Genomic DNA, 108,667 nt, shown 5'->3' with positions numbered 1-108,667 from the left:
GAATGTGCCCCGGTCAGGGAAGGAACCCGCAACCTGCTGATGTGTAGGATGGCGTTCCAACCAAATGAGCTACCCGGCCAGGGCTCCTCGCAGGTATTTAAATTTATTGGTGGCGAGGTCCTTTACGTAATATGATGTACGTCACCATATTAAGAAAATCAACATCAAATCTTAAAAAAGGAAGAGAAGGAGAAAAGAAAAAAGAGAGAAGAGAAGAGAAGAGAAGAGAAGAGAAGAGAAGAGAAAAGAAGAGAAGAGAAGAGAAGAGAAGAGAAAGCCAAAGGCTTCATAGGAGGCGGGATTCCCGTTTGGAGTTACACTGGGGAGGCAAGAACAAGACCAACGCAGAGCTTCCGCTTTCATTTCTATGGTTATTAAGTCAACCACTCTCTTTAAAGGAGAACCATGGAAGGATGATTTTCTGTCGGCAAACACTTCCTTTCCGATGAGTCCACCTCTGACACAGGGATGCTATCGTGTCTTATCACAATGGATATTCTATGAGAGCTCAAAGGTCAGACCAGATGACCTACATTCTGGTAAAATATTAAATTCAAATTCATCTGACTTGTCAATTTCATTATTTTCTCTCTGTCTCCGAAACGTTGAACTTCCGGAATAGAGTCCTCCCCCTGTGCTCTTGGCCAGTGGTTTGGTCCGACCCTCACAATGACAGAAGAACCCGCTGCGTCTGCGCAGAAAACTGTCGGGGGGTGGTGGGGGGGGAGGAACATGGCGCAAGCTCTGTCTCCGGAGGAGTTTCAGCGGATGCAGGTGCAGCTCGTCGGGGAAAAGACCACCGGGATGGACTACTAGGGGCGGGATACAGAGATCATACCACCGGCACTGAGACGGGGTTGGTTGGGATGGACCTTTAGTCTAGGGGGTTGATCCGGAGAAGGGAAACTGAGGTTCTGAGTGGTGACTGAATTGCGAGATACTATTGGGTTCTAAGGGGCTAAGTTTTTTGAGTCTTGTGGGCAGAAGAGAGACTCCTAGAGTGAGGGCTAACTTATTCAGACCTGAAGGGGATGAGACTTCAGCTTGTGCCGGGAACACCATGGGTGAATGATGGTAACATTAGGCTGTGAGGGAAAGAGATCCAGTGAGGGAGAAACCATTTTGTTTGCAGAGGAAGGAAGTGGGCGTTGCGTCATTTACGTCATGGTGGGGGGGGGGCTTGAGAGGGTAATACCATAACCTGTTGGGAGGTGGAAATTTTTGTAGGAGATACCATTGCGCCAGGGAATGGGGCAAGCCCCCACCTGTTGTCATTGTTCCTGGGAGTGGGAGATCCTGTGGGAGTGGTGGCAGTGGATCCCAAGAGGGGACAGTGCCATTGGATGGTTAGGGGTGATTAGGCCTGGGGAAAGGAGTCCCTGAATAAGAGAGGACTAGAGGAGTGATACCTTGGACTTCCTGGAGTGGAAACCACTGGGCTTTGGGAAGTACCCTAACTGGGTACTCTGACCATTTTATTTTCTTTTTGAGGGGGACTCTGAGGTGGGATGAAAGGCCAGAAGTGGGCCCTTGTTGGGAGAATTCCTTACTGGGAAAGACCATTGGATTTTGTGTATGGGGAGACTCTGAAAAGGGAAAACCCTGAGTAGGGCCCTGTGGGAAGAGAGAAGGAACTCTGAATGAGGACAGGTAGTACATTGGTCTTTGAGTGAGGGAAACCAGTTGTCTGTATGTGAGGGACCGTGAGGGTGGTGAGATCATTGTATCATGAAAGGGGAAGACTCCTGTAACTTGTGCAGGGCGTTATGAGTGAGTAAGAGTAATCCAACTGGCCCACCCAAAGCCTTGTGGAAGAAAGACTCTTCCGCAAGGAAGAAAGACAAGGAAGAAGGATGTAGGGTCATCCCATTGGATCATGACTGGGGAGATCTTGAAGAGGGTAGGGACCTCTGAGTGAGGCAGATTGATTTCATTGGGCCATGAGTGTGGGAAAACATTAGACTTTGATGGATAGGAACTCTAGGTGGGTGCCAAGGGTGTACAATTGAATTAGGACTGTGGGAGACAGACAAATGGGTCCAGGAGAGGAAAGATTCTGTAGAGACCAAGCCCTCTGACCTTTATAGCACAGCACCAGTGGGATGGTGGCTGGTGCCATGGGAGGCAAAGGTCCTGGTGGTGTAAGGGACAGTGGTTCTGGGAAGAACTGGAATCAGTGCTCTATAGGGCTGGTAGGTAGGTGTATGCTGTTTGACAAGGTCCATACTTCACCTTCCCTCAATTTGTGAAAGGGAACTGGACATATTTTGAAGCCTTGGGGGTGGGGACCCTAGGCAGCCCCCTCTTACTCAGTGAAATCAGTCAGGAGACTACCAGGCCCTCTTCCATTGGGAAAGAAGGAAGGCAAGCCCCTACACCCTTCTGTGGCCAAGAGGATAGATAACACTCACCCCTGACAGAAAGATAGAACAGTGTTTAATGTGTGACAAGGTCAGCCAGGATGAGGAGGAGGAAGGGAGAGAGAAGGGGGAGAGAAACATCAACGTGATAGAGAAACATTGATCCGTTACCTCTCATACATACCCTCACTGGGAACCAAACCCACAACCTAGGCATATGCCCTAAGGGGGAATTGAACCAGTGACCTTTCACTTTGCTGGACAATGCCCAACCAACTGAGCCACACCAGTCAGAGAAAGAGGAGGAACTTTATCCTATGAGCATGGAGAGCCATAGAACACATAAAGCAAGAGCCCAACTAGGTCAGTGCATTGTGGATTGGAAGAGGAGCAATGGGGGCAGCAGGGAGATGGAGAGGTTTGGCTGGCTGTGATTATAAGTGGCACTGCAGAAGGTGGGATTGGGGCTGAGAGTCTGGAAGCTCAGGATGCACTATGGTCTTAAGGAGTGACTAAAGAGGCACATGGAAGGCAGCAGGGTCTGTGGGGCTCAGAGGATTGGTAACTTCATGGTAAGGATAAGGGCACATTCCTGACCAAATTATTTTCTTTTTCTGTTTCTCCCAAAGGCTCAGCTTCTGGAACTACGGACAAACAACTACCAGCTTTCAGATGAATTACGAAAGAATGGTGTTGGTGAGCCAAGGGGTCTCATTAGATGGAGGTGGCTTTGGGGGGCAGGGGCCTGGTGGGAAGACCATTCACCTCCTAAGCCACCCACTGAGGCTGAGACTGTGTGTTTTCCCCACACCAGAACTCACCAGTCTTCGACAGAAGGTCGCTTACCTGGATAAAGAGTTCAGCAAAGCTCAGAAGGTAGTTCCCTCCGCTACTCACTCACCCATGCTTCCCTGTAGTCATTTGAGTTGTTCATTGGTCCAATGAGTACCTACTGTGAACCAGACCTAATGTTACATTCTGTCATTCAAGAAATTCTCATGGAAGTCTCTTTAGTTTCCTAATTTTATTTAATTCTGCTTAATTTATCAATTAATTTTAATTTACTCAATTCATTTTTAGTTTCAATAACTTATTCTCACTCATTAACATATAACTAAAGAATCAGATCTAGTGGTAAATCTGCCTTGAATCTGTCTCCTCTTCACTCTCCTGCCTTGTGCTCCTATTTCCCATCCCTGTTCTGGTCCTGTTGGTAAAGTGAGACTGAACCTGCCTCTCCAGTCCTCTGAAGATGAGATACAAGTTCTTGTGGCCCCTCAAGACATTCAAGGCCTTCCTTTGTCTCTTTTTTTACTCCTCTGTTCCCATGCATAGCACAATTTTGTATATAATGTATGCTCCGTAAATATTTGTTAGATGAAGGAATACAGAATGCAGAAAGTCTGGCGGTCGGGAAACAGGACTTCTCTTTGGTAAGGTGATGATTTTCCCACCTGACAATGCCCTCAGCTGCTCAGCAGAGGAACGGTAGTTTCCGTGACATATGGCAGAGATTCACATAGATGTGTTTGGACAGATACAGCAATACAACCAAGTGCCTGAGCCTGGGTTAAATACTAAGACCCATGGATAGCCTCAAGAGCTTACAGGGAAGGATGTAAGCGAGATGCCACACCACTCACTCATGACATCATTCCTGTGGGCTACAAATTGTAATGCAAGTTTTGTGGTTAAAGATGCTCCCATCCCCAATTTCCTGTTATCATTGTCCCTCTTGACACTTGTTCCTCTCTGTTCACCTTCTCTCTCTCTCTCTCCCCCCTCACCTTTAGGCACTGAGCAAGAGCAAGAAAGCTCAGGTAAGGGGACCCGTGGTGGGCGAATGTGTCTGGGAGTTTGTCTTAGTGGGGATATTTCTGTATGCTGGGATCTCCTAGCACTGGCCTTTCCCTGTGTATGCCCTTGCAACTGTGACTCTCTACTCACTGCCATGTTTCTGTGTGTCTTTGTTTTCCCGTGTTCACTTTTCTCTCACTCTGCGCCTCTGTTTGTGTCTTTCCTTCTCCCTTTCTCTTTATCTTTCTGACTCCGTCTTCCTGTGCTCTCTGACTCTTGTTTCTCTCCCCAACCTTCTCTTTGTCTCTCCCCAACCTGTATTTATCTCTGCCATTGTTTCATTTTTTATCTCTTTCTGACTCCATGTTTCTCTCTCCCTTGTTCCTCTATCTCTTCCTCACTCATTTCTTTCCCTGACCCCCTCTCTCCTATCTCTGTTCTTTCTCCATCTGTGTGTCTCTCTGTTCCAATCTCTCTGTCTTCCTGCCTTTCCCTTTTCCCTCTCTTCCTCTTCATCCTTTTCTTCTTCCCTATCTATCCCTTTTCCCCATTTCTCTCTGCCTCCCATATTCTCTATTTCTATCTACCCTTCTCTTTGCACTCACTCTTTCCCCCTCATGTCCCTCTCTCCCTCCGCATCTTACCTTCTCTGTACCCCCTCATGTCTGTCTCTCCCCCTCCCTGTCATCTCTTTTATCCCTCCTGGTATCTCTCTCCTTGTATCTCCTGATGTTACTTGTTTCATTCTCTGCACTCTGTTTTCCCCCCTACCCATGTAATTTTCTCCCTCTCTCTGTTCCTTTGCCCTATCTCACATCCTTTCTGCCCCTGTTGGAGACCTGGCCCATGTCTTCCACTGCAGGAAGTCGAGGGGCTGCTGAGTGAAAATGAGATGCTGCAGGCAAAGCTTCACAGCCAGGAGGAGGACTTCCGCTTGCAGAACAGCACTCTTATGGCTGAGTTCAGCAAGGTGCTGGTGCCTGGGATAGCCAAGGGGCATTTTAGGGGTAGAGGGTCACCAGGGCTGAAGCTGGAGGGCAGCTGAGGGTGGTTGAACAGAGGCTGGCCCTGGATCACTGTCCATGGTGCTGAAAAGGGTCCTGGATGTCTGCTGGGGGGGCAGTGGTTTGACAGATGGGGCTACCCTACTGTGCTGGGATTAGAAGGTTCCAAGCCCTGAGGTCCCTCTGGTTCCTGACCAAGTCATTCCTTTTCTCTGAGCTTTAATTTCCTTGTGTATATTTTGGGGCTGATGTTACGGAGCCCCAGGATATCGGTGGGTTTTAGGTAAAGTTCTTATGTTTAACATGGGATGGACAAATGTGCAAGCTGATTCCCTTTTCTTTCTTCCTGACATGAGCTTGGGGTTCTAGTTCTACATAATTTAGCCTGGGTTGGATGATTCTATCTCCTCACTGCTTTTGGTGTCCTGGTTATATCTGAATCTACTGGGAAGTTGAAGACATTGTCTTTTGTTCCCAGCCTCTATTCTGTATTCATGCTCAATGATTTTCTAAGTTTTTAGTATGTCTTAAGGAAGAAAGTCTGTGACAATAAAATGGCGTTTCCAAGTCTCTGCATGGAAATGTAGTGCTTAAGACTTTAAAAACAAACAAGCCCTGGCTGCTGTAGCTCAGTGACTTAAGCATGAGCTGTGAACCGGAGGGTCACAGTTCGATTCCCGGTCAGGGCACATGCCTGGGTTGCGGGTCTGGTCCCCAGTGGGGGCCATGTGGGAGGCAGCCACGCGTTGGTGTTTCTCTCCCTCTCTTTCTCCTTCCCTTCCCCTCTCTCTAAAAAGAAAAGAAAAGAAAATTAAAACAAAAAACAAAACAACCTTTAAGCAGGTACAATACCAGGAGAGATTAATTTAGCAAGTAGTAGTTAAGAGTCAGGAGAACTAGATTAAACTCTTGGCTCTTTTACTAACTGCAACCTTGAGCATGTCACTTGACCTGCCTATTTCTTGGTTCCCAAGATGTTTAAAATTGAAATGATGATAATGACAATACCTACCTTGCAGGGCTTTTGTGAAGATTGAATGGGTAAATGTCTGTAAGCTACTAAGAACACAGTCTTGCACATAGTATCAGCTATGTAGATGTTAGCTTCTACTAGTATCCTTTTATTATTTTCCCTCCAAAGTATTTATTGACTATTTAAAAGTTTTGTATCCTGTGGTCCTGCCCTGCCTCAGCCTTTTCCACCTCTCACCTGCTCTATTCCTACAGCTTCCTCACTGGTCTCCTCACTTTTAGCTGCTTCTACTAGACCAAGCCCTAAAGGGTGTCCTGACCAGCAGCTCTTACCACATCACCCCTTTAAACCTGCTTTAAACAACACCTCCCAGTGGGTCCTTGCCCTCTACAGTTCAGAGTCCCTGATGCCCACATGCAGCCAACATCATCACCTCACTTCTCACTGCTTCCTGTCTTTAGTCTCAGTGGTATCATGGTTCTTACAGGGTGAGGCAGGGGCAGGTGTTCTCCCATAAATCTAGTTCGTGTTCCCTCGCACCTGCCCTGGGCTAGGCCCTGGTCCAGGTACAGAACCTCCTTTACACTTTCCTCCTCCTCCCTCTGGGGACTGGAAGTGCTCACAGAGAGACCTAAGTTCAAGACTTGCCTCCCTTCACCACTTATTTGCTAAGATATTTCAGCTCACTTTTTCCTTCAACAAGTAGTTATTGAGCACCTGCTTTGTGCTTTGTGTTACGGAAATAGTTGGGAGAGGTACCAAATAGTCTGTACTGTTGGAAAGCTTACATTCTGGGGATAGGATGGCGAGAAAGATGGTAATGTAGTAAACAAATAATAGTGGTACTGATAGGTGACAGTTATATAGTATTAACTGTGTGCCAGGTCCTGTGATGCACTTTACATTGTACAATTATTTAATTCTTAGAGCAAGCTGATGAAATATTATTTTTCCTATTTGAATGGGTAAATGTCTGTAAGCTACTAAGAACACAGTCTTGCACATAGTATCAGCGATGTAGATGAACCCCCAAGAGATGAAGCAGTCTGTCCCAAGGTCACACAGCTAATAAATGGCAGAGTAGAAATTCACATCCAGGCAGTCTGATTTCAGATTCTGTGCTTAAGACCCCTATGTTACAAAATAAAATGTAATTGGCCATCAGAACTTATGATCCAGAATTTTTTAGAGCTTTAAGAAGTCAAAATACACATTAGTTCAATTTAATTGCGATTAGTGCTGGGTAAGAAATAAATGAACAGGGGGGTGGGCTGGGATGGGAGTAAAACACAGAAAACTGTACTTGAACAATAATTAAATTTAAAAGAACTGAAAACAAATAAATGAACAGAGTACTATGCTAGAGAGTATTGGAATTTCTGTGTTGGGGAATACTACTTGAAAGGTGACATTTGGCCCTGGCTGGTGTAACTCAGTGGATTGAGCTCGGGCCTGCGAACCACACGATCGCGGTTCGATTCCCAGTCAGGGCACATGCCTGGGTTGCAGGCCAGTTCCCAGCAGGGGACACACCAGAGGCAACCATACATTGATACTTCTCTCCTTCTCTCCTTCCCTTCCCCTCTATTAAAAGATAAATAAATAAAATCTTTAAAAAACAAACCAAAAAAAACCCTATTTCTTAAAAAAAAAAAAAAGGAAAGGTGACATTTGAGCAGAGTGCTGAAGGATGCAGCCAGTCATGTGAAGAACTGGATTAAAGCAATACTGTTCTGGGTAGATCATATCCCAGGCAATAAAATAAAAATTCTCTGTGGGTCTTAGTAGTCTCATCTGAATGGAACACAGGATCTTGTCAGGTCTGCTGTGAGAACTGTATTTTAGTCAGGAGTTGGTAACAGGGCGGGCTTAGTTTTACTTGCATTGTATACCTCTCCACAGCCAAGGGCTGATGATATGGGCCTGTGGGCAGTACTGGCCCCGGAAATGCCCTGAAAGCTGTCTGTGGTGCCTAGGCTCCCAGACACAAACCCCTCCACAGAAGAGGGATGGAGGTGGGGCTCTCCGTGATGCTGACATCTTGGACCCACAACTTTCAGTGGAGCCTGAGGTCTTGGACTGCAACTGTGAGGTTGGAGTGGGCAAGCAGAACATTGTTCTCAGTATGCTCAAAGTTCTGTGATTGCCACTTCATGGATGTGTGAATTGGAAGTCATTTTAACATCTGTGCCTCAGCGTTCTTATCTGTGAAGTGGGGATATAATGAGTATGAGGGCATCTACGCATTACAGGAGTGTTAACGGGAATTAAATGAATTGTAAAGTGCATGGGCCAAGTGCTTTATACATTTCAGCAAGTATTGCTGTGATTCTCTGCCATTCTGCTACCTTGCTCTTCCCCTGCTCAGCTCTGCAGCCAGATGGAACAGCTGGAACTAGAGAACCAGCAATTGAAGGACGGGGTTTCCAGAGCAGGGGCTGCCCAAGCCGGGAGCGTTGTGGATGGAGAGCTGCTGAGACTACAGGCGGAAAACACAGCCTTACAGAAGAATGTGGCAGGTATGTGGAGGCCCTCCTGGGAGTGTGTAGGGCTTTGGGGCTTGAGTAGGGTGTTTTCCTTCTGGGGAAAGGTGGAAGGGCTTCAGAATCTTGGTCCTGCCATGAACCCTAGTGTATGACTTTGGACAAGCCATTTCTCCTCTTTGGGACTAAGCTTACTCAGTTACAAAGTGCATATAGTGATGCCCACCACCTGGAAGATTAGTAGAGATAAGTATCTTTGTGAGTTTGTAAGTACTTTGTAAGTACCAAAGAGGTGGTATCTTTGTGAGTTTAGTTCATTGCTTGGTACCCAGCAGATTACAGATTAGCAGATTGAACATCAGAAAGGTATTTCCTAAATAGAGAAGGGGAATGAAGGAGTGTTGGAAAGTTTCTAAGCCTAGATTGTCAGTGGGGTCTGAAATGAAAGCTGAGAGGAAATTTGATAAAACATGGGAAGATCTTGATGTGTGGACTTCGGAGAACAGCTGGAGCTTGTGAGGTAGTGGGTAGTAGTTCGGTGATAAGGAGGGAGGCCATAGAATGTGGCTGGGGAACAGGAGGTTATAGGAAGAATTCAACTGTAAATGGGCAGTGGGGAATGGTGGGCATGACCTTGGAGGGCTGGGCTGTTGGCAGAGCTTGGGAAACCAGTTTGGTCTAATTTGATGGTAAATAGGATTTCAGTGGTTGGTGGAGCTCAAAAGATTTGTGATTTGTGTGGATGGGGCTAAACCTTTGCTTTGTAAGCTTGTGGTCATTTGTGGTGGGGTCTCTGCTGAGGAGTTGAAGATCAATTCTCTATTTTACACATAGCAAGGGTCTTCAGAGATCACCTTATCCATCACGTATCTCTGTTTTACCCGCTAGCACTACAGGAACGCTATGAAAAAGAAGCCAGGAAGTCTCCAACTGCCAGTGAAGGCCATGGGGACCACCTGGAGGACCAAGCCCTCACCACCTTATCCCCCATGCCATTGGCAGAGGTGGAGCTGAAGTGGGAAATGGAGAAGGAGGAAAAGAAATTGCTCTGGGAGCAACTACAAGGCTTGGAGGTGAATCTGGGTTTCTTGGCTCTGGGGTGCTAGGTAGCAGGCAGATGCCCTACCTCTGCCCTTGATCCCATGGAGATGTTTGTGACATCACTATTTTGTGAGCTGGTAGATTAGGGAAGCAGGAGAGTAGACCAAGGCACAGGCCTTACCTCTCTCCTTGCTGATAATAACCCCTTCCCTTTTCCTTCCCTGCAGAGCTTGAAGCAAGCTGAAACGTCCAGGCTACAGGAAGAACTTGCTAAGGTGAGACTGCCAAGCTTTTACTGGCCTTTGCCTTACCCATCTGCTATACTTGCCCTAGCAAGGCCAAAGCTGGCTGAGCACCCTCTCATAGCCTCAGTTTGGGCATCTGTGAAGTGGAGATACTGACACTTGTGTGTCAGAGTTGCTTTCCTTTAAAAATTTTTTTTTAATTTATTGATTTTAGAAAGAGGAGGGGAGAGAGAGAGGGAGGCATTGATTCGTTGTTCCAATTAATTATGCATTCATTGATTGATTCTTGTGTGCATCATGATTGGGGATCAAACGTGCAACCTTGGTGTATGGCGAAAATACTCTAACCAACTGAGCTACCCTGTCAGGGCTCAGAGTTGCTTTCATTATGGAATCGACTAATGTGCTTTCACTATGTCTTGTACCTGGTAGGCCCCATTCCTTTCTTCTTTGTCCTCCAAGCTCTACTTGTTATCTGTTCATCTATCCATCCATCCATCCAAGAATTGATAGACCGAAGGCTCATATCTTAGGAACTGGAGACCCAGTGTCGTGGATGGCAGTTGTGAGCCTGTTTTCCAGGCCTCCCAGCCTTGCCATTCTATTACGTAGCCATTGGTTGATACGATGGGGACATGAGTGGTGGGCTTTGCAGTCTGAGGGAGCTGAGTGGAGATCATATTGTTGCTGCTGATCAGCTGGGCAGACAAAGGCCCTTTTGAAACTCAGTTTCCCCATTCGTAACACCAGCAATACTCCTCAGGACTATTTTGAGGATTCCACAAAATCACATAAGTAAATTCAGGTTCCAAAAAAGACTTAGTGAGAGTGTCTATAAATATTAAGTTTATTTTTGTCTGTACTAATACTATGATCACTATCATTTGTTTGTACCCCCCAGCTCTCTGAGAAACTGAAAAAGAAACAAGAAAGGTAAATTTCTTTTTTCCAGAAGTGGGGGAAGGGGTCTGGTGGGACTAGGGAGAGGATTTACTTATGGAATGGACTCATCTATGTCTGTCTTTCTATGGCCAGTTTTTGCCGTCTGCAGACAGAAAAGGAGACACTATTCAATGACAGCCGGTAACTACCAGGGTTGGGAGTATTGGTGGACTCCAGTGACAGTGCCCAACAGAATTAACTGAAAGCCTCGAGAGCAGAGCTGGGAGATTGGGCCTTAGGCCATGGTCATTGTACCCCCGCTGTCCCACATCACCCTTAGGAACAAGATTGAGGAGTTACAACAGCGGAAGGAAGCTGATCTCAAAGCCCAGTTGGCTAGAACTCAGAAGCTGCAGCAGGAACTCGAGGCTGCCAATCAGGTGAGAGGCTGAATTCTGAGATCATTGGGATGGGGACCCGGGCTGGGAGTCCAAATCACTCTGAGGACTAAGGACCAGTCTTAGATTTCTCCCTCACAGTGACTGGATGGGTCTTAGGGCACCAAAGAGCTAGGAAAATGGGAACTGCGGAGCCCCAAGAGCCCTTGGAGTTGGGCTAGGAATCTCCATGAATCAGAGATCCCAAGGGACTGAGGACTTGGGGGGCTGTATGCCACAAGTTTGGATGATTCTGCAGCTCTGGGGGAGGTAGTCAGGAGTCTGGAAAAATCTGTGATCACTAGAGGCTGAGACCAGGAATGGGAGTGAGTCTAAAATTCCCTGGAGGTTGGGTGACTTTTGAAAATTTTTATGTATTTTTTAGAGAGAGGGGAAGGGAGGGAGAAAGAAAGGGAGAGAAACATCTGTGTGCAAGAGGAACATTGATTGTTTGCCTCTCGAATGCCCCCAACCAGGGTGCTCAACCCACTGAGCCACACCAGCCAGGGTGGTTGGGTGACATTGAGACATATGGGGTCTGGGTAGATGCAAGACTTCCACGGATGAGACAGTTGGGCCTGGAGCCTGAGTGCACTTGAGACCCTCAGGGTATTGGTCTGAGATACCTAGAAAGCTGGATCACATGTGATGGATGGTCATGAGACCCCTGGGGCCTATGAATACAAAACTGGTGGGTGCGAGATGTCCCGAGACTGGAGCAAAAGTCTAATTGGGTCTGAGACTCCTGAGGGTTGGGGATTGGGTGACTTTAGAGCCTCCAGGCTTCCCCCTAAAGTAGGTGAGTCTGAAGTCCTATGGATTGGGGAATATGGTGGCTTGCAGATCTAAGGATCCTAGGAGCTACAGAAAGAAGTTTGGGTAAAGCTGGATCTTCATTTAGCTAGGTGTGAAGATCTCCAGAGACTGGGGACAGGAATGGAAGATGGTGGAGGGGTTGTTAATCTTGAGACCTCATCTTAAGCTCGAAATTAGGAGAATGTATGGGCTGGAGACCTCTAGAGTCTGGGCAATAAGTTTGGATGGGTCTGAGACTCTTGGCAGCTAGGAATATGGGGGCTGAGTTTGTCTGAAACCCCTTGAGGTTGGGGTCTGGAGTCTGGGCGAAGCTAGAGTACCTGGGAACTAACTGTGCCTGAGAATCCTAGGGCTTCTAAACTGGAGTCTGAGTGAATGTGAGGTCTACTGTGGATGGGGGCTGAGTCTGAAATCACCAGGAACATGGGTGTTTTCTGAGATGCTTGGGACTGGGATATAGGGGTGCTTCAGGCCCCTGGGGGTATGACTAGAGTCTGGGTAAACCCGAGATCTCTGCTAGCTGGGTATCTCAAGACCCCCAAGTGCTAGGCTCATGCTGTCAGGTAGTCAAAGAGGGAGTCTGTGTAGTTCTATGTACCCTAGGGGAAGCTGAGATCTCAAATGACTTGCCCTGACCTGGTCCCCACAGAGCTTGGCAGAGCTGAGAGATCAACGACAGGGGGAGCGCCTGGAGCACGCAGCAGCTATGCGAGCCCTCCAAGATCAGGTACATCATACTGGTGGGCTCAGGAATATGGGGGTCAAGGGTGGGGGCAGTTCCAGTGGGTATCGTACAGGCAGACCAGGCCCCAGGGATCCTGCTTTCCCTTGTAGTTTCTGTGTATGTGTGTCCTCTCCTGGCTGTCCCCCTGTTCTGGACCCACTCTCACCTAATTGTGGGGGTGGGGCCAGGTGTCCATCCAGAGTGCGGATGCTCAGGAACAAGTAGAAGGACTTTTGGCTGAGAACAATGCCTTGAGGACTAGCCTGGCTGCCCTGGAGCAGGTACAGGACACTTTGGGAACCCTCTGTTATCCCTCCCCAGTTCCCCTTCTCCCTCTGCTTCTGATCCATGTTGAGACAGTGTATTCCTGACCTCATGCTGTTCTCCCACCTCTGTTTCTGTTTTATTCTCAGCTGCTTTCTATTGGCTTCCACTCTGCTTCTCTTATGTCTCTACTTCTCTTGCATCTATCCCTGCTTCTCCTATAAAGTGCAAGAAGTAGACTAGTCTTTTTTTTTAGAAGTAGACTAGTCTTAAGTGTACACTCAGTGAAGCATGTCTGTCTATCTTATCAATTTGTCTCTCTCTCTCTCTCTCTCTCTCCCCGTGTAGCCACCACCAGCTCAAAACAGCATTTTTTGCACCCCAGAGGTCCCTTCTACCCCTTCTTAATTCATAGTTCCCCCCAAATAACCACTCTTCTGACCTCTAGCAACATAGATTAGTTTTATTTGTCCTTTACCTTCATGCAAATGGAATCTGGCTTCCTTTTTGTGTCTGGCTTCCTTCCTATAGCACTATATCTGTGATGTTTATATGTAGCACTGGTTTGTTCTTTTATCTCTGTGTAGTATCCCCTTAGGTGAATATATCACGCTTATCCATTGCCTTGTCGATCTTTCTCTCACTCTTCTTCTCTTTGAAATTCTTCTTCTATCTTCCTGACTCTTTCTACCTGTCTCCCTGGAACTGGGAGGCTCACACCTTGCGACTGGCCCCCAGCGGCCTCTTTCACTCCACTTCCCATCACCACTACTTTCTCTAGATCCAAACAGCCAAGACCCAAGAGCTAAATATGCTCCGGGAACAGACTGCTGAGCTCACAGCTGAATTGCAGCAGCGGCAGACTGAGTATGAAGACCTCATGGGACAGAAGGATGACCTCAACTCCCAGCTTCAGGTGACACTTATGGTTGTGACCTGTCTTCTAGTTCCTAGTGCTGGCACAATGGACTTTGTGATGAGGTGCAGTGGGAAGACTGTGCAGTCAGGAAGACCTGATGTTCAGTGTGGCTCCCTAATGTATTAGCATGTGTGTGTCCTAGATCAAGTTATTTCATTTCTAAGACTAAAAATCTTCAATTAGATAGGAGAGCCATTCTGAATCCATAATAGACAGTAGAATAATAGTGGTTTCTACTGAATAAAAGCTTAGTTCTGTCTCATGTAAGAGTCGAGCTAGGTTGCCCAGATATGGGATGCTGGCTTCTGATCCATTGACAGGGACCCAGGTTCTTTTTACATTGCTGTTTTGTCACCTTTGACGTAAGGCTATCTTGGCATCCAAGATGCTTGCTCAAGCTCCCCTACCGTCATTTTTTTATTTCATCTGAAAGGAAGTAGAAAAGGCCCAGCATGCCCTTTTACTTTACAGTGTACACAATACTCACCACTTTTCATTCCATGGCTGTACTTAATTGTGAGGGAGGCAGGGAAACATCAGCTGGACCGCTGTGTGCCTAACCACAAAGTCCAGAGAATGAAGGGAGAATGAATACTGAAGAGCAGCTAGCAGTCTCTGCCTTGGTTCTCACGTTGAAATAGAGAGGGCAATACCCACTTTACGGGGTTTAGGGAGATGGTTCTACCAGAAGTGTCATGGGTGACCAGCATCTCTTGGGTGCTCTTTATCTAACTCACCCTCTTTGTCCCCGCATTAGGAGTCATTACGAGCCAATAGTCGGCTGCTGGAACAACTTCAAGAAATCGGGCAGGAGAGGGAACAATTGACCCAGGAACTACAGGAGGCTCGGAAGGTGGGCAGCTCTGGGAAGGTTGCAAGGCCTGGTTCACACAGATGGGGCATGTGATGTGGCCCAACCCACAGGAAAGGGAAGGGACACAAAGTGGCCAGTTCCATGAGGATGGGTGACTAACAGCCAGTTCTGTGGGGATGTAGATTAGGTGGAGTTTGGCTCATTCCTCCGACCTGAGGAGAGGGCTGTAGGCCTTCTTTGGTGTTCAGGGAGGACATTGACGGACATCCTCCTGTTCCACCTTCCTGGCCCCCAGAGTGCTGAGAAGAGGAAGGCCATGCTGGATGAGCTGGCAATGGAGACGTTGCAGGAGAAGTCCCAGCACAAGGAGGAGCTGGGAGCTATCCGACTTCGGCATGAAAAGGAGGTGCTGGGGGTGCGTGCCCGCTATGAGCGGGAACTCCGTGAGCTGCACGAAGACAAGAAGCGACAGGAGGAGGAGCTCCGTGCTCAGATTCGTGAGGAGAAGGTGAGTGGGTAGATGATGATGCACTTCGGCCTCTAAAACAGGAGCACAGCACTGCTGATGGGCTAGGGCATGGCGTGGGTGAGGTGCCTGCTCCTCCCCCTGTCTGGCCCATGACAGTCTGTCCTCTCCCAGGCTCGAACACGGGAACTGGAGAATCTCCAGCACACAGTGGAAGAACTTCAAGCTCAGGTACACTCTATGGACGGAGCCAAGGGCTGGTTTGAACGGCGCTTGAAGGAGGCTGAGGTGAGTTGGTGCCTGGTGAGTCTCAGAGGCTGATTGGGGGGCGGGGGGGGGCATGCCAAACCAGGAAACAAGGAGTAGTTAGGCTGTCAAAGTTTCTGAGATGCCCTGGACTCTGGACTTTCCCATCCCCACAGCCTCCCTGGCTAAATAGCAGCCCTGTGGAGGGGACTAGGGGATGGCCATCGATAAGGCAGGATGTCACATCTGAAAATTTGAAAAGGTACCTCTTCTTTCTGAAATTATACTTCTGTCAGGAAATTACTGTAATATCCTACTTTCGTTTCAACAAAAACTTTTATTGCCACTTTCTGGAAAACTCATGATAATCCCGTATGTGGGAGGTGGTGTGACAAAGCTCTGAGGAGCATAGATGTTGGATCCAATCATGTTCCTGGGTTTGAGTCCTGGCTGGGCCACTTTCTAGCTGTGTGACCATAGCCAAGTTTCCTGACCTCTACGCAGCCTGTTTCATCATCGGTAAAAAAGGAATAACAGTAATACCTATTGTCTAGGTATTGTGGAGGGGTATATAAAATGAGTTAATATATGTGAAAGCCTTACAACATTCCTCACCTGCAGTAAATGCTGTATTATGTTTTATTAAATAAAATGTAAATGCAAATGTTGGTCTTGGATGTGACAGCACAGCCCCAGATGTGACACTTGTGTGTACTGCCGAAAGACATTCGATGTTCCCTGCAGGAGTGTCTTTTCTGCACACCTGGGGACCCCGTGCTGCAGTCCCTCACACATCTCACTGGGTGTGATGTCCTCTGGGAGGCTGTGGTGAGACCTGGGACTTGTCTTGTAGGAATCTTTGCAGCAACAGCAGCAGGAACAAGAGGAAGCCCTGAAGCAGTGTCGGGAGCAGCACACTAATGAGCTGAAGGTGCCTATTGATTGCATGGTGTCATCCGTCTCCGGGGAGGGAGAGGCTCTGGTAGAAGGACTGTTTCTGGAGTTGAGGCCTGAGCTGCCTTCTGCTTTGCAGAGCAAGGAGGAGGAGCTACAGTGTGTTTTGGATCAGCTCCAGCAGGCCCGGGAGGAGCGTGACTGCCACCTGAAGGCCATCAGCAGCCTGAAGCAGGTTACTGCTTGCCCCATGGTCCTCAGACACACCCTAGGCCTTGGCTTGCAGTAATGGGGCAGGGAGCGAGCACAGTGCGTGCAGCCGTTCTAGCACCCACCAGCCATGATTTCTCTATCACACAGGAAGTGAAGGACACAGTGGATGGGCAGCGCATCCTGGAGAAAAAAGGCAGTGCCGCGGTACGAGGGGGAAGTGGTGTCCCAGCACAGCCCTGTCCCGCCCTGCGTTCCCTGACCTGTGGCTCCACTGGGCCTCAGCCCCTACCTTTCCCTCTGTGCCCCCACAGCTCAAGGATCTCAAGCGGCAGCTGCACCTTGAGAGGAAACGAGCGGATAAGCTGCAGGAGCGGCTGCAGGACATCCTAACCAACAGCAAGAGCCGCTCCGGTGAGGGACCCAGACCTCAAGGGAGGCTGAGACCCAGGGAGGCAGGGCTTGGGCCTGAAGGCCAGAGCTGCTTCCTGTACCTCACTCCACCAGCTCTCCTGTGTTTTCTGTCCCTCTTGAACTTGATCTGTCTTTTCCTTTTTCCCTGCCTCTGTCTCTTTCCTCTGTTTTTATCTTTCTCTGCATTATCTCTTTCTATGTCTCTCTTTGCTGTGTCTCTCCTGTTTCTGTCTCCCTCTCTGCCTCCTCATATCCTCTCTCTGTATCTGCCTTTCCCTCCCTGCTTATTTTCCTAGTTCTCTCCTTTTCTCCTCCCGCCTTTCTTTTTCTTTTCTCTCTCTCCCTTTATCTTTCTCTATCTCTGTTTCTCTTCTGTCTTTTTCTGTGTCTGCCTCTGTCCATTACCCCATGACCACCATGTGCACACTCCTGCACCTTGCCCAGTGTCTCTAAATGTCTTCTATCCATTCTTTCATCTATAAATATGGACTGAGTCCCCACGCTCCAGGGTCCCTGATGGGAAAGCCTCCATGTCTTGGTCCTCTAAGAAGTCCAAGATGAGCTAGGGAGACTGGCTTACAATCAGGCAGCAACACTGTGGTATGATCATTATGCAGCTAAAATCCATCTTATTTCTGCCACTTATGCCAAGCAATGCAACAACAACAACAATGAAAGTTGGGTGCTTCGGACTTTTTTTTTCCCAAGAAAGAAATGGCCTATCAATATGTTTAAATAAATAAAGATGATGCAGTAATGACTCTGGTGCATCTCCCATATCACAGGCTCAGAGAAAACTTGTTCCCTGTCTCTCTGCAGCTAATCTGCTCTTGCAGGAGATCCTGAGGATGTGGCATCAGCCCCCCAATCCCGATACCCTAAAGCAGCTTCAGGAGCAGAGGCCTCAGCACAGTGGCCATGTTTTAAGCAACGTGGCAAAAGCGAACGTATCTCACTAAATCAATGTCTCTCTGAGGCACTCTATCTCTGAAGTAACCCATATTTATAAAAGAAGAGTTTGATTTCTCTTTTGTTACAGATTAATGTATGAATCAACAAACATATTCAAAATTGTATGCTATACATTCTCTTTGTTAGATGAAATTAGATTTAGGTGCCTGACTACGAGACTTAGCGCCATCTTTCCCTCTGTCTCTGCTCTGACTCGTGTGCTTATCCAGGGTCTCTTCCTCTCTCATCTGTTCCAGCTTGTTGTCTCTCTGCGGTCTTACCTCTGCATGTGGGCATTCTCCTGTGCTCTCTCCAGCTCTTTGTGCCCCGATGAGTGTGTGTGCCACTTTCTATGTTCGTGTGTGTCTACTTCATGAAATTTCCCCCATTTCATCACCTTTGTTTCTTTTCTGATGTGTGTGGGTTTGCTTAGAGAGGCAGCTCCTTTTTCTGATTCTGCCTCTCCCTATCCTCCTGTGGGCCCAAGTGTCTTTTTGCCTCTTTCCATCTCTGTCAAATCTATTTCTGCCCCTTCCTGCCAGTTACTCCTCTTGGGCCCTGGGGAATTGGAGCTCCGGTTTCTCTTCCCTCTCTGCCCAGGCCTTGAGGAGCTGGTTCTCTCAGAGATGAACTCACCAAGCCGGACCCAGACTGGGGACAGCAGTAGCGTCTCCTCCTTCAGCTATCGGGAAATCTTGCGGGAGAAGGAGAGCTCAAGCATTCCAGCCAGGGTAAGAGGCAAGGAAGAGCCGACAGCTCCAGTCTCTCCTACCCAGATTCTGGGGCCCTCGTTCTTCCTTCTGGACCCAGCACACACATTTCCTTGTCAACTTTTCCCTAAGCTCACCAGCTTAGTTTCAGAGCGCTGAATAGGGGATGGACAAATTATTCCCTCTAACCCTCTTTTTCATCATCTGTGGGTTAATTCTGCCTTTCCTGGTGCCATAAAACTAAGTGGTTTTAGGAGGTGGCGCCTCATCCCCATAGGAAGTCCTTTTTTCCAACTCACGATTATCGCCTGTTATTGCTGACTGTCATACCAGCTTCCTTGGCAGCCACTTCTGTTTGGAATTTTTTTAATTCCGTGTGTGTGCATCATAGGAAAAATTTTAAAACACACAATTAAAAAAAAATCCAAAGCATTCACATTTTCACCTGGAGATTACCACTATATATCCTTAGTTCATGCCCTTCCAGGCCTGTTTCTCTTTTTGTGATCCTAAATGAACTTATAAGCAACCTGTTTTTGTTCAGCTGGTCACTACCCTCCCAATTTGTTAATTTTTTTTTTAAGATTTTATTTATTTATCTTTAGAGGGGAAGGGAAGGAGAGAGGGAGAGAAATATCAGTGTATGGTTGCCTTTCGGGCGTCCCCTGCTGGGAGTTGGCCTGCAGGGAACTGGCCTGCAACCCAGGCATGTGCCCTGACTGGGAATCGAACCGCGATCGTGTGAGTCGCAGGCCCCCGCTCAATCCACTGAGCTACACCAGCCAGGGCTCCAATTTGTTAATTTTTATCTCATCTAATACTTTGACCTTAATCAGATTTCTCCAGTTGGCCCCAAAATGTCATTTGTTGCTGGTTTTCTATGAATCAGCATTCAGTTTCAGAGCACATGTTGAATCTGGTTGCTTTAGGTCCCTTAAGTCTTTTGAATCTAGTGTGGTCTCTCTCTCTCTCTCTCTCTCTCTTTTTTTTTCCACAACACCAACCTGTAGAAGAGACCAGCCCAGTTGACCTACAAAAATTATTCTGCCTTTTGAATGTTCCTGCTAGCTTTCTAGTGGTATCATTTAGCTGGTTCCTCTCTCCCCTAATTTTCCTGTCAACTGGAATTGAGGTCACAGGTGCTATGGGTTCTCCATTCTCTCCATAAGGCTATGATGTGGTCATTCCTGTCTCTCCTTTAGGCAAAGGGGGATCAAGCCTGACTACAGGCTTGACTACAGCTTGACTACAGCCCTAGGTGCAGAGCTCACCCTCCCCCCAACACCCCGAAAGAGAAATTCATTCTCTTTCTTAACCCCAACCATGTCTGGGGCGGAGGCACTGAGTTGGGGGTGGCTTCTCCCCTCCTCTTCCCTGCAGTCCCTGTCTAGCAGCCCTCAGGCACAGCCCCCGAGGCCGGCAGAGCTGTCAGACGAAGAAGTGGCTGAGCTCTTTCAGCGCCTGGCAGAGACGCAGCAGGAGAAATGGATGCTGGAGGAGAAGGTGCTGTCTGCCTGCTTGTCCCTACATGGCCAGGAGGCCAAGGAGGGGTGGTTGGTATTTGGCTGGCCCCTCCTTGTGTAAACATACGCAGTCAAGGGGTCTGAGGTGGGCTGGGCCACCCCACAGGTGAAGCACCTGGAAGTGAGCAGCGCCTCCATGGCAGAGGATCTCTGCCGGAAGAGTGCCATCATTGAGACCTACGTCATGGACAGCCGGATCGGTCAGTGCCCCGTCCCCAGCCCTCGTCCAACATCTCCCCTGCTCCCTCCTTCCCCACTGTCCAATGTCAAGGCTTTTCTCCTCTTCCCTTGGAACTCAGCAAAGCTACTGACAAGACCACAGCTGACGGAAGGGATACCAGGGCGGGCCCGTACTTGCGTCTTTCTGTTCTGTCTCTTATCTTGGCTCTTCCCTCTTCTCTGGGTCTCTGTCATCTTTCCACTCTGCTTTCTCTAGTGTGTCTCTCTGCCTTCTTTCTCCTTTCTTCTCCCTTTGTCACTTCCTCATCTTTCTCCCCCTTATCCCTTCTCTTTGTCTCTTTTTTGTGCCCCATTTTCCCCTTCATGTTGTCACAGTGTTCCTGTCTATATTGTTCCATCTCAAGAAATTTTCTTTTTTAAAATGTTTTTCAGAAATTTTCTTTCTCTCTGTGTGTATACCTTTGGGGTCCTTATCTTTTCCTCACTTTTCTCCCTCCTCTCTCCTCTTCCTCTCCTCTCTCCTCTTTCTTCCCCCCTTCCCATCTTTGTTTCTTTTGCCCCATTCTTTCAAACCTTCTTCTCTTTCTTTTTCCTCCTATGAATCAGAGTAATACCAACTGACATGTGCTGAGACCTGACTGTGCTCTGTTCTTTACATGCAGTCATATACATTTTTCCAGCTCCATGAGTTAGTTATTATCCCCATTTTTCAGGGCTGCACAGCTAGCAAGTAACAACCAGGATGGCTAAGCCTCTGCCCTTCAAATGAAATGGCCCGCCCCCCACTTTTCTCCTCCACTCTCTGTTTCCTTCTTCTCTGCTCTGTCTCTGGCTATTTCTCCACTGGTTCTGCTGGGTGGGTAGCTCTCAGCCTGGGCCCTTGCAGATGTGTCCGTGGCAGCAGGCCACACAGACCGCAGTGGGCTGGGCAGTGTCCTGAGAGACCTGGTGAAGCCAGGAGATGAGAACCTTCGGGAGATGAACAAGAAGCTACAAAACATGCTGGAGGAGCAGCTCACCAAGAATATGCACCTGCATAAGGCGAGTAGCCTACCAGTGTGCCTGTCTGTCCATGCAGCCACCTGACTGCCCAGTCGCCACACAGGCCCTCGGTCATCTGCCAGTCTCCCCCACCAACCCACCCCATTCACCAACCATTCCTTCATCCTCATCTTCCCATCCTCCAGTCAAGTTGCCATGGTTAGTTTGGTTCACTTTTCCCTCTGTCCTTGCATCCATCCACTTACCTGTTCATACACACAGTCACCCAACTCTTCCATTGACCCACCGTACTGTTTGTCCATCTGCCCCTTACTCATTCAATCATCTGCCCCACGTCTTTCCACCCATTTCCTGACCTACTGCTCTCTTTCTTAAAACCTATTCATCAATCACACTCCTTGCCCTAGCTTTCACCCACCCACCCAGCAACCTGCCTGCCTACCTGTTGCCCTTCATCTGTCCTCTGAACAGTTCATTTGTCCACCTGTTTGCCTACCATGGATCCCCCATGTGTCCACCCACATGTCCACTTGGCCATCCTGGCACTCAAATATTTCCCCCATTTCTGAAGGATTTAGAATGAATGCAGACCGGGCACCTGCTTCTGAGAAGCAAACTCACTATTTACTAAAAAGAAGGTGGCCAGGGTGGTAGGGGGTCATATCCTCCAGTGCGCCATGCATTACAGGCAGTCCACTCCCATATCCATATCCCTAGCTCCAGAAGCTCCCATACCCTCATACATACACCTTTCCTGAGCCCAGCTCACTGCTAGGGCCTTTGGGAACTTCTCCAAACACCTTCCTGTCCCAGGCTAGACTTGGGTATTGATGAACGAAGTAAGAAGGACACCCCAGGCTTGGTGAGGGAGCTTCCCCTGCTACTTCTCTGGCCCCTGATGGTTTATTTGTTTCTTAGGACATGGAAGTTCTGTCCCAGGAAATTGTGCGGCTCAGCAAGGAATGTGTGGGGTCCTCTGACCCAGATCCACAACCAGGAGAAGCCAGCTAAAGACCTGCAGGCTGCCCCCACTTCCTCCTCAACCCACCCCTACAACACCATTCCCTTGGGCTAAAGTGGGGAAATGGAGGCCGGCACCAAAATCAAATAAGTTAGGAGACTGGACATTAAAGGGGTTGGAAGCCTATGGCTGGTTGTTAGTGACCCTATCTTAGGGCAGTGGTCCCTGGGGAATGAGGACCCCGAGGGGAAGGGCAGGGATTTCTGGTCCTCCTTGGCCCTGATTCCCAGGGGCAGTTGCCTTCATCTCTGCATGAGCTCTCCTTCCCAGAGACCAACTCTTTTTTATTTTATTTTATTTTATTTTTAATTTATGTCTGGAAGCCTGGCTACTCTGCATTTGGGGTTGGGGATATTGGGTGGGGCGCAGTCCGTGTTCAGCATTCTAGCAATGTGTGTGTGTGTAAAGGCTGTGCAGCCAAAATATCATCTGGCCAGGTGGGCCCACCCACTGACTGTCTGCCCTCCTTCTTTCCAGCCAGTAGGGATGTACTGTACTGGTGGTAAGGTCACACCATTGGAATGGGAAGGGAGGTCTCTGGCCTCAGCTTTACTCTCCTTTACCCAGCCTCAGCCAGACTGTCTTCAGTGGCTGTTGACTAGCCCCTAAAACTGAGTGAAGCAGAAATATCTGCAGATATATGTGTGGGTAGATGTGTATGGGGTGTGGGTATGGATGAGTGGACAGATGGAAGAATGGGTGTTTGGATGGACTAACAGATAAATAGAAGGTTGCATGGATAATGATTGATAGATTAGGAAATAAATGGACAGATGGATAAACAGGCAGTGGGATGAATAAATGGATAGATGGATTGGTAGGTGGATAGGTAGAGAGGATTGACAGGTGCAAATGTAAGTGGACAGATGGACAGCTAGGGGAATGTGGACGGATGAGTGGGCAGATGGATGAGCTAATGAATGAGAAGAAAAGGTGAATAAATGATGGGCAAGGGCTATGGATGGATGGACAGAGGGAGTTACATATGAATAGGCTGGTGAATAGTTTGGTAGATGGGGTGAATATACAAATGGATGAGCGAGCGGGTGGGTGAAGGGATGGAGAAATAAGAAGTGTGATGAGACTGCAAATGGAGGGTTACGTGGAGATAAATTGAAAAGCTATAATTACATTACTGCTCTCCAGTGCCACACAGCTTTAATTACTAAAAAGGAGTCCTCTGCGCCACACCCTGTGCATCCCCTTTCACATCAGTCCATGTAATGCTTCCAGTGACACCATCAGGTTGGGGTAACTCCATCTGACAAGTGAGGAAACAATGCAAGTCACTTGCTCAAGGACACAGCAAGTCAGCAAAGCTGGGGTTTGAACCCATCCACGCCAGAGTCACTTGGTACCTAGTGCTCTTGCCACAGGAGCAGAGCTCTCTAGGGGAGGACATGATGTGAGGTTCCAGGATGTGAGCAGATGAAGGAGACTACCCCTCAGAGTGGGGCCTGCCTGGGAAAGAACCTGGTATGGGGGTAGGATCTCACTTGTCCCCAGCTGCACTCACACCCCATTTCACATTCGAAAACAGGAAGACTGTACTTCAGTCCCAGCAGTCTTGGCTAGAGCTGGGCTTTAATCTGTGCCCCCCAGCAGCTTTGGGGGCCTGGGCATCTATAGAAATGCTCCCCACCAGTACCCCTTCATCCACCCCTTCTCCAGCCTTGGGAGGGCCGGGAGGGGACACAGCGCTGCATCATTCCCTGTGGCACTCTGCTCTAAGGGCCATTAAATAGACACCTCCCCATCGATCGCATCTGCTAAGTGCTGCTGATTCAGACGGTGGGGGTGGGGGACCCAAGGGGCAGGGGGGGTAGGAGCTGGGCAGGAAGAGGGGTGAGTCCAGGAAGGAGGTGGGAAGAACTGGCAAAGCTCCCCACCACCCCCATTTTCCAGATGACGCGACTGAGGCCCAACCAGCTTTGTAGGAGGCGGAGTCTCCCCAGGGTCCCTCTCAGGCAGTCCTAGGGGAAGGGGCTCTGGGAGCCAAGAGGCCCCTCCCTGCCTCTCCATCTTCCGGCAAAGCTCAGAGGGGCGGGGAGAGAGCCAGAGGAGGAGGAGAGATTGGGCCGCTCTGCAGAGGGGGGCAGGAGCTCCGGTGTTTGGTACCCCCAGCCCCTCCGCTGTTGCCGCTGCTGCAGTGGGGACACAGGTGAGGTTGGCCTTGTGGGGAGTGGGAGGGGGCCACCAACAGCGTTGCCCTTGCCCTTCCCTGGTCCAGTCCCCATGCCCTCGCCTATCCTGGGACAGTCTCCCCGGGGTCCTGGACCTTGTCCTTCCAGACCCTCCATCCAGGGATCCAGCCCCTTCCCCTGTCTGTGCTGCCTTCACTCCCAGGCCTGGCTGTGGCTGCTTCTCTTCTTCCTCCAATTGCTGCTACTGCTGCTGCCCAGCGAACACCATCAGCCCCTCGGGGTTTGGTTTCCCAGACCAGCCCCCTAGAGTGGGACGCAGTCTTATCTTGGCCTCTCTCCTCAGCCTCCTGCAAGGCCCAGCAGCCCCGCTTCCTGGAGACACACCCAACTCCCTCTCAGCATCCCACTCCGATCTCCGACTCATTTTGGGGAGCACCCCCTCTTCCTCTTAGTCTTTTTTGATCCTCTGGGTGCTCTGGGTCTGTGTCTAACTTCCTTCCAATTGAGCTCCGGTCCCACGGGATTCTCCAAGCCCCTTTCTGTCCCTGGAACTCTTACGAGGATAGACCAGGCTTTCTCAACCCCCTAGGTACCCCGCTCCTCCTGACACTTCTTAGCCTCTGAAAAAATAACCTAGCCCCTTATCTGTCCTATCAGATACCCCACTCCTTTCTCCAGACCCACTAGGGACCCCACCTCTCCTTCATTCCCCAGAACTACTTTAAAATGTAGACACCTGCCAGGCTATTCTTGGCAGCTCTAGGCACTCCCAAGACACCTCTCAGCCTCTTTACAACCTCTTGGCTCTGTGGGCATTCGTTAGATACATCAACCCTTTTCCTAGTCCAGGAAGGGACTCCAACCTCCTTTCCTCAGAGGTCTTCAGTGTGGACCACCTTCCTCACCTTTCTCATCCCCCCTAAAATCCCTATACAGACACTTTCAGTCTCTTTCAAATACCTCTACCCTTCTGGTCCTATTTCTACCCTTCTGGATTCCCCAATCCTCTCTCCAACTCCACTAAGTAGTTCTAGTCCCGTCTTCCTTTCCTCAGAACTCCTGAAAATGTGGACAGCTCCCTAGTGTTTCTTGCCCCCACTAGATACCCACAGACATCTGTTAGGCACGTGTGGATCCATATCAGTTTCTCTAAATGCTCCCTCAGATCCTTCTCTGTCCCCTCTAGACACCCCTTCTCTGCTCCTTTCCATGTCCCCCACCCCCTTCTCAGCCCCTGAAGACATCCCCCAGGTCCCTCCCAAACCCTCTAAATGCCCCCCAAGCTCCTGCCCCTGTCTCTAGTTCCTCCTCCAGGTTCCTCTTGGCATCTCTAGACATCCCCAGTTTCCTTGTGCGAGTGCCCCACGTCCCCTCCAAGCCCCCACCATCCTGGAGTCAGCCACATTCTCCTAAAGGCCACCGCCCCAAGTCTCCGAGGGCCTGGGGGTGAGCGGCAGGATGGCAGCAGGTGTGGCCACGTGGCTGCCTTTTGCGCGGGCTGCTGCAGTGGGCTGGCTGCCTCTGGCTCAGCAGCCGCTGCCCCCAGCACCAGGGGTGAAGGCGTCTCGAGGAGATGAGGTTCTGGTGGTGAACGTGAGTGGAAGGCGCTTTGAGACCTGGAAGAACACACTGGACCGCTACCCCGACACCCTGCTGGGCAGTTCAGAGAAGGAATTCTTCTACGATGCTGATTCGGGCGAGTACTTCTTCGATCGCGACCCAGATATGTTCCGACATGTGCTGAACTTCTACCGCACTGGCCGTCTGCACTGCCCGCGGCAGGAGTGCATCCAGGCCTTCGATGAAGAACTGGCCTTTTATGGCCTGGTACCTGAGCTTGTTGGCGACTGCTGCCTGGAAGAGTACCGGGACCGCAAGAAGGAGAATGCAGAGCGCCTGGCGGAGGATGAGGAAGCCGAGCAGGCTGCGGACGGGCCAGCATTGCGGGCCGGCAGCTCCCTTCGCCAGAGGCTTTGGCGGGCCTTCGAGAACCCACATACGAGCACTGCAGCCCTCGTCTTCTACTACGTGACCGGCTTTTTCATTGCTGTGTCAGTCATCGCCAACGTGGTCGAGACCATCCCGTGCCGCAGCCCCGCGCGTCGGCCTTCGAGGGAACAGCCCTGTGGTGAACGCTTCCCACTGGCCTTTTTCTGCATGGACACGGCCTGTGTGCTCATATTCACGGGTGAATATCTCCTGCGGCTTTTTGCTGCCCCCAGCCGCTGCCGCTTCCTGCGGAGTGTAATGAGCCTCATCGATGTGGTGGCCATCCTGCCCTACTACATCGGGCTCTTTGTGCCCAAGAACGAGGATGTCTCTGGCGCGTTTGTCACCCTTCGTGTGTTCCGGGTGTTCCGCATCTTCAAGTTCTCCCGGCACTCACAGGGCTTGCGAATTCTGGGCTACACACTCAAGAGCTGTGCCTCTGAGCTGGGCTTTCTCCTCTTTTCCCTTACCATGGCCATCATCATCTTTGCCACTGTCATGTTTTATGCTGAGAAGGGCACAAACAAGACCAACTTTACTAGCATCCCCGCGGCCTTCTGGTATACCATTGTCACCATGACCACACTTGGGTGAGTGCAGACCCTGTGTTAGGAACTGCCCTATCAGGCAATTACACTCACCGTTTTTGTAAAAGAAGGCTAGGTAAATGATCTCTCTATTTCAGCTTCAGTTGGCTCATCTGTAAAAACCGAAGAACTTGGGCTAGTCTTCAAATTCCATCCAGCTTTGATAATGCCTTGATTTTCCACATCGAGAAACTTGGGTTCAAGCATTGTCTTAGCTGTACTCTTCCTGTTGGCCTTGTGTTCTCTGGGCCTGTTTTCTCCTCTGTAAAAGGAGGACTGATGATCCCTTTTTAGGAGCTTCAGTGACAGTTCTGACAGTTGTGAAAGTTCTCTGGAAATTTCTCACGCAAGATAAATAGGTATTGCTTTTCTATCACCCCCTTTTCCATCTTGAGCACTCACAAGCTCTCACCCACTAGAATCATCTGCTCTGTGGGGCACTACCTCTGTGGCTCCCCAGAGAAAGATAGTTTCAGCATGATTTTTTTGATTGCTAGTCCTGGAGATGAAATGGTTGGAATAAAAACATCAAATGGAACCACCAAGCTCATGTTGCTCTTAAAAACACTATCTAGGGCAGAGACTGAGCCTTTTCTAATTTCCATCACTGAGATGAGGTATACAGTTGCTGCTCAGTATCTGTTGAGTGAATGAATTGGGCTTACTCAGTGCTTTAATAGAGCTACAGGAACATTGATATGAGGTTTCTAAGGAGTAGAAATTAATTCTGGTTGGAAGTTCAGGATTAAATTGACAAATGAACACTGAGCCTTGAGAATGGATTGGGATGGGATCACTTGATGCCTTTTACCTATTCAGTCTTCACAATAACCTTTGGAGGCTGGGCGGCTGCTTGTGTCTTCTGGCTGAGAACACAGTCTGAAAGGACACATTACAGAGCCGGAAATGACCAAGTTGGAGAAACTTTTAACTAAGTCTAAAAAAATAAAGACATGAACAAAATAAATACGAAAGTGCCATGGGGCTGAGTGGGCACAGTTTGAATGAAGGCCTAGAGGTGTAAGGCGGCAGAGGCTGTACTTTTGTGGAGGGGATCTGATTGGTCTTGCAGTTAGGATAAAAGTACACTGTGTGATCTTGAGCAAGTCATTACGGAACCTCCCTGATTTTAGTCTTTACCCCCTCTGTGAAAGAAGGTGGCAAGATTGATTCTGCTCCATCTCCATGGGAGGAGGGGTGGCATGGAGAAAGGGAGGGGGGGCAATTTTAAGGCTCCCCCTTATTTTTTCATATGAGGACAGTTTCAAGGTTTCTTCTGGGGAAATAGGAAGGGGTCCTACCTAGAGAAGGTAAAACAGGTGCAAACGAAACCAACAGAGCACTGCTGCCAGGACTCAGAGCCCCTCAGCTGGTTTGCGGTGGTGGAACTCACTCCTCAGAAGGCTATGTTCACTGCCTGGGATTTCTTCCTTCTCCCCTATGCTAGGTATTAATAGATTTCCAGCTGGGTCAGAGGCCCAGTACACAGCTCGGATGGGGATAGCAGATAGTAGGGGCTGAGGGCCCATTTCTCATTTGACCCCCACTGGTGGCCCAAAAGATCATCCCTCCCATTTTGTAGAGCAAGAAACTGAGGCTCAGAGAATTCAAGTGCCTGGCCATGGTCTTGGAGTGAGTTGGGTTGGGTGGGATGAAGTGGGGGACTGAGGAGTGGGTAGACACTTTTCTTGACCTTGGCTCACCTCCTCTGGCCCCAGATATGGAGACATGGTGCCCAGCACCATTGCTGGCAAGATTTTTGGATCCATCTGCTCACTCAGTGGTGTCTTGGTCATTGCCCTGCCTGTGCCAGTCATTGTTTCCAACTTCAGCCGCATCTACCACCAGAACCAGCGTGCTGACAAGCGCCGAGCACAGCAGGTAGCTGTGCCTTCCATCTGAGTATCTCCTATTCCCCCTGACCCCAAGCCAGTCAGTCACTTGCTGTGTTTACCCACCTGACTCTTTCTCTCCTCTCTGTAGAAAGTGCGTTCAGCAAGGATCCGGTTGGCAAAGAGTGGTACCACCAACGCCTTCCTGCAGTACAAGCAGAACGGGGGCCTTGAGGTGGGTAGGTCCCAGACTGGGGTTGGGTGTGAGCAGTGATTGGAGGAGGAAGGCGCTGACCTCATTTCTCTGCTCCATCCCCTCCAGGACAGTGGCAGTGGGGAAGAACAGGCAGTGTGTGTCAGGAACCGTTCTGCTTTTGAACAACAACATCACCACTTGCTGCACTGTCTAGAGAAGACAACGGTAAGGCCCAAAGAGAAGTGGCATAGCAGAATAAAGGGGATCTCTCTGCCACCATGCCAGCTCTCCCCCTGGGATTGGAGGCTCACTACTAATTGTAGAAATCATGCAGGGCTTCCTGGAAGAGGCCTGATAGAGCTGAGCCTTGAAGGATGGGCAAGGAAAGGGAAGAGAGTGACTTGCAGAAAGGAAGGCCTAAGCAGAGGCCTGGCAGTGGGGACAACCCTACGGTGACTTGTGACCGTGCCTTCCTTCTTCCCACAGTGCCATGAGTTCACAGACGAGCTAACCTTCAATGAAGCCCTGGGTGCTGTCTCACTGGGTGGCCGCACCAGCCGCAGCACCTCTGTGTCCTCCCAGCCTGTAGGTCCTGGAAGCCTGCTATCCTCTTGCTGCCCCCGCAGGGCCAAGCGCCGTGCCATTCGCCTTGCCAACTCCACTGCCTCGGTAAGCCGTGGCAGCATGCAGGAGTTGGACACTCTGGCAGGGCTGCGGAGGAGTCCTGCCTCTCAGAGGTAAGTAACCCCCACCAGTTGGCTACACCTGAAGAAGCTCAGAGCTTGGGCCAGAGGGTCTGAGATTTCATGACCTCGGGCCTAGCAAGTCAAGCTCAAACCTAAACTTCTCCGTGCTGGAATCTTGGGCTTATCTTGTCTGGAACTTCTTGTTCTTCATTTATTCTTTCAACAGCCATTTATTGAGCACCTACTATATGCTAAGCACAGTTTTAGCCACTTTGGAGTTCACTTTAGGAGTTTAGGAATTTACTTTAGGCAGTGAATAGAACAGGCAGACGTCCCTAACCTTCTGGAACTTATAAGCTAGTGGGATGTGATTTGTTTGTTAAAAACAAACAAATACACAGATGATGTAAGTGCCAAGGAGAAAAATACATGAGGGATGGGGATAGAGAGTGTAGAATAGGGTGTGATGTAGTTTTAACCATGTGGTCAGGGAAGGTTTTGCTAAGGTGACATCTGAGCCAAGACCCGCAGGGTGTGAGGGAGTGAGCCATGTAGGTATCTAAAGGAGGAGATTTCCAGGCAGAGTAAACAGCCTTTTGAAAGAACCTGAAGCAGGAATGGGTCTGTGTGTCCAGGAACTACGAGTAGAGTGGTGTAAGTGAGAGGGAGAGTGGCAGGAGGTAAAAATCAAAAAGCAGCAAGGACCAGATTGTGTAGCTCTTATTGTAGACTATTATGAGAACTTAGGCATTGTAAGAAACGACCATAACAGGTAATGTCTTGTGTGTGTGCATGCATGCGTGCTCATTATGTTTCAGGTACTATTCTGAGCACTTTGTATCATTTATTATGTCATTTAATCTCCACATGAGAAATGCAGCAGGTCCTTCAACAACATCATTTTGTTCAATGTTGTTTTAGGTTGTTGTTTTTTGTCCTTTTAAACTAAAGTTTACATTCAATATTATTTTGTAGTAGTTTCAGGTGTATGGCATAGTGGTTAGACAATCATATACTTTTAAAAAGTGTTCCCCTGATATTTCCAGTACATGCCTGTCACCACACATAGTTACTACAATATTATTGAGTATATTTCCTGTGGTGTACTTTACATCCCCATGACCATTGTGTAACTACCAATCTGTACTTCTCAATTCCTTCACCTTTTCACCCAGTCCTTCCCCTCCGGTAACCTACAGTCTGGTCTCTGTATCTATGAGTCTGTTTCTGTTTTGTCTGTTCATTTACATGGTTCTTTAGATTCCATATATAAGTGAAAGTCATATGGTATTTGTCTTTCTCTGACTGATTTATTTCACTTAGCATAATACCCTCTAGGTCCATCTATGCTGTCACAAATGGTAAGAATTTTTTTTATAGCCAAGTAATATTCCCAATGTCATTTTGTTATAACATTGATGAGGTGCCTAGGAACTGAATCCTTGTTTTTATCAATTAGCCTGTGGTAAAATTTCTTTTGTTGCACATCATTTCACTTAAAGTCACAGAACCTATTGACAATGTTAAGGACTTAATTTGTTGTTACGCCTGTGCTTCCGATGAGAGAAAAGAGAGGCTTTGAGTGGTAAAAGTGGGATCGGGATTCAAACCCAGGGCTGCCTGACTCTGGAGCCCTCGCTCTGCACTGCCATAATTGGGGGTGCAGGGGAACCATTTACCACAGTGTCAGGGATCCAGTAGCTGTTCAATAAATGTCATGATTGCTGTGGCCAGTATTAAGATGACTTTTTAAGAACCTTCCATCTTCCCACCCTTATCTACAGCCGCTCAAGCCTCAATGCCAAGCCCCATGACAGCCTTGATCTGAACTGCGACAGCCGGGACTTCGTGGCTGCCATCATCAGTATCCCTACCCCTCCTGCCAACACCCCAGATGAGAGCCAACCTTCTTCTCCTGGTGGCGGTGGTGGTGGTGGTGGGGCCAGCGGCAACCTTAGGAACTCCAGCCTGGGTACCCCTTGCTTCCTCCCTGAGACTGTCAAGATCTCTTCCTTGTGAGGGGTGGACCTGCCCATCTAGAGGGCCCACTCGATTTTGGGGGACTCCTTTCCAAAGCCATATTTTGGGGGCAGACAGGGGCAGGCTTGGGGAACCCTTCTTCCCACAACTGAGAACTATGCAATGGAGTTTCATGAAATGGCCCACTTTGTGGGGGTGTAGTCAGGGAATGGGACACTCTCCACACCCATTTTCCTGGTGGGAGCTGAATCATTGGGCTTCCTCAGGCCCTGGCCTCTTTGCCCCAGCACACTGGGACTAGACCTTCTCCCTGAGTTGGCCTCCTGCATGCTCCTCCCCTTGGGCCCTCAGGCTCCCAGGCTCCCACCTGACCTCTGAGCTCTGGCCTGAGAAGAAGAGGTGAGATTTCCTCTTCTCTCTATCCGGACTGTGGAGATTTGGGGGTTCAGGGATGAGAACCATTACCTCTGTTCTGGCCCCTCAGAGAGGTCCCCACCCTTCACCAGGCCCAACAACACCTCAATTCCAAGCTTGGAATGCTACCACAGGCTTCAAGGGCTGTGGCCTCAGCAGTGACCTTCCATCCCCAGGCTGTGGCTCAAGAGTGAGGCTGCCTCTCCCAACACACACAGATAGCACAAACATTACCCCTCTTCCCTAGCTGCTGGGAATGGGTCCTTGCAACCCCATCCTCTGCTGGGCCCCCAGCAAACTCTAGCAATAGCAGCTGCTGCCATGACATTATGCAAAGCCTCTGCCCAGTTTGCTGCAGCATTTACATCTGCCCTAATCACAGGGGCCACCTCTAATACTCCTCCTCTTTCCTCTGGTTTGCTTCCTTCCTGGGTTGGGCTGGAGTCTGGACTGGCTGAGATAAGCACCTGGCAACCAGCAAGGGCTGGGCTGGGTTTGGAGATCACGAGCTGATTCCACGTTCTTGGGCAGGAGTCCAGAAGCCTCAGGGGCTGAGGCTTGGGTTGTTATTGAACTCTGGGAGTTGTAGGAGGCAGGAAGAACTTCTTTATCTTCTCCTCCCCCACAACATCTCTTCACATATTCCTCTCTCCTCTTCTTGGGTCACCTTCTGGAACTCTGTTTTTGCACTCAGGCTGTTATCTGGCATCATCTCAGGTTCCCTGTCCCCAGCACTGTCCCTGTGGAACTGGTGGCTGACAAAGATGTGGTTTCCATCAGTCAATAAAACCTGATAGGAGAGATGAGGATGAGCACCTCCTGGCTCTGTGGATTTGGGGGCTGGGTTGGGCTGGGGAGTTGAAAGTTGTACTCTGATTTCAATCCCTGTCAACTAGTAGAAGAGCCGGTGTGGGTAAAGGTATGGGAGGTAAATGGTTGGTGACATCTTCTGGAATGTGTGGATCTAGGAAAAAAATTTAAAAAGGGGTGGTTGAAGAGTTGACTCTCCAGCCAGTGTGAGGCAGGCTAGGAGGTCTTGAAACATGCCCCCCCAACATCACTTGCTCCAGCTCCCCAACTCACATATGGGAAAACTGAGACCCAGAGCAGCACATGCTTGGTTAGGGGGAGACTTAAACCCAGGTTTCCTGACAGCAAATGGCTCTCAACCGAACCCTGATGAAAAGCATCTTCCAGTGTGGTAAAACCCCCTTCCCTGGGGATGTTCCCTACATTTTCTCTTCTGGGCTCCTAGGCAGTGTGTGACTAAGCTCTGTGGAGCGCTGAGATGACAGACCTTGGATTCTTGTCAACTCGGACTCTAATCCCAGAGGAAGAGAATTGCTTACCTTCTCTTGCCCCAGGCTGCTAATCTGTAAAACAGAGATGATTGTTCTTTTATTTACCAAATATTTATTAACTGGATATCATGTGCTAGCCCTGGGGATACAGAGATGAGCAAAGTAGACATCATCTCTGTTCTACAGAGGTGAGCATGGAAGGCAACTAAGCAGTTACAATATAGTGCAAGAGAACTAAGATCAACAGATTACAGAAGAATGTAGATGGCAGGAGAAACTAACCTGGCTGGCACACAAAGAATGGAATGTAGTTAGCCAAGCAAGAGACAAAAGGGTAAGAATATTTCAGGTAGAGGGAACAGCATGTGCAGAGTCCTGGAGATTAGAGATGTACCCCAGGGTCCTTGGGGAACTGAAATTAGTTGAGTAGAGCTGGGAAGGAGGATGTGAGGCTACAATGAGGGAGAGGATATAACAATAAGCCAGATCACAAAAGGCCTTTGAAGCTAGGATACAGATTTTGGACTTCATCTTAAAGATAATGGGGACCTCTAAAGGCTTATTAAACAGGAAAGTCATCATAAGGTTTGTGTTTCAGAATGATCATTCTGGTTGTGGGTAGTGGATTCTTGAGAAAACAGTCCTGGAGGAAGAGCAGTGAGGAGGTTTTTGCAGTGGTCTAACTGGTAGGTGATGGTGACTTGGACCAAGTAGTGGCAGTAAGAGTTTGAAGAGACAAAATATTTGAGAAGTAGAATTATCAGGGCTTGGGATTGATGGGCATCTGGGAACTGAGGAAGAGGCAAGGCTGACTCCTAGGTTTCTGGTTTGGGCAAAGGCTGGGGGGGTGCCATCTACTGTGAAAGAGAACATCGAAGCTGTTAGCACACAGTGCCAGGCACATAGTAAGTACTTGGTGATGATTAGCTACAATTATTATCATAAGTTCAGTTTTACCTTTGTGGTGCTGGACAAATACCCAGTAGAGAGTAGGATATATGGGTCAAGTGAGATGGTCATGAGAAGACTCAACGTGATAATATGCACAGGCATTGGGCACAGGTTCCTGAACACAATCGGCCCAGTAAACATGAGTCCTCTCATTAAGTTTCATCAACAAAAAACACAATAGTATATTTATTACTGACACCCTTCAGAGTAGACTTCAATTAGGGTTGCCATCTGAAGGGAGAAGTTTAGGTGGCACTCAGAAGAGCTTTTTGATGATCTCTTTCAGTCAACCTGTTGTATGGCTTGGCTCTAAGACACAGGGAGCGAGCCCTTACCTCCTATAACAGGTTCTTGGTTCATGAACTCATAGGAACCCTCTAACTACTACTTGAGGTAGTCTAGGCAGGCATTGTCATTCCCGTTTCATACATGGGTAACCCCAAATTTGAGACACAATGATTTGTTCAAAGTCCTGCAATTGGTAACTGAGGTCTTCCTCAGACTACGAAGCCTGGGGTCCTCCCAGTCCACTGTCATGCCTACTAATTTATTGAGCACTTACTATGTGCCAGGAACACTACCAGACTCTTTACAAGCATGAATCTCTGATCCTTAAATTGGAATTATTATTGCCATGTTACAAATAAGTAGAAATGGAAGATGGGGTGGATGTTAAATGGCTTGCCAGAAATCATTCAGACGGGAGGAGCAGAACTACAATTAGCTTGTAACTATACAACCGCTCAGTAGCAGAGAGTTTTACCAACCCCACTGTGAGACGCTGGCTGGTGACAGAGATGAATACATAAAATTTTGTTCGATCCAGGTAAACTCAGTTTCACACACACACAAAAAGGCAGCTGTGCCACGCCTGCGCACCAGCCACAGGGGTGGGGAGGTCAACACAGGGGCGAAAGTGTGGTGGTGCCAAAGAGGGCGTGTCTACTTCCCAAACACCCACTGTTCCCTTGGTGTATGCCTGTCACAAGGTTGGCCTGTCATACGCAAATATCTGCATCTCTTAGCCAATCACCGCAGCACTCAGCCTGTTGTCAGAGTGAAGCAGCGTCCCCCTCTCTATTGGTGTGGATTTGCAGGTGGGTGGGACCGGAACTGACGCTTCGGGGGATTGCTCTGCTCTGGGAGTGTTGATATTTTCCTGTCAGTCTGACGGAAAGCGGTCAAGTTGGAAGCCTGGAAGGGAGGTGCTTTTAAACCTGTCGCCTGCAGGACAGGCCGGGCTGTCCTGTCGCAGTACCTCTGCCTGAGAGTAAAAGCGTCATCGACAGAAGTAAGAGCAGGACGTCGCGGACGAGAAAAAAGGCCAGGAACCGGGGTGCCAACTTTGACATCTGAGACGAAGATTCACTGGAGGGCGATCGCTCGCCTCCGATTGGCCCTTGGTCGTCAGCGAGGACCCACGCAGTCGCTTCAATTGGTTGGTGCCCGCAATTGTTGTGGCGGTGGTGAAGATTTTGCCCACGTACTTCCGAGCAAGAGGCGGGGGGTTGTGCTCTGGCGCGCGTGCGCGGCGACTCGGGGGCCCCACCCGGTAGTTCAAGAACTTGCCAGGGGGCGGGGCGAAGAGGTGCTTGTTTTGGTTCTATTTCCTTTGACGCGGAAGGCCGGAACGAGCGTGACAGCTTGCCGAACTCGGAGAGTAGGCGACGACACTCGCCGCACTGCCTTCGTCTTGGACTTCACATCCGGGTTCTGTCGCGTGACCTGCGCGCAGCCTACGGTTCTCCAACCGGTGCCTCAATCTCTTTATCCGGATCCATTCGATTCCCATCGTGCTTCGCGCACCGCATTATTCCCTCATCCGGGTTCTCTCCCAGCGTGCCGTGCGCCGGGTTTGCTGGGGGCTACTGTGGTGTCCCGCCATGACTATTCTCCCCAAAAAGAAGCCGCCGCCTCCCGACGCCGACTCCGCCAACGAGCCGCCGCCGCCCGGGCAACTGCCCCCGGCACCGCGCCGCGGCGGGGGTGTGGGCGTGGGCGGCGGCGGCACGGGTGTAGGCAGCGGCGACCGTGAGTCGGGCGTTGTGGGGGCCCGTCAGCGGGCCTCACCGCCACCTCAGGGCCCGCTGCCGGGGCCACCGGGTGCACTTCACCGCTGGGCGCTGGCTGTACAGCCTGGTGCAGTGCCGGGCCCCCGGCCTCAGCAGGGCTCTCCACCTCCTTGTGGGGGCCCAGGCGGTCCTGGCAGTGGCCCGGGGGACGCGCTGGGCGCGTCTGCAGCAGGTGTGGGCGCGGCGGGAGTGGTGGTGGGCGTGGGCGGCACGGTGGGCGTTGGCAGCTGCTGCTCCGGGCCTGGCCACAGCAAGCGGCGGCGTCAAGCCCCCGGGGTTGGTTCAGTTGGAGGGGGCAGCCCGGAACGTGAGGAGGTCGGCGCTGGTTACAACAGTGAGGATGAGTATGAAGCGGCTGCAGCACGCATTGAGGCCATGGACCCTGCCACTGTTGAGCAGGTATGGGCTGGGGATGACAGGTGAGTGGGGATGGTGGGTGGGATCCCCAAATTGGGTAGAGACCCAAGGGACTTAAAACGTTTTCTCTCGGAGCCTAATACTTTTTTTCCGGTGGTAAAAGAGTAAGACACCCTGTTTCCCCTCCCTCTTTCCCCCAAAGACATGGTGTCTGTGGCATCTTTGCCTGGGGGCCGATAGGTGGGAACGCCCGCAGAAACACGGGCAGGATGGAATGTGTCCTGAGAAGGGAGTCTCATGACTCTCCAGCAGACCTTGATCTGTGTTCAGTAGCTTGAGATTTTTTCCCTCTGAGATAAGAGTCTTGAGAATTCTTCTCCAGGGGACACAAGTAAGGTAGAGACCTCAGAAGATGTTTGAGTGTCCTCAAGGCACTTAAACCCTTTCAGGGGTCTGAGACACTGTATAAGGTAACCCCTCTCCTTCCTTTTCAGGGGGACACAGGATAGGACCCTAAGCAGTGGGGTCTGAGATTTCCTCAGGGGTCCTAAGCCTGCCTTCAAGGGCTTATACATCCCCTATACACACATATACATTCCCCTTTAGAGAGAGGGATCTTCCGAGCTTTCCCTCAGGGATATGGCTTTTCTTGGGGAGGTAGGACCCTCTCCCCTTGGGAACAAGAGCCAAGACCAATACCCAGAGATCAGAAACTGTACTGGGGTACATGAGATTCATTTTCTGAGTAACAAGGGTCTATGCTTTCACTCAGACTACCTTGGGGACAAGAGTCTGAATCTCTCCAGGAGCTTAGGCTTCTTTTAAGTGATAGATCTTTGGCTTCTCTTCCCCACCCTCATAAGGCCTGAGCCTTTCTTCAAGAAAATGAGACTCACTGTTTTGGATACTGGAGCCTAACCCCTTTGCTTAAGCACTTGGCCTTTTAGACAGTGGGCCTGAATCCTCTTTAGGAAATTGATATCCTCCCACAAAGGTCCTAGGCAAGGTAAAAGTATTTAGGGAACCTTTCTCCTCAGGGCCTTTTGTCTAAGTGGTTCTCCTTAGGGGTGTAAGGCCTAAGACCCCCCTCCACACACACACACACACACACGCACGCACACACGTGAATACACAGATATGACCTCATTCTACCCAATTATGAAGGACGGAAACACGTCTTAGGAACAAAATAGCACTCTTTCCCTCTATAACAGGGATCTAAGCATCCCCCACAAGTGCCTGAGCTTCTTGTCAGGGATATAAGATGTCTGAGAACTAGCCTGAGATCTAGGGAACTATAGCCTGAGATCTAGGCAGCATGGAGTCCTAGAGATGGAGTCTGAGGCCTCCCTGTGGATCTAAGCCTGCCTTCAATGGCCTGAGACCCACTGTACCAAGGACACTTGAGCTTTCCCTCAAAGACAAGAGGCCCTTATGTACTCCAGTGGCTTCTGTGTCTCTATAGATCAGGTCTGAGCCTCCCCCTCAAGGAAATTAAGGTAACCCTCAGAAATAGGACTCCTCACCACCAGAAGTGATTCCTGAGACCCTTCCCTTGGGGGCGTGGATACAGAGTTCCTGGGGAATAGGGTCCTGAGTATTCCCCTCCCCACAAAGAGTTTGAACTTGCTCTCATATGCTTGAGACACTTCCCCCACCTTAGGACCTGAGTATATACTTGGGTATATGTCCAAGTCTTAGGGGTCTTTTAGGGACCTAAGGTTTCTTGCCTTGGGGATTTGAGCCTAAGACTACCCTCCTCTTACGAATTAAGTCCTGAGAACTGCTCTCTCTCCATGGGGACATAGGTAAAGTGGAATGCTGAGGAAAAGAGTCTGAGCCTCTTCCCAGGGGCCTAAGCTTTCCCCAGGGACAAAATATCTTTCACCTCAGGGAGGGGCCTGAGCCTGGGAGGGGTATGAAACACCACCCAACCAGGCAATCCTTTATCACCAGGGAGAAGGACATGAGGTACCGCCCCTGACCAGCGTGGACTAAGCCTTCCCCCATTGGACAGAAGGACCCTGCTGCCCTTCACTGTCATGAGAAACCCTTACCCTTGGGCCAGAAAGGTTCTTTTACTTTCTGTGAGAAATTTGTCAGTTACTGAAGACATGGGGACTCAGGCCTCCTCTGAAGAACTAGGAGATACCCTGAGACTCACCCTGACCCACCTCTGCTTACTTCTCATTTCCAGGATCAGGGAAATATTCTGAGCTTCCTGAATTGCTTTTAACAAGCTTTTTTCTTCCCAGAGATAGGAAGTGGGTTTGGGACATTCCCACCCCAGGGAAATTCTCCACCCATATCACTGTTCCCCTTGGCTCAAATAAGTTTTTCTGTACTTCACAGGGGCCTGGGCCTTGTCTTGAGCCTCCCTCCTTGTTGCCTTTCCACCCATTACTACTCCAGGCAGGATAAAACATCTGGACCCACAGAGTCAGGACCAGGAGTTGTTTCTTCTCTCCCTGGTTGGGGTAAAGTCTGCCTTTCCTCCTTCACAGAGCTACATCCCTGGTCCCAGGGACAGAGAGGAAGAAAGTCATGTGCTGCCGTGGTAACTAGAATGATACCTTATACCCCACTTTGCATCTCCTAGGTTGGAAGTTCCTCCCTTATACTTGTCCCCATAAGAACATGGAAGTAAAGCTCTGTGGTTGCATGATATCTCCCCTTCTTAACTACAGAGGAGAGGCTTCCTGTCCTCCCACTTCTTGAGACAACAGGAGGGAGATGCTGCTTTCTATCTTACCTGGTCCAACTTGGGAACTTTGGGGGATGAAAAAAGGAGATTCTTCCTGCTGCCCCAATCTTGGTCCTGAACTGTCACCAAGACATTTGTAGCCTGGAGGCCAATTAGATCCCTTGGGAAAGAGGGGAGTTGTTGAGAGGGAGCCCACGTGGTGAATCGAGTCCTTCTTCTAATTGTTCAGATTTCCTGTTTGTCCTGATACTGTGATGGTACCTCTACTACCGTTAGGAACCCTTTTGGAAGCTTATAGTCAGAGGTTTCCTTTCCCAGGCATGGCTGCCTTACTGAGAGTCTGCTATATGAAAAGAATAGCTTGAAAACACCCTCAGCTTGAGGACCCTGTAGAACATTTTGAGAACAGGGTGTGCTTGCTGAGGTGGTAGGAGAAGCTAGACCTGGCATTATAGTCAGGGTGGCTGGGTTCCCACTCAGGCTTCTCTGGGGCTTTGCTGGATGAACCAGAATAGTTCTGCCTCTTCTCTGGGTCTGTTTTCTCATTGATTAGATAAGGTGGGGTGTCATTTAGCTTTGGGATTTTCGAGAGCCCTAAGCTAAAGCCCTCTGGACCTGGAGGTGACAGACAATGGTGGGTATCTTGAGAAAGAAGTGGATTTCTCCCCCTCACTCCCCTGCTCCTGTTTTCTCCCACCCATCCATGGTTGGTGGGCAGAACAAGCAGCCTCTTTGGTCTGAGGTTCAGGGTTGGTGGGCTGCGATTTTTTGGGGGGGCTCCCTGTGCTATGGTGAATAAGCTGAGGGGTTGCCTGTCAGGGAGCCTATTGAATGGTGTGGAGATAAGGTTGTGTTTGGAAAGAGTTTGGGTTTTGGAACTGGGTGGGCCTTAGTTCAAACCCCAGGGTCTCCTGCTTAGCTACTTCACAGCTTTGGGTAAACTCTCAGATGCCTTTTGTTTTTCTTCAAAACTTCACTCATGCCCAGGTGATTGAGTATATGTGTACCTGACCTGACCCACATCAGACCTGGGCTGATTCCTCTCACAGTTTCCCCAGGATCGTCTGGGCTCTTCCTAGGAGCCTTTGTAACAACCAATATTTGCTAACAAAGACCTTTCATTTGGCTTTTAGGAACCTGCCAATTCCTCTAAAGGGAAGGCAGAATGGTATGGCATGAAGTGGTCCCTGCCTGAGTGGTCTGGGTTTGAGTCCTGTACCTTTGATCAGTTCCCTTTTCTGGGTCTCAGTTTCTCCATCCATAATGGGTAGTGGTGAGAAGGGAGATTGGACTCAGTGCTCTGAAGCTAGTTGTAACCTCTTCTTTATCCCAGTTCTCCACTCCCCCAACCCATCACAAGTATTTTCAGCCAGGCCTCTTGGCTTTTGGGGATATGCTACAAAGTTTCAAGCAATGTGCCACTTCCTTCTCCCTGGCCAGTGCTTTATGTTCTTTGGTGGTGGTGGTTTTTAAATTGGTACAGCTTTATTGAGACATAATTCACATACCATGCAGTTCACCAATTTAAAGTGTAAAATTTAGTGGCTTTTGATGTACTCACAGAGTTGGGCATCCATCACCATGATCTGTCAAGTTTAGAACAGTATCATCATCCTTGAGTCTTCATCCACTTCCAGCTCATGGCAACTGCTAATACACTTACTGTCTTGATTGATTTGCTCTTCTGGATGGTTGATAGAAATGAGAATCATACAATATGCAGTACTTTATGACTTGCTTCTTTCACTCAGCATAATGTTTTCAAGGCTTATCCATGTTGTGGCATGAATCAGTACTTCATTTCTTTTTGTTGCATAATAGTAGAATCTTTGTTTTTTTAATCCTGCCCCCTAGTGGCCTGGCATTAGATTTTAGAGCCCTACTCTTTTCTCATCCCTCTACCCTGGAGAGCTTGTGTTAGTCCTTAGAGAGGAGTGCATCTGTCTGTGTTTCTCATTGGATAGGTTGCCTGCATTTTGTGCATGGAGCTGAGCCATACACTGGTTCCTGGATGTTTTGGGAGAGAGGGGGGTGATCTTGGCACCAGGCTTGCTGGGATAGAGCTGTGAAGAATACTTAGATACCTCTGCCATGGGCTCCGGGAAGGAAGACGTTTGTTCATGAGTTACCATTGCTGCTACCATCTTCTCCAGCTTCTTCCCCCTTCAGTGGCAGCTCATTTTTTGATGGGTAGGGTCAGTAGCTTCCCAGGATATGATGGAGTATAGACCTCTGCTGCCTTAATTCTAACCCTCTCCTGGGGCAGAGGGAGTGGTGCTGGAGAGGTGAATCCTGTGGAGTGATAGCCATATGACATTGCCTCACAGCTCACACCTGGAATGCTACCAGTGGGTTGTATTATTTTTCAGTGGCTGTTGTGGCAAATTATCACAAACTAGGTGGTTAAAAACAATAGGCATATCTTCTCTCACAGTTCTGGGGGCCAGCAGTCCAAAATTCATTTCACTGGTCCAAAATCCAGGTGTTGGCAGGAATACATGTCTTCCAAAGACCTGAGAGGAGAACCTAGTCCTCTTCCAGCTTCTGGGGACTGCCAACATTCCTTGGTTTGTGAGCCCATCACTCCAACCTCCATTTGTCTTCACATCTTCTCTATGTATGTGTGGTTTCCTCTTCTGTCTGTATTAAATCTTCTACTGTTCTAAGGCCACTTGTGATTGCATTTAGGTCCCATCCAGATACTCTGAGATAATCTCTGTATCTCAGCATCCTTAACTTAATCACACCTGCAAAGACCCCTTTTCCTTACAAAGTAACATTTACAGGTACCAGGGATAAAGGCCTAGTATGTTTGGGTGGTCATTATTCAGCCTACTCTACAGTGGTGTTCTTATTTCCTTTCCAGGAAGGGGAAGGGAGCTCATTAAGAGCTCTCATACTGGACAGAGTCCTGTAATATTTGAGTCTGCCCATTATCCCTATTACTGGGAGGCTTGTTACAACATTTCACATATTGGAAAACTGTGGCTCACAGTAGGTCATCACATGGTTGATAATTGGAGTTGGGTTGGAATCTAAGTCAGTTGGGTCCCATAGTGTGTTCCAGCATTTCTTGGGCTTTTGGACCAGTAGGTTTCAGGGTCTTGCACCTGGGATCCCCTGGTATCAGAGGGCTTTGTCCAGCCCCTTTGTGGAGGCTCAGAGATGTGGTTGGACATGCCCACAGGGTCAGTAGTGGGCCTGCAAGATTGAGGGTCTGTAGTTGACTTCCTCAGGCCCCAGAGCATTAATGTAGTTTAAACTTCTGTATGGCTGGGCCAACCCCCACCCATCACTCCCACCAACCTGTGCTTCCTGGACCATTTTCCTACAGAACTTCTAAGTTGTCACCTTTCTTGGAGGCTCCTGTCCAGCTGGGGGAAGGAAGAGAGTGTGCTGGGAGCTCCTGGGACTGTATAAACTTTCTGGAACCCAGGACCAAGATCTCCCTGTTTTCTCTCCCTACAGGGAGAGAGAAGGGGTTTTAGCCAGAGCCTGGGATCTTAAGCCTTCTGGTGCCAAAGTCAGTGGGTGGGTAGTGGCCTGGCCTCCAGATCCAGGCCCACATGCCACTCTGGCTGCCCCAGGATCAAAGCCCTACTTGTGCAAAGCCTTGCTCAGGCAGTCTTCATTTTTAGGAATAATCTAGGCTTTCCCCAGGATGGCCTACCAAGTATGTCTCCATGCTGTGGCTCATGAGGCCTCCCCTGTTGCTTCTATACTACGTCTTGCTGATGCCCAGACTCCAGGTTTTTTGCCTTCGTGAAATAAGGATAATGCTTCCTGCCATCTGAACTGTGGTAAGGACAATTAAGAGATCACCTTTTGCACCTGGCACCTGGCATGGGGCAGGCATTTGGCTAATATGATTTCATCTTTCTTCCCGGTCCTGCCCTGCTTACCTTCACAGTCCTACGCAGGACTTGAGCTCTGCTGAACTCATTGCTGGCCTCTGGCATCCCTAATACTACATGGCAGAAGTGATTTCTTATCCAGTTGACAAGTTTCTCTGGAGGTCTTGCTGTTTTAATCCTTTGCTCAAGTAGTGCCTGCTCTCGGGTGCCAGCCTTAATGACTGGCTAGGTCCCTTCTGTATTTCCTAGCACTCCTGTATTCATCTCTTTCACAGCCCTGTTCACTCTTGTTTGTAGTCATTGCCTCTTTCCCTGCCCCTTTAGCAGTTGGTGAGTTTATGGAGGGCAGAGGGCAAGTCTGATTCATTTCTCTGGCCTCAGTGGCCAGTCCAAGTTCTGGCTTAGTAGCTGCCTGCTAACCCTTTGTTGGAAATAAGTAGGAGCCCCTCTCATCCCCTTTGATCTTTCCCCCAACACTTGAGGGCAGGAGGTTGTTGTGTGCCCTTATTTTTTTTAAACTTTTCTGTCAGCTCTGAGGCTATAGTCATAGTTGCAGCTTTTCTGCTAGAGACCATTGGCTAGGGCAGGAGCTGCAGTGCTGAGAGATAGCAGACCCTGTGGGGCAGGGATGGATTTGGGGGAACTGGCTGGAGTATACTAGTCGATAGCCTCTGAGGCAGGAGGGACATTTGGACTGCTGGAGTGTTGTACACAAGCAAGAGTCTGTGTTGTCCACGGAAGCCCATTAAGGGCTTCCCAGTGCCTTTGTCATCTTTAGAACACCAGCCAGCCATACCTTCCCAGGGTTGGACCCTGATGGTGGGGCTGCTGGGTATTTCTTTGTCACCCCCTCTTCATCCCCTCCTGTCCAGCCACTCACCTGGGACCTCTGAAGGCCTCTCACTTGTACAAGGCCTCTCACTTGTACATTATCTCTACCCTGGTCTCACCTCTTCCTTTCCATGACTGGTGACCACCACTTAACCGGTGTTTAGTACATTATTTACAAAGCCGTTTCTGGTCCTGAAGCTCCTCTGATCCTCTTTTTTTTCCCCCCGTTTTTTAAAAAAGATTTTATTTATTTATCTTTAGAGGGGAAAGGAAGGAGAGAAGGAGAGAAATATCAATGTATGGTTGCCTCTCGTGAGTCCCCTGCTGGGAACTGGCCTGCAACCCAGGCATGTGCCCTGACTGGGAATCGAACCGCGATCCTTTGGTTCACAGTCCTGTGCTCAATCCACTGAGCTACACCAGCCAGGGCTCCTCTGATCCTCTTGACAGCTCTTTCAGGTATATCGCATGTCCCCCATTTGATAGGAAACTAAGGCTTGAAGAGCTCAGGAGCTTACCCGAAATCATGCAGCAAGTGAGTGACAAAAGTTGGGGTTGGAGCCCAGAGCTTTTGGTCTCCAAACTTTGTGCTTCCTACTTTGCCAGTAATTTCTCTCACCTGAGCTGGGGGGAAATGGCCTACAGAGAGGTGATCCCCTGTGGTTGGCAATTGTCTGGATCTTATAAATCCCTAGGCAGGCAGTGTGATGTCCCCAAGGAGCAGGGTTGGGATTTTTGGTTCCTGGCCCTGATACTTGTTCAGGCTGGCTTCTTCTGATGACCAGCAGAGGGCATAAGGGGCCTGGGAAAGGTCGTGTGCTTTTGGTTTGTTTGGTTTTGAAATGGAAAATATGTTTTAAGTGACACGTAGACATTAAATTTTTTAATAGACTATATTTTAGAGCAATTTTAGGTTCACAGCAAAATTGAGCAGAAGGTATAGGGAATTCCCATATACTACTTGTTCTCACACATACATAGACTCTCCCATTATCAACATCCCCTACCAAAGTGATACATTATTACAATTAATGAACCTACATTGACATATCACAATCACCCAAAGTCCATAGTTTACAATGGGATTCACTCTTTTTTATGTCATTTCTTTTTTAAGTATAAAATCTTTATTATATTTTTTCCATTACCATTTATTCCCCTTATACCTCCCACCCCCCAGCAATCAACACACTGTTGTCCATGTCTATGAGTCCTTTTTCCCTTTTGCTCAATCCCTCCACCCCTAACCCCCCCAAGCTAGCTGTCATCTGTTCTCCATCTGAGTCTGTCTCTGTTTTGCTTGTTCATTTTTTTTTCGTTAAGATTCCACATATGAGCGAGATTATACAGTACTTGTCTTTCTCTGAATGACTTATTTCACTTAGCATAATATTCTCCAGGGTCATCCATACTGTTGCAAAGGGTAAAACTTTCTTCTTTTTTTTAAATGGCCAACTAGAATTCCATTGTGTAAATGGCCCATAGCTGTTTTATTGGGATTCACTCTTGGTGTACATTCTAGGGTTGTGGACAAATGTATGATGACATGTATCCACCATTATAATGTCATATACAGTAGTTTCACTGCCCTAAAACTCCTCTGTACTCTCTCTTGTCATCTCTGCATTATTTTTAAAATACACGTTTGAAAATGCACATTTGTACAGGTTTACTTAATTCAAACCTTTGGGGCCAAATGTGCTTTGGAATTTAGAAAATTTCCAGAACTTAGAAAAGTCATCTGGTATGTATATATATATATATATATATATATACTGCGTACCTGTAACACCTCCAGGGGGCACTGTGGCAGCACCTCATAATCAAACACCCAAATGTTTCTTCATGGAAATGTTTGAATATTCACCTCCAAGTGGTATAAATAGGTGCTCATCAGCTCAGGTCACAAACAGTGATGCCAGATGAGTTATATAAAGACTTGGTTTTCAAAGCTTTTTGAGTTCGGAATTTTGGACAAGGGATTGTATATCTCTTATAAAAAAGGAGGTGAGGTAATATCACCTGCAATCACCTGTATCCAACATTTAGGGATAATATGTTGTTACATAGCCTTCCCAAGTTTGTGTGCATATGTGTTTGTATACATATGCATGTGTGTATGTGCGTGTGTGTATATAAAATGTGCTCAATCACAAATAAAATAATATTTTGCATACATTTTACCTTATACAAGATGTTGGAATTCCGAAGCTATATGTGGGGCTCAAGATTTTACCAATAGCCCTGGCTGGGTGTCTCAGTTGGCTAGAGTGTCATCCCATTACACCAAAATTGTGGGTTCTATCCTGGTCAGGGCACATATAAGAAGCAATCAATGAGCCCTGGCTGGTGTATCTCAGAGGATTGAGCGTGGGCCTGCGAACAAAAGGATCGTGGTTCGATTTCTGGTCAGGGCACATTCCCAGCAGGGGATGCACGAGAAGCAACCATACATTGATATTTCTCTCCCTCTCTCCTTCCCTTTCTTTATCTTTCTTCCCTAAAGATAAATACATAAAATCTTTAAAAAAAAAAGAAAAAGAAAAAGAAGCAACCAATGAATGCATAAATAAGTGGAACAAAAAATCTTTCTCCTTCCCTTCCTCTCTCTAGAATCCATTAATTTAAAAAAATTTTTTAAAGATTTTACCAATAGCTCCCTTCTCAACATCTCTCTACCCTAAGTGGCTAGAGGTTTCCCAGGTGAAATGCCTTGAGGTAGAGCCAGGTTACCCCGCCTCCCTATACTTGCCAGCCCTGGGCCTCTGGCTGCCTAGGGAAAGGTCCTGCATTGGATTCCCCGCATGGTCAGCAGGAGGCAGAATGCAGCTGGGGCCCCTCTGGGAGCAAGTCTTCTCACACAATGAGTGCTTCTTTAAAAGAAAAGGTCTCCTGCTCCACATGCATGGAATGGTCAAACAGGGCTGAGAACTTGACCTTGCCCAGTGTCCTCTCAGCCGATCAGCTGGGCCTCTCAGGAGCTCAGGGGCAGAGCTCTGGGGAGGGGGTACAGGCCTTTCCTGTTGCTGACCCCCTACCTCTTCCCTGCAGCAGGAGCACTGGTTTGAAAAGGCCCTGCGAGACAAGAAGGGCTTCATCATCAAGCAAATGAAGGAGGACGGCGCCTGTCTCTTCCGGGCTGTAGGTGAGTCTCTGCCTCAGCCTTCAATTGCCTAGGGCTGCCCCTGAGTGTCCCAGTTGTCAGGAGTAACCCCTGAAGCAGATTTGAGGACAGTGTTAACTAGTCTTTTAGGGACTCCAGGCCCCAGCCTCAAGTTACTATCTGGCCTCTAGCCCTTGGTCATGAGGCAGTGTGGTGATGTGAGAGTAATAATAACAGCACAATAGTGATAAGGAAAATAACATTACTTAGGGACAGATTGCCCTGTCAGGCACTACAGGAAACGCTTTTAATTCTTTCCCATGCTGGGTAAGTGTCAGGACTGTTGCTTCCATCTGTCAGATGAGAAGAGCAGCTCAGAAATGGGGAATGATTGCCCAGGGTCAGACAATGCATGGTAGAGCTAGGAGTTGGAGTCTGGGTTAGGTTAGTCTGACGGCTCTTAAGCATAGCACACTGCTTTCACCTTGGGATCATAGGCCTTTTGTTTAAAAAAAAAACCCTTAAAAGTAGAGACAATAGTGAACCTTCATGTACTCATCATTCATCTTCCAAATAGTCATCAACACATGGCCAGCCCTGTTTCATCACTGCCCTGCTTGCTCTTTCTCACTCTTCTGAAATGAGTATTTTTAAAGCAAAACCCAACATTGGGTCATTTCATTTTTAAATATTTCTGTTATCTTTCTCTGACAAATAGGGTCCTGGGGTCAGTCAGTCAGTCAGTCTTTGTCTCTCTGTCTGTCTCTCTTTCGACATGACCAAAATGCCATTATTGTACCTAACAAAATTAATAATTCCTCAGTACCGTTTACTTTCCAGTCTAAACCCAACAAGCAGTCATGAGGTCCTCTGCTAGCGTCCAGGGGAAGCTGGGAGTGTGATCTGATTCTTTTGGGGCAGTGATATCTTCCATAGAATGTGTCCTCTGATAGGACCTCTGAGCTGGGAGTCAGAAGCCCTGTCTCTTTTTGTTCTGGCCCTCACTCATAATTTTTATTGTTCCATCTGTGAAATGGTATTGATTCTGAATGGTTCCTTAAATCCCTTCTGGGTCCGTTATTCTCAGTCTGTGGGTATGCTCCTCTCCCCCTTGTGCCTGCTGATGGGCTCGACTCCACCCAGGCTCCACTCCAGGCTCCACTCCAGGCTGTGCTGGTGATTCTCCATGTGACCTTGAGCAAGCAGCTTGTTTTTTATCCTGAGGCTGTTTTTTGTCTGTAACAGGAGGCTAAAAGACCCAGTGTTGTAACAGTTAAATGTGATGACTTCAGTAAATCCCTTTAGTACCTGGTGGCATAGTAGCCCCTCATAGAACAGTAGCATTGGTAAAGCCTAAATGCTATTCTCAGTGGTGCCTCAGAGTCAAATGTTTGTTGAATGGGTGAAAGAAAGGTGGGCTGAGTGGTTGTCTCCTCTTTTCCTACTAAACCGAGGAGGTTTGTGCAGTGGTCTCTGCTGGGCTAGGAAATTCCCAATCCTTCTACTCTTGTGGTTCAAGTCTGTGTTCTCCTTGAGATGTTTCCTAGAGAAAGAGGTTGGGAGGCATTTTGGATCAAAGGAAAGTGAAGAAAGAGTAGGTGCAAGCCTGTTCAGTGCTAGGTCCTGTTCTGAGATCTCAGGCTGGTTGTAGGGTAAGCAGGGCTGCTGGTGGAATGAGGTTTGGAGAATGCAGTGGGGCATCCGGGTCTTGAGCAGTCTTTGGGGCAGACCTTGGGGCTAGTGAAGACCTGCCTTGTGAAGTAACCCACATGGAGAACAATATTTGCTCATGTGTTCATTTAGCTATTTTCCCCAGACATCCTCTGCCCCTTCCCCCCCATTAGGCCTTCCGGGAAGAGGCCTGAGCTTGCAGAAAGAGCTGACCATAGCAGGTTGAAGGCCTTTCCTTATCAGCACTATGGCTATACATTTCCCTTGACTGAGCTGCCCTTGGCTTTTCTCCATAAAACCTCAGAAGCCCCATGGTTTCTCCCCAGAAGTACATGGCTCCTGAGTCTGTAGGCCTCTTCTGGAATTTTTCCTGGGGCAGAATGCATATAACGTGCTTGTGAAGGGGACTCTGTCCTCAGACTTTCTACTGCCTCTCTGCTTCCAGCCTAGCTTGGACAGGTGGTACTAGGCTCTGGTGAGAAGGCTTCATGTTCTAATTTTCTGCCGTGCATTGAACAGTGAAAGGAGCACATAACTGGGGGTGAGAGTTGGAGGGGGGATTGTAGACATAGGGAACACTCTGTTGTTCCTTGATCTTGACTCTTTGCCTTCAGCATTGTGCATTCAGCTGGATACTTCAGGTTCACCTGCAAAATTGCGATCATTATCCCATGAGATAGGTAAGAATAATGAGGCTCAAGAAAGGGAAATGACACACTCAGGTCATTAGTGGCAGAGCTGGCATGGGAACCCAGAGGTGGCAAAGAACACATTCTTCCCATTGCTCTAGGAAAGCCATAGCTTCTTAATTTAGCTCTCAGTGGTCTGGGTGATGTGAGCTGTATTCCTTGACCTCTCTGGGCCTTACTTCATCCAACTAGGAGCCTATGGCCCTCTCCTGTTTCCAGTCCTGAGGCAGGCAGCTTTCTACCTTCTGTTTTGGCTCTGGGGTCTGGGTGTCCCTAGTGTGAACCACTATCCATCGCTTGCGCCCAGTTCTTTCCCACCACCCTGGGGGACTCAGCATCAACAAAGGCTTGGGTGGAATGGAAGTGGAAGCCTGAATCCCAGAGGTATCCTGTGGTCCACTCCTCTGCTGTGCTCAGATAACCTCCTGGAAATGTGAGTCTGTATCTACTCTGTCCTTCTCCCCATATGGTTTGACTCAGCAAAATTTTCCGGCCCTGGTCTCTGGGTAAAGTGGAGGCCACATGTGCATGGAAAAGCAGCTGGGGATGTGCATGTTACAGCAGCGAGGCCCAAAAACATTAGCTAGGCCCATTCCTCTGGGCCCTTTGGTCTTGGAACACGGACCATCAGCATTAAAGGGATGAATCTTAGACCAGTTTTGACTGTTTTATAAATGGGGAAAGTGGAACCTCAAGAGAAAGCGAGGACTCTATTATCTAGGTCACACAGGCCGGTGTCAGAACATTAGTGTTCGAGGTTGAACCAGGCCAGGAGAAGATCCCCATGGGCCACCATGTATGTCAGCTTCCATTGGCTTTTGCCCTGATGCCATCAGTCTTCTCATCTTTGCCATGGGAGTCTGAGTAGAGTAGCAGGCATCGCAGAGACCAGGCTATTGAGAGGACTGAGTTCTGCTGTCTCCCCACTGAGTCTGTGACATTTGGAGTAGTTGGGGCCACTGTCCACGTATGCACCACAGCTACTTGACAAGCAGGTGAGGCTTTTTCCTTGGCTCATTTCTGTGGGGCCAGGAGGCAAGTGAGAACAAACTAGGTCCCTGTCTCCCCCTGCTGCTGTGTGTATACACTTGTGTGGTTTGTTTTAGATTTCCTGCAGACACCAAGCTTCCTTTTCTGTCCTCAGCAGAACTTGCTATGGCTCTTTTAGCAGGCAGGCAGGCAAGAACCTGGCAGGGAGGCAGTTCTCAGGTGCTTCTAAAACAAATGGTAGGGCCCTGTACTAAACTTTAGATAGTCCAGGCTTTCCTGTCTTGCTTCTCCACATAACTCCTCGGCAAATAGTGACATTTCATGGAACCTAAGGAGGTTTAGAGACCTTCTTCCAGGCAGCAGTGGAGGGAGATTGAGGCAAGTCTGTTAGTGCTATTGGCTCTTCCCCCCCCCCGCCCCCACCAACCCCTGGTAAAGGCTAGGATGGAGGGGGTTAGGGTCCTCAGTTTGCAAAGCTTCATATCTTGTGCAGCCTTCAATCTTTCCTGGTTGGTGGCAAGGCATCTACTTGTTGAATGTGATAGTTGTCTTTAGTTGTGAGGGTTGTCCAATGGGAATTTGGCCTCATGGAACATCTTTGGCAGGATCTGCTGGCTGTGTGTACGTGTACATGTGCATTTCTATGATAGCGTCTCTGTGCTCAGAAAGAACAGAAGTGGGATCTGGGGAGGTAAGATTCATGCTGACTTCTGTGGCCCTAATAAGGGGATATATCGCCTGATGTTTATAATCTCTGCACACTCCCAGGCTTTTCCAGCTGATTCCTGCTTGTGCCTTTGGGGAAACTGAGGTAGACAAGATCAGGCCTGGCCCCAGGGTGTCAGGTGGTTAATGTAATAGCTGAATTGAAGTGGTGGCAACATCATCTTGGGCATCATTGCTTGAAGTCAGACTTTGAGAGCCTGGCTTCCCCTTCACCCTCCCAAGTGTGTGACCTTGGGCCAGCTGTGCCACATTTCTGTACCTCAACATCCCTCCTGTATAAATTTGAGTTTGAGGAAGGTAAAGATAGGATGAGTTGAAATGTAAAAAGGCCTTGGGGGAACCAATTGTAGTATTGTACCAAGGATTTCTGAGCCCTTTTTGGTCTGGGACAGAGGTGAGGTAGTGGGGGACCCTCTTCCAGCTGGACGCTGGAAGGGGAGAGCAGGTGCAGATTGCCCACAAATGCAGCGTCAGCAAGAGGACAAGTTTCAGTTTCTATCAAAACAAGTTCTCTGAATTCCCCTACCTCTGTAAGTCCATTGGGCCCTTTCCCCTACCATGGCCCCCAGGGAAATCCAGTCTGGCCCTTAGCCCCTGTGCCAGCCTTCTAGGAGGAGGAACGCTTTCAAGAGGACAGAGGTGGGACTAGCAAAGTCAGGCAAGAGCTTCCTCAATGAGGACTTCCTGTGTTATTAGCCCATACCGGATATTTATTTTTTTCCACCTTGTATCATTGAAAAGATCCTTCTACTCTTCCTCTCTGGGGAGGAGCTATTGCTCTGTGTTCTTGGTTCTGAGGAACATGTTTTCTTCCACATTAATGATTCCTAAACTAGGGTGTGTCTTACCAGTGAGGTTGGTCATCTCCCCACCAGCATGATTAAATGCATGTATCCTACCACCTGTCAGTGTATCTTAGAATTTAGGAGAGGTTATATTTTTCATTTTATTGATAAGTAGAGAAGGTCATACCTCTTCCACACTTTAAGGACCCTCTTATGTGAAACCGTATTATTAATTTGACATTAATTTGGTTGCTAAAGATTTGCACTACAATTACAGAAGGTAGGGTCTGTGGCATCAGTAAAGGTGAAACTGAAAAAAAGACACTGGCATTCGGGGTGGGCTGCCTGTCACGTACCAAATCCAATAAGCAGAGACTGGGATTTAATCTTTTGGGGCTCTTTATTCAGATGGCTGGCAATCTGAGAAGATGGCAGGGCGGGTTCACACCCTGACAAACCATTTTACATTTTCTTTCCAAACTAGCAGGGTTTTTTGTAACGGAATAAACAAGGTGTGGTGAGGGCTTTTGAAATTCAGGGGAAATTAGGTGAAAGAAAACTGCAGCATTCTCACCCTGGGCAGTTAGCTGTTCCCAGGGGCAGGTGGTCGTCTGTCTCTTCCTGGAACACAATGGCCCGGATGCCTCTACTTGTTCCCCAGGCGGTAATCTTTAGCTGTGCCCCAGGAGGTCGGCTGTCTCTCCCTGGAGCCTGGATGGGCCTTATCTGTAGTTCCTGAAACAATAGCTTTAACATATGCATTACTTACTAAGCTTATAACTATTTACTTAAACTAAAAATTTCTAACTCTTGAGTCCCCTGTCAAAGGTAGAGACCCAGTCCTGTGTACATAAGGGACAACCTAGACTCCAGGTTTGGGGCTTGCTTCTGGCTGAGGAAGTACAACAGAAATGAGGAAGGGCTTAATAAGTGGTTCCGGTGACATTTTGGCTGATTTGTGGGTGTCTAGCTACCTGAAAGAGTCATCGTCTTCCTCATGACAAACGGAGCCCTGTTTCTTGAACATCTGGTATGCCTCATGTTTGGCGAACTGTCCTCTGTTGTCTTCATAGTGTCCTCCTGTGAGAGGAAGAGGAGTTACTCTCTTTGCTTTATGGATAAAGTCATTGAAGCTCAGAGAGTTTTAAGGGCCTTGTTCAGTGCCCCACAGCTAGGAAGCAGCAGAGCCTTTCTGTCAGGCAAAGGGGGTCAGTGACAGGGAAATGTGGGGACCCTCATGGTGTTCTTTCCTAATTCCCTTTCCTGCCCCACAGTCTCCCTCTTTGTTTCCTTGCATTTAGCATCTAGTTCAGGTGGATCTATCTGCTAGCAACATCTAGCCACCTCTAGGAGCCTGGCAGGCAAGCCGCTATTTAACCCCTTTGCTTCCATTTCAGTTCCTGTTTACTGCAGCTGCCCACAGGACTGCCTCCTCAGCGCCCAAGTCCATTCTACAGAAATAGCTTGTCAAGCAGCTCTGGCAGGCAGGCAGCCACAGTGGGCTCTGTGGTACTGGCTTCTAAGAAAGGCAACAGCAGGGGGCCCCCAGCCTATGCACAGGGCATGTGACTTTCTGGAAGTGCCGCTGGGGGGGCGGGGGAGAATGTAGCCACAGAACCCACATCCTTGTTTATATCAGTGATGGGGCTACCCCTTCCCGCCTTCACAACCCTCACCCTCAGGTCCCTGCATACCTCCAAGAGGACTTGAGAGCAGGCAAAGCAGCCTTTCTCTCCTTATTTCACAGAACCCTCCAGGGAGGGAAGGGAATTACATTTTCTGGCAGTTCTTCACAGAGGTAGACTGGCTGTCATGGAAGAATTTTGCAGTGTTCCCTGCAGAACCTGCCCCTGCCCCTGCCCCAGTGCAGGAGATCTCATCAGAGCAGTGGTCTTCTAGGGAGACAAAGGGAAATTCCCTCTTCATCTTAGCCAGTGGACATCAGGCATGTCTCATCTTCATGCCCACCTTAATTTCCCAGGGAGAAGAGTTCCTGACTCCCCCAGCTTGTCCATCCACTCAGCAAACTCTTCCCAATTTCCTGCACTGTATGGGACCCTGAGCTCGGGGTGGACTTGGATGTGAACTGCCCTGTGCCCTCAGTGGGAGCCTCCTGTGATCAGGCAGATGGAAAGTCTATACACACCTTTGATAAATCTGATGATAGAGGTGCCTGGGAGGGTGGGGGAACTATGAAAGAACACATTGGTGTTTGACAAGTAGGCAGTCAAGCAGGATGGAAGGAACATCCTGAAATGAGAGAAGGCGTGTTGAAGATCTTCAAGCAAGGCAGAGGGAGCCTGGTTCTTAATTTGACCAAAACCCCATGATGCCTGAACCATTTGGTCCACAGACTGCTCTTCCTGAATTAAGCTTAGTTCAGTGCATGTGTATCTTATCTCTTACTAGACTTTCTGCTTCTTGTGGACAGGGGCATGACTTAGCTCTGTCACCTTCACAGTACCCCATATTTAGGCCCCACTACAGGAAAGGGGACTCTGATTTACTGAGTGACTGCTCTGTCTGAAGCCCTGTGCTGGTCACAGCACACTCATCATCTCATTAATCTCACAAGCAGACCTACCAGGGAGTTGTCCATCTTGTTCCCATTTAGCTCACTAGTACCTGGCAGAACCTGGCAGAGTCCAGCTGTTTCCTTTTTCTTTTTCCGATATACAAAGGCCATGTTGACTCTGGGAAGTTAGGCAAGCTGAATTCTAGAGTTGAATAAGTCACAGACTGACTTTCTCTGTGAACTTGGTTGAGCCACAAACTCTGTGAGCCTCAGTTTCCTCATGTGAAGAATGAAGGTGGGGATATGGAATCAGTAGTGCTTGGGGCCACTTATGGGACTTAAAATGTTTGTTGACTTGTCTAAGTGGCCAGGTAAGGCTTAGACAAAGTCGTCTGCACAAGAGGCCTGTGGTTGTATCTCTCTTACTTGTACTTTGTTATTAAAGACTGCCCCTGGCTGCCTCTTTTTTCACGACCCCATTCTAGCCCATAAGGCCAAGAACTCTCCAGGCTTTGGGGTAAGAAAGGAAGTTTCCCTGGCACCTAGCCGTTCACCCCAAGGATGTTCTGTGACTTGGAACTCTTCTCAGGTGGCATCTCTTAATCTCAGCCTCTCCTTTCCTTCTGCCTCCACAGCTGACCAGGTGTATGGAGACCAGGACATGCATGAGGTTGTACGAAAGCACTGCATGGATTATCTGGTAAGACCTTGCAGAGACCTTGGGGCAGGGGCAATGTGGGAGGATCTCCTATCCACACAGACTTTAACCTTCTCTAATCTCTTCTGCAGATGAAGAATGCCGACTACTTCTCCAACTATGTCACAGAGGACTTCACCACCTACATCAACCGGAAACGGAAAAACAACTGCCATGGCAACCACATTGAGATGCAGGCCATGGCAGAGATGTACAACCGGCCTGTGGAGGTGTACCAGTATAGTACAGGTACTTCTGTGGTGGGTAGGTGAGCGACTGATCGTACCTGGTCTGAGCCTACCCTACCTGACCCACTGTGGATGCTACTTCCTTCTCTTTTCTGCAGAACCCATCAACACATTCCATGGGATCCATCAAAATGAGGATGAACCCATCCGTGTCAGCTACCATCGTAATATCCACTACAATTCAGTGGTGAATCCTAATAAGGCCACCATTGGTGTGGGGCTAGGCCTGCCATCATTCAAACCAGGGGTAAGTGTGTTACCATTTACCATACCCAAGATGGCTATTGGATTTAGAGGCCAGAAACCTCTGTTTGAGTCTCAATTCTACCCCTAGCCCACAAAAATGTGGTACACCCTTTCTGAGTTGCCTCTGAGGCCTCACCTCTATGAAATCAGGGCATTACCTAAGGTGATCTCTCAGAGTTCATTCTGTGGTCTCAGTTTGTCTGCCTGAGCTGGCTCACCCATCTTTTCTGCCTGTAGAGGGTTGGCATTTTGGGATCTGGAGTCATATTTGGGAAACTAGATCCAGGGCTCAGTCTGGGTGTCTTGGCACCTACATGGATCCTCCCTTGAAACTCAGCATTTACAGACATCTGTGGTCACAGAGACTTGGAGATCAGTCCTGGCTCAACACTTAGTGGCTATGGGACCAAGGAAGTATTCACAAGTCATCTGGGCAGGCAGCTCAGCTGATACAGATAGTGCCTGACACTGGGCCTGGTGCCTAGTAGGTGCTCAGAAGGTGGCAGTACATTTTCCCAGCCCACATGGGCAGATTCTCATTCTTTCTCATAATATTCATCTGCTGGGAGTTTTGATATCTTCTATTTAGGTTTCACTTCCTACAAACAGAAAGCGCTTCTGCCTCATTTTAGGAAACACACACCCTAACACCAACACACCCTCCAACATTAGGGGGTTTTTGTTTTATTTTTTTAAAGATCTTATTTATTTATTTTAAGAGATAGGGGAAAGGAAGGAGAAAGGGAGAGAAACTTTGGTTGCCTCTCATACTCCCCCCATACAACCCAGGCGTATATTCTGACTGGAAATCAAACTAGTGACCCTTTGGTTTGCAGGCCAGTGCTCAGTCCACTGAGCCATACCAGCCAGGACTGTGTTGTTTTCTTTTAAATAAACTTTTAATTTTAGAGCAGTTTGAGATTTTACAGAATTATTGTGCTTAGAGAATTCCCATATACCCCACAATGATTAATACCTTATTAGCATAGAACATGTGTCACAATGCATGAGCCAATATTGATATATTAACTGAAGACCATACTTTATTCATATTATCTAAATTTTCTTTTAGTGATCTTACTTATTCCAGGATCCCATTCAGAACTATATTACATTTTCAGCTGTTGTCTCCTTTGGCTCATCTTGGCTGTGACAGTTTTCTTTGCATTGTTTTCATTTTTAATCTGTTTACAGATTCCGTATTTGCCTTTTCTGGAATGTCATATGATTGGAATCATAAAGTATGTAGTTTTTTCAGAGTGTCTTCTTTCACCTAACAATGTACATTTAAGACTTTTTTTGTGGTTTGATCACTCATTTCTTTTTTCCTTCTTAAGAAAAATGTGAATGCCTTGCCTGGCCGATGTAGCTCAGTGGATTGAGCTCGGGCTGGGAACCAAAGAGTCACCAGTTCAATTCCAAGTCAGGGCACATGCCTGGGTTGCAAGCCAGATCCCCAGTGGGGGGGATGTGAGAGGCAACCACACATTAATGTTTCTCTCCCTCTCTCCTTCCCTTCCCTTCTCTCTAAAAATAAATAAATAAAATCTTTTTTAAAATTTTAAAAATGTGAATGCCTTGAGTTTACCGAAAAACTAAGAAGGTAGTACAGAGTTCCCATGTATTCTTCCTCCCTCCTGCACATAGTTTCATTATTAACATGTCAGATGACAGTTATTCATTTGTTACAGTATATGAACCAATATTGATACATTAAAGGCATCTTGTCTCTTCAGGCTCCTTTGTCTATGATGGTGTCCTACACTTTCATGTTTTTGATGACCTTGACAGTTTTGAGGAGTACTGGTTAGGTATCCTTAAGGTTGTTTCTCTTTTAGAATTTGATGTTTTTCTCATGCTTACACTGGGGCTATGGGCTGTAGGGAGGAAGAACACAATGGTAAAATGCCATTCTCATCCCATCATATCAACAGTACCTCACTGTGAAAACGATTTATGACTGTCGTCGTTAACCTTGGTCACCAGGCAGAAGCAGTGCTTGTTTTCTCCATTGTAAAACCATTGTTTTTCCCCCACCCTCTTTTCCACACTGTATTGTTTGGAAAGAGGTCATTGTATTCAGCTCATACTTAAGTAGTCGGTGTTAAGCCCCATCTCCTTGAGGGCAGAATAGCCAAATACATTTTTTGGAATTCTTCCTGCAAGGGAAATTAGTCTCTCGTTCCCCATTTATTCAGTCATTTGTTTAATTGAGTATGGACTCACAGATATTCATTTCATACTTTGGGTTATAATCCAGTGCTGTTTTTATTTAGATGCTCAGATTGTTTCATTTTGGGCTATTGGAAGCTGTCTTAGTTGGTTCCTGCATCTCTTTGACATACCCCCTCACTGTGGTCTAGTGTGTTTTTTTAAAGATTTTTGTCTTCGTTTTTTGATGATGTTGTTCTTTTTGTTTTTGAGCACTTCCTTACTTTCTAGCACTACAGATTCTCCAGGCTCAGCTTGTATATTTCCTTCCTTAGTCTTAGAACCAGACATTTTTTCCAGGGGCCCTGGTTTCATTTATTGGAATGCTATTAAAAATCACAATCTGGGTGCTGACTGTGCTCCTTTTTAAAAAAGATTTTATTTATTTATTTTTAGAGAGAGGGGAAGGGAGGGAGAAAGTGAGAGAGAGAAACATTGATGCAAGAGACAAACATCGATTGGTTGCTTCTTGCATGCCCCCAACCTGGGACATCGCCCGAAACCCAGGCATGTGCCATGACCTGGAATCAAACCTGTGACCTTTCAGTTTGTGGGATGATGCCCAACCCACTGAGCCACAACCACTCAGAGCTGATTGTGCTTCTTGATACTGGGGCATCCTTCTTCCTAGGCTCTTTCAGCTGATGGAGTAAGGAGATATATATGTGTATACTAACCTGTGTGTATACACATATCCAGAAATATTTCGGTATATAACTGTCCATAACTGTATGAACCTCACAGCTGATAGGTACTGCTTTGTTTTAATTTTTAGTTTTCTAATGACAAATGGTGTTGAGCATCTTTGCATGTGCATATTTGCCATCTGTATAACGTCTTTGATGAAATTGTGTTTAGATTTTTTTTGCCCATTTTAAAATTGTCTTCTAACACATAGTTTTACATACCTTTTGGACTGTTATCCATAGGTAAAAATATACATTTTATATCATTACTTCGTGTACACACATCAGTGTGCAGTGTGTATATGTGCATTAAAATAATGTTAGAATTTTATTGAACAGTACTTACATTTACTCTCTGGGGTATGCTCTGATATTTGTTATTATTTTGTTTTTTAAAATGCAATCATGTCTCACAATCTAACAAAGAGCACTCTCATACATGCTGATACTACTACCCCCTCGTCCCCTTAAATACCTGACTGCTCTTTCCACTGCACAAACAGCTAATTTCTTAGGCAATCTTTTCTCCTTGGCCCATCTGAGCATAGATGAGGAAGGCCTCAGCATTATGAAACTTAAGTCATCACTGGTTAAGGCTTCTTTAAACTCTGGCCTACTTTGGCTGGTGTAGCTCAGTGGATTAAGCACAAGCTGCTAACCAAAGGGTCCCCAGTTTGATTCCCAGTCAGGGCACATGCCTGGGTTGTGGGCCAAGTCCCCAGTGGGGGCCATGTGAGAGGCAACCACACACTGATACTTCTCTCCCTCTCTTTCTCCCTCCCTTTCCCTCTCTCTAAAAATAAATAAATTTAAAAATAAATAAGTAAATAAATTCCAGCCTAGGATAGAGGGCACCTGGCTGCCCCAGACTTAGTACTTTAGTTGTCTTGGGTTTGGGAGCAGGGCATCTGCGTGTAGGAGTTTGGAACTACTAGTTCTACCACCCACGCCTGCTTTTCCCCAGTCCTTGATGAACAGTCAGCCTGCCCAGGGGAGTGCTTAGTAAGAGGACCCACCTTCCTATCTCTACTCTTCGGGTCTGTGAGCCCACCTCCCTGAGCCAGTTCTGGCTCCTGGCCAGAGTTCAGAGTGTCTCCCCATATCTCTGTTCCTCCCACTTTTGCAGTTTGCAGAGCAGTCCCTGATGAAGAGTGCCATAAAAACATCAGAGGAATCATGGATTGAACAGCAGATGCTGGAAGACAAAAAGCGGGCCACAGACTGGGAGGCCACCAATGAGGCTATTGAAGAGCAGGTGGCTCGAGAATCCTATCTGCAATGGCTGCGAGATCAGGAAAAACAGGCCCGCCAGGTCCGCGGCCCCAACCAGGTGGGTCCTAGGCTCTGTCACTGGCGTGGCTAAGAACCCATTATTTCCCATGCTCTGCCCCAAACAGGCAGAAAAAAATTAAACAGTTTTGACATCTGGGAGACAAGGAAACTCCCAAATCTGTCTGTACCTTATCTTGGCTTCAGTCTTGGCGTTGTGCCTTAGAACTCTCAACACCTGTACAGAACAAGCACGGGAGGGGGAGAGAAGTCACTGGTGGTGACATGCAGGATTGATGGGTGGATAATTTCAGAGGGACAAGCTTTTGTTGAATGTCCTTGTGTACCAGGCTCTGTGCTGAAAATGTAAAATCAAGTCTAGCCTGCTCCACCTTCAGTGGTCCCCTATCGAGGGAGACAGATGCCTCAGTGGGGCCCTTGACCCTGGCTGGGAGACCAGTGGAGATGGGGGAAGTCTAGTTATTCTTCACACAGGAAAGTTGAAATTTTTAGGGCAAGGAGGAGGCAAGACATACAGACATTTGAGAAATCACAATGAGTTTAGAGTGATTGTAGATATTGACAAAAGCTGAGTAAATTGTTCAACAAATATTTGTTGTAGGTCTGTGCCCCATACTGTTCTAGGTGTATAGAGGTACGTTGGTGAGTCAGGCAGTCCCAGATCCGTGTCCATTCTGCTTACATTTTTTGTAGAATGGAACAAAATAAACAATAAAAATAATGAATAAATTAGTTGAGTTATGGTGGTATGGATAGGAAAAAAAAACATACAGAGGATTTCCGGCCAAGATGGAGGCATCGGTGGAAACACTGTACCTCCTCGCACAACCAAGTTTTATGAACAACAAATATTTAAAAACCAGAATACAACCAAAACAGAGAGAAAATTAAACTGTACTGAAGTTCGACAACAACGAACCATTCATCCAGACTGGTAAGAGGGGCGGAGTCAGTGGCTGGTGGAGAGGGGTCCTACAGGAAAAAGCGGCCGGACCGACCCAGGCACACAGGCAGCAGTTGGCAGATCCTAGGCATGGGGTGGCAATGGACAGACCCAGTGAGGGTGCAAGGTGCCTGGCTGACCTTGGTCACACATTTGCATGCAGATAAACCAGGCAAAGGAGCAAGCAGTGAGACAGACTGCGCAGGCTAGGGCCCTGGTGCCGGGAAATAAAGCCTAAAAGCACCAATTGGAAAAACTTTCAGGGGGCAAGGTGCCGGGAGAGGCTCCCAGGCTCACAGAGAGTTCGTTCGAGAGACCCACAGGGTTCTGGAGGGTACACAAGCCCACACATCTGGGAACTAGCACCAGAAGGGCCCAATTTGCTTGTGAGAAGCAACAGAGGGGACCGAAATCCAAGAGAGAGCAGAAAAAAACACCATTGCCCCTCTCTGACCCCGCCCCCACATACAGTGTCACAATCCAGGGACCTGGGTTGCCCCGCCCTGGTGAACACCTAAGGCTCCGCCCCTCATACATAACAAGCACAAACAGACCAAAATATGGCTCAAGAAGAACAATAGCTCAAAGACTCAGAGCCAGTACTCCTAAGCGACCAAGAGATAGCCAACCTATCAAACGCACAGTTCAACACTGGTGATCAGGATGCTCAAAGAACTGGTTGATTTTAGTCACAAATTAGATGAACAAATGACGGCTACACTAAGTGAAATGAAGGGAAATGCACAGGGAACCAACAGTAGTGGGAAGGAAACTGGGACTCAAATCAAGGGAGTGGACCAGGAGGAAGAAAGAAACAACCAAACAAACAAGAATGAAGAAACAGGAATTCAAAAAAATGAGGCGAGGCTTAGGAACCTCCAAGACATCTTTAAACGTTCCAACATCCAAATTATAGGGGTACCAGAAGGGGAAGAGGAAGAGCAACAAGTGGAAAACTTATTTGAACAAATAATAAAGGAGAACTTCCCCATTCTGGCAAAGGAAATAGACTTCCAGAAAGTCCAGGAAGCTCAGAGAGTCCCAAAGAAGTTGGACCCAAGGAAGAACACACCAAGGCACATCATAATTACATTAGCCAAGATAAAAATGAAGGAGAGAATCCTAGAAGCAGCAAGAGAAAAGGGGACAGTCACCTACAAAGGAGTTCCCATCAGACTGTCAGCTGATTTCTCAAAAGAGACCTTACAGGCAAGAAGGGGCTGGCAAGAAGTATTCCAAGTCATGAAATCCAAAGACCTACATCCAAGATTGCTCTATCTAGCAAAGCTTTCATTTAGAATGGAAGGGCAGATAAAAGTGCTTCTTAGATAAGGTCAAGTTCAAAGAGTTCATCATCACCAAGCCCTTATTATATGAAATGTTAAAGGGACTTATCTAAGAAAAAGGAGATTAAAATATGAACAGTGAAAGAACAGCAAACTCAGTTATTAACAACCACACCTAAGACAAAAGCAAATTAAGCGGACAGCTAGATCAGGAACAGAACCATAGAAATGGAGATCACATGGAGGGTTAGCAACAGGGGAGTGGGAGGAGGAGTGGGGGGAGAAGGTACAGAGACTAAGCATAGATAGTAGCTAGAAAATAGATGGGAAGATAAGAATAATGTGGGAAATACAGAATCTAAGGAACTTGTGACACATGGACATGAACTAAAGGGGGGAATGGGGGGAATGGGTGTACAGGGTGGAGGGGAATGAAGGGGGTGAAATGGGACAACTGTAATGGCATAATCAATAAAATGTATTTTAAAAAAGAGCAGGGTAGCCCTGGCTGGTGTAGCTCAGTGGATTGAGCACGGGCCTGCGAACCAGACGGTCGAGGTTCGATTCCCAGTCAGGGCACATGCCCGGGTTGCAGGCCAGTTCCCAGCAGGGGATGCATGAGAAGCAACCATACATTGATGTTTCTCTTCCTCTCTCCTTCCCTTCCCCTCTAAAGATAAATAAATAAAATATTTAAAAAAAAAAACAGGGTAAAGGGAATAAGTAGGGCTGGGAGTTCACAGTATTAAATAGTGTGGACTAAGTAAGCCTCAGAACAGGTAAATTTGAGCAAAATCTTGCCAAAGATAAGGGAGTTAGCTATATACATGTGTTAGGGTAGGCAGAGGACCAGCTAGAGCAAACGCCTTAAGGTGGCACACACCTGGTGGGATTCAGGAGCAGCCAGAGGCCAGTGTGGCTGGACAGAAGTCAGACAGTGGGGCCAGATTGAGGAGGGACCTGTGGGCCTTGGTGAGGATTTTGGCTTTTATTCTGAGTGAGACATACCGTGGAGGGTTATGGGCAGAGGAGGGATGGTTTCTGACTTAGGATTTAATAGGATCTCCCTGACTGCTGAGTACAGAGCAGAGTCTGGACAGCAAGGGTAGAACAGGGGACCTCGAGGAGAAGGCTGCTACAGTAGTTCAGGTCACTGCTGATGACACAGGAAAAGGAGCAGGGCAGCTCTGGATCTATTTTGAATGTGGAGGTAACAGGTTCCTGTCAGATTGGCTGTGAGAGTGTGAGGAGGGTTAAGGAGCTTACCTTCATTCTGTGGTCTGTTGTGTGCCTTGAAGTGATGGTGACCTGTGTACAAGTTGTGTCACGGCCAGGATTCTGGGAAGGAGTGAGCCCTTGGGGATGGGGCAGTGCAGGGTAGAGAGTTTTGTAGGTTCTTACCTCCTCTTTCCCTACCGTAGCCCCGGAAAGCCAGCGCCACCTGCACTTCTGCCACAGCTGCTGCCTCCAGTGGCCTGGAGGAGTGGAGTAGCCGGTCCCCACGGCAGCGGTCACCGGAGCACCCTGAGCTGCATGCCGAGCTGGGCATCAAGCCCCCTTCCCCAGGCACCGTCTTAGCTCTTGCCAAACCTCCTTCACCCTGTGCACCAGGTCAGTGACTTGCTGACAGGGAGCATGCAGGGCTTAGGAGGTGCTACCTAGGTCCTGGGCCTTGCCTCTTACTGTCCATCTGCCCCAGGTACAAGCAGCCAGTTCTCAGCAGGGGGCGACCCAGCAACTTCCCCCCTCGTGTCCCTCTACCCTGCTTTGGAGTGCCGGGCCCTCATTCAGCAGATGTCCCCCTCCGCCTTTGGTAAGCTTCCTCTGTCTAGGGCCAGGGGCTAACCAGGAGGTTGGGAGAGATGGAAGAAGCAGTAAGTCCTGAGAAGGGGTCTCTGGAGTCTCTGGCCATCTCCCTAAGAAAAAGGAATCTTTTAGGCCCAAGGGATCTGCCCCAGGGGGTTCTGAGTGGGGTTCAGAGGCTCAGAGGAGCCTTCTTAGAGGTAGGAGTGAGAGGGGCCTGGATGGGATCTTTCCAGAGTCAGGAATCTACAAAGGGTAAAGGAAAGGCAGGCTGAAGGTGCTCCATTCCTTTTCCCTTCTTGCCTAGCAGGTCTGAACGACTGGGATGATGATGAGATCCTAGCTTCGGTGCTGGCAGTGTCCCAACAAGAATACCTAGACAGTATGAAGAAAAACAAAGTGCACAGAGATCCACCCCCAGACAAGAGTTGATGGAGACCCAGAGACTGGAGACCATCTCCCAACTCCCACCACTCCTGCCCTCTGGTGCCACCCCATCTTCTTTGGCTTTCTCCCTCTTGCCTTCTTCCTCCTTCCCTTTCTCCCTTCCTCTTCCTCCTCCCCACTTTCCTCTTGCTGACCCACTCCTGTGTCCCCTCTCATCGCTGCCACCACCATCATCACCTGTCTCTTCGCCAGCTGACGTGCCCTGTTGCCCCCTGCACAGCACCATCCCTGCATTCCACAGGGGACTCGGGCAAAGGTGCCGAAGGTAGGCAAGAGACACACAGAGACAAACCAACTGGCAGCCAGGCAGTCCCCGAGGAGAGACATTTAGGCAGAGGGAAGCCTTCCTGACCCCCATTCCTCCCAAGTTCTGAAGACCTTGTCCACCCACCTCCACAACTATGCCAGGGAAGTGGGAGGAAGAAGTGGGGAATTCCCCTTTCCAGTACCCTAAGAATGTCTGAGCCTTCAATGTTGAATTTTTTCTTCATTAAAATGTACTTTTATCTTACAAAATTAACCACGACATAGACAACAGCATTGACTCTACGAAGGTGGCATCTCTCTGGTTTGGGGCAGACAGGTTGTGGCACACAGAGAGGGCACACAGATGTTGCTTTCTCTGGCCTCCAGCTCTGGAGATGGGCAGGGTCTAGAGTATGAGCCAGGGCAGAGTAGTGGGGGCACAGGTAGTTGGTGTCACGTGGGCTTTGGACAATGAGACTCTGACCTCACTGCATTCCTGTTGCTTCCACCATCACCACTACCAGTCTCTTTGGAATCTTGGAGTGGGGGCACCTTTGAGGGTTATGGCCCCCATCCAGGATTTGAGTGTGGGGAGTGGGAGCAGCCTTGGCACATGGGGCACCTGTGCCCTGCAGGTGTTGACAAGATCCACCATCTGTAATGTCCTTGGCACAATAAAACCAAATGTCAGTTTCCCTGAGTGCCTCTGTTCTGTGTGGGGCAGAATGTGGGGGGTGGGGGTGGTTCTGGGCAGAGGTGGAGAGGGCACAGACTTTTGCTTGACCTATGAGGGCTGTGTGCCCTCCAGTAGGTTCTCTCTGGGGCCCAGAATTTGTTCATCCTTGATTCACTGCTTTCTAACCACCTTCTGGACCTGTTACCACCAAGAAAGCTCCATCTTTGCCTGCTTACTCCTACCTCAGTACTGGCACGGGATGTAGCCTGCCCACCTTATTTCCTGAGTGTGAGGGGAACAGAGGACTTACCCAACTTCTCTGCCTGCCTCTTTTGCCATAAATGTTTGTTCTTTCCTTGTGATCATTTGATGAAGAGATACTTTGGAAAGGCACAATGGACTCTTCATAACAATATGAGTTCAGTGGAAGTGACAAGATGGGCCTCCCTGACTGGATTTTAGAAGCCGAGGGATGGCTAAACCCTGTTTTGTTTTTCATGTCCCCCTGTTCTCTGACACTTATGTGCCCTGACCTAGGAGCAAAGCCAAAGCAGGGGATGCTGGCCCCCAGGTTTTGTCAAGTGTCTTTTTTTGCTGTGCTTCAATAATGGGGCCCCTGAGAAAAGATGCCTGTCCAGCTCTATAGATGAGGACATGGCTGGCTGCTGAATGGCTGTCCAAGGGATGTCTAGAATTTACTGGTCAGGCATGTATTTGCCAGAGAGTTGGTTTGAAACCTTCCTCGGCTTTTTCTTGCTGTGAGGCTTTGGTCAAGTCATAGGTTCTCTGAGCTTCAAGTGGCTCATGCATGCAATGGGGGTGATTAACACCTGCTACTTCAGACTACCATCTGATTGTGAGCAGTGAGATAGAATGAATATGGTCAACATAATGAAAGACAGCACAGAGCCTGGCACATTCCAAGAGCTCAAATGTTAGTAGATACTATTCTGCCATTGAAATTTATTATGCACCATTTGCTCCTGCCTACCTCTTGCCTTCAGTTACCTTGGCCTCTGTCTAGAATTTGCCCTTCCTCTGTCCCAAGCCCCTAACCATATCTTTCAAGATATGTAGAGGGTTGCCTTCTGAAAAGCCCCTTGTGACTCCATCCACATTCTCCCATCTATCTACAAATGCCTTTACCCCTTCCCCAATAACTGTACTATCAAATTCCTGGGCAAGAGCTATGATGCCTAACTTATCTGTGTATTTCTAATATCTGCAATCCCACTAGGACCTGGTAGGCTTACAGGAGACCCCTAATAAATGTATGAGTAAGGGAGAGTACATGTGTGTATTTGCCCTTTGAGTGTTTCCTATGTATGTGTGACTGTGGTGAGTCCAAGCGTTTGTGCATCTCACACAGTGTTTCTAGTTTGTGTGATGAGGGCTTGTTTCCAGGTGTGTCAGATGGTGGGACTCTTAGTTTGTGTCTTGTTTCTGGGATGAGTGCGTGTTTGTGTAGGTCTGTGATAGCGCATCTGTGATTTCTTTCTGATGGGGTGAATGTCCATCTGTGTTCCTGTGATGGATTCTGAATAGCTGTTTCTGAACAGTGTCAGTGACAGTGCTGCATGCCTGCTGGTGTGTGTGTGTCTGACTGAGTTTGTGTCTGCTTTTGTAATACTGCCTATCTATATGGCTCTGTCACATACACTCTGCCTTTGCAGCAATGCATGTGTCTCTCAAGCATCTATGTGGCTTCCTGTGACAGACTCTGGGACTCACATTTCTGGGACAGTACAAGTCTTTCTGTGATAGTGCACATTTGATGGTGCCAGTGTCTTTGTGACAAGTTCTGGCAGTGTGTCTGACAGGGACATTTCTGTGTCATTGTCACATGGTAATGTAGGTCTGTGTGAATCTCTCTGGAGTGCCTTTCTGTAACAGTGTGGGTCATTCTGGGACATGACTCTGGCAGCATTGCCTGCCTGACAGTGGCTGTCACTCTTCATGATAGTGCATGACTGCATGTATGTCTAGGACAATTTTACACAATATGATGGTATGTTTGTATATCTCACGTGGTACTTGTGTGTCTCTTCTGAGTGCATATCTCTTTCTGTGGCATGAGGCCTATTTTTCCCAAATGTGTGACTAAGGGTATTTTACCACCTCATCCAGCTCTCAGCCCCTGTCTCTCATCTGGAGCCACCACCACTCTGGCTTACTCTCCTCAAGAACTCCCCGGCCCCTCTTTCAGATTCTAGACCTGATGACTGAGCTCGCAGCCAGGTCTAGCTAGGTCTGTCTAGTTTAAGGGCTGCAAAAAACACCCCACAAGCCTCCATCTCTGGGATGCTGCCTTTGACCAGCACGTACCCCCTGCGGTGGTGATCAGGGGATTACCATCCCTGGCAGCTGAACAGGATCTTCCAGAATCCCTGGCTTCAGATTCAGAGCGGAAGCCATCGGTCCCCTGTAGGGCCTTTGTCCTTGTTGAGGAGCACCCTACGGAGACAGGGGTCCTGCATAGCCACAGGCCCAGATTCTTAGAAGCCAGGCCTGGCGTTATCTCCGCGCTAATTTTGAAACAACAGCAAACCAACTTGCTAGGAAAGGAGGGGGTGCAGTTATTTTTATAAATATATATCTGTATATACACGTACACACGCATATATAAAAACAATCCCGCGCAACAACCAAAACAAATGCAGTTGCGCCGAAGGGATTCCCAGAACCGGTTTCCTCTTCGCGCGCGCCCCCTCATTTACATACATGCCCCGCCCCCACGGAAGAGCCTGGCGCGTATTTGCATGAGGGGGTACTTGAGACGTTGAGGGTGGTATGCAAATAAGGACTGGTTCCGATTGGCTGGGGTACAGCAGGTGCCGCGTCCGGATTGATCAAAGCCAAGTGGGCGGGGCTGTCGCTCGGGGTGACTCTCTCGGGAGGCGCGTGCCCCGGCTCAGTAGCGTTGGGGCTGGAGCGCGCGGAGAATCTTAGCATTGCGCCGTTTGTGGGCGCTTCTGGGCCACCAGTTTCCCTACCTTGCACCCTGGCGCCCCCAAGTCCTGGCTCCCCAGCCCCGCTGCCCCGGGCGTCTACACCTTGTGGGCTCAGTGGGCTTAATCTGCGCAGCTCCTCCTCCATGTTGAGCAAGCCTCTTCAGGGGCTCGCGGTGGCCCCCGTGACCCCCACGCAGCCGCCAGGTGAGGGAGGCTTCCCTACCGCTAATAGGCCGGGCGGGCTAGAAAGGTGGAGGGTGGTGCGGGGAGATGGGGAGGGGTCGCAGCGGGGCTCAGCACGCGGCTACCCTGACTTCGTCGCCTCTGCCTGCGTAGGAGGCAAGGATCGGCAAGCGTTCGAGGCCGAGTACCGACTTGGCCCCCTGCTGGGTAAGGGGGGCTTTGGCACTGTCTTCGCAGGACATCGCATCACGGACCGACTCCAGGTATCCGCCACGAGGGTCTGGGGAGGGTCAGGTGTGTGTGTAGCAGGGCAGGAGGCCCGGGGCTGGGCTGCTGACTGACTGGGAATGAACCCACAGTGTGTGTGTGGTTAAGGTCCTAAGAACCAGGACCCGGCTTGCTGAGCGCGTTCCACTGCGCGTGCCCCCCCACCGTGTGTGTGTGTCTGTGTCTGTGTGTGTGTGTGTGTGTGTGTGTGTGGCGGCCCAGGTGGGCGTGTGGGGGAGGGGCAGGGATTCGGAAAGGCCAGGGAGTGAGACCGGCGCGTGAGGGTGAGGGATCTTGATGATTCTAGACGCTGAGATTCAGGGGACACGTGAGTGTGAAGGTGGGTACCCAGAGATGAGATTTGGGGGATTTTGGAGACAAGGTGTCCAGTATGGAATCTTGAGGAACAAGACCCCCGGACAGAGTCGGGGCGTCTTGAGGCTGGATGGGAAGATGGAATGGTTGGGATGTGAAGAAATTTGGGACTCAGAACCTGGATTGCAGTCCTAAGCCTGAGAAGGGAGAGCCCAGGGCTGAGGGCGATGGGAGAGGTGAAGTTGGTCCTGGAGACTTGCGGGCTGGGAGAAGCCCCAGCTCGTTTGGAGGTCGTTGTGTGGTGTGATGTGGTTGGGGCCACAAAGAAAGACTAAGGTGAGGCTCAGGACTGGGAGGGCTCTGGGGGGGTCATCTGCCGGCCTTCTCACCCAGCCTGCTTCTCCAGGTGGCCATCAAAGTGATCCCACGGAATCGCGTGTTGGGCTGGTCCACACTGGTGAGTATCTTCGGCGCCCTTTCTGACCTGGTGGCGCCATGGCTGACGATGGGCTCAATCGCCCCCCGGCCTTTCTGTGGATCGTGTGCCTCCCTGGGCCCTGTAACTGGTGAGGAGATCACTCCTCCCAGCCCGTGTTTACTCCCCTGCAGTGACATCCACACCTCCACACAGTTCTGACTCACCCTAGTTTCCCTAGAGCCCTTAGAATCTCCCCTCCAACCCCTCTTTCTCATCCTCCCCGCTTCAGGGGCTGCCCGCAGGGCATGCTGGTGGGGAGGGGGGGGCAGAGGTCACTGGTTGCCATGGTGATGGTGGCTGCTTCTCTGCCGTTAGCGCGCTAACGGACGGCAGGGCGGGTCTGGGCCAGTTGTAAAGACGGTAGCGCCCCCTGGTGGGATATGGGAAGACTGCGCTTGCGCAGTCGCAGAATTTTCATCGTCGTGAGAAAACCTGTTTGCAGCTGTGCAAGTCGGTAGAGTGGCCAGGAGAGGGCCCCACCTCGAGCAGTAATGCTGCTTCTGCAAGTCCCTGTGCGCACGTGGGGCTTATAGAATGGGACAGCTTTTGTGGCCAGTAACATTTATACTCTTCATTGAATAGCAACAGGTATGCCTCTGGCTTTACTTCATAAAATGCTTATTCCAAGTTCCACGAATGACTTGTTCAACTTGATTCTAGATGCTTGGTGGGAGTAACTAAAGAACGTGATAACACTGAGTTCTGATTTTGTACCTGTTCCTTTATAATTAACTGACTTTCAGCCATTTAACAAAACTATATTGAGCACCTACTATGTGCCAGGCACAGTTCTAGGCACTTAGGAAAATATATTGAGAGTTCGGTTTGTAATAGGTTCCTTTCTACTAAAAGAAAGAACTAATTGCTTTCACCTATTTAACACGTATGTGTTGAGCCTTACCCTGTTCCGAGGCACTGGTCTAGGTTCTTTTATCTATTTAACGTTTACTGAATGTCTACTGTGTATAAAGTGCTGTTTTAAACTCTTGGGGGAGAGGTCAGTGAACAAAACAAAATATTCCATAATAGCCTTATATTAAGAACTGCTTTTATGCCCTAGCTGGTATGACTCGGTGGGTTGAGTGGTAGCCTGCAAACCAAAGGGTCCCTGGTTTGATTCCCAACCTAGGGCACATGCCTGGGTTGCAGGCCAGGTCCCAGTAGGGGGCGCACCAGAGGCAACCACATTGATGTTTCCCTCTCTAACCCTCTAAAAAGAAAAAAAAAACTTTAAAAAGAACCTCTTTTGTTCCTCACATATTTACTGAGCTTTTATTATGAGCCAGATATGCATGGGCTTTTGACTTGAATCACCTTCACGATGGCTGTGTGAGTTTGAGGCATTTATGGTGAGGAAACTGAGGCCCAGGGAAGGAAGTGGTTTGCTTAAGGCCACATAGTCAGGATGCCAAGGGGCTATGATTTAAGTTAGGTGACAAGTCAGCCTCAAAGCTGCTGCCCTAATGTCTGTTCCCTTCCCTCTCCGTTTCCCCCCACAGTCAGACTCCGTCACATGCCCACTGGAAGTAGCATTGCTGTGGAAGGTGGGTGCCAGCGGTGGGCACCCTGGTGTGATCCGCTTGCTTGACTGGTTTGAGACACCCGAGGGCTTCATGCTGGTCCTTGAGCGGCCTTTGCCTGCCCAGGATCTCTTTGACTACATCACAGAACAGGGCCCGCTGGGTGAAGACCGAAGCCGCTGCCTCTTTGCCCAGGTAGTGGCAGCCGTTCGGCACTGCCACGCCCGTGGAGTTGTCCACCGTGACATCAAAGATGAGAATATCCTGATAGACCTTCGCCGAGTCTGTGTCAAACTCATTGATTTTGGTTCCGGCGCCCTGCTTCATGATGAACCCTACACTGACTTTGATGGTAAGACTTCCTTCGATCTCAGTAAGGAGGGTTTTTTTTTGTTGTTTTTTTTTTTACCTTTTATCTTTATGGGCTCTTGACCTTTGCAAGGAAAGGGGTATTCTGTAATCCTTGATCTACATTGCACCTTATAAGATTCTTGATTTTGAATATTGATGGTTTTCATGCCTTGCCCTCTGTTAAGTCCATCTTCTCACAGTGCCCTGACCTTGTTCTAGTTTCTTACTCTGGTGAGGGGATTCTCTTATCCTAACTGCTCTTATTCTGGTGATGAGACTCTGCTGTTACACTTAAAAGAGTTTGTTTATGGGGACAGGAGCATATACTTCCTGGGAAGGGTGGGGTGGTAGAAGGGTATTATCAGAGAGTGGTCTAACCTCTGGCTTGTGTGCAGGAACAAGAGTGTACAGCCCCCCGGAGTGGATCTCTCGTAACCAGTACCATGCACTCCCGGCCACTGTCTGGTCACTGGGTATTCTTCTCTATGACATGGTGTGCGGGGACATTCCCTTTGAGAGGGACCAGGAGATTTTGGAGGCTGAGCTCCACTTCCCTGCCCATGTATCCCCAGGTGAGGCTCTCACTGGCCCTAGCGCAGTGACTCCATACCTCCCTGGGCCTGGTGTTCTAACTAACTTAAAATTTCCTGTGTGTTTCTGACCTGCAGATTGTTGTGCCCTAATCCGCCGGTGCCTGGCCCCCAAACCTTCTGCCCGACCTTCACTGGAGGAGATCCTGCTGGATCCCTGGATGCAGACACCAGCCGAGGATGCGCCCCCTAATACACCTAAAGGGAGTCCTACCCCTTTGGCCTGGTCCCTGCTGCCCTAATTGGGATTGCTGTCCCATGGCCATGCCACAAGGATAGAAGGACATCTGTTGACCTGGTTTTACAGGTTATTAAAAATCCAGTGTTACTAGGGTCAGATTGGGGATCTGGGATCAGAAAACATAAGCCAAGTTTGCCCAGTCCCCATCCCAATCCTGATAAGGAACCTTCCTCCCAGAATTTATGGTTTTTATTCTGGAGGGAGGACTTCCTTGCTTCTTGTTTTGCTAAGGATGTTTATTTGGTTGAAGTTAATTCCATTCTGAGCCCCAGGACTCTTATTCTGATGTGTTAAACCCTTACACTGGCACCTCCTGCCTGCTACCACCACACAAACTTAGTTCAAATGCTCTAACTTGGGCAAGGGTGCTTTCCTTTTAAAACCCCAGTAGTTGTTATTTTAGTAAAGGGACTCTTTAGTCTAGGGTTCCATGTTAAGTCACACTGCTTGCCTACCTCAGCCCAGGGTTGCTTATTCTGGGGGAGGTAATGCCCTATTGTTATCCCAGGGCTTTTTTTTAAACTTTTTGTTTGTTTTTGGTGAAGGGACCCTAATCTGTTATTCCAAGTGCTCTTATTCTGGTGAGGAGAAACCCTACTTCCAAGATTTGGGAAGGCATGGGAGATGGACACCACCAGAGTCCACTAGGATGGGGTGGATGGGTTTTGTGGGGGGTGGGGGAAATAAGTCTTGTTGTTTGTTATCCTGGGGCCTCCCCCTCCACCTTTTTTGGATCTTGCTGCCTCCTTCTGAGCCAGGATTGTCCAGTTGCTGAAATGTAAATACTTGTGTATTGGGAGGAAGGGAGCTCCAACTGTGTCATCCTCTCCCTTTTCCACCTGCCTGGATTATTTAAAAAGCCATGTGTGGGAACTCACTATTTAATAAACGTAATAGAATCACAAATGACTGACCGGTTGTCACAATGAAGCATCTGTGGAACGTCTACTGCATGCTGAGCCCAGAGGGAGATGGGGTAGGTAGGTTTCACCTCTAGAGGTCTCAGTCTTGTGGTGCTGTCCTGAAGGTGTTTTATGTATTCATTTAAGCAGGACCACAAAGAAAAACTGTTGACAACATCCACTTCCTAGCTCTTACATGTAATGATTACTATGTGCAGGTCTCCACTGGACAGACATTGAAGATAATTGGCATCCCTGGCTGGTGTAGCTCAGTGGATTGAGCGCGGGCCTGCGAACCAAAGGATCGCAGTTAGATTCCCAGTCAGAGCACATGTCTGGGTTGCGGGCCTGTTCCCAGCAGGGGATGCACAAGAGGCAACCATACATTGTTATTTCTCTCCTAACCTTTCCCCTCTAAAGATAAATAAAACCTTAAAGGAAAATGATGTTTGGGACACATCTCCAATTAAATATGGTTAGCTTGGGCAGGAAAAAAAAATGCTTTCCCCCAAACCCTAGGGAGGAAGTTTCTTCACCGTGGAAGAAGAGCCCTTTCAGGCCACTGCTGAGGGTGGGGCTAGGTTTGAGTGCACAGGGGAACCTTCCCAGCTCTTGATGTTTAATAACTGGGGCAGCGTAAGTCACCTGTTTTGCCTTTACCTTTTTGTCTCCATCGTCTCCTTAACTGCTCATCCCTCTCATCCTTAATTCGAGTTAACTGCTCTATTCTTTGGTTTCACCTGTCCCCACCTTAGCTGTACTCTCTTATCCTGCTTTCAAAAACTAATCTGTAAGCCTCTCACCTGCTGTCTTACAGTTCACTTCTCAATTCTTTTCCATCTCGCAATTGGCTTGTCCTCCCTTCTGTTTCAATTAAGCTTTTCTGTGTCTTTTCATGCATGTGTATATCCTAAAATGTCCTGATTTTATCTGGTAGTTTACCTGAATAACCCTCACCTGTGCCGCCGCCTCGGGCGTTCTCTCCCAAAAGCCCACAAGCTCTCCAGGGGGCGGGGCCTCGGCGGGAGAGGGTGAAGGAACTTGTGCCCAACCGGGAGATACCTAATTTTGATGCGGCAAGCGGTTGCCATCGGAAGACCGTCCCCTTAAGCAGTCGAGGTAGAACCAGGGCAACTGAACCAATGAGACGAAGAGACGGGATGTGCGTCTCTGTGTCTCTTTTCTCTATCGGGTGATAGAGAAAGCGAGATCAATAGGAGGGGGGGGGGGGAGTCGAAGAGGCCATGCACTGATGGCGAGAGGCTCAGCCGGTTTCCCTAACCCGATGGAATCTGGAAATCGCGAGGTTGCTCATAATTTCGCGTTCGGGAGCGGACAAGGAAAGCCTCTGCTCTACCCTGCTCTGGTCAGTCCGTCCCAACTCACCCGGACGGCAGGGAAGCGGAAGTGACGGACACGGAAGTGGCCTGCTGTTGCAGGAGGGACGGGCCAGGCAGATGCCAACATGGCAGCGGTTGGATCTGGCGGTTCCACCGCGGCTACCGGGCCAGGGGCGGTCTCTGCGGGGGCGTTGGAACCTGGGACCGTGAGTGCGGGTGAGACAGGCTGTAGACAAGCTGTCGGCGGCAGTGCAGGGTCAGGATCACTGGGGGCTGTTAGGAAGGTTTCTCATTGAAGCGAGAGGCTGCATCCCATATGGACCGACCTATGTGTGTGTGGCAGAGGTGAGGGTGGGTGGGGGAGGAAAGAAGCAGCATATTGTGAATGTGTGGGACGGGGTAGAGACCAATTTTGAGGATGACGGGGATTCCCTTCCGCACACGGAAAGTAGACACGATTGTTAATCTAGAGGGATGTTTCCTCCTGGGGAGGCTAAGACCACTAAGACCATTCTGGGGGGGTGTGGGGTCCGACCTTATGGAAGTGAGAGACCATTCCCAGGGTGGGAGAGTTTCTCCTTATTGAAGAGAGAGGCTATTCCTGAGGGTGGTGGTGGTTTCTTCCTTATAAAGAGACAGGGACTATTGTGAGTAGGGTGGGGTGGGTCCTTCCTTATGTGACTTAGAGCCCATTTTGAGGATAGGGTTGTCCTTCATTATACATGGGGTAGAATATGCTGGGGGAGTCCCTTTCTAATGGAGATAAAGTTTATTATATGTTGGAGTCAGGGGGGTCCTTCCTTATATGGCAGAGAAAGAATGTTCTGAGGGTGCTGGGCCCTTCCTTATAGTCAGAATTGTTCATGGTGTGAATAAAACAAGGAATAATCCTTGGTTGGAGGCGGAGGGATACGGTAGTTGGAGGACTGGACCATGTGGAGTATAGGGAAATATTTCCTTATATTTTGGAAGGAACCAGACCATTCTTGGGGTTCAATCCTTGGGACAGTGTGAGAATTATTTATTTGTTAGATCATTTTGGGTCAGAAGGAATCAGTCCTCATACGAGGGAGGGATTGAAGAGATCATTCTGAGTGTAAGGGAAACTTTCTTAGATAGGATAAGCCTGTTTCTTAGGGGGTGGGCATGCTTTATACAGTGGTCTCTTTCCCTGTATTGGGGTATCATTCTTTACATGGAACATTCCCTCTTTAAATAGAAGCAACATTTCATACAAATCTTCAATTTGTTCATTCATAAAATGGGAATCCATATAGTTCCTTTGGAGAGCAGAGTGATATAGCCGTCCACTGAGGTAATTCATATAAATCCCTCATCCCAGTGATAGGCACACAGTAAGCACTCAATAAATGTTCAGAATGTAGTTGGTATTTTCTAGGGGAGAGTGGCTTCTCACTCAGGGAAGGTGGGTGTTCAGGGTTGGCCCCAGCCATTTCCTGATACTTTAGAAAGGATTCCAGCTATGGGCCCTGCCCACTTGTACCTTTCTGGCTCTTCTTTCTGTGACTGAAGCAGTGAAAGCAGGAGGAGTCAGATCATTATTGGGTCAAGTCGGGCAGGCAGAGAGAGGAGGAAGAAGTACTGGCTAAGAGGATCCTGGTTCAGGAAGGAAAGGGGAGGGGAGTGGTTTGGCTTTGCCCCAAGCAACTTCTTACCCCTTCTTCCCTCTTGCTCCTTCCATTCCCCACAGCTCACCGGCGCCTCAAATATATATCCCTGGCCGTGCTGGTGGTCCAGAATGCCTCCCTCATCCTCAGCATCCGCTACACCCGCACACTGCCTGGGGACCGTTTCTTTGCCACTACTGCTGTGGTCATGGCCGAGGTGCTCAAAGGTCTCACTTGCCTGCTGCTGCTCTTCGCACAGAAGAGGGGTATGAGCCAGGGAGGGGGGCTGGAGTTGGTGGGTAGGATTCTGTGTGTGTGTGTGTTGTACACCTGAACCCACATGGAGGGTTTGCTGGAGTAGTATTTTTGTGTCTGGGAAACTGCCTGGGAAATGTTTAAGTGCAGGTAAGCTGCCTTGTTCGTCCAGCTATGAGTAGCTGCATCCACACTTTTATACCCCGAACTCCCGGGGAGCTGGCCTGAGGAGACTTTACAAGTGAGATAGTCTGTGCCCATAAGTAGCAGGTGCCCCTTACATGATGATTTATTTCTCTTTAACTTTTTATTGTGGAGAATTTCAAACCCTGAATCGGAGACAATGATAAAATAGTAAAATCTCCATGTACCCATCACCCAGATTCAACAGTTGTCAATTCATGGCCACTCTGCCATTAAACAGCATCAGTGATTATCCACTCACTGCCAATCTATATGGTACCCGCCCCCCCTTTATTATATTGAAGTACGGTAAATTCTTACTTAATGTCAATGGTTCAAGAGCTTGAAATGAAACAATGTATAATGAAACCACTTTACCGTACCATTAAACAATGTATAATGAAACTATTAAACAATGTATAATGAAACCATTTTACTGTAGGTGACTTGATACAAATGAGTTAAGTTCCTAAGCATCTCATCAACAGTTATTACATAGTGACAATGAACAAAACAATGTTATTTGGGGAACTGCCCTATGTTCCACATGAAGTATTATTTTGAAGTAAATCCTCCTTATTTTGAGTACATATTTAAAAGTTAATAAAATAATCAAATATCTAGTCAATGTCCAAATATTCTAGTGATTTCTCAAGTGTTATCAGTGTTTTTAAAATTTTGTTTGAATCAGCCCTGGCTGGTGTGGCTCAGTGAATTGAGCACCGGCTTGTAAACCAGAAGGTCACTGGCTCAATTCCCTGTCAGGGCATGTGCCTGGGTTGCAGGCCAGGTCCCCTGTTGGGAGCATGAGAGAGGAAACCAACTGATGTTCCTCTCACAGATTTCCCTCTCTTCCTCTCTCTAAAATTAAATTAAAAAATAAAACATTTTGAAAAAAAAATTTAAAATAAAAAAATTTTGTTTGAATCAAGTTTTTTATTGAATTTCTTGGGGTGACATTGGTTCATAAAATTATATAGGTTTCAGGGGTACAATTCTCTATTACATCATCTGTATATTATATTGTGTGTTCACCACCCCAAATTAAGTCTCTTACCATCACCATTTATCCCCCTCTTTCCCCTCTACTAACTCCCCCACCCCCTTTGCCTCTGCTAATCACATGGTTGTCTCTCTAGGAGGGTTTGTTTGCGTGTTTATTTTTGCCTCACCATTTCACCTTTTTCACCCAGCCCCCTTGCCTCTTCCCCTCTGACAGCTGTCAGTCTGTTCTTTGTATCAGTGAGTGTTAGGATCAAATTTATGTCAAGATCAGTGTTTCGTAATTGGTTGATATCTTCTGGGTGTGTTAACCTCTGGGTTTGCCTCCAGTTTTTTTCTTTCCCTGTAGTTAATTTGTTGAAGAAAACCAGGTCATTTGTCTTGTAGACTTTGGGTAACCTGGATTTTGCTGACTGCCTCCCTATGGTGTCATTTAACATGTTCTTCTGTCCTCTGTATTTCTCGTAGTTGCGTTTATCTACTGATTTAAATGCCTCCCTGAAGGCCGCCTTTAAAATGTTACCCATTCTTTTCTCTGTAAAGGCCCTGCATGTGGCTCTGCCCTCAGCACTTAACATTGAACGAGACATTCTTACCCAATCATTAGCTCCAGGGCCCTGTGAGGCAGCAGTTGAGGAACCTACCTGCTCTGTTCTTGATTGATTGAGAGACTTTCTAGTGAACACTGCATGGCAGGCCCTGCTTTGGCTGGACGTGTTAGCAATGCAGAGGTGCATCTTGCCCTCATAGGGCTGCTAAGTTTAGATGGGGAGATACTTAGCTGCAGACTTAATCACAGGCTTTCAATGCTTATCTGCAATGCCCCCCTCCACACACCCACACCGTTTTCCTTTTTCCTTAATTTGTTTGATAGTAAAACTTGGCCTGACCTGATGTGGGCCTATTTATATATGTGTTTTTTATTTTTCTCATTTTGTGGGAATATCAATGTACTTGATTATGGTGTGTAGCCCATATATGTGGGGTGTTATGTGAAATATATATATTTCATACAACATAACATGGTGTATATATACCACGTTACCTTCCTAACACCTGGAAAATTTTGAACACCCGAACCCCTGGACCTAAGGAATTTGGGTAAGGGGTTAGATGTTGATAATTACTCCTGTGATTAATGCCATGAAAGTCAAGGGCAGGGTTCATGACTGAGTATCAACAGTTCCTGTGATGCTCTTGTACAGTAATTGGGTTTTCCCTGAGGAGCAACATTGAACTGCCAAAAAAAAAAAAGTAGGCTTTGCAAAGGCCTGATAGGAAAGATTTTCATTTATTGATTGGAGAAAGTCCCAACTAGACTTCCTGCTTAACCCTGCAGAGGTCACAGTCAAAAAAATTACAGTATAGGTCACGTGTATCTGAGAGATACATTCATTACTATTATGTGCTAAAATGGGGGAATTTTTTAAACTGCAAATTTGCATTTATTATATTTATATAACAAAATACATGATTTTTATTTTCAGTTACAATCTAGAAATTACTAAAGAAACATCAAAGAGTAAATTTTTTTCTTCTTAAATAATTGAAACATGCATATTGCTACAAAATACAGCCAAAAAATGTCTTTAACATTAATTAATCAGAATATTCAATAGTTGGCTTTGCAAAATGTTTGTAATAGTTATTGCAAACAATATTGCTATACTCAAGGCATAAATGCTTTTTGCAACACTTTGCAACAATGTTTTAATAAGCAACTCGTTTGGGAAGCATAGAACCCAACACGTGTTATAACCAAACTGACGGCTTAAACATTATGGCTTATACTTCTTAGTCATGTACAAATGTGCAGCTAGTCATGAGCTTGAATCTATGTACCCGGTGTATGTAACATTTGAGAGTTTGTGTATCTCATATCAGCTGAGACCTCCACAGGATTAGTAGTCAAGCCTGTATATTTCCGAGTGGCGGGGGCAACTCCTTGGTGTGTGTGGGACTGACAGATTCAGCCAAGTGGGAGATGGCCCTTGGGGGGCAGCTCGGAGGCTGGTAAGGAGCTAGGTTAAGTCTACAAGTGGAATCTAAAACTTCCCCTGTTGGGTATACAGCCTTCTACCTACACTCTTTGGGCTTTTGCTTCACAAGAGTCTGTCTAGTTAGTACTAATTGTGCAAATGTGTATTGAGTGCTTGCCCCAAATGGGGCTCTATGCCAGTAGGCTGTAAGATGGGTGAGGTGTGATCTGTGACCCTCAGACACAGCAAGTCCACTGTTAATGGACCTCTGTGTTTGTTAGGCTGAGTATCCCCAAAGCCTACTGCCTACTGGGGATGTGCGTATACTGTAGGGAGACGGGGAGTGCAGACTTCATCCTAGCCCTCAGGAAGTCTGAGTGTGGTGGTGGGGAGGTCCAGGCCCAGCCCCAGCCCTCAGAGGATCCCTGCCTTTGGTAGTCAGTGCTAAAAAGGGCTCTCCTCCACCCATCAAAGGTAACGTGAAGCACCTGGTCCTTTTCCTCCACGAGGCTGTCCTGGTGCAATATGTGGACACATTCAAGCTTGCAGTGCCCTCTCTCATCTACACCTTGCAGAATAACCTCCAGTATGTTGCCATCTCCAACCTGCCAGCTGCCACTTTCCAGGTGAGCCCCAAGCCCAGCATGGCCCTGGAGGAACTGCCTGGGGTGGGAGGTGGGGCTGCAGAGAGCAGGAGCTTTATCACCTTTGGAATATCTTTGCAACTTCCCTGACGTCTGTTTCCTCATCTGTGAGAAATGGGAATGGAAATGGGAATAACTATTCACTGGGATGCTGAGGTGATTAAAAGATAAAACACCTGGGGAGAGCCCTTGGTTGGCAATAGATGAGCTTTAGGCTATTTGCAGGCAGCCTTATGAGTTGGTTCAAGCCTGAACTCTGGGGCCAGGCTATCGGGGTTCAAATCCCAGCTCTGCTATTTTCCAGCTGTGTGATGTATGATATTGGGCAAGTCACTTAACCTCCCTGTTACTTAGTTTTCTCAGCTTTAAATTAGGCATTAAAGCAGTGTACACTTCACCCATAAGGATTAAACAAGAACTCACATGATGTGCTTAGACCCACACCCAGCACATTGTTTGCTGACATTGTGTGGCTGACTCATACGTGTCAACAGGTATTGATCAAGACCTCCCTCATCATGATGTTTATCATTCATCCATTCCCTAGTGTGTGCGGTGTTTGCCATACACACCAGCTGTATTTTATAGCAGACGATGTCAGGACTCAGACATGGCAAGTGCCTTCTCCCTCATCACACAGCTAGGAAATGGGGTTGGGATGTAGGCTTGATTGTGGCCCAGGATTTCCTTGCACAGTCAGCCTCCTGTGTGCCATCTGGGAGATCCCTCAGAGCTATTTAGCTACTTCTCAGTCAATGGTCAGTGGCTAGAGATTTTTGGTTTTGTCATCTACCCTACCCTGTCCCCCCACTGTGCCTGAGGGCCCATGGTGGGTGCCATGCCCCATGTGCACATGTCGGGCTGAAGCCCTCAGCACCTTCCATATCCACTTGCAGGTGACATACCAGCTGAAGATCTTGACCACGGCCCTGTTCTCCGTGCTCATGCTGAACCGCAGCCTTTCCCGGCTACAGTGGGTCTCCCTGCTGCTCCTCTTCACGGGTGTCGCCCTTGTCCAGGCACAGCAAGCCGGTGGTGGGGACCCACGGCTGCTGGATCAGAACCCTGGGGTTGGCCTAGCAGCTGTTGTGGCCTCCTGTCTCTCCTCGGGCTTCGCAGGTGTCTACTTTGAGAAGATCCTCAAAGGCAGTTCAGGCTCCGTGTGGCTGCGCAACCTGCAACTGGGTCTCTTCGGCACAACCCTGGGCCTAGTGGGGCTCTGGTGGGCTGAGGGCACTGCAGTGGCCAAGCGTGGCTTCTTTTTTGGGTACACGCCTGCTGTCTGGGGCGTAGTGCTCAACCAGGCCTTTGGCGGGCTACTGGTGGCTGTTGTTGTCAAATATGCTGACAACATCCTTAAGGGCTTTGCCACCTCCCTGTCCATCGTGCTGTCCACTGTTGCCTCCATCCGCCTCTTTGGCTTCCACGTGGACCCACTGTTTGCCCTTGGTGCCGGGCTCGTCATTGGCGCCGTCTACCTCTACAGCCTTCCCCGAGGTGCAGCCAAAGCCATAGCTTCCACTTCCACCTCTGCCTCCGGGCCCTGCACTCACCAGCAGCCTCCTGGGCAGCCACCACCACCGCAGCTACCTTCCCACCGAGGAGACCTCAGCACGGATCCCTTTCTGCCAAAGTCAGTGCTGGTGAAGTGAGGGCTGGCAGCAGCTCGGGGAGACAGGGAGGGGGACTGGGTGGAGGGTGTTGGGCATCTGCAGGACCCAAGCTGCCACTGGGGCCCGGCTCCTCTGGGGTTGGAAATCTTTTTCTTCCAGGTCATTGGGATAAACACAGGGGCATGGGGCTGGGCAGGCATTACACGAAACCTTCCTTGTCCACTGACCCCCACCTTCCCTGGAGGGATTTTTAGAGCCACCTCCTCTGCCTCAGTCTAACCACCTTGAGGACCAGGTTGGGGTATTGTCATTTAAGGCCTTTTGCCTGTCCCGCCCCCTTCCTCCCTCCCTCAGCTGGAGGCGTCCTGTCTCACACCTGGGAGAGTCTCTCCCAGCAATCCCTCCACCTTTGTAGGGACAAATTGGACAAAAATCCTACAGCTCTTTCATAATGACTGATGCCTAACGTGTGGGGTTCCATTTCCCACAGCTCTAGGCCTCTCCTTCACTACAGCACTGGATCATGTTAGCAGCTGTCTTTCTATGGCCTTCAGGCAGCTTCCCTGACACAGAGACCCCTGAAAATGGGCCTGTCGTGAGCACCCAGGGAGAGAAAGAGGCAAGAGCTGAGATTTTTGCTGGTTCAAAATCAAGGGACCATTTGGTTTTTAGTGGTCTGGGGAATTATGTAATCAGGTAATTGATGATCCAGGGTGTGGGGGCAAAGCAGGGAGGGAGGTCCTTGAAGTAGCTGAATCTCACCGAATCGAAGACACTGTCAGTTGCCAGATGCAGGGTTATTTTCTGAGACATCCTGAGAGAAACAATAAAGCTGCCAACCACCCTTGCTACCCCACTGGCTGAATGAGGCACTCTTACTTCCTTACTTCATGGGGGGGGGGTGCCTTAATGTTGCTGAAATATGGACCCTGCCCCATGCACTCCTCAAAGCTTATTAACTAACTCCTTAACTGTCTCCTGGGGAGGGGGGTGTGCGCGTGCATGGGAGACGCCTGGGCTGTCTTTGCTATGTGTAAATAGGGTCATTGGATCTTTATTTTTGATTAACTTGTTCCAATTTTTTTTGTTTGTTTTCTAAGGAACTGTAATGAACAAATGTCAGGATACCTAATGCCAAATAAAGATACTGTATTTATTTAGTCCATGTGTAGCTTTCTGACCCAGGGGACCTGCTCTCTACACATGGGCTCTTTTACTAACCCTAGGATTACCAGCCTCGCTACTGATGCCCTCTGCCCTCGCTTGCTCAGGATGCCTGCCTGCCAGCCAGCCCACCCCAGCTTTCTGTGTTTTTCTTTCCTCCCCATGTCCACCACAGGTTGCTCACCAAGGTGAAGGGTTCGTAGCCGCTGGGATTGAAGACGCTGGCCTGGCCTCATTCTCCCTTCTTGCCCTGGCCCAGCCAGGACCAAACTCTGATCAGTATTAGGGGTGGGGGGAGGCAGACACTGATGCCCCGTCCCTACCACTCCCACCCCCCACCGGGCTGACATGAGTAAACTCTCTGGTAAGGAGGCCCAGACAGGACTCACCTCAGCCTCCAGCCTGCTGCGCTCATGTCCCTATATTTCTTAGATGAGGTTTTGCAAATAAAACTGTTTTGCATCTTGCCTTGGGTTGGAAAGCTCAAAAAATACAAAGGAAGAAAGCACTCTGGCCTGGTGGGCATGACCCACTGAAAAGATTTTATTAAAGACCCACTAGGGTTCAGTCCTGCTGCTTGGTTCGAGAGGCCTCGGCGTTGGCGCGTAGCACAGCCCCTGGGGATGGATAAGGGCGCTGCTGGAAGAGGGGCCCAGCGGCTGTTGTGTCTGCACCCGTCTTAGCCTCATTCCGCTTGGGGAGTCCTGTTGACCATGTGCCCCTGGAGATGACAGAGGGTCAGGGGGTGGGATGTGGTGCCCCCCCCCACAAACACACAGACAAATAACTGATGAGTCAGCGAAGGAGAGAGTGAGGCGGAAAAGAATGGTCAGTGCAGGAAGTCCAGGAAAGAGAAGAGCTCATGGGGGCACGCCACTTACCGGGGTGCGTCTGAGTACGAGCTGGGGTCCATGGGGTCTAATTCTTCATCCTTCCGGCTTGCAACTGTAGAAGGAGGTGGCAGAGCAAGGTCTACAATGGAGGCACACGAAGCTCCTGATCACAGAGCTTCCCCCGTCACAAGAAATGGAGCCCACAGGTGCCATGGCTGCACCACCTTCTCCCAGGCCCCAGATTCAGACAATTGCATGAAGGGAAGTGAGGGTTTCTATACACTGTTCCCCCCCCCCACCCCCCCGGTGCCTTGCTGCCTCACCCAAGTCGTGGCCCTGCTCAGCTTACCCTTCTTGCTCTTGGGGTAGGGAGCTAGCTCCTCCCGGCGATGGTGGCGCCGTTCTTTGCCCTCTTCTCTCTCCACCTTGTCATATCCACGGTCCCGGTCTCGATCCCTGTCCCGTTCTCTTTCTCTGTCTACCTTGTCATAACCACGCTCTCGGTCTCTGTCTGACTTCTCGTGGCTCCGGTCTGACTTCTCATGGCTCCGGTCCGATTTCTCGTGGCTCCGGTCCGATTTCTCATGGCTCCGGTCCATCTTCTCCTCAGCATCTGGGGACATAAAAGCTCTGAAGTGACTTCTTCCTCCTACCTCAGGACCCAATAGCCTTTGACTCTGACAGCCTCTCTTGCCTGGGGCTGGATCTGCCTGTCTCACCCACCCCTCCTGGATCCACCACCATTTACAGAGCCCTTTCTAAGAACTGCAAGAAGCACTTGTGGCACCCTTGGACCTGCCTTACTCACCTGCATTACTGCTCCTGGGCTTCTTGACAGATTTGGTAATGATGGAGTTGGAGTCATGTGGGGAGAGCCAGGACACGAGGTCTGTTTCCACATTCCAGTAGTAAGGGAGCCCGCTACGAGGCAGGGGGAGGGAGAGAAGCAGTATGGGCACAGATGTCCTCTCCTTGTAGCCTCAACTGCTCCCCAATCTCTGCCTATACCTACCCATATCAGGACTCCCCAAGGAGGAGCCCATATTCCTTCCCTCGTGTCCCCCATTTCCCCAAGGCCAGGGACAGCACAGGAAGGGTAATGTCGGAAGTCAGCTTCCCCCAGTCCCAAACCCCATGGTCCCCGGGCTTACCAGGAAGGGTCAAACACCTTGTACCAGCTTGGTGGCAGGCCCTCCAACCGGGTGGCCTCATAGTCCACGGGATCATCATCGTAGTCCTCAGCAATAATCTCTTCCTCTGGCTCTGCCAGGACAGGCAGAGGAGAGAAGTAAGGATAGGGGAAACTTATCCTACACTTTAGGAATGGAGAGATGTTCACATTCACATGGAGACACGAATGTGCCAGGTCTCACCAGCTATGGCACATAATGGTCACATTCCAAGTCCTAGCATCTAAGTAGTGAACTGACAAAAACGTGTACCTAAATCCATCCTGTTCTGGGTTCAGTTAAGATATACTATTACCCAAGCCTATCTGGTTTCTGGTTTAGATAGACATTTATCCACATTCATGAAGTTCCTGAATTTAGAGAGTATGTAACAGCACACTACGAAAATCTATTTGGCTAAAATGAGTTTAAACAGGAAGAGGTCTGTCTGAAAATATCCAAATCTATTCAGCTCCCAAGCTTGGCAAACAGGGGGTTTCTGACTCCTGTATTTTGTGTAGCAAGAATCTGGATCGCGAGGGATTTATCCAAACACTGCTCTGAATCCATTTAGTTCCCGAAGCCTGATGCATACAGTTGTCAGTTGATACCAATATAATAAAAAGGTGTATATTGTCAGCTCAGTACCAGGCCCTCTCAGTAGGCCTGTTATGGATTTCAGCTGTGGATATAACTAACCATGAAATGTGTATGTCAGCAACAGCACAGTGCCTTTCACATCTGTAGGCCCAAAAGAGATGTCAGCTATAATCATCACTACTGTTATTAAGTTACATACCACCAGAAAAAAAAATTATGTGCACAGGGCCTGGCACCTAAGAGGCTTAACATAAATATCAACAACCACTATCAGTATTAACCACATGATGAATGCCTGGCACACATAAGGCTTGTAATAAATGTCACTTATTAATAAGATGAAAATAAGATGCATTTTCTAGTACTTGGCACACTGTAGGCTGAAACAGATGCCTTTTGACAATAAGGTATAAATATTAGCAGAAGGCACAATGGGCCTAAATGATAGATCCTATCATTTTTTAAAGATTTTTTCATTTTCAGAGAAAGGGGAAGAAAAGGAGAGAAATATCAATGTGTGGTTGTCTCTCACGCACCCTGTACTGGGGAGCTGGCCCACAACCCAGGCATGTACCCTGACTGGGAATTGAACTGATGACCCTTTGGTTTGCAGCCCACACTCAACCCACTGAGCTACCAGCCAGGGCCTCATTTTTTTTATATTGTCAACCATAATGTATATCCAGGTACTTTGTACCATGAAAATACATGTCAGCAATTGACATGGTGAACATCACCAGCACAGTACCTGGCACCACAACAGGTCTGAAAAATGTTACCTATCAGTATGATAAAGAACACAGTATCAGTCCAGCCAGTGTGGCTCAGTTGATTTGGCATCATCCTTCAAACCAAAAGATTGCCTGTTGGATTCCTGGTCAGGGCACATGCCTAGGTTGCAGGCTGTGCTCTGCCCCTGTCGGGGCACTTTGAGAAGGCAAAGGTAACAAATCAATGTTTCTCCTTCACATAGATGTTTTTCTCTCTCCCTTCCCCTTTCTCTAAAATAAAATACAAAATTTAAAAAATATCAGTATGAGCATCCTGCCACTGTCCTAGGCCCACAGAAGACTGCCACAGATGACAGCTATCTTTACTCTTACTCTGTAATCACTTTTATGAATGGATGGACCGAATCCCGCATACAGTAGGCCCACATAGGTATCAGCTGTCAATATTAAGGATGAAATGTCAATCTCCCCTGGGGCCCCTCCCCCAACCTATGCTTGGCACCCAGTAGGTAGGAATGGGCGTCAGAAATCCATATGATTGATCATGAAATGCCTGCCACTTCATTGCTTGCTACACAGTAGCCCCATGTTGCCTATCAAGTGGCAGTAGCAACAAAATGCCAGTCAAGCCTGGCACGTGGTAGGCCCATCTGCTCTAGTTCTCTTACCAGGCTCCAGGTGTTTGAGGATGCCTCTCTTGGCCAAGCGAGTCTGTAGCGCAACTGGCAGCGGCATAGCGAGTAGCAGACAGACCTAGGGACAGATGGAGAGACCGAAAACCAGCTCAGATGAAAATCTGACTCTGGATCATGCAACCAAGCGCCCCCGCCCCAGCATGTGCTAATATGGACCCCCACCTCCCATACTTGCACCAGTAGCTAGGCTAACGAAAGCTGCGCTAAAAGGTGGGGGAAAAATAGGTGGCAACCAAAACTCTCACCAAACCTTTCCAGGACAGGAGCTCCAGAACCCAGTTCCTCTCCAAGGCCTAGGCTCCACCCACCGCTGAAGGGTTCGAATAGGGCTCCCCCACGCCCTACAAATGGGCTCACCCAGCGTCCTCCAAAGACTGCCAGGTGGGAGGAACCAAAGGGCTACAGTGGGGGTTCACAGTGTAGCACCTCCTCCAGTTTCAATAAATGCACCCCCCCCGGGACATTACCAATAGTCACGCGGATAGTAGAAGTTGTCGCCTCACTGTCGTCACCGCTAGAATCACCAGGACTACACAACAACTGCCCTCCACAGCACAGAAAGAATTCCCCTGACCCCAAGACTTGAAATAACTGGGCTACGCTCTGGCTGCGAAAACAGAGGACGTATCCGGGGTAGCCAATGAGAGTGTACTGTAAGCCTGACGTAGGGCGCTGCCACCTAATCGTGGCCGTGGGATAGGTGGGAGCTCGAGAGTGTCTGTACGTTTACTGTGGGGGCGTGGCCCAACCGGGGCTGAGGCAGACTCCGGGGCTTAGGCAGACGCCGGCGCCATGGAGGAGTACGCTCGGGAGCCCTGGTACGGCGATGGGCACAGGCCTCGGGACTGTCCCTGCGGTACCATGGCCAGCTGTGGGAGGTGGGCGGGAGAGGCAGTGGCTCCACAGCGCCATGGCCCCGACTCCAAAGACGCTTAGTTGTGTCTTTCCGCTCTCCTCCACTTGCCCCTCCCCCACTTGGGCTCCGTTAAGAGAGGCTACAACCATGTGCCTGGAGAAGGTGCAGTGTAGGACGAACTACTCCACGTTTCCCCTGACTCATCTCCCAGCCCGTCTTTGTTATAGAAAAGGGACGCTGGTCGAATCCATTTTCGCCAAGGGGTGGCGCGGTGTTAACGGAAATCCCCAGGGTTACCACGCTTGGTTTTTCCCAGGTTGCTTTAGTGAGTGGGGGCGGGGCCTGGATGAGCCTATTGTGAGCAAGGAGGTGGTGCTGGGTCTTCCCCGAGCCCCGCTCTTGGTTTTTCCCAGTTGTGCGAGGTTAAAAGAGAGGAAAGAGGGCGGGGCTCGGTTGGACTTGCTCAGGGTCGGAGAAGGGGGTGCTACTCTCCCTGCTTTAATAACAATACTAGCCAGTTAACACTAGTGACTATTTGGACGTGATAACTCTTTATGCATATTAGTTCATTTAATCTTTGGTAGTAGTAAAGCGGTTGGCAGATTCCGTGTTTAGCTGCAAAGGGGAGGGGCAGAGAGGGCAAAGAAGAATATTTTTTCCTCTTTGCACTCTTACTTGCTTAAATGAGGGGGAAAATAATCTCTATCTGAAAGGCTACTTCCCATTCTGGTGACTTGGTTTCTCCCAACTGGAAAGAGGCCTTGTGGCTTGGCACGACGTGGGGCGGGGGGTGGGGGTTCACATTAACTCCATCCTCCCCTTTACATTGCAGCCCATGGCGAATTGTGGATGATTGTGGTGGAGCCTTCACTATGGGTGTCATTGGTGGCGGAGTCTTCCAGGCCATCAAGGGCTTCCGCAATGCCCCTGTTGTGAGTCCTGGCCTTCCCTGGGTGTGGTGCTGGGGTCCTGTCCTGCCAGCATGGGATACTGCTCTGAAAACTGCTTGGAGCTGCCAGTTACATGCACTTAATCATTCTGGTGCCACCTTGCCTTCTATGTGCTAGGCCTGACACCAGGATATGGGGTTTTGGGGAATTGAAAACAGAGTCTCTGTACCTCACCCCAAACCCAACTGGAGCGCCTCTGTGGAAATGCTGCTGTGGAAATAGGCATCTCTGTCCATGTAAAGACTTCCAAACTCGTAGAAAAATTTTATAAAAGTTCATTAGAGTTTATTTGAGCCAAATAGAGGACCTGCCTGGAAGCACTATCTCAACAAATTGAGAAAAATGCTTCCCAGAATGACAGTTTACAGTTTTATACATGTGGAATTAAGGAGTGAACATAAGGAAGATTATGTGAAGTGGGAGAAAGCAAAGCAGGGAAATCTCTCTGATTGGACTGCAGGGCAGTTAAGATTATGTGCTCTCTTGAGAGTGATTACACTTCTGAAGGTTTCAAAGGTGTATTGACCCAGATGCACAAAAGCAATGAATAGGGCTTGCTTAAGGCAAAGATAACCTTTTACTATGGAAGTTATGGGCCTGAGTAGTGACTACTCACCATGACCTCCAGTTAGGAATTTATGATCAGGTGTCACTCTGTGGTTCCTTTCAGTGAAATTTTCTTTTTCTCAGGTAGAATTCTAAGAGCAGTTTTATAATCTCTGGGTTTAATGGAGACTTACTTTGCCCTTCTGTACTATCCTCTTAGGGCACTGTGTCAGTCTTGAAAAGGCACAAGAAAGGGTGTCAGATTTCGTTACAGACCCCTTTTTCTGTCCAGATCACCAAATTCCATATGTGTGTGCAGAGCCAGACAGATTTTACCTATAGATAGATTCGGGGTCAGAAACCTGTATAAACGGGGAGTGACAGGAGTTTAACTGGCAGAAGGAAGACAGCCTTATGGTTAAGAAAATGTTTTAATTTAACATCAATTCTGTCTCTTTCTCTGACACTACCCTGCCCCCGACACACACACACTGGAGATCTCATCAAATGCCAAACTTTGAATACCATCCATTTGCCAAGGGGTCTGCAGTTTATGTATCTCTCCTTATCCCTTCCCTCAACTCCTATAACACTCTTTCCTGGATCTTTACCCACATTTCTCCCTTTCATCCTCAAGGTCTCAGTATGTATGCCCTCTCCTTAAAGAGGTCTTTTCTTATCTCTCCACCACTATCATGTCTCTCTATTCTAGTTCCTCTGGGGTGCATATTGCTGTCTGAAGCTGTCTTGATTATCTGTACCCTTTCTCTCTGTGTCTCTGACCCAATATACTGTGAACTATGAGAGTGCAGGGGCCAGGTCCACCTCTCCCATTGCTCTATGCCTGCATACAGCATGGTGCCTGGCACATAGGTGCTCAGTAATCATTGAATGAATGGAAGGATGGATAAATGGATGAGAATGTCTCGACCCAACTTTGAGAATACTTGTGCTGGGGTGCTCCCCAGATCCTTAATTCTTGGCTGCTTTTTCACAGCTTTACCCCTGAATACCCCTAACAGGATTCCCATCCACTTCCCCCTCTGAAGAGCTAAAAGCCCTGTCTGACCTCAGCCCTGCTCTGACTCTCCTACTCTTCACTTTCCCCAGGGAATTCGGCACCGATTGAGAGGTAGTGTCAACGCAGTGAGGATCCGAGCCCCTCAGATTGGAGGTGAGAGGCTTGGGGAGACATAGGAGATGTGATGGCAAAGTTGGCGGTGGTTGTTGCTTTGGGTTTAGTCTGCAAGTTGGAGGTCCACATTCGAGCTCCAACTCTGCATGGGACTTCCTGGGAGGGGTGACGTTTCCCAACAAGTTAATATGGATGAGTTCTGGAGTTTAATCCAGACCCTGGCTCTTCTCTGATGTGACCTTGGGACAGTGGCTCAACCTCTCTGAACTTCATCTGTAATATGGGACAATAGCAGTAACCATCCCATTTTGCAATTTATGTGATTTACCTAGTATTTACTAAGTGCCAGTTGCTCTACTGTGCACTTTAATGACATTAACTAATTTAAAGTTTCAGAAGCCAAATAACCTGCAGTACCTAGATCAGGTCCCGGGACCCAATAAGGCCTCAGTAAACATTTTAACTAGCATATTGTTAACTGGCTTTCCTAACCTTCTTCTTTCTCATCGAAACCAAGATTAGAATGCCAACTCTATGTGGTGGTTTATGAGGGTAAAAGGTACTCCATTAAAAGCCAGTAGAGCCCTGACCGATACGGTTCAGTTGGTTGGGGGTCGCCCTGCAAAGTGAAGAGTCACAGGTTCGATTCCTGGTCAGGGCACATGCCTGAGTCGTGGGTTTGGTCCTGGACAGGGCATGTATGAGAGGTAACTGATTGATGTTTCTCTCCCTCTCTTTCTCCTTCCCTTCCTCTCCTCCTAAGAATTCAAAAAAATTACAAAAAAGCCATATAGAAGGTAAATGTGCTTATAAACTCTTCACCTCCCTGTGAAGAAAGTAGTGTTGATTGCAATTAGAGACATCTTGAAGAAGTAGCTATAGCAGGGACAGATGGGAATATCCCCCAGAAGTATGCTATCTGTCTTTCACCTGAGTTTTTCTCCCCTTTCTTCACCAAAGCATTCAGGCCTTGGAAGTTCATAGTCTCTGAGCTGTGGATTCTTGGGATTCCCCGGGAACACTAATTAGGCCTCTGTCCCCCTACAGGTAGTTTTGCAGTGTGGGGGGGCCTATTCTCCACCATTGACTGTGGCCTGGTGCAGCTTCGGGGCAAGGAGGATCCCTGGAACTCCATCACCAGCGGAGCGTTGACTGGGGCTGTGCTGGCTGCTCGCAGTGAGTGCCCCCAGCCCTGGCCCCAACCCCTTCCACTCTGTTTTGCCAGCCCTCAGCTCTCTCTTCCTGCCTCCTTGCTCCTCCAGGTGGCCCCCTAGCCATGATGGGCTCGGCAATGATGGGGGGCATCCTATTGGCCCTCATCGAGGGTGTTGGTATCCTCCTCACTCGCTACACTGCCCAGCAGTTCCGCAATGGTGAGTATCTGGTGAAGTTGGTCAGGAAGAGGTGGAAAATGCCCTGCCTAGCCTCCTCTGCTCACCTTTGCTTGATTCTCCCCTCTCCAGCACCCCCGTTCCTGGAGGACCCCAGCCAGCTGCCCCCTAAGGAGGGTACCCCGGCCTCAGGCTATCCCAACTACCAGCAGTACCACTGAGGAAGTGACCACCTGTCACCACCATCGTGGGAGCTCCTTGGTTCCCTCCCCGATGATCTACCTCGAAGGGAGGGCTGGCTCCCACTTGGCCCTGGGACCCTCCAGAGAGGGCCTCTATTCTTTGTTCCCTGTCCCAGGGTGGGGGTGGGGCACCCCAGCTACCCTGATGGATGGGTCCCCTTCCTTCAGGGCACCCCAGCCCCACACTTACATGTAACAAGCTCTCACCCAACCCCTTCCTGTGGCACCTGATGAGTATTTAAAGCCAGTTTTGAAATGCCTTTGTATGTACTCATTAAGCTACCTGTGGGATATCCTCCTTAAGATAAGAGGCAGGGCCCTCTTCAAGGACTCAGAAACCCTAAGGTTTGGAGTCACAGAGTGGGCCTTAGTGAATATAGGGTGAATGACAAAGGGGAAATGAATCAAGATGTTAATAGATACATGAATAAGCATGTGTGGGGGCCAAATGATGAATCATAAGTACATAGAGGAATAGGCTTAGAAAGAAGTGAGGGAACACAAGGATTGCTGGGGTTGAGGGAGTGGTTTTGCACACGGCACCCCGAACCCTCCCTCCCAGGCTCCCATTGCCAAGGCTGGGAAATCTGAACCCAAAACGAACTCCATGGTTCTGGATACCATTGGTGTGAAGATAACCCCCTCCACATGGCCTCACCAAGGACCTGGGAAGAAGAAAAGGTCAGGGAGACCTGGCTTCCTCGAAGAAGGGCCCTGGGTTAGTCTCCTCTTCTGTGCCACAGAAACCCTTCTGCTCTGCCATACTCCATGTCGTCGGTGTTTTTTAGGGGGAACTACAAAATAACCAGAAACAAGTTTGCATTTTGGGGTGGGGGGTTATGGGAAAATTTTTTTCTGGATGGACTCGCTTCCAGATGCTGTCTCCTCTATGTAAACCCCCCGCCATGGGTGAGGCAAGCATTGTGTCCGAGGTGCAAGTGCTGCAGTGCAAATAGCCTACAGGAGACATAAGAGCTGTCCCTTTGTGCAAGCCATCACGAAGGGGTGGAAAGGGACTTCATATGCCCTCATATGAAGTCGCTCCCTGGAGGTGCAAATACTAAGTCCCCAGGCTGCCTAAGGCTTCGACAGGGACCCGGTGGTTCTCAGCAGTAGCAGGACTGCAGGACTGTGTGCTTGATTGACTCGATGCCAGGGAGAGCCCAGCCATCCCAGTGAAGACTGACTAGGGAGGGTAGGCATGGGTAGTAGGCACCGTGCCCACAGCTCTTGGCCTCAGCAGGGCCCCAGCCTCAAACTCATGGCTGGCTCTGCACACAGGTCTGTGTAGGACCAAGGTCCCAGTCAGACCCAGGGTGTCTTGGGTTGTGACCCTTGTATTTCTGGGCCACTTCCTTTGGTCCCTCCTCTTCTGTACATCTAGGCCCTGCCCTTCCTCAGCTCTAGCCACATTCTCCAGACCCCACCTTGATCCTTTCAAACACTGTTCCATTAGGTCTCAGACTTTCCATTCCAGGAGTCCTCAAGTTCCTCCCAAGCTGCTGTCATTCCAACAGACCCTTGTATGTTCAGGCTCCACTCCCTTTCAGGCTGGCCCTCTAAGGTTCCTGCAGACCCTACTCCTTCATAAACCAACCCAGGCTGCTCTGAGGCCCAGTCCCTACTGTATCTCTGATGTGCTCCACATGGACTCCCCCCCCCAGCCCCTTAGAGCAGCAGCTCTCCAGCTCTCAGCCTCTAGACCTCTGCAACTTCAGTCCCTGCCCTCTCTCCTCTCCCACCCCCTTCAGGCAATCCCAAACCCTAGGTGCTTGGGCCTCCACCTCTTGGTTGGTGCTGGGATCCTCAGGCCCTGCCCCCTGCCTGCCCCATGACCAAATGCTTGGCCCACTTCCTTTCCGAAAACAAGGGATGCCGGCTCAGACCCCTGGTGGATTTCGTGGGCAGGGAGTGCAGAGAATGGGAGAAGGCAGGAGTGAAGCAGAAACAGATGAAAGAGAAATAGGAACTGGAGAGACACATAGGGTTATAGAGACACTAATGGAGATGCACAAAGATGTGCAGGAGATAAATGAAAAGGGAGACGAGAAAGGGCAGAGACTGTAAGAGAAACAGGAAGACAGTGTGGAGGTAAAAAAATGCAGGTATGGCCCTGGCTGAGTAGCTCAGTTGGTTGAGTGTCATCTCCATATGCCAGGGTTGCAGGCTCCATCCCCGGTCAGGGCCATACGAGAATCAACCAAAGGGTGCATCAGTAAGGGAAATGACATCAATGTGTCTCTCGTCACCCCCCCCACCCCTCTTTCTAAGAATCAATCAATAAAAAGAAAGGTATGGCCAGTGGGGGGGACTTCGCAGTGAGATAGATGGAGGCAAACACAGGAGTGAAGAAGGTGAGGTGGCGTAGAGTTGTGAGCTGGACTGGGGCTACCCTGCCAGAGGCTTCCAGGCCAGGCCTCCTCAGACCGTCTGCCCACTTAACCTCTGGCTGAGGGGCCTCAGAAAGGCAGAGAGATGCCAACAACCTGCAGTCTTGCATTCTCTCTCTCTCTCTCTCTCTCTCTCTCTCTCTCTCTCTCTCTCTCTCTCTCTCTCATCCCTAATTTAATCCCATCTTATTTTAATAAGGATTTCAGCTTCTCTCATCCAGGTTCTTCCTTCCTGTCTTCTTCCTCCTGACCTTATCCCTTTCTATCTTGATCTCAGTCTTTCTTTCCCATTTTTTCCCTTTGATCTCCCTGGCTGGTGGCTGTCTTTCCCTGTGGTCTATGGGTTTGCCATAAACCTGTCCACATGGTTTGCAGAGGTGGACAGATTCAGGGGAGAACAGGGAGTCCAGCCCAAACAGTGAGGTGGGGAAATCACCCTATCCGTTTCCTCAGGCAGAGGCCCTGCGAGGATGGGAAGAGAGACTTGGGGAAATCAAAGACAAGCAGAGAGGCAGAGAGAGAGACAAAGATACCAAGAGAAAGGGAAGTCAGAGTTTATGGAGACATCAAGGGAGAGAGATGCAGAGAAAAAGAAATACCAAACGAGAAAAAGAACAAGTAAACAAGTGAAAAGAGAGAATGGAAAAGAGATAGATAGATATTGAAATTGGGAGACGCAGAGACAGAAAAATGGAAGGGCAGAGAGTGTCAGAACAAGAGTGTCAGAGAAGTGAAAGAGTTGAACAGAGAGGAGAGAAGTAAGAGAGATGAAAGTGGGCATACACACTTTACCCTGAGTCTGGGGGTTGCTGGTCTGAGTGTTCTTAGGTCCTCTGTTGTCTCAGTGTTAGTTGGAGAACGGGGCCTGACTGAGCAGGACAGCTCTGATGTCCCCACCTCAACCACCTAGGTCATGGAGGTGAACAGGAAGGCCACCTCCCCTGGGGATTTGTTGGGACTGGGAACCATCTCAAGAAGCCTATTTAGGGCCAACCTCTGGATCTGACCAATGGGGGCCATCTCAGGAATCTACAGCATCATCAGACTGCTACGGCCGCGTGGAAGAGAAAGGATGTGCAATGATCACTTGTTTTTTATTGAATTTATTGGGGTGACATTGGTTCATAAAATTATATTGGTTTCAGGAGTACAATTCTATAATACATCATCTGTATATTGTACTGTGTGTTCACCACCCCAAGTGCAATGATTCCTTCTGAGGTGACAGACAAATTTTGCCTACAGTTATGCTGCCTGAAAGTGACAAAGCTGGGCTCTGTATCCTTATTTATAGCGCTTAGAGTTTCAGAGATGTCATTTGCAACATAGTATTTTAAAGATTTTATTTACCTTTAGAGGGGAAAGGAAGGAGAGAGGGAGAGAAACATCAATGTATGGTTGCTTCCAATGCATCCCCCACTGGGAACTGGCCTGCAACCCAGGCATGTGCCCTGACTGGAAATTGAACCGCGATCCTTTGGTTCGCAGGCCACTGAGCTACACTAGCACAGGCTGCAACATAATTTCCAGGACGACACATTACCAGTCCTGATTATGTGTGTCGTTGGAAGGTTTTTTCAGGCCATAGCCACAATTTCTGGGCCCCCATTAAAATAACAATTTCAAGGACAGACATCTTTTTTTAAAATTATTGTTCAGTTATAGTTGTCTGCATTTTACCCCCACCACTTCCCCCCACCCCAGTCAAACCCCAGACTTACCTTAATGGAGATGAAATCAGCAACAGGCCTGGCATTCACACAGGGCTCTGTTTGCTCAGAAACTCAAGACAAAGCCGCTCACCTGAAGATGTCACCAGAAGAGATGGTGTGAACTATATGATACAGAATGTAGGCTCTTCCTCCGCAACACGCAGAGAAGGGCATTTCTTTTCCTCCTCAGATTCCTCTAGTTGTTTATGAAGACAATTACAAGACTGAGCTCTGAAATTTTATTTAGTGAGCATTAGAAAGAGAAAACATTAGGTCTAGGGATCTAAATTTTTATTGCAAAATATGAAGGATAGGGCCAAAGAGAATTTTTTTTTTAAATTTTTTCAGTGAAATAATGAACATGTAATGTTTTTCTCCTACAAAAGAAGATCTCATTTCCTTTAGGATCTGGTCCACTGAACCCTATTTCCTTAATAACTTCAGTTCAGCCCTGGCTGGTGTGACTCAGTGGATTGAGTGCTGGCTTGTGAACTGGAAGGCCATCACTGGTTCCATTCCTGGTCAGGGCACATGGCCTGGGTTGCAGGCCGGGTCCCCAGTTGGGGGCATGTGAGGGGCAACCAATCGATGTATCTCTCACATACACATGTTTCTCTGCCTCTCTTTCCTCTCTCCCTAATAATAAATAAACCTTTAAAAAATAACTTCAGTTCAAACAGGCTTTCTGCATACCCCTCATATTCCCCAGGCTGGAGTCTAACTTCTGGGGACTTAGAGAGGACGGGGAAAATGGGATGTCCTTGGAGGTCATTTCTTCACACAGGAATCTTCTGAGATATGACAGGTCCTGTGTGGTTCTCACGTGTTGATCCAGGCCCTATGTTCCTGCGTTATTGCTTAAACTGGCTATAGGGTGCCTCCAGGTCTAATTCTCTCTCTTGGTTAATTCTGTGCCCCCCAGGGTAATGGGCAGTATTGCTCACTCGCCCTAGCCATAATGTGAGCTTGATGGTTTTATGAGCCCTGTATGCCTAGATCATTATACAAACTTGTCTACCCCAAAAGACACAATCAGCTTCAAAACACGTAAAATTGATGAATGAATAATCACAATATATAAAGAGCTCCTACAAAAAAATAAGAAAAAGACAAGCAATAGAAAACCCAATAGCAAAGCAAGCAAAGGATGAGGTAATTTTTTTTTTATAAAAGAGGAAACCCAAATGGCCAATAACATGAAAATATACTTACGTTAAGTCAGGGGACTCTGTGTTAAGACAAAATACTATTGCATATCAATCAGATGGGCAAGAAATTTTAAATCTCATAACACCAAGTGTTGCTATGGAATTCACAAACAAGGTGTCTCATTCACAGCTTATGGAAGTGTAATGGGGACAGTAATCATTTTGGAAAACTGGCAGTATCTACAAGAGCTGCATATATATACATCTATCACCCAGTGATGCCATCTCTAGGTATATACCCTAACAGAAATGTGTACCGATATTAACCAAAGACATGTACAAGAATGTTTACACCAGCTTTATTCATAATAGCCCCAAATAGGAAATTACCAAAATGCATATTAACCAATGGATAAATGAATAAATTGTGGTGTATTCACAATACTAAAGAGCAGTGTGTTGGAGACAAGTGTCTGTGGATATCTCATGCTCCTTCATGGTCTGGGCCTTCTGAGCAAAAGGACATGTTTCCAAAGCAGTTTTAAAAATTACAGCTAGTGTATCTTTCTGGAGAGATTTCCAGACAATTAGGATAATAAACCTAGAAATACCTCTCCCATCCCCCAAACCAGGAGATTGTTCATATTCCAGAATAACAAGTAATCTCCGTTTATGGAGAGGAGGACAGCTCGACGTGTCAGCAGCTTCATAAAAGCTCAGTCTCCTAATTTCAAGTTCCTCTCCTGTAGTGCCACCCACTTGCATAGGCAGGAAACATCTGGTCTCGTGCAAACTGGACCATGAGAAACCAATTGCTCTGGCTGGTGCTTTTTGCTGCAAATAATAAATGACCTATTTTTATGAGACACAGGTCTTGTGTCTGTATATGTGTAAAACTGCAGCAGGCTAACTTGTTAGCTTGCACATGGGGCGAAACTTCAGGTTCTAAGCATCAAAATGAACAGTTGTTCTGGCTGGTGTGTCTCGATTGGTTGGGCATCGTCCCACAAACTGAAGGGCCACAGGTTCAGTTCCCAGTCAGGGCATATGCCTGGGTTGCGGGCCAGGTCCCCAGTTGGGTACGTGTGAGGGGCGCCAGATTGATGTTCCTCTCCCTGTCTTTCTACTTCCCCCTCTCCTCTCCTTAAAAATAAATCAATAAAATATTTTTTGAAATTTAAAAAGAATAAACAATTATAATTCTGTATGCGTAACATGGACGAATCTCCCAATGTTGAGCAAAAGAAGCTGCTAGACATAAAAGAACACATACCACATGACTGTCTTTATACAAAATTTACAGATCAGGCTAAATTAAACCATGCTATTATAACTCAGGGTCGTGGGTACCCTGTGGGAGAAAGTGACTGGAAGTGGGCACAAGGGAGGCACATGAGGTAAGGTGCTGGTCACGTTCTGTTTCTTGATCTGGTTGCCCGTTACATGTGTATTCAGTTTGAGGAATTTTATAAGACTGTGCCCTTCTGTCGTGCACTTTTCTACATGTATAACATATCTCACTAAAGAGTTAAATATGTCCTACAGCCAAATGTATCAACAGGGATAATTCTCAAACCTACAACATTAAGACAGAAGAAAGTTGGACACTGTTATATATAGTATGATACTTGTTTTCAACAAGTTTTTTAAAACATGCAAATATGCTGTTTATGGATCCCTAATTATATAATAAAAGAGTAAAAAACATGCAAGGAAATGATAGATAATCAATTCAAATGCAGTTACCTCGGAGAAAGGAGGTAGAGGTATAGAATTGGGTAGGGGAACCCATTGGGTAAATTTCAGCTGGAGCTGAAATACTTTGTTTCTTAAAGAAAAAGACTTGAGGCAAATTACAAAATGTTGAGCTCTGTTGGGAGAAAAGTTCCCAGGTGTTCATTATATTACTGTCTCCCACAGATTATTGTGCGTTTGAAATAGTTCATAATTTAGAAGAGTAAAAAAAAATTCTGCTAGTGTTAAATTGATTTCACAGATTAATTTAGGGACACATTAATCCAATGTTGATTCTTCATGTCCAGAACATTATATGTCCCCTATTTATTCAGGTCACTTTTTCTTTTCATAAAAATGTATAGAGTTTGTATTTTTTTTCCCAATGTATTGACAGGAAGTTGATGGATTTTGTTATCATGATGAACAATATCCTTTTATTATGCTTTCTAATTTTGTGTCTAAAAGGAAAGCAATTTCTTTTTCAACCGTATTTCTGGTCACCTTTCTCACTTGCTTCTCATTACTCTGTATAATACTTTTTTTCTTTTTAAAAATATTTTATTAATAGTTTTTCAGATAATTTTCTAAGCAGATAATATCAATGGGCTTCAGCCAAAGGCCAACTGGTGAACGAGGTAGGGTTTATGAGCTCATAACAACAGGGGAGACAGCACATCATGGAGAACTTTGGGGCATCTCAGTAAGAGGGGTTTCAGAAAAGACATGATAGGGTGCGGGTTTGTGTTAGGTGATCTCAGGGAGGGTTAAAGAAGCAGGACTTTGCTCTGGATTTGGCTGCTGTCAGAAAGTAGGCTTAAGGCCCTGGCTGGCATAGCTCAGTGGATTGAGCGCGGGCCTGCGAACCAGATGATCGCAGTTCGATTCCCAGTCAGGACACATGCCTGGGTTGCAGGCCAGTTCCCTGCAGGCCAACTCCCAGCAGGGGACGCATGAGAGGCAACCATACATTGATGTTTCTCTCCCTCTCTCCTTCCCTTCCCCTCTAAAGATAAATAAATAAAATCTTTAAAAAAAAAGAAAGTAGGGTTAATTCTGCCCTGACTGATGTGGCTCAGTTGATTGAACATCATTCAACAAAGCAAAAGCTTGCAGTCTGATTCCCCGTCAAGGCGCATGGCTGGACTGTGGCCTGGTCCCTGCTTGGAGTGTGTGTGGGAGGCAGCCCGTGGATGTTTCTTTCACACATTGATGTTTCTCTCCCTCCCTTTCTCTGTCTCTTTCCTTCCGTCTAAAAATAAATGAATAAAATCTTTAAAAAAAGAAAGGATAATTCTGTGACAGAGTATCTCAGTAATTCATATCTAGAAGACAAAAGGAATGAAGCAATAACTAGTCAGGGAACAGCAGTTACTCATATTAGACAGATGGATGTCCAGTCATTTTGTGTCTTGGACAATGTTCATGTTCTTGTCTGTGCCCAGGCTTAATTACAGAGCGGCTGGCTTTTTGTCTTAATCCATCATAGTCACAGGGTGAGCCTGTCTGATGTGGATATTTTGTGGACTTGTTCGTGTTCAACAGAAGAACGCCAATGCCGAGCTATAAGTGCCAAGCCAGCCCCTCCTAACCCCAAGACCTAGGTGATAGCATCAGTATGCCTTTTGTCCATTATTTTTCGAGAGGAGAAGGGAGGGAGAAAGAGAGAGACACATAAATGCATGGTTGCTCGCACTGGGGACCCGGCCTTCAACCCAAGCATGTGCCCTAGACTGGGAATTGAACCGGTGACCCCTTGATTCGCAGGCAGGCACTCAACCACTGAGCCATACCAGCCAGGGCCCAAGTTAGTGTTGTGATCACCCTGCAGAGGCAGGGTGGACGCCCCTACACACCCCAAATTTACTTTGGATGTTAAGCCTGATGATGCCACACAGGGATCAAGAAGATATGAAAGGTTTATTACTCGCATAATGAGACTCTCTGGAGACAGCAGAGAAAGGAGACTAGTTTGGGATTTTATTGTAGTTAGTGGGTGGGGCCAGGGCAAGGGGTCCCACACACAGCTGGAGCTTCGGGTGGTTTGAACTTCCTGCCAGTGCCAAAGGAAGGAGAATCCAGAGTTTCTTTTTATTTTTATGTTTTCATTCTCACCCAAAGATATTTGTACCGATTTTTAGAGTGAGAGAAAGGGGGAGGGGGGAGAGAGAGATCAATCAGTTGCCTTTCACATGTATCCAACCGGGGACCTGGCCTGAAACCCAGGAACGTGCCCTGACCAGGAATTGAATCAGTGACCTTTTGGTTTGTGGGACAATGCCCAACCCACTGAGCCACACCAGTCAGGGAAGAGGGGCATATTTCTTGAGTGAAGTTAAACAGTAGCGGCAAAATAAGTTGGAGTGTCTCTGAACAGAACAAACTTCCCTAATGTTAGCTCCCATTTCTGAAAGGCTAGGTCATGCTGATTCTGATTCTGTACTGATCTTAGCAAAAACAGTCTGTGAGGCCAATGGCCAATTTTTATAAGATCAAAGTTTGAGATTACTTTTTGAGGGAAATGTTAAGTACCAGAAGGGACCTATAGAAAGAAAGCTCCCTTCTGAGGTATTTATAAGAATAGTTATAACCCTGACTGGGTGCCTCACTTGATTCGAGCATTATCCCCATACACCAAAAGGTTGCAGACTTGATTCCCTGGTCAGGGCACATACCTAGGTTGCAGGTTCGATCCCCGGCTTGGAGTGCACGCAAGAGGCATCCTAATCGATATATGTTTCTCTGGCTCTTTCTCCCTTCCTCTCTCTCTAAAATCAATGAACAAATCCTTGGATGAGGATTTTAAAATAATAATAAATAAAAGAACAGCTATATTAAAATTTTTGTCAGTTTAAGGTAGTGTGTGTGTGAGAGACAGAGACAGACAGACAGAGAGAGAGAGAGAGAGAGAGAGAGAGAGATTTATTGATGTAGCAATCAAATTCAGAGCTGTAGCCAGTCTGAAATACACAGAAGAGTGTTTTTTTTCTTAAGTGACAGAGGAGACCATAAGAGATCAAAGGTAACAGGGTGAGAATAAGGGAGATCATAGTGAGAGATACTTTATTTGGTTACTAGGTACAATAATAGTTAAAATTAATAGTATAATTAACAAAGAAAAAAGTGAAGAATCAGAAAATTAATTTTTTAAATTCATTTTTCAGCCCTGGCTGGTGTGGCTCAGTGGATTGAGCGCGGGCTTGCGAACCACACGATCGTGGTTCGATTCCCAGTCAGGGCATGTGCCTGGGTTGCAGGCCAGTTCCCGGCGGGGGACTCACGAGAGGCAACCATACATTGATGTTTCTCTCCTTCTCTTACCCTCTAAAGATAAATAAATAAAATATTTTTAAAATTCATTTTTCAATTACAGTTAACCAATTTCAGGTGTACAACACAGTGATTGGACATTTATGTAGCTTATAAAGGGACCACCCAGATAACTCTAGTTACCTATCTGACAATATACACAGTTATTACAATACCACAGACTGTATCAGAAAATTAACCCTGTTTGGTGGTCTTGGGCAAAAGCTGTCCACCTTTGCCGTCATCAGCTTCTGGATAATTCCTAACAATCCTCAGTTTGAAGCCTATTAGTAAGGTGTTTTCCATTGCTGCTCCAGGGTGGTTTTCCCTTTGATCACGCAGGCAGGCAGCCGCAGGATGGATATTCCCGTATTCCCAGGATATTCGCTGCATTTCTGATGTATCCATCTATCCATCACGCAGGCAGGCTTTGTTTAGATGGATACATCAGAAATGCAGACGACTGGAGGCGTCATCTGGGTCTCGAGAAGAATTAAATCACATTGTCCTCTAACAAGGTAGACTCTATGGTTCCAAGTGAAATTACCACTGTGAGGAGTGTGTTATTAACTCAGAAGTAACTAACTAGAGGCGTTCTCCAGAGGGATTAGGTCTGATTGCCATCAAGGCTAATGGCAACACTTTAGTCCCTGTAAATTTGAGAGATTATGGATGGTAATGGCTATAGAATTTCTGATGTTTAAAACTATACAGAGTTTTTAGCTTTGACCAGGTGGTTCAGCTGGTTAGAGCATTGCCCCATCCACCAGAGTGTTGTGGGTTCGACCCCTGATCTGGGTGCACATGGGAAGCAACCGATTGATGTTTTTCTCTCAGATCAATGTTTCTCTCTCTCTCTCTCTCTCTCTCTCAAAACATCAATAAACATGTTCTAATGGAGGAATGAAGTAGCCAAGTAATAAATACATAAATACAGGCTGCAATAAATGCAATAGAGGGAATGAAGACAGTGTAATATTAGAGAGTAATGTCTGCAGGCCTTGGCTACTATTTATGTAAAACACTCGAGGGAGAAGCTGGTTCTGAATAAGGATAGCATTGCAAATGCCCTGCAGGAGGAGGGATGCATGTTGAATTTTCCACATCAATCTTTCATGGCTCTTAATTTTCCTCTTCTACTGTCTATCTCTTGGTCTTTCGGTATCCTCATATTTGAGATGCTTCTCTAAAACTATTTTCCAGGTTACTCATTCTGTCTTCTGTTGTGTCCATTCTATGTATTCAGCCCCAGGTCTATTGATGGCTCTTTTCATTACAGCCTCTTATGAGACCAGCTCAGGTGTGTTCAGGGTGATATGGCCATAGAAAGTAACAGCCTCTTTTTTAAAAAGACTTTACTTATTTAGAGCAGTTTTAGGTTCACAGACAAGTTGAGAGAAATGAGAACATATATAACTGCTGTGCTTCAAACTCACAGGCCCCACTTCACTCCCTTGAATATGCCAAGCTGCTTCACCTTAGATCCTGTTCTTGCACGTTCCCTCTGCCTGAGATGCTGTCCCCTTACATCCATCGTCCTGGGTAACTCCTTTCCAGCCTTTATTTAGTTCTCAGCACGGATACCCTTTCTTAGAGGAAATTTTCCCAGACCCCGTTCACTATGGGTGGTAGATCTTTTCTTTCTTTCTTCCTTCCTCCCTCCCTCCCTCTCTTCCTTCCTTCCTTCCTTTCTCTCTCTCTCCTCTTCTCTTTTCTTTCTCCTTTCCTCTCCTCTCTTTCCCTCCTTTCCTTTCTTTTTCTTTCTAACTTTCTTCTTAGAGAGAAAGGAAGAGAGGGAAAAAAGAGGGAGAGAAACATCAATGTGTGAGAGAAAGAAATGTCCATTGGCTGCCTCTTGTCCATTGGCTCCCAGGTCCCCAAACTGGGGACCTGGCCCACAACTCAGGCACGTGCCCTGACTGGGAATTAAACCCATGACCTTTTGGTTTGCAAGCCAGTGCTCAATCCTCTAAGCCACACCAGCCATGGCTGGACCTTCTTTCTTTTTTTAAAAAAGATTTTATTTACTTATTTTTTTAAATTTATTTATCTTTAGAGGGGAAGGGAAGGAGAGAGGGAGAGAAATATCAATGTATGGTTGCCTCTTGGGAGTCCCCTGCTGGGAACTGGCCTGCAACCCAGGCATGTGCCCTGACTGGGAATCGAACCGTGATCGTGTGGTTTGCAGGCCCGCGCTCAATCCACTGAGCTACACCAGCCAGGGCTACTTATTTATTTTAAAGAGAAGGCAAGAGTGGGAGAAAGAAAGGGAGAAAAACATCAGTGTTTGACAGAGACATCAATCATCTACTTCTCATACTCACCCCAACCAGGGATTAGATCCACAACCTAGGCATGTGCCCTGACCCGGAATCAAACTGGTGACCCTTCGCTTTGTAGGACGACACCCAACCAACTGAGCCACACCAGTCAGGGCTGGGTGGTAGATCTTCTTAACCACTATGTACTTGAGAACTCGTAAGTTGTACTGGTTAAGGACCACTAGATAATGGTCCAGAATAGCTGCTCAAGCCCAGAGCCTTACCCACAGTACATGAAGGTTTCTATATCTCCACATGCCCACCAACACTTGGTGTGATTCAGTTTTCTAATTATTGCCAGTATGATGGGTGTAAGGTCCTATTTCACTGTTTTAATTGTTTTTCATTTTTCTAATCTTGAGTAAAATTGAGCATGTTTTTATATATCTGATAACCTCATGGATTTCCTCTTGTGTGACCTGTCTGTTTCTATCCTTTGTCCAGTGGAGGGGAGGTCCTGTCTTTTTCTTGCTGGTTTCCCAGAGTCCCCTTTATATTCTGGATCTTCACCTCATTTCAGGCATGGCATATATTTCCCAGTTGTCACCTCTGTTAACTTTGTGGGTGCGGTCTTTTTAAAAATAGAAATGGTATGTTTTGATATGTACATTGTCATCAACATTCTCCCCTGTGGTTTGTGCTTTTGAAGTTTTATCCAAGAAGTCTTTCTGCATCCTTAAGTCACATAGTATATTTTATAGTAAATTAACAGGTCACCTGTTAATTTACATGATTTCCTTTTACACTGGCCTTTAACCTGCCTGGAGTGGTGAAAGGTAGGGTTCCAGCTTATTTTCTCCTTGTTTTGCTAACTCCATTTACCTTTCGGGCCTCATAACACAACCTAATATCTGACAGGTAAAGTCCATCTTCTCTACTCCACTTTTACAGAATTTTTTTAGCTATTTATATTCTTTTTAATTTTATTTGTTTCAATTATAGTTGCCATTCAATGTTATATTTTACATATTTTTGAGTTTATAACGTAATAATTAGACATTTATATAACTTATGAAATGATCCCTCTAATAAGTCTAGTACCCACCCAGCACCATACATAGTTATTACAACATCATTGACTGTATTCCCTAGGCTGTACTTGACATCCCTGCGAATATTTTGTAACTGCCTATGCTTCTTTTTTTTTTCACTGTCAGAAATTTTATTTTCTTTAAATATTTATTTATTTATTTTTAGAGGGGAAGGGAAGGAGAGAGGAAGAGAAACATCAATGTATCATTGCTTCTCGCGCATCCCCTGCTGGGAAATGGCCCCTGCTGGGAACTGGCCTGCAACCCAGGAATGTACCCTGACTAGGAATCGAACCGCGATCGTCTGGTTCGCAGGCCCGTGCTCAATGCACTGAGCTACACCAGCCAGGCTGTTTGTGCTTCTTAATCCCTTCATGCCCTTCACCCAGCCTCCCAAACCCTCTCTCATCTGGCAACCATCATTTTTCTCTCTGTGTCTGTGAGTCTGTTTCTATTTTGTTTGTTCATTTATTTTGTTTTGTGGATTCAACAAATATATACTATTTGTCTTTGTCTGACATATCACTTGGCATAATACCCTCTAGGTCCATCCATATTGTCTCAAATGGTAAGATTTCATTCTTTCTATTGCTGAGTAATAGTCCACTGTACATATGTACCACATCTTCTTTATCCAGCCTATCGATAAACATTTGGGCTGCTTCAAAATCTTGGTTATTGTAAATAATGCTGCAATAAACATAGGGATGCATGTATCTTTTCAAATTAGTGTTTTGGATGTCTTCGAATAAATACCCAGAAGTGGAATTACTAGGTCTTAAGGTAGCTCTACTTTTAATTTTTTCCAGAATCTCCATACTGCTTTCCACAGTGGCTGCACCAATCTGCATTCCCACCAACAGTGCACAAGGGTTCCTTTTCTCCACATCCTCGTCAACACGTGTTATTTGTTGGCTTATTGATGAGTTATTCTGACAGGTGTGACATGATAGTTCCCACTTTGCAGAATTGATTTAGATACTTCACAGAGCTTTATTCTTTAATATAGATATTTCTTTATAGAGATATAATTGATGTGCTATAAAGTTTACCATATTTTAAAAAGATTTTATTTCTTTTAAACAGAGTGGTGGTGGGGGGAGAAAGAGAGGGTGAGAAACATCTACGTGACAGAGAAACATAGATTGGTTGCCTTTTACATGCTCCCAACCAGGTACCAGGCCCTCAACCCAGGCATGTGCCCTGACCAGGAATCAAAAGGGCAGTCTGCCTGCCCTTTCACATTGCAGAAGGACACTCAGCTAACTGAGCTATGCTGGTCAGACCTAAAGCCCACCATTTTAAGGTGAACAACTCAGTGTTTTCTAGCATGTTTGCTAAGTTGTGCAACCGTCCCCACTATCTGATACCAGAGCATTTTCACTACCTCAAAGAGAAATCCTGTACCCATTAGCAGTTTCTCCCTCATGTCCCTGGCAACCACTAATCAGCTTTCTATTACTATGGATTTGCCTATTTTGGACATTTCACATACAGTATGTGGCTTTTTGTATCTGGCTTCTTGCAGTTAGCATATTTTCAAGTTTAATTCATATTGCAGCATGTATCAGTACAACATCTCTTCTTATGGGTGAGTAACATTCCATTGAATGGATATACAACTCATTTTGTCTATCCATTCATCAATTGATGGACATTTGGGTTGTTTCTACTCAATGGTTACTATGGAAAATGTTGCTTTTAACATTCGTGTACAAGTTTTTGTGTAAACTCTATATATGTTTTAAAATAAGTTTTATTGATTTTCCTTAACATATTCAGCTGAGATTTAAATTGAGGTTATATTGAAATTATATATTAATTAGGATGTCATTGAAATCTTTAGACTATGAAGTTGTCTCATCCAAGAGTATCAAATGGGTCTTCATTTATTCAGATCATCTTTTGTACCTTCCAGTGAAGTTTTAACATTTTCTCTATAGAGTTCTAGTATATCCCACTTATACTAGTTTTCTATTGTAGTGTAACAGTATCACCACAAACTTCTTGGCTTAGAACAATATACAGCAACATTGTCTTACAGTTTTTGCAGGTCAGGAGTCAGGGTGTTGCTTGACTGGGTTCTCTGGGTCTCACAAAGCTGAAATGAGGGTGTTGTCCGGTTTCATCTGAGGTCTGAATGGGGAAGGATCTGCTTCCAAGCTCAGGTTGTGGGAGGAATTTAGTTTTTGTGGCTGTTGGACTGAGGGCTTCAATTTCTTGCTGGCTGTCTCCTGGGGGCCGCCCCTTGTTCTTTGCCGCATGAGGTTCCACAAAGTGGCCACTTGCTTCATCAAAGCCAGCAAAGGAGTGAAAGTCTCTTCCTTTGAAATGACAGGGTGTTCGTCTCAAATTCATTTTTAACATAATTATATACATGTATTCATGTCTATCTGGTCCCCTTTAGTCATGCATACACTCAAGGATGTGAATGCCAGGAGGCAAGGACTGTGGGAGCCACCTTACACGTGTGTCCATCACACTATCCTTGGTTATATAATCTTCAGATTCATAAGTATATAAGGATTTTCATTGTAAAGTTGTTTGTGATACTGAGGCGGTAGAGGCAGGTAGAATCAGTGTATTAGATATACTCACAGCAAAATAAATGGGTCTTTCTTTTCTTTATTTTAATTTATGGCATGTTACCATACTTCATTTTAACTCCAAAATAAAAATATCTTTATTTATATCTGATATGATAATAGTAATACATACTCATTGCAACACTTTTTCAGACAACAAAGAAAGTGTAAAGGAGAAAGCAGCATGTCATTAGTTATCTCCTCACCCATA

General features: G+C 47.9%; 7 protein-coding genes and 1 non-coding gene across 14 annotated transcripts; 6 read left to right on the top strand and 2 right to left on the bottom strand.

The window, feature by feature from the left end:
* The first annotated feature begins 702 nt into the window (after positions 1–702).
* GRIPAP1 (GRIP1 associated protein 1) lies at positions 703–22,827 on the top strand. The gene is made up of 26 exons (XM_037062449.1): positions 703–774; positions 2,990–3,056; positions 3,175–3,236; positions 4,154–4,180; positions 5,020–5,127; positions 8,503–8,653; positions 9,506–9,690; positions 9,886–9,933; positions 10,805–10,836; positions 10,939–10,986; positions 11,126–11,225; positions 12,688–12,765; positions 12,951–13,043; positions 13,808–13,942; positions 14,703–14,798; positions 15,055–15,267; positions 15,400–15,513; positions 16,325–16,402; positions 16,505–16,600; positions 16,726–16,782; positions 16,890–16,989; positions 18,541–18,671; positions 20,031–20,153; positions 20,280–20,373; positions 21,240–21,394; positions 22,274–22,827. The coding sequence occupies exons 1-26, from the start codon at positions 733–735 to the stop codon at positions 22,364–22,366; spliced, it is 2,526 nt and encodes an 841-aa protein (XP_036918344.1). The 5' UTR covers positions 703–732; the 3' UTR covers positions 22,367–22,827.
* Positions 22,828–24,207: 1,380 nt separating this feature from the next.
* Positions 24,208–33,016, top strand: KCND1 (potassium voltage-gated channel subfamily D member 1). The gene is made up of 7 exons (XM_037062448.1): positions 24,208–24,537; positions 24,723–27,099; positions 28,815–28,977; positions 29,080–29,163; positions 29,251–29,349; positions 29,611–29,861; positions 31,595–33,016. Exons 2-7 carry the CDS (start codon positions 25,979–25,981, stop codon positions 31,827–31,829), a joined length of 1,953 nt encoding a protein of 650 aa, XP_036918343.1. The 5' UTR covers positions 24,208–24,537; positions 24,723–25,978; the 3' UTR covers positions 31,830–33,016.
* Positions 33,017–35,570: 2,554 nt separating this feature from the next.
* Positions 35,571–65,551, top strand: OTUD5 (OTU deubiquitinase 5). 2 transcript variants are annotated; one of them, XM_037062446.1, is made up of 9 exons: positions 35,571–36,927; positions 47,326–47,419; positions 55,389–55,453; positions 55,543–55,699; positions 55,797–55,945; positions 59,968–60,171; positions 63,782–63,971; positions 64,060–64,173; positions 64,471–65,551. In XM_037062446.1, the coding sequence occupies exons 1-9, from the start codon at positions 36,340–36,342 to the stop codon at positions 64,593–64,595; spliced, it is 1,686 nt and encodes a 561-aa protein (XP_036918341.1). In that variant the 5' UTR covers positions 35,571–36,339; the 3' UTR covers positions 64,596–65,551. The 2 variants fall into 2 exon arrangements, with proteins under 2 accessions (XP_036918341.1, XP_036918342.1); XM_037062447.1 differs by having other exon boundaries at positions 35,572–36,927; positions 64,474–65,551.
* A 2,885-nt stretch (positions 65,552–68,436) lies between these two features.
* PIM2 (Pim-2 proto-oncogene, serine/threonine kinase) lies at positions 68,437–73,341 on the top strand. The gene is made up of 6 exons (XM_037062445.1): positions 68,437–68,687; positions 68,820–68,929; positions 69,655–69,705; positions 71,226–71,598; positions 71,993–72,169; positions 72,266–73,341. The coding sequence occupies exons 1-6, from the start codon at positions 68,627–68,629 to the stop codon at positions 72,427–72,429; spliced, it is 936 nt and encodes a 311-aa protein (XP_036918340.1). The 5' UTR covers positions 68,437–68,626; the 3' UTR covers positions 72,430–73,341.
* Positions 73,342–74,745: 1,404 nt separating this feature from the next.
* Positions 74,746–83,606, top strand: SLC35A2 (solute carrier family 35 member A2). Of its 3 annotated transcripts, none has more exons than XM_037062439.1 (5): positions 74,746–74,886; positions 76,382–76,564; positions 80,192–80,343; positions 81,848–81,994; positions 83,314–83,606. In XM_037062439.1, the coding sequence occupies exons 1-5, from the start codon at positions 74,796–74,798 to the stop codon at positions 83,422–83,424; spliced, it is 684 nt and encodes a 227-aa protein (XP_036918334.1). In that variant the 5' UTR covers positions 74,746–74,795; the 3' UTR covers positions 83,425–83,606. The 3 variants fall into 3 exon arrangements, with proteins under 3 accessions (XP_036918334.1, XP_036918331.1, XP_036918332.1); XM_037062436.1 differs by having other exon boundaries at positions 74,748–74,886; positions 81,258–81,994; positions 83,314–83,423; XM_037062437.1 differs by having other exon boundaries at positions 74,797–74,886; positions 80,227–80,343; positions 81,258–81,994; positions 83,314–83,425.
* Positions 83,607–83,647: 41 nt separating this feature from the next.
* Positions 83,648–87,781, bottom strand: PQBP1 (polyglutamine binding protein 1). Of its 4 annotated transcripts, none has more exons than XM_037062440.1 (7): positions 87,634–87,778; positions 87,140–87,224; positions 85,123–85,234; positions 84,780–84,892; positions 84,321–84,584; positions 84,020–84,083; positions 83,648–83,859 (listed from the first exon to the last, which is right to left on the bottom strand). In XM_037062440.1, exons 2-7 carry the CDS (start codon positions 87,204–87,206, stop codon positions 83,703–83,705), a joined length of 777 nt encoding a protein of 258 aa, XP_036918335.1. In that variant the 5' UTR covers positions 87,207–87,224; positions 87,634–87,778; the 3' UTR covers positions 83,648–83,702. The 4 variants fall into 4 exon arrangements, with proteins under 4 accessions (XP_036918335.1, XP_036918337.1, XP_036918336.1 ...); XM_037062442.1 differs by lacking the exon at positions 87,634–87,778 and adding an exon at positions 87,417–87,548; XM_037062441.1 differs by lacking the exon at positions 87,634–87,778 and adding an exon at positions 87,412–87,547.
* A 97-nt stretch (positions 87,782–87,878) lies between these two features.
* On the top strand, positions 87,879–92,486 carry TIMM17B (translocase of inner mitochondrial membrane 17B). The gene is made up of 6 exons (XM_037062444.1): positions 87,879–87,984; positions 88,855–88,954; positions 90,629–90,692; positions 91,701–91,829; positions 91,916–92,026; positions 92,117–92,486. Exons 1-6 carry the CDS (start codon positions 87,959–87,961, stop codon positions 92,203–92,205), a joined length of 519 nt encoding a protein of 172 aa, XP_036918339.1. The 5' UTR covers positions 87,879–87,958; the 3' UTR covers positions 92,206–92,486.
* LOC118998360 (small nucleolar RNA SNORA26) lies at positions 89,650–89,765 on the bottom strand. The gene has a single exon (XR_005068851.1). It is a non-coding gene; the product is annotated as a small nucleolar RNA SNORA26 (small nucleolar RNA).
* Positions 92,487–108,667: the final 16,181 nt, after the last annotated feature.

The sequence above is a fragment of the Sturnira hondurensis genome, unplaced genomic scaffold, assembly GCF_014824575.4.
Source record: "Sturnira hondurensis isolate 20B ecotype Veracruz unplaced genomic scaffold, ASM1482457v3 Scaffold0013994, whole genome shotgun sequence".
Classification (NCBI taxonomy): Eukaryota; Metazoa; Chordata; class Mammalia; order Chiroptera; family Phyllostomidae; genus Sturnira; species Sturnira hondurensis.
This window is presented reverse-complemented; position numbering and strand designations above follow the sequence as displayed.

What these genes read in the sequence shown, in the direction of transcription:
- GRIPAP1 (XM_037062449.1), top strand. Translation starts at nt 733, where the DNA reads ATGGCGCAAGCTCTGTCTCCGGAGGAGTTTCAGCGGATGCAG. An exon ending in GCCTGGCTGCCCTGGAGCAG is followed by an intron (nt 13,044 to 13,807) that starts GTACAGGACACT and finishes TACTTTCTCTAG; the next exon opens with ATCCAAACAGCCAAGACCCA. An exon ending in GGCGCTTGAAGGAGGCTGAG is followed by an intron (nt 15,514 to 16,324) that starts GTGAGTTGGTGC and finishes CTTGTCTTGTAG; the next exon opens with GAATCTTTGCAGCAACAGCA.
- KCND1 (XM_037062448.1), top strand. Translation starts at nt 25,979, where the DNA reads ATGGCAGCAGGTGTGGCCACGTGGCTGCCTTTTGCGCGGGCTGCTGCA. An exon ending in ACTGTCTAGAGAAGACAACG is followed by an intron (nt 29,350 to 29,610) that starts GTAAGGCCCAAA and finishes TTCTTCCCACAG; the next exon opens with TGCCATGAGTTCACAGACGA. An exon ending in AGGAGTCCTGCCTCTCAGAG is followed by an intron (nt 29,862 to 31,594) that starts GTAAGTAACCCC and finishes CCTTATCTACAG; the next exon opens with CCGCTCAAGCCTCAATGCCA.
- OTUD5 (XM_037062446.1), top strand. Translation starts at nt 36,340, where the DNA reads ATGACTATTCTCCCCAAAAAGAAGCCGCCGCCTCCCGACGCCGACTCC. An exon ending in TGCCATCATTCAAACCAGGG is followed by an intron (nt 55,946 to 59,967) that starts GTAAGTGTGTTA and finishes CCACTTTTGCAG; the next exon opens with TTTGCAGAGCAGTCCCTGAT. An exon ending in GATGTCCCCCTCCGCCTTTG is followed by an intron (nt 64,174 to 64,470) that starts GTAAGCTTCCTC and finishes CTTCTTGCCTAG; the next exon opens with CAGGTCTGAACGACTGGGAT.
- PIM2 (XM_037062445.1), top strand. Translation starts at nt 68,627, where the DNA reads ATGTTGAGCAAGCCTCTTCAGGGGCTCGCGGTGGCCCCCGTGACCCCC. An exon ending in GCATCACGGACCGACTCCAG is followed by an intron (nt 68,930 to 69,654) that starts GTATCCGCCACG and finishes CTGCTTCTCCAG; the next exon opens with GTGGCCATCAAAGTGATCCC. An exon ending in TGTTGGGCTGGTCCACACTG is followed by an intron (nt 69,706 to 71,225) that starts GTGAGTATCTTC and finishes TTCCCCCCACAG; the next exon opens with TCAGACTCCGTCACATGCCC.
- SLC35A2 (XM_037062436.1), top strand. Translation starts at nt 74,796, where the DNA reads ATGGCAGCGGTTGGATCTGGCGGTTCCACCGCGGCTACCGGGCCAGGG. An exon ending in TGCCAGCTGCCACTTTCCAG is followed by an intron (nt 80,344 to 81,257) that starts GTGAGCCCCAAG and finishes ATCCACTTGCAG; the next exon opens with GTGACATACCAGCTGAAGAT. An exon ending in ACGGATCCCTTTCTGCCAAA is followed by an intron (nt 81,995 to 83,313) that starts GTCAGTGCTGGT and finishes TGTCCACCACAG; the next exon opens with GTTGCTCACCAAGGTGAAGG.
- PQBP1 (XM_037062440.1), bottom strand. Translation starts at nt 87,206, where the DNA reads ATGCCGCTGCCAGTTGCGCTACAGACTCGCTTGGCCAAGAGAGGCATC. An exon ending in AAGGTGTTTGACCCTTCCTG is followed by an intron (nt 84,893 to 85,122) that starts GTAAGCCCGGGG and finishes CCTGCCTCGTAG; the next exon opens with CGGGCTCCCTTACTACTGGA. An exon ending in TCGTACTCAGACGCACCCCG is followed by an intron (nt 83,860 to 84,019) that starts GTAAGTGGCGTG and finishes TGTCATCTCCAG; the next exon opens with GGGCACATGGTCAACAGGAC.
- TIMM17B (XM_037062444.1), top strand. Translation starts at nt 87,959, where the DNA reads ATGGAGGAGTACGCTCGGGAGCCCTG. An exon ending in CCGAGCCCCTCAGATTGGAG is followed by an intron (nt 90,693 to 91,700) that starts GTGAGAGGCTTG and finishes GTCCCCCTACAG; the next exon opens with GTAGTTTTGCAGTGTGGGGG. An exon ending in TGCCCAGCAGTTCCGCAATG is followed by an intron (nt 92,027 to 92,116) that starts GTGAGTATCTGG and finishes TCCCCTCTCCAG; the next exon opens with CACCCCCGTTCCTGGAGGAC.